The 144,179-nt window shown below is 39.3% G+C and overlaps 2 protein-coding genes, 1 long non-coding RNA gene and 2 pseudogenes across 3 annotated transcripts; all 5 read left to right on the top strand.

The window, feature by feature from the left end:
* Positions 1 to 30,680: 30,680 nt before the first annotated feature.
* On the top strand, positions 30,681 to 32,152 carry LOC127429762 (uncharacterized). Its single transcript, XR_007895330.1, has 2 exons — positions 30,681 to 30,815; positions 31,861 to 32,152. It is a non-coding gene; the product is annotated as an uncharacterized LOC127429762 (long non-coding RNA).
* Positions 32,153 to 66,042: 33,890 nt separating this feature from the next.
* On the top strand, positions 66,043 to 69,997 carry LOC127429745 (uncharacterized). Its single transcript, XM_051678879.1, has 8 exons — positions 66,043 to 66,141; positions 66,253 to 66,573; positions 66,685 to 66,726; positions 66,912 to 67,211; positions 67,309 to 67,441; positions 67,542 to 67,585; positions 68,149 to 68,261; positions 68,366 to 69,997. Exons 1-8 carry the CDS (start codon positions 66,057 to 66,059, stop codon positions 68,501 to 68,503), a joined length of 1,176 nt encoding a protein of 391 aa, XP_051534839.1. The 5' UTR covers positions 66,043 to 66,056; the 3' UTR covers positions 68,504 to 69,997.
* Positions 69,998 to 72,564: 2,567 nt separating this feature from the next.
* On the top strand, positions 72,565 to 84,405 carry LOC127429677 (eukaryotic translation initiation factor 5B-like; annotated as a pseudogene).
* Positions 84,406 to 97,892: 13,487 nt separating this feature from the next.
* LOC127429743 (hepatocyte cell adhesion molecule-like) lies at positions 97,893 to 104,571 on the top strand. The gene is made up of 7 exons (XM_051678878.1): positions 97,893 to 98,083; positions 100,553 to 100,891; positions 101,123 to 101,404; positions 101,866 to 101,959; positions 102,256 to 102,323; positions 103,605 to 103,675; positions 103,803 to 104,571. The coding sequence occupies exons 1-7, from the start codon at positions 97,996 to 97,998 to the stop codon at positions 104,091 to 104,093; spliced, it is 1,233 nt and encodes a 410-aa protein (XP_051534838.1). The 5' UTR covers positions 97,893 to 97,995; the 3' UTR covers positions 104,094 to 104,571.
* A 6,959-nt stretch (positions 104,572 to 111,530) lies between these two features.
* LOC127429744 (high affinity cGMP-specific 3',5'-cyclic phosphodiesterase 9A-like) lies at positions 111,531 to 129,697 on the top strand (annotated as a pseudogene).
* The last annotated feature ends 14,482 nt before the right edge of the window (positions 129,698 to 144,179 follow it).

The raw sequence follows: 144,179 nt of genomic DNA, 5'->3' as shown, positions 1-144,179 counted from the left end.
CAAACAAATGATTTGATCTGGCTGATTGATGTTTTTTAAAGAGATAGTATACCTAAAAATTTAAAATCTGCATAACTTTCTATCTACTGTGGAACATGGGAAAATGAAAGTCCCATGTTCCACTAGTCATGAAAGAAAAAAAAGTCATCTTTGTTTGGAACAACATGAGGGTGAATAAATGATAATCCCTTACACTTAAATACAGTGTCCACTCGATCAGTGGTTGTCAACCAGGGCCCAGGGCCCACTAGGGGGCCTCAGAAATCTTTCAAGGGGTCCGCAAGATGACTCAAAATTATTTCAAGTAAGTTATATTAAAATAAACTTAATTAAATGCTAAAAAACTGCTATAAAATCAAGTTCCTAAAACATCTGGAATCACACATTAATTATGTTTAATTATTTTGTTCTATTGACACTCCGAGTTTCTAGGGGATAAGGCCTCTGAAAAGTACCACTTGGACAATTGGCAGCATTGAGTTAAAAAGGTTGAGAACCACTTCATTGTGTTGTTCCAATGTGATCTGACCTGCAGCTGAGGTGGATGAACTCCCACAAGGGAAACAGGCTCTCTGAGCATGTAAGTGATTGAAGGTTCCCGGTGGGCATTTGTGACATTCCTCATGTGACTCTGCTCCACTGCGGTTTCCATATGAGCCAGGTGGACAGGGAAAAGGATCAGATGTGCCTTGAGGACAAACATACCCCACTGGACAGGGCTGACCACTGTAATGGTGTGAGCCTAGTAGACAGGTCATTACACTAGTTAACAATAATCAAGACAGTTTATGCTGCTATCATGAGCAAAACTAATTTCTGTGTAAATTGTACGCAAGACTGCTCGAATGTGAAATTGTCCCTTTTAATTGAACGTGACAACTTACATTCAAATTGATTTATGAATGATTTACACAGAAAGTCCTTCTGCTCATTTTTCATGAATACAAACATTGTTTGTAAATTGCTGCTATGCTATTACTGCTATTCTATCTATATCTATATAGATGAATTGCTTAAATACTAAAACGTGATTAGAAATTAAAAGAAAGGTGACCAGTTACATCACCTATAATATACACTTTCTCTTTAACATTCAAATATACAGTATACTGTGTATATATATGAATGTTTTAGAGAAAGTGTATATTATAGGTGATGTAACTGGTCACGATTTCTTTTCTTTTCACATTTGACCATTTAAGCAATTCACTTAAAGGTGCACTTGTTAACTTTTATTAATTTGTGTCATTTTGGACTTACAGTGACACCTAGTGGCATGGATGCAACATCATTCAAAATCAATAGTTTTCAGTTACAGATGCCATTGTTAATTCACTATTCACAGTCAGCCATGATGAATTTTATCCAAGAGTGAATGTATCCAATAACAGGGTGGTTACTAAGATTAAGCGAGTGGTATTCAGCTGGTCCTATGATTCTAACATGGCTGCCCCCATGAGGGAACCCTCTTCATGCTGAATAAAACAGCTTTTAAAGGTTACTGATATGACTGGTGTCTTCATCTCATGTACGTGCTCATAATTTATACATATATTCCAAAATTACAATTCATTTCTTTAGAAGTAAAACTTTTTTACAGAGGAAAAAACAAATACTGAGTGCACCTTTAAATAGTCCTGCAGTGTAACAAATGAATTTTTAAAAGTACAAATATTCCATGAAGTCTTTTAATAAATAAGAAGTCATAAACCTCTATGTATAATAATTACAAAACATTTTTGTTTAAAATAGGTTTAAAATAAATATACTGTAGCATGTCACACCACAAGACACTGCTGGCACAGCTTGGAAAGTTATTAACATAGTACTTCAAAAAACACCATAGTAGTGCCGTGGTATATATCCCAAAATGCAAATAATAAATAGATACAAGGATGACTGTATTCTCAGAGTCATATAGGAGTCAATCAGTGTATACTGACCTGGAGGGCAGTGATATCCCGCTGGACATAGGAGGCACTGGAGGTGAGGGGACAGACTGGACCGATATGTGCCGGCTCCACATTGCACACAGCTGCTCTCCTGGGACTTCCTCAGTCCACTGCTGTTCAGCGGCATCCAGCCACCAGCACAGGACAGCATGACAGAGCTGTTGGCTGGGCAGTAATGAGGAAAAGTACATCTGCCAACAAAGATCAGTCACATTATAAATCTGTAAATCAGTGTTGACACCTTATTTGGATCATTGCTTAACTGAAGTATATTTGTTAATGTAGGTTGGTAAGGAACATGTGTGACTTACACTTGCTGTGGTGAGCTGTAGGTGTGAGATCCTTCAGGACAGAAGTAGCCTGCAGGGCACGGGGTGGGCACACCTGTCTGAGATCCGCAGTATGAACCAGTTCTGCAAGGGACCTCTGTCACTGAACCTGTATTGTGCATCACAATGCACTCTGTTACAATTATGCTAAACAAAATCCTTTATTTAAACTCTTGGAGCCCTTTTAACAAAAAAGTAGGAGTATTAATCAGATTCCATATTAATTAGTGGTTGACCAATAAGGGTTTTTCAATGGCTATTACAGATGCTAATATCTAGAGAGCAGGGTTATAGGTGTCCAATATAATGCAAATGTGTATATGTATAATATTACTTAATGTAAGTGTTAATCAAGCAATAACAAAGTGTTAATTGGCCAAGCAGGCACGGTTATCGTCCGATTCAGATAATCTGATGATGGACAAATATTTGCAGTTTAATCTGCCTGGCCAATATTTTGGTCTATCATTAATATTAACTGTTTTGTACCATACTCATTCTGAACCATGGAGAAATTGCACCCACCTGTTGGGCATTCGTAAGAAGCTCGGCAAGGGATGGCTGCTATATTAGCAAGGCCCGTGGTGCGAGGGTCTGGGCAGTAGCTACCGGAAGGGCAAGGCTCACACTCACTGGCAGCAGCAGCCCCTGGCTGTACCCTCATGGTGCCTGCAGGACAGGGCACAGGGATACCTGTCCCACTGCACCAATGACCCGGGGGGCAAAGGAAGCTTGAGATGTCAGTGAGCCCTGAAGAGGCAATGAGGGATAATTTCTTGATCACAGAAAAACAAGAATGGAAATCATCATTGTCAATATTGGTCAGAGATTCCTTGGCAGTCTTGCTATGTGAACTTACATAAAAATAAAGAATCTATATACTGTATGGTTATGGAATTACAGTGGCCTCAAAAAGGATTTAGACAGTTAAAGAAATATTTCACTCAAAATGAAAATTCTGTCATCAGTTACTCACCTTCATGTTGTTACAAGCCTGTATGGCTTTCTTTGTTCTGTGGATCACAAAAAGAGATGTTGGGCAGAATGTTAGAGTCTGACAGCCTCAGACACCATTCACTTTCATTGCATCTTTTTTCATAGAATGAAATTGAATGGTGATGGAGGCTGTCATTCTGCCTATCACCTCCTTGTGTGTCCCACAGAACAAAGTCATATGAAGGTAAATATTTTTGGGTGAACTATTCCTTTAAGAATGCCTTTGCATTATATAACAAAATTAACAAGTGGCATTTATTTTAAAGAATGGTAGCACAAACACAAAAATAAGTTTGTTAGGTTTTAAATGATAAAACAATAGAACATTGTTCAAAAGCAAATACTTTTTGGGGCTACTGTATATGTGTATGTAACATTATTTCAGAGACCTGTGGAGTTACAGAAAGTGCCAGGTGGGCAAGTGAGACAGTCTCCCTTGCTTCCTGCTCCAGGTGAGGGTCTGTAGGTGAACATGGGACATTCTCTTGGCCCAGGCCTCCCCTTAGATTCGTGATCAACAATGCCATCACAGTAAAAGCCAGGCGGACACATGTGTGGTGTAGGATTACCTACAGTATATAGAGAAAGATACTGTAAAGCTAGATTTTACCATATGGACATCTGTCATGTATTAACTGTATCTGGCATATTGATATACAGCATATAATGAACAGCCATAGCCACTGACGTACCCTCTTTGCACCAGTGTCTTGGAGGGCAGGGCAGGCAGTCATGTACAGTACTTGCTCCCGGGCTTTTCCTTATAGTGTTGGCAGGGCATGCTAGAGGTTCCTCTGTACCTTCAGGGCAATAAAACCCTGCCCGAACAAACAGAACTACGTTGTAGAAGTAAGCACACAAGCTAACCCTAGACTGTGTTAATATGTCTGATGTGGATTATATAAAATTATTCATATATCATCAATTCATTATGTGGCTTTATGGAAAGGCTTAGGTGACGAACCAGCAGGACATGGACCAGCACACAGCACTCCCCACTCACACTGGTCTCTGTTGATCAGGACAGAACTTTGAGGCATGAACTCTGAACTGCCAGAGATACACACAAATCCAGCAGCACACAGGCCTTTGACCTGGCCAGCCCTGTGCAATAATGAGACAGAATCATCTGAGTCTTCTATCATTATACATGGCTTTAATATTATATTTACAGTATATAGAGCATAAATAAATGGGTAACACTTTAAAATAAGGTTCTATTTGCTAAAATTAGTTAACAACATTAGTTAACATGAACTAACAATTAACAATACCTTTAAAGCATTATTAATCTTGGTTAATGATAATTTCAACATATACTAATACATTGTATTTGTTAACATTAGTTAATTCACTATGAACTAACATTAACTAACAATGAACAATTGTATTTTTCTTAACAAACATTAACAAAGATTTGTTTGAAAAATAATTTTTTTTGTTCCTAACGCCATTGTTTTCCAAAGTATGTGGTAATACAGAGTGTTTTTGAAAGTCCCTGTTTCCGGGGAAGGAAAACACCATTCTAGTGTGGATGAGAGGCATCTAAATCAATGTGTTTTTAAACAGAAAAATTAATTAAAGAATGTGTGGTTACAGATGTGCGTTAACAGTTATTTTACAATCGATGATCCTGTAAGAATTTACAGTAGATTCATAACAATAATTTTATAATAAACATTTGGTATACTGGTTTTCAGTACAATTTGTAGGCCCCTATTTTTAGAGTGCAAAATGCTAAGCACAGCACTATACGACAAGTTATACATGCAAAGTCAGTGGGCATGGTCATAAGTAGCATGTGCTAAGTCTAAGCAAAAATGGGTTTGGCGAAATTGTGCAAAGCGCTAATGGGCTGGTTCAAGTGCAATTTAATTCTGAGGTTCTTCTCCGGTTATTGCACTGTCTGCGTCCTATAATATTGTCCATTTCCTCACCAGCAATATAAACAAAGACATACTACATAAGATGTTGGTGGTATAAATGGGCTGTATGCAGTGAATTAGAAGAATAGAAATATGGACTTACGTTCCTTTGCGCATTCACTACATCCTTTTCGAATGTCAGCCATATTTCTATGAAAGTGACACGCTCCTTTTATACATATAGAAAATTTGGTTCTCGTCAGGATTTGAATATAGGCTCAGTTGAATTATAGAGAATGTTAGTTTTATTAATAATTTTGATCTACTAGGGTGAGTGGCGATGGCGTGGTCGGCTAAAATCCCCACAGCCACCACCATTGTGTCCTTGAGCAAGGCACTTAACTCCAGGTTGCTCCAGGGGAATTGTCCCTGTAATAAGTGCACTGTAATTTGCTTTGGATAAAAGCGTCTGCCAAATGCATATATGTAAATGTACTAGGGGGCCTGGGTAGCTCAGCGAGTACTGACGCTGACTACCACCCCTGGAGTCGCGAGTTCGAATCCAGGGCGTGCTGAGTGACTGCAGCCAGATCTCCTAAGCAACCAAATTGGCCCGGTTGCTAGGGAGGGTAGAGTCACATGGGGTAACCTCCTTGTGGTTACCATAATGTGTGGTTCTCATTCTCAGTGGGGCGTGTGGTGAGTTGTGCGTGGATGCCGTTGAGAATAGCTTGGGCCTACACACGCGCTACGTCTTATGCGCTCAACAAGCCACATGATAAAATGCACGGATTGACGGTCTCAAACTCGGAAGCAACTGAGATTCATCCTCCGCCACCCGGATTGAGGCGAGTCACTACGCCACCACGAGGACTTAGAGCGCATTGGGAATTGGGCATTCCAAATTGGGGAAAAAATGGGAGAAAATCCAAAATAAATAAATAAATAATTTTGATCTACTTACACACAAATCATGGCTAGTAGTAACAGTGATTGTATCGGCCTTCCGGGTTGGGCTGTGGATTTTGCACGCACTTCACTTCTACTGGTCGATTTTGTTTTAAAAATGAAATTAATTCATTGAAACACTAAAAAATTAAATCAAACACAAGTCTTAATTCAAATTACACTTCAAACTAAATGAAAATATAATTAAAATGACGAAGTGGTCAAGAAATCATATATAACCACCTTCCCAAATCCAGACATTTGACCCTCCCAAAATTCTTTCACCGGCCTCATTTGCAGTGACTTAAAAATCACTCAGTGGCAACAGGTGGAAAAATACTAATACAAATTAGATCATAAATAGAATTGTAAATATAGCCTAAATATAATAATAATAATAATAATAATAATAATAATAACAATAACAATAATAACAATAATAATAAAAAACATCACCTCTATAAAGTTTGACACAAATCCCTTAAAGTTTTGTTTCATAAAACGGCTACAACAGGGACATTATTTGATGTTCCACTATATTTTCAGAGTTTGGACATTAACTTTATTACCACCTTCTGGTGGAATCTCCAAACTGCAAATGCAGAAACTGATTTTAGACTTTGCACTGAAATATGATGTGCTTTTCTAACATCTTAGCGCAATCTCTTAGGATAGCAAATTGTGCTTTGTGGCACTTCATTAACATACAGTACACCCACAGTTTGCATGCATACACCCACAGACAGTGCAAACACTCCCACCCACGCCCACTTGCGCTTTGCACTGGCACAAAAATTGCTGTCAGAATTAACGCTCTCACGACAATTAGAAAACAGAACGTGTATAATCTGTAGGTGTACCTGCAGAACTTTCCTGGTGGGCATGGCAAGCACTCTCTCTCCTCCTGTAGACCACCTACATCAGGAGGTGTAAACGTGCCATTTGGACAGGGTTGAGGAACCATGGTGGCTGCAATTAAACCACATTAAAAAAAGATAGGGATAATATGCATAGCAAGTTAATGTCAAAGACAGTTGAGTTAAGGACTGTTCAGGCCGAATGCATTCATGCACACAAAAAAAGCTAAACATACTGTAACAAATATAACAGAATGCAGGTGTCCCGAGACGTGCTTTTAAAAGTTGCCACTCTTTTAACAAAAACAGTGAGACACTGCAAAATGGTCAAGGATGTCCAGTTAGCATGTTTAAGTAGAAAAACAATGGAAAAGCAGCGCAGATGGATGCAAAAAACATGTTTATTGTGAACGGCCCTTTACAATACCTGCAGGGCAGTAGGAGTGTGGTGGGCAAGGATGAGGGTCTCCGATAATTGCTTCCTCACAGTAATAGCCTGGACGGCAGGGGATGCAGGCATCAGAGCCTGGATTAGGCTGGTACTGTCCTGTGGGGCAGGGCAAGGCCAGGGGAGAGCCCAAGGGACAGTAATGACCCTGAGAAAGCATAACCTGTCAGTCGGGTCACCGGAATTATATTGAAAAGAAACAGAAGGAGTGTAGGAGGCAAAAGTGACCTTGGGACAGTGGAAGGCATGGGGGGTGGTTGAGGAGAAGTCTACGGGACAGTAGAAGCCTGCGGCACAGGGCCCAGTTGGCGCATCCAGGCCCTCGCTGGCACAATAGTGTCCTGCTGGGCAGGGAAGGCAGCTTTCTATGGAGTAACCACCTATTGGGCAGGTCAATAAAGAGTTTCATTATAAAATAAAATAATGCATATTAGAAAATAAAGAAAAACATATTGGCAAATCTTTAAATATTAATGTTCGTAAGGTTCCAGGGAATATTAGAAGGCCATTTAGATGCATATGAATAATTTAAAAGTATATTGCTTGAGTGAGTTTATAAAACCTCACACCAACTAAAGAGGAATCTGTGCATTATTGCTTTTTTGTGTGTGTGCTAGTGCTTGAAGCCACATGGTCTATTGTATTTGAAAGCTCATTCATTTTTATGATGTATTGTGCCTAGACTGCCCACACTGATAAATTATTCATAGCTAAATCACCTAAATGATGCTCCTGCAGTGTTTTTAGATATATAAAATAAGTGCCCTTTTGAACTACTTTAAAATATGTCCTCTGAGGCTATATTTATGTTTAAAAGATAAATATAAATTTGTCTGTCCATACACACCAGTGAGGTTACGAATGCTGCCCACTGGGCAGGGCAGAGGTGTGAGGGTCCCAGAGGGGCAAAAGTGACCCTGTGGGCAGGGGCCATTCCTGAGGTAGCCAGTCGTATTCAAAGGTGCAGGATATGCCGACCCTCCTTGGCAGAAATATCCTTGCTGGCATTGGCCTAAAAGTGAAATGAAGAACAGAAATTAGTCCATATTCTTGCTGAAACTAACATCTTAAACCAGTCCAATCTAGTTTGCTGGTCCTAGCTGGTCTCACAAACTGGTTAGGCTAGACTGTTTGCTGGTTTTAGAGGGGGTTTGGGCATTTGACAGCTGGTCAGGCTGGGAAACCTTAAACCAGCTGAACACCAGCTTTGCCAGGCTGGGAGGTAAGCTAGACCAGCTAAGACCCAGAAACCAGTTTATGCTGGGAAGAGATAATCATTCAGTTCCTCTTCTGTCATTTTTTCCTCACCCTCATGTCGCCCAAAACCTGTATGCATTTCTTTCTTCTGTGGAACAAAAAAGAAGATATTTTGAAAAATGCCTTTCTATTTCTAGGGTCCAGTGTTGTTTTGGGCCCAAGTGACTTTCATTGAATAGACAAAAACAGTTCAAACATTTTCAGAATATCTTCTTTTGTGTTCCACAGATGAAAGAAAGTCATACAGGTTTGAAGCGAAATGAGGGTGGCATTACAGTTATAATAGTATTGGATGATATCAGACCCTGTGGTTGTGACAAGCCAGGTGAACTACAGTAGAGGCCGGTAGGACAGAGCACACAGGCAGCATCAGAATGAGCCTTGGTAACCTGTCCCAGTGTGCCAGCAGGGCAGGGCACAGCTTCTGCAGTGCCAATAGGGCAAAAATGACCTGATGCAACACAGAAATGGAAGTATACAATGAGAGCCATGTAAACCAGTGCCAACTCTTTCATGCAGTGACACGTTACAGCAAACATAAGTCATATATTATGGTGTCCGTGAAGTGCAAAACAAAACAACAAATCAAAAAAATACAGCTGCTAATCCAAAGACAAAATAACAATTCAGAAACACATCAACAAATCATAAAACACAACAGCAAATCCGAAAACACAACAGCAATTCAGTCGAAACGGAAAGGGTTGGTACCATAGCTTCTCACCTGATTGTCTATGTGAATGAGACCTAGTCCTTTCTTCAGGACTGGTTCACTGATTATATCAAAATCCATGCCAAAAGGTCACTGACTGAAAAACGAAATAGTTTGGAGTGTTTCCTCTCTTGGGAAAACAGTAACAGGAAACTTTATAATTCAGAGAGTAAAAACAGTGAGCAGGAAAAGTTAGTTTTAGGTATGATGTTCATCTATGGTCTCATGGTTCATCTAGTGCATAAGGGACTGTCTTAAAGTCCACAAACTGCGCTAAAATGTTGGTGGCGTCCAAGTGTTCATTCAATTTGCATGTTCTAAAAAAACACTGTTGTTTAAAAAATAAAATATAATAATACTAATTATAATAATTATAAAGGTTCCGGTTGCTGCCAATGGATAGATTTTCCAAGTATATCTAATTATATGGATACAGTATTCAATTATTTTAGAAAAAAACACTACTAAAATTCATCAATATGTCATTTTTACATTACAGAGGTTGTAGGAGGGGGCCAGTATTATTTAAAAAAATTATTGAATACTGTATATGCATAATTCCACATCCTTGGAAAATATCATCTAGAGTAAATCAGCATATCTAATAGCAGCCTTCTACAACCTTTACAATATGAAAATAATATCTTGGTAAAATTTCAGCAATTTTTTTTTTTTTCTAAAATAATTGAACACTGTACTTATAATTGGACATGCTGGCTTCAAATGTAGAAGGTGAGCCATCACGCCAGCAGTCTACTGCAACCTTTAGAATGAGAAAATGCTTTTTTTATAACAGTGTTTGTTTTTGTTAGAATATGCAAGTCAACTGAATGAACGCGTGGACACCGCCGTTTTAGAGCAGTTTGTGGAATTTTTAGACAGTCCCTTACACACAGTAGATGAACATCGTACCTAAAACGTTTTCTGCTTGCTGTTTTTGCTCTCTCTGTTATAAAGTGTCCCATTACTGTTTTACTGTGTGACAAACCACTCACAATTTTCAGTAATTGAGCATTTGGAATTCATTTTGAAATAATCGTGCAAGCGGGCAGAGAACCAGTCCTGAGGAAAGGACTAGGTATTCTCCACACACCCAATAAGGTGAGAAGCCTTACCCTACCCTTTCTGTTTCGACTGAATTGCTGTTGTGTTTTCTGTCTTACCGTTGTTTTTTCTGAATTGCTGTTGTGTTTTCTAACTTGTTGTTTTGTTTCTGGATTTGGTGTTGTGTTTTATGATTTGTTGATGTGTTTCTGAATTGTTATTTTGTCTTTGGATTTGTCATTGTGTTTTTAGATTTGTTGTTTTGTTTTGCACTTCACGGCCACCGTAAAATATAGTTAAAAAGTGTGGAAACACAATTAATTACTCATGATCCATCACAATAATCTCAGCACAGGGTTAGACTCACCCACAGGACATGGTAAGGGCTCCTGAGTGCCAGAAGAAGGACATATAGTGCCAGCTGGGCATGTGAGACAGTGGACGGCCCCAGGAGCAATGCTGTATGTGCCAGGCTCACATGGCACTTCCAGTGGAGCACCAATGGGGCAACTGTGTCCGCTTGGACAAATATAACCCTGCAGTCCATCTACTGGCCGAGCACTCCGACTGCCGTTGATACACACATATCTGCATGGAGAAATAGGGCTGTCACACATCAAACTAGTTTTCAAGACCACACTATTATCTTATACTGTAATTATACGCTACGTTTTAGATGTCTGATGGATAACCCTACCCCACTGATCAGCAATTTGATAAAAGAGACCATTACATTTATTGCTAATAATAATAAAAAACACAATTCTTCTGCCAAGTAAATAGTTTATTATTCTAGTTGTAGGTTGTGTGCATTTGTCAAGCAATATATAAACTTGGTTTATAGTCATTTTACAAAGTGGCTTATCCAATTAGAATTTAGAGTCTGAACTATCCATTTTATCATTTCACTTTGGCCATATCGCAGTTGCCAATGTTCATACACTAAAAGAGCAAATGGCAAAGAATAGAGCTTTTTGCTAAACCACTTCACTGCCACTTCACTGTATCTGTTTTCATACTCCGCCACAATTGGATAGAAACTGGATACACAAAGTCATTTTAAAATCCGAGCTATCATTTGAGGCCATTTCCCTCCTCATTTGCACTTTACATAACATTTCTGTCACAGAGAATATCAATAATAGTTTTAATGTACTTCTCAGTAATGTACATGAAATCAATAACATCTGAGATCCATTAGCACCACATGAGTGCACCTAGCTGGCTGAACAGAAGTGGGTGTGTGTATATGGTTGTCAGATGATAGTGTATGGCTCCAGAAACAAACAGATAATTACCCAGCATCACAGAGAGCTGCCTCTGAGGCATGGATCATTGCAGGCTGCTCACAGAAGTACCCGGGAAGGCACGGCTGGCACTGCTCCACCCCACTCAACCCTGGGGAGCTGGAGAATGTTCCCGCAGGGCATGGGAGAGGGGAGCCAATACCAGTCGGGCAATAATGACCAGGCGGGCACATGCCGTTGCCTGTAGATTCAATCTGCAAATCACACATTGTAAATGAGTTTAACACTTAATGAACAAACAACATGTCTATTAACAGAAAGAACAAACAATATACTACGTTTCCAGTGCCGTTAGGGCTTGTGGCTCTTGAAGGGCAGTGGTATCCATCCTGGCAACGCCCTGTAGGCTCTGAAAGACCATGGTGAGCGCAGAACATGCCTAGAAAGAAGAGAACATTTCATGCTGTGTCTGGTTGGCATAGTTTTGATCCCTCAAAATATTAGGATGGTTTTTTTTTTTTTTTATTACCTAGAATTTGATCCTAATTCACTATAAAAAATTATTGGTTGTTCCTTGTGTTGTTCCAAGCAAAATGCTGTTCCCATCTGACTTTCTTTCTGTGTGAAACACAAAAGGAGATACTAGGCAGAATGTTAGCATCAGTCACCATTCACTTTCATAGCATCTTTTTTTCATACAATTAAAGTGAATGGTGACTGAGGCTGTCACTCCCCTACATTCTGTCTACCATCTCTTTTTATGTTCCACGGAAGAAAGTCAAATGGTGGGTGAGTAAATAATAACAGAATTTTTCATTTTTTGGTGAACTATCCCTTTTTCATGACAAATATGGGTGCAGTGGTAAGATTTTTACCTGCAGGGCATGGTAGACATTCCTCTATACTGGTTGTCCCAGACTGCGGTTGCACTGTTCCTGGAGGGCAGGGGAACTGTGTACCCTGCGCTGTACCCATGGAGCAAAAATGCCCTGATGGACACGGAAGAGGCTCTACAACTCCTTCTCCTGCATTGTAATGAAATAAAATCTTATAATAGAATTGGGAGCAAGCACACATTTTTGGTTAACTTCACTCATAGTTTTGAAAGAAAAATAAGTGGCTGATAGAAAGATTGAAATATGAACCCACCTTGACAGTAGTAGCCTAACGGACATGGTTCACAGTTTTCTCTGTGGTTGTTGCCCATGACGGAGCTGAAAGTGCCTGCAGTGCAGGCCAGGGGCTTGTGTGTGCCTGCAGGGCAATAGAAACCGGCAGGACAGAGGCTTTGCTCTGGGCTGCTGGAGCCCCAGTCACAGAAGTAGCCTGCAGAACATTCACCTACACACCAGAGTTAGACAATAACAGAATGTGACTCATGTGCTGTGTCATACAACTCCAAACTCTGGCATGTATCAAGTGCTTCTTGTCATTAATGTTGTGCTATTCCATAAAAGCTTTGTAAAAATGGATTCAAAAGAGCTAACGAGCTCCTTTTGCAGATCACCTGCTTTGATTCCCAGAAAACAGTATGCCCCTGGTGGACACAAATTTCCAGTGATGTTGTCAGTGGGATTGGGAACTGTGGCCAGCACAAAGCAGAGAAATCCAGGGGCACAAGGCCCAGAAGGCTGAGCGAGTCCATCTGAACCACAAAAATAGCCTGTGGGACACACGAGGCACTGCTCTGAAATTATACAAAAAGAGATACAAAAAGCATGAAAGAAATGGAAAAATCCCAGCAGAATAAAGACCCTGTGAAATGGCTTGAATGCAAAGGTTTTGTCCTATTTTGACATACGTCCTATTGAAACAGGAGGTTCATCCCCTCTTGTCCCTTTTTTAAAACAGCCAAAAGGCTTTAGTTGCATCTGAAACCATGATTTGCTACTTGCTAGTCGGTTGCTGGAGGAGGATAATTCTCATCCTAGAAAGCATTTGATTGCACATCAGTCTGAGTAGTGCAAGATTTTTTTCTCAGAAGAGAAAGACTGACCCTGTTTAAATGCACTTAAGAAAATGGCTTATTTCATTGTTATTGCAGAGAGCGGCGTTCTCTTTTCTCTCTTTTCTCATTTCTCTGTGCATGAATTCAGCAAGTGATATTGGATGATATTATCTGCAACCACTGATCTAGAATCAGTTTTCATGTTTCACTAATAGTGAAAGGGATAGTTCACCCAAAAATGAAAATTCTCTTATCATTTACCCTCATGCCATCCCAGATATGTATGACTTTCTTTTTTCTGCAGAACAAAAATGAAGAATTTTAGAAGAATATTTAACTCTGAAGGTCCAAATATCACATAAAGGCATCATTAAAGTAATCCATATGACATTTTGGGTGAGAGAACAGACCAAAATGTAACTCCTTTATCACTGTACATCTTGCCATTTCATTCTCTAGGAACGGTCATGATTTCAAGCTCGAATACACTTCCTAGTTCTTGACGCATGCACAGAGTGCTAGATGGCACTATATGAAGTGTAATTGTGGCAGGGTAGTTTGAACCCTCCCTGGATTAGCGGCTTGTTTACTGTACATTGTCATGACAATGACATTAGTTGTAGCCTATCAGCTTGTGTTTGTGGGGTACATTAGTGTGGATATGTACCACCTAGACACGCGTCATGGTCAAATGACCACCCCTTTCTGGTATCGGACACTTCCACTCCGAAGCGGTTTGTGCAAGGATCGTATCGAGCTTCGCTGTTCGACTGCTGCCTTCCTCCAGTCTGCTTGTGCCATTGGCGTCCGTGTATTCACAGCCGTGTTTATGGCTGTAGCTCCAACATTTCCGGTGAAAGAATCTGTTCACCACACTGTGTCTGTCTGCACTGAAGCAGCAGGGCTGAACTTCCAACGCTGCTGTTTTTATTTGTTTTACTTTTTCTCTGTTTTGTTTCTATTTTGTTTCTGTTTGTATTGTTTTCTTCTGTTTTGATTCTCTATGGGTTTTCATTCAAAACCCTGTCACTCGCTCTAAAAAAATACAGTTCTGGGACTCACAGAGGGAAGTGTGATCATTCTCTCTGAATGTGTATGTCTGGAGCCATTGATCATCTTGGGTTTGTAAACCGCGTTATTTGTTCCTATTTGGGACTTTTGTTTATTATTTCTGTGAAGTTGATTGTGGCAGGGTGATTTGTCATCAGCCTCCCTCTCCCCTGCTCTTCACATTTTTATATTTTGTTTTGTGTGGGTTAAGACCCTGGTTTGAGTTTATATTAGTTCTGTGTCCTCTTAATGGTGGCCAGAGTTTTGTCTTTTTGTTTTGTGGTTTATTATATGATATTCATTTATTGTTATTGTTTGTATTAATCTCCTTCTCTGTGGATCTCTTAGGAGCTGAGGACTAGTGTAGGGGCTGTTCCTTGCTTACAGTGGTGTTATCCCTATCACATATTCAGTGTGGTGTATTCACAACAGATTTCACCTGTGTTGTATTGTACACCTGTGGGTGAAGTGTGTTTTATAGGGGGATCTAAGATTTATATAGATCTATATATAGATAATATATAATATAATGCACTTTTAAAAGATGGATTATATACATATCAGATATGTATCTCTTGCCTCTTGCCCTTTTTGGAACTAAGAACCAGTGTCCACTTTCTGTTTCTGATTGGGTAAGTATGTCCCTGTTAATAACAGGGTGGTGTAGTCAGCTTTCCTATTTCCTATAGTTATTCCTCCCCACCCACTAGTGCTTTTATCTTTCCCCTTTCCGCTCCGCACTTCGCCACAATCTGGCATAGTTGGCAGGATCCAAACTCATTTAATTTATCCTATCTTCTTCTCTCGCACTCCATCACATAATTAAGCTTGATGCTGACTACCACCCCTGGAGTCATGAGTTTGAATCCAGGGTGTGCTGAGTGACTCCAGCCAGGTCTCCTAAGCAACCAAATTAGCCCGGTTGCTAGGGAGGGTAGAGTCACATGGGGTAACCTCCTTGTGGTCATGATTAGTGGTTCTCGCTCTCAATGGGGCGCGTGGTAAGTTGTGCGTGGATCTCGGAGAGTATGCGGAGTCTCTGCGGTATCATGCACAATGAGCCACGTGATAAGATGTACGGATTGACGGTCTCAGAAGCAGAGGCAACTGAGACTTGTCCTTCGTCACCTGGATTGAGGTGAGTAACCGCGCCACCATGACGACCTACTAAGTAGTGGGAATTGAGCATTCCAAATTGGGAGAAAAAGGGGATTTAAAAAAAATAAAAAATATTTATAGTGCAAAAGAAATTACATTTTGGTCTGTTCTCACCCAAGACCTATTGGATCACTTCAGAAGACATTGATTAAACCACTGGAGTCTTGTGGATTACTTTTATGATGCCTTTATGTGATATTTGGATTTTCAGAGTACTGGCCACCATTCACTTGCATTGTATGGACCTACAGAGCTGAAATGTTCTTCTAAAAATCTTCATTTGTGTTCTACAGAAGAAAGAAAGTCATGCACATCTGGGATGGCATGAAGTGAGTGAATGATGAGAGAAGTTTCATTTTTGGGTGAACTATCCCTTTAAGGTTTGGATTTGGCTTTAAATAACTGATCCTAGACCTAGTAATACCAGGCCTGGTAAAGAGTCACCACTTATACAATGCATGCTTTCTTGCAATTAATGGCTTAACTGCATGTAAATTTTAAATCTGCTTAATAACAAGTTCCTTAGTTATTTTAATACCGTAGACAAAAAAAAAATATTTATATATATATATATATATATATATATATATATATATATATATATATATATATTTAAATCACCTAATGATATAAGGCCTAGAGAATCACTGTATGTGCCTTTAGGACACGGAACTGGGTTTCCAGGCTGAGTCTCATTGGGGCAGTAATAGCCTTTGGGACATATGAGAGGAGTGCTGACCCCAGTAGAGCCCCTTGTGAGGCTGATGCAGTGGAACCCAGGAGGACAGGGTTTACATTCCTTCTGCCCCCTCTGATTCTGGAACTGCCCTGTGGACAAACAATAGCACATAAAAAAGAACCAACTTCCTATAAGAAGAACCTGAACTGTTTAACAAGTGTAGAGGCAATTTTGTAATTGACCTCTTCTGAAAGAAGTTGTACTAAACCTCTATGAGCTTCACTGCAATAAACGGCACACTGTTAATGGAGCATTTATGTCCAGTATAGAGCATTACCTCCAGGGCAAGGCATGCAGTCCTCTGGGCCCTTTCCCCCACTATTAGAGCGATGGCTGCCCACTGGACAAGGAGTTGGCACAGCGCTTCCAATCTCACAGTAGTGACCTGGTGGACAAACATCACCATACACGGCTGACACAGGAGCTGCAGTTGGAGATCCTTCACTGCAGAAAAACCCTAGGAATAAATGAAGTCATTAAACATCTTCAGGAACCCATGCAAAGGCTTAGAAAAATGTCTGGCATAAATGCTGTTATTCTGACCTGGCAAGCAAGGTCCACTGACTGCAGTCAGGCCTGGTTCTGAGCAGTAAAACCCTGGTGTGCAGTTTTGGCACTGACTAAGCTCTGATAGTTGATGCTGATTGCTGTAAATCAATTTTGAACACATTTTAAATATCAATTATAACAGTATTTCCCAACCATTTATGTTTAAACACACAGCTCCTTCAGAAAAGGCTCCAGAATCTTTTAATCAACAAAAATAATAAGTTGTGTTGTATTGTTCTGGAGAAGTGTGTGTGAGATGAGTAAAGAGCACTATTGCATAAATGCATTTATTATTAATTGCATGCATTTTTTTAAGTGTAATTTTTATATAGTTAATCACACTGAATTAATTCCATGCAAATTGACAATGCATAGACATAGTATTCTGGTTTCTATCCCAAAAAATAAAAATAAATAAATAAATAATAATAAAAATAATATATATATATATATATATATATATATATATATATATATATATATATATATATATATATATTAATGTGTTATAACAAATAAAAGCTGTTGTAATAAATAATTAAAAAATGATAATAATTTTTTTGAATCTTTTGAAGCCCTAATATTTTATAATTTAAAGTCAATGTTTCATAGTTTTATAAAAGAATTTTAAAAATCTTTCCAAGTACCCCCTAGAATTTGCTTAAGTTAACAAACTCCCAGATTGGTAATTACTGATTTATAAAATGAGCTACAGGTAATTCTTCAGTCTGTTGTGTGTCAAGCTGTTACCTAAATGTGCCCTTAGGACAAGGTATTGCTACAAAATATCCAGAAGGACAGTAAGAGCCAATGGGGCATGTTATTCCAGTCTCATTATCATTTGGGAAAGGAAAAAAAGCTCCTCCAAAACACAAGAATCCTGCATTGCAAGGGCCGGTTGGTGACACATTTCCTGGACAGACAAATAAATATCAGTGGCAAAATCTTAAAGCCCAGGCAGGATTAACATGCTTTCTCTGGGGACAATAATCACTGTTCCTGCATCATACCTGACCCCATACAATAGGTCCCAGGCTCACATAATGAGCATTCAGAAGACTCTGCCAATCCAGACTGGTTTCCATAACGCCCTGGAGGACATGGCTGTTGATTGGCTGTCCCAACTGGACAATAAAACCCAGGTTGACATGGAAATGGTTGTGTCATACCTAAACTAAGAAAAAACATCCTTAAGCAAAGGTATAAAGTACAGGTATCCAGTGTCTGTTAATTCATTGAAATATTACACTCACCGTTCTCAGGGCAGAAAAAGCGGGCAGGGCACACCTCACATCTGTATTGGCCTAGACTGGGTTGGAAACTTCCTGGGAAACACGGTCTCTCCATGATGCTTCCCTGTATGGGCAGCAATGACATGCAGCCAGTGTTTTATGAAGGCCATGCTGTTAATCTTATATTCTTGTATGCTTGTTTGACAGATTGAAATGTTGTAAAAGAGACTTCAATTGATTAAGGATAAGGAATTACTTAAGGCATTACATTTCATTTGAGAACAATTCATTTCTCTTAATTCCTGCCATTTCACTTTTTACCAAACATTTTTATCCTTTTAACCCTTTTATGCATGAATTATTAGTCACTAAGGGGAAAAAAAGGACTCTGCAACAGAAGATAAGTTTGTAGGCTAATTCCAGAGGTAGGCCTAATTGGTACATCACTACTTCCCAGATATTTTGAATGCATTTTGTCATAAATAAAACCAAGAAATTTACAGGTAAATCACATATAAAGAGGAGAATATAAGATGAGGGTTCAAATTAAATCATCCCTGTTGGAGCTTTGTATGTAACATCACATCCTAAAATGTTAAATATTTCTAATAAATATTGGTCTACTGTGGATGACGTAATGCATCAAATAGTTAATGTAATTTTTCATGTGTAAATATGCTGTTATCTGGTTTGTATAAATATTTCAGGTGGTTTAATTTTTTACATTTACATTATTATTATTGTTTTTTTATTTTTTTTATTTGTGATTTTCAATCTGTTAATCGAGTTCAAAGATGCTGTAACTGATAACTTTTGCCTAAACTATCCACTTCAGGGGGAGTTTTCGCTTTTTTTTTTTTTTTTTTTTTTTAATTTTAAAGGTGCACTCAGTAATTTTTTCCTCATTAGAAACGTTTTAGGGTACAACAGGGCTAAAGGCTCCATGGGGTAAAAGTCTCCATTGATTTAATTTTCTCCCAAAACACTAAATAGCAACAAAACCTACCACAGCATATTCCTTAACACTATGCACTGTTTGTCACTATGCACTGGAAAATTGTCCTGTTCCATGAGATCTTTGTGTTTGGTGTCTAAGGTTGATTTTGAGGCAAATTTTTTTTTTTTTTACAATTTTGAAAATGTATGTTGCTAATGGAAATCCCTGAAATTAACACATTTCTTTTGAGACAAAATACTTATTTATCATTTTCATTAAACCAAACATGTTTCAATAACTGTCCAATAAGTGAAAGGACAGTATTTGGAGTAAAAAGCCCCTGACTAAAGGCCCCTATTAAACACATTGTTTGTTTGTTTGTTTGTTTTGTAAAGTGGGGTGAATAGATTTGTTCTGAAAAATGTGGGCTCACATTGACTCATCCATTCATAATAGAGATTACTTTGTTTATACAATACTTGATATGTAATAAAATGCCAAATGTGTTTGAAATTAACAGGAAATGGTTGACTTCTTCTGAAGTAGTTATTTTTGAGTTAGCATCATCTTAATTTGTTACTCAAAAAAGCATCTTGCTGTCTTAAAATAATTTGCATTAGCTGACAAATTGTGCCCTATAACTATTGCTCCTATATCTGCACGATATCACTTTAAACCCCCTAGGGGCCTTTTACCCCAAGTTAATTAAAATTCGTTTTTTTTTTTAAAAGCTGGTGAGGGAGCCACTTTTTTTTTTCTTTTTTTTTTTTTTTAAATAACCTTCCGTTAGCATTTCTTTTCACACAAATTATGTTGCTCCATCAATATATAAAAAAAAGATACATTTTGTGACCAGAAAAAAGCTACATTTCCTTAAGGGTGTGTAACAAAGCTTCACACAGGGAGGGAAGGAGGACACAGGGAACCGGGTTTCTTCAGTCTCAGGTAAGGCTTTTTAATTGTCAACTTTCTGAGCTTACAGCCTCACAATAACTCAATAGCTTCACAATATCTCATTAGCTTTACATTAACTCTTTAGCTTCACATTAACACAACAACTACTCAGCGGGACTCTAGATCTCTGGCACTCTCTCCCCTTCTTGTCGGTGGCGTGGTCCTTTTATACTGCTCTCAACCACACCCCCGCTGCTACAGGGTGCCTTTAGCCCTGTTGTACCCTACTCTAAAAAAAAAAATTTATTGTAATTTTAAACCATATATAAATTAATGAGTGCTATATTATATTTCTACATGGACAGGGTCTCCTTATGGGGGCTGCCATGTTATGACCACATAATCTCAGTATCCGCCCCGTTATTGGACACTTTCACTCATGGATTAAATGAATCATGGCTGACTGTGATAGAGTGAATTTCTTCAATGGTGTAATGATGAGTCAACGGAGTTGAGATCCATGAGCTTTAATAATAATAAAAGTAGAAATACAGACAGGCATGGGTTCAATCACCAGCAACAGTAATATCCAAGGTCATCCAGAGAGGTGGTCCATAAACAGGCAAGAGGTCAGGGCAGGCGGCAGACAATCACAGGTTATATCCAGGAAATCAAGGCAGTATATATAGTAGGCAGGCAGCAACGGGTCAAAACAGGGTAAACAGTCCAGGATCAAACACAGGAAATGCAATAAACTCAGGGAACGCTCAGAAATGTCAGCCAGGGCAAAACAAGACTTCACAATGAAAGAGAGTGAGTGCCAGTCTCAAATAGCTGAGTAGATTGGAAACAGGTGAACAGGTAATCAGTGCCAGGTGCGGGGATTATGGGAAATGGAGTCCAGATAGTTAAAGTCAATACCCAGGTGATGGAGACCTCAAGTGGTGAGCGGGAGGAACTACCGAGGCAGGATGCGTGACAGGCTAAGAGTCCAGGATGACTGGGAAATGACTTCAGTGGTCGTGAACATGAGCAGAGTCTTGGGAGCGACCTCTGTAGTCTTGGGCATAGGCAGAGACTCGGAGACGACCTCTATGGTCGTGAACATGGACAGAGTCTCGGGAGCGACCTCTGTGGTTGTGGGCATGGACAGAGTCTTGGGAACGACCTCTGTGGTCGTGGGTGTAGACAGAGACTCGGGAACGACCTCTGTGGTTGTGGACATGAGCAGAGACATGTAAACGACCTCTGTGGTCATGAACACTGGCAGAGACTTGGAAACGATCTCTGTGGTCGTGAACACTGGCAGAGACTTGGAAACAACCTCTGTGGTCATGAACACTGGCAGAGACTTGGAAACAACCTTTGTGGTCGTGGACTTGAGCAGAGACTTGGAAACGACCTTTGTGGTCGTGAACACTGGCAGAGACTTGAAAACATAAGCCTTTCCTCTCCTCCTCCTCCGGACGGCCAAAGTAGGTAACGCAGGCTCTGGGACAGATGACACTGGCAACGCTGGCTCTGGGATGGACGAGACTGGCAACGCTGGCCCTGGGAAGGACGAGACTGGCAATGCTTGCTCTGAGACAGATGAGACTGGCAATGCTGGCTCTGGGACGAACAAGACTGGCAGGCATGGGCGTTGGATCATTGGCCGTGGCAGGCATGGCATTGGCTCATTGGTCGTGGCAGGCGTGGGCATTAGCTGTGGCAGGCGTGGGTGTCAGCTCGTTGGCTGTGGTAGGCGTGGGCATTGGCTCATTGGCCGTGGCAGGCGTGGGTACTGACAATTTGTGGGGAAGGGTCTTCGTGGCCCTATGCACCAATGTCAGTGGTGGATAATTCAACTTGGAGACAAGGGCAGTGAAGAGCTTCGAGCAATGAGTCGCAGGAGGCTGGACTGTGGCATGGTGTGGAGCTGACTCAGACGTGGATGTGACATGGCGTGGAGTGGATTAAGATTTGACTGTGACATGACATGAAGCAGGCTGAGGCATTGCAGTGACATGGCATGGAGCAAGCTGAGGTGTTGCTGTGACATGGCATGGAGCAAGCTGAGGTGTTGCTGTGACATGGCATGGAGCAAGCTGAGGTGTTGCTGTGACATGGCATGGAGCAAGCTGAGGTGTTGCTGTGACATGGCATGGAGCAAGCTGAGGTGTTGCTGTGACATGGCATGGAGCAAGCTGAGGTGTTGCTGTGACATGGCATGGAGCAAGCTGAGGTGTTGCTGTGACATGGCATGGAGCAAGCTGAGGTGTTGCTGTGACATGGCATGGAGCAAGCTGAGGTGTTGCTGTGACATGGCATGGAGCAAGCTGAGGTGTTGCTGTGACATGGCATGGAGCAAGCTGAGGTGTTGCTGTGACATGGCATGGAGCAAGCTGAGGTGTTGCTGTGACATGGCATGGAGCAAGCTGAGGTGTTGCTGTGACATGGCATGGAGCAAGCTGAGGTGTTGCTGTGACATGGCATGGAGCAAGCTGAGGTGTTGCTGTGACATGGCATGGAGCAGACTCAGGCGTGGCTGTGACATGGCGTGGAGCTGACTGTGGTGTGGCTGTGATATGGCATGGAAAGGCTTCAGACGTAGAAGACTTGGAATCCAGGATCGGGATTGAGAGAGGTGGTTCCCCTGAAGCGAGTGTTTCTAATATCAGCCTCACACATTCCTCCCATGTGTAATCACCGGTCTCCGGCAATTCCCTCCACTGGCGTGTTGTGAGTCCGATTCTGTATATGGATTTCAGAGCGGCATCATCAAAACCAGTGTGGGCAGCAATGGTGGAAAAGAAATGGGAGTACTCCCTTATTGATAAGTCCGCCTGGCTTAGATGAACAAAGAATGCTGCTAGATCCATGGTGCGGTGAATTGTTCTAGAAGAGACCGGGTGTGCCGCTGGGTTTGATGAAGGAGCTGAAACCTCGGTGGTTAGTTGAAAAAAGCCACTGGATCGGTTTGTGGCGAAGTCTTCTGTAATGATGAATCAACGGAGTTGAGATCCATGTGACTTTAATAATAATAAATGTAGTAATACAGACAGGCTTGGGTTCAATTACCAGCAACAGTAATATCCAGAGAGGTGGTCAATAAACAGGCAAGAGGTCAGGGCAGGCGGCAGACAATCATAGGTTATATCCAGGAAATCAAGGCAGTAATAGTAAGCAGGCAGCAACGGGTCAAAACAGGGTAAACAGTCCAGGATCAAACACAGGAAATGCAATAAACTCAGGGAACGCTCAGAAATGTCAGCCAGGGCAAAACAAGACTTCACAATGAGAGAGAGTGAGTGTGAGTCTCAAATAGCTGAGTAGATTGGAAACAGGTGAACAGGTAATCAGTGCCAGGTACGGGAATTATGGGAAATGGAGTCCAGAAAGTTAAAGTCAATACCCAGGTGATGGAGACCTCTAGTGGTGAGCGGAGGAACTACAAAGGCAGGATTAGTGACAAATGGCATCAGCAACTGAAAACGTAGCGTTTGAATGAGTCTGCACCCACATCCCTAGGTGTCAGTGTAAGTCCATGACAACATAAACACAAAAATTACTGAGTGCACCTTTAAAGTTTTCATTGAGGAAAATCCCCTGGTCTCAACATTTATCTAGAATATTCTCTTTTCAGGTATTTATGGTTTACATTCTAGTCAACATAGTTAAGTAACAAAATGTATATAGTGTTTATGATACTGTATGTCTTGTTTTTTTTTTATTTTTTTTTTTATTAGAGTGACCACATATCTCATGCTAATTTGCTTTTATGGTAAAAAAAAATGTATTTTCAAGGATAAATTCTATAATTTTATTTATTTATTTATTTATTTCATCACCTTTACTCCCAGTTTGGAATGCCCAATTCCCACTACTTAGTAGGTCCTCGTGGTGGCGTGGTTACTCACCTCAATCCGGGTGGCGTAGGACAAGTCTCAGTTGCCTCCGCTTCTAAGACCGTCAGTCCGCGCATCTTATCACGTGGCTCGTTGTGCATGACACTGCGAAGACTCACAGCATGTGGAGACTCTTGCTACTCACCGCGATCCACGCACAACTTACCACGTGCCCCATTGAGAGCGAGAACCACTAATCACGACCACGAGGAGGTTACCCCATGTGACTCTACCCTCCCTAGCAACCGGCCAATTTTGGTTGCTTAGGAGACCTGGCTGGAGTCACTCAGTATATAATTTTATTTGTTTAATTACATTTTGAAGGAAAGTATATTTTAACAAATTTAATTGTGAAAGGGTAATTGGGAAAGAAATTGTTTCACTCGGAAATGGCAATAAATATAATTTGTCATATTATAATATGTTACATAATATAAATAAAAGTAACTGATGTATATACAGTATATAAGGATTGTTAATAGAATGTGCTACATTTAAAAAAAGTGTAATTAATAAAAATATTGTTTATTGCGATACCTTTTATACTGTATATTAAATTTTCAGTGAGCTTGACATTAATTAGATTCCCTTTTGAGGGGTGCAACACTTACACTTTCACAGAAATGACCTGCATTACACACATACTCAGGTGGTCTTGATGTGTTCTGTCCTCCGGGGCAGTAATAACCCTCAGAACACAGACCAGAGGGCTCTGTTAGGCCTCTTTGCTCACAGAAATATGCAGGTGGACATGCGAGGCAATCTTCTGCACTGGATCCCCCAGTAGAGCCTGTTGAGTATTAAACAGTGGAACTACAAAGCTTCCAGAACAATTCAAACCATAAATGACTTGTGATATTACAAAGTGATTGATAAGCATGCAGCCACAATAGAGGCAGAGCTGTAAAAGCTTTTTAATTGGTTAATGACAATAAAATGTTAACAGGCAAAACACAGAGACTGGAGGACACCAAGTCATTTTAATGAGACTGATTTATGATTAAAAGAAGATTTGTAGAATGTAACTATGATGCAATGCAGATATTTGAGTTTAATTGAAAGTTTACTGTATAATTACCAGGATTCACAAATATCATAAAATAATGGAATGGATAGTGATCCTCCAAGCTCTATGGGTATATGTACTTACTCCTCATGGTGCCTTGTGGGCAGGGCAGGGGTAATGGTGTGCCTCTAGGACAGTAGTGTCCATGGGGACAAAACACAGCATTTGGATTTGAAGAGCCTATGGGGCAGTAGAATCCAGCAAAACAGAGGCCCACGGGAGTGTGCAGCCCAGTCTGGTTACAATACGAGCCTGCATCACAGGGCTGGGGAAGGGATGAGCCCACTGGACAATAAGACCCTGAAGAAAAGATTCATTAAACATTAGTGAGAAGTGCTGATGATGTTGGCTAATCATTATATATACACTGCATGCCCAATTATTAGGCAAGTGAATATTCTGATCTTATCATTATTTCCATACACATTTTCCAACTCCAAACCATATAAACTTGAATGCTTAATGGATTCAATCATTTTCAGGTGGTATGTATTTGTGTAATGAGGGAGGGTGTGGCAAAAGTGACAAACAGCTTATATCAAGGTGTGCATAATCATTAGGCAGCTTCATTACCTCAGGTAAAATGGGCCAAAAAAGAGATTTAACTGACACTGAAAATTCATATATTGTAAAATGCCTTTCAGATGGATGCAACACTCTTGAAATAGCTAAACTATTGAGGCGTGGCCACCGGACAATCAAATGTTTTGTTGCGAATAGTCAACTGGGGGCGCAAAAAACGCATGGAGAAGAAAAGGCGCAAATTAACTGCAAAATCCTTGAGAAGAATTAAACGTGAAGCTACCAGGAACCCATTATCCTCCAATGCTACCATATTCCAGAACTGCAACCTACCTGGAGTGTCCAGAAGTACAAGGTGCCAAGTGCTCAGAGACATGGCCAAGGTCAAGAAGGCTGAAACACCACCACCACTGAATATATTCACAAGTTGAAGCATCAAGATTGGGCAAAGAAATACATGAAGACAGATTTTTCAAAGGTTTAATGGACAGATGAAATGAGAGTGACTCTTGATGGACCAGATGGATGGGCCTGTGGCTGGATCACTAATGGACACAGGGCACCACTTCGAGTCAGGTGCTAGCAAGGTGGAGAAGGGGTACTGGTATGGGCTGCTATCATATAGGATGAGATAGTTGGAGCTTTTCGAGTTGAAGATGGACTGAAACTCAACTCTCAAACCTACTGCCAGTTTCTGGAAAGTACTTTCTTCAAGCAGTGGTACAGGAAGAAGTCCTCAGCATTCAAGAAGGCCATGATCTTTATGCAGGACAATGCTCCATCACATGCATCCAAGTACTCCACTGCTTGGCTAGCCAGCAAGGGCCTCAAAGATGCCCAAATAATGACTTGGCCCCTTTCCTCACCTGACTTAAATCCTACTGAGAACTTGTGGGCCCTTCTCAAACATGAGATTTACAGTGAGGGAAGACAATACACCTCTTTGAACAGCATTTGGGAGGCTGTGGTTGTTGCTTCAGTGAAAGTTGATCGTGAACCGATCAAGAAACTGACAGATTCCATGGATGGAAGGCTCATGGCAGTTGTTGAAAAGAAGGGTGGCTATATTGGTCACTGAATATTTTTGAAAGGCCAAAAATGTTATTTAATTGTCATTTTGTGTTACTTATTTGTTGCACCTACTCTAAAAATTGAGAATAAACAATTGAGTTGGGAGAAATTCTTTTTGTAAGTTAGTTGCCTAATAATTGTGCACACTTATATATTCCCCTGAGAAAGACAAAACTCATTTTTTCTTTGTTAAACATTCAGATTTGAGGTTCAATAACATTTTGGATTGACTGAGAGAATTGTGTTTGTTCAACAATAAAATTAATCCTGAGGAATACAATTTGCCTAATAATTGGGCACGCAGTGTAATCATCAATCTGTACGGCAGATATCCCTTAATGGAATGTTGAAAAAATATTTCAATAACAAAAAGTACTGTTCCAGTAGTGTGCATTGTGTACCTGTAGGACACATGTCTCCTTTGAAGCCAACACACGCATCTGTAATTTGCGGAGACGATTCCATATAAAGCTCAGATTGGACTACATCTAACACAGGCCTGGGATCCAAATCAGTCCAGACTTCGGCAAAATCTCCTTGAAAGGGGGGTTTAACAGTGTTTATTTTGTTTTAATAGTGTAACAGGCTCATCCATCATCTTTTTTAGTATTTGAAGTCATGCCTGGCATCCAACCTGAAGTGTGAACTGAGCAGGTTAAGTTGTGCTTCTGGAGGCAAACATCGTACTTTTGGAGGTGGGATGCTGGTATGAGGTCACAGAAGCAGTTTTGCTGAGAGGGCATTGTCTGAGGTGCTGCAGTATCTGCACCTCCAATGCAATAGTGACCAGGAGCACAAAACCCTAAAGCAGGCCAGAGATAACAGATACTTCATCCCCTTCTTATCATCTTTGACATCAAGTTAGATTGTAATTTACAGGACTTTAAAAGTAAAAGTAAACTCTTTACAAAATCAGGGAAAACTCATGGAAATGTCTATAGTGTAAAAATAAATATTTTTGTTCTACAATATTTGTTCTACAATATTTCATTGGCTAGATATTGCTCTTCTGAATGTTTGTGTAGAGCAACCAGGGCCCACTAGGGGGCATCAGCTAACTTTAAAGTAAGTTTAAAATAAACATTAAAATAAATATTCAAATGTTAAAACTGCGAAAGAAATCAAGATAGAGGCCTACAACTTATGACCTGACAGTTCATGAAACTAGAATCGCAAAATTATTTCTAATTCATTATTTTAATCTATTGACACTCCTAGTTTCTGTGTGAGAGGGCCTTAAAGGGATAGTTCATACAAAAATAAAAATTCCCTCATCATATACTCACCCTCATGCCATCCCAGATGTGTATGATTTTCTTTCTTCTGCAGAACACATACAAAGATTGAATGGTGACCAAAACTTTGAAGCTCCAAAAAGCACATAAAGGCATCATAAAAGTAATCCATATGACCACAGTGGTTAAATCCATGCCTTCAGAAGCAATTTAATAGGTGTGGTTGAGAAACAGATCAACATTTAAGTCCTTATATATATAAATCTCAACTTTCACTTTCACTTCCAAATTCCACTTCTTTTGTTTTTGGTGATTTACATTCTTCATGCATATCGCCACCTACTGGGCAGGGAGGAGAATTTATAGTAAAAAAGGACATAAATATTGATCTGTTTCTCACCCACACCTATCATGTCGCTTCTGAAGACATTGATTTAACCTCTGGAGTTGTATGGATTACTTTTATGCTGCCTTTATGTGCTTTTGGAGCTTCAACATTTTAGTCATGATTCACTTGCATTTAATGGACCTACAGAGCTGGGATATTCTTCTAAAAATCTTTTGTGTTCAGCAGAAGACAGCAATCATACACATCTGTGATGGCACGTGGGTGAGTAAATGATGAGAGAATGTAATTTTTTTTGGTGAACTATTGCTCAAAAACATTATCTTGGACAATGGGGGAACTTGAAATCAAAAAGGTTGAGAACTAGTGGTGTAAAGTAAAACTTGGTGTTGTTGGATACATCCTGTACACTAAAAACTGTTATTATATATATTTATTAATTCCAAAGATTGGTACCAGACATACTGTACAAATGGAAATCAACCCAAGCAATATCTATAAAATTATATTAATGCAATATCTAAAAAAAACAGTAACCCTGTTTACAGCATAATTTTTAAGATCTGCTAACCTGAGGGCTGAGAGGACCCTGGTGAATTACAAAATCTACTTGGAGGACAAGGGGAGCAGTCTGTAGAGAAGGTAGCCCCCTTGTCTTTGAGAATGAACCCAACAGGACAGGGCAGAGGAGCACTACTCTGCTCAGGGCAGTAATATCCTGCTGGACAGATATCTCCATACATCTGAGAGATTGGGACTGGCTCTGTGGCTCCAGATGAACAGAAATGACCTTTTAAGAGGAAGAACCAGATGTAAAATTAAGATACACACCAGCAGAACAGACTCTAATGTGGATCTCAGTGGAACTGACCTGCAGAGCAGGGTCCTGAGGGGCTGGTTAATGCGCTGGTGTTACAGTAGAATCCAGGAGGGCAAGGAGTACAGTCCAGCTGAGAGTGCAATCCCTCAACGGTACTCACAGTGCCTGTAGGGCAATGAAGGGGGGCAGAACTACCCTCCAAACAGTAAAAACCTAGTAGAAGAGAAAACTCAGTGTAGCAAACAAAACAAATACTATGTTTAATTTGTTTTAATGTTTGTATTTTCTATAACTGTATAGAATTATATTTACCTGGTGGGCATGATATGCAAGAAGACTGAGATGGCTGAGGCTGATAAGTACCAGGTGGACAGATGACAGGCTTGAAACTGCCATACGGACATGCATAACCAGACGGACACTGAAGGTCTAAGCAGACAGGACATAAAGGTCCATGAATGGCAGTATATAAATAGGCTATGTCTAGACATCTCATGGCAGCAGTGCTTAATAATTCAGACAGCATTAGGGTACCCCTATTGAGATGCTGTGGCTAGTCACATAAATTGCTGAAGGAAGTGGACAGTGTCTCTGTCTGTTTATGTAACCTACCTAACCTTGTAGTCCATGAGCTCTTTAAATCCAGCACCCCAGTTATGGATATGAATTTCTGCCCTATCAGTTTTGGATCTTACCAGGTTGATGTCCTGTTTCAGAACCTGCTGGACAGAACCAGCCCTCAGGACAGCTGTGCTGTGCAGAGCTCTGGCCCCAGTCTGGGCAGTAGAATCCAGGGGTACATGGAAGACAGTCTATTTGTGATATAGCACCACACTGGCCCAGGAAGAAACCTGTTATAGAGCACAATCAGAATTAATTTGGTTATCCACTGACTGAAACTGTCATGAATTAAACTTAAAGGTGCACTCAGTAATTTTTTCCTCATTAAAAAAGTTTAACTTCTAAAGACATGAATTGTAATTTTGCAATATATGTAGGAAATCATGACCACTCACATTAAAATGAAGACACCAGTCATATTAGTAACCTTATTAAAGCTTTTTTATTCTACACGGAGAGGGTCCACACATGAGGGCTGCCATGTTGGAATCACATGGTCATGTGATTGGAGGGGCACATGGGGGCTGCCATGTTAGAATACTACTTGCTTAATCTTAGTAACCTTCCTGTTATTTGACACCTTCACTCATTGATTAAAGTAATCATGGCTGACTATGAATAATACATTTCTACAATGGCATCTGCAGCACTGGGTGGATTACTTGTGAATTGTAATCAGGTTCTGATTACAAATTACATGACAAAAAATGCAATCAGTAATGTAATCTTGTAGATTACATTTTTGGATAATCTAATCCGACTGATCATGCAGTTTTGCCATTTTACAAACGTCATCCACGTGTGGTAAGAGATCAGACCAGTTATATTTGTGAATCAGCGTCACAAAAATATCTTAAAGTTATCACTACACCAAAAGTGCATTCATATACATTTTTGAAGCCGACTACAAAAGCAATTTAAGAAGCTAGAAGTAACTTTACTGTGCTGTGGCGAGGAGGAGGGCGTGGCCGGGCCGTGAGGATGCTCCACAAAAACACGCTTGAGGGGTGACATGATGTTCTGGATACACGCGCAAATACACTGTTGTCAGCGGTTCACGTTAGAAGCCGCCGGGGTCGAGACAGGTGAGTTTTTTAAGTAGGGTTCGGGTTTGTAATTTATGAAAAAAATTATAAAATAAATATACAGGCCATCCGAACTTGTTTCGCGCTCTCACTCACAGATACACGTGAACGGATGAGTTAGGGGCCGTTCACACGAACGTGTTTTTGCCTGCGTCTGTTCTGTTTTTCCATTGTTTTTCTATGTAAACACGCGCTGGACGAACGTCCGTACATGCTGCACCGCGTCTCGCTGTTTCTTCAGTGTTTCACTGAGGACTGGCACATTTTTAGACACTGTCAAGTTAATAAGAGCTTCAGGTTTCAAAAATGCATGCCGAGTCTGCGTTCTGTGTCAGTCGTTGAACTGTGTCTAGATTGTTTTAGCGCAGGTGACACAAAGATTTAACGTTCTGAACAAGTTCAGGTTGCAAAGAGGTGACTGTTACAATGTTTAACATTATTCCAGATTGTTCTGCAACAAGCAAAGTTTCAGCGCTTGATAAACGGCAATGTTGTTTTTTCCTTCTGCTCTAGTGTGCTGAGGGGCCGGCTGTGCCGTATGTCTACTGTTACAATACTGTTACAAATGTTGCTTACGATGCTTGCATAAAATACAGCCAAAGCATCAGAATATAAAGTATATAAACAGGAATATATTACTATTGTATACAACAAATCCTCAAAGTAATAATAATACTGTATCATATTATAATGACAAACTGGACAACAATAAATAATTGTTGTTATAATATTAATAAATAACAACTGAATTCCAAAATGTTACTGGGTGTAGTAGGTTTTGCACACACACAAAAAAATAAAATAAAAAATAAATAAATTGTTTTGTAAAAATATACGTAGGTAAATAATTTTTTTATTTTATTTATTTATTTATTTTAATCACTGTATTGTGGCAAAACTGGAAAACATGCATTAAATATATTTTTTATTATCTTTATCTAAAAATATCTTTTAATATGTTTTTATTTCATTAAACATTTTGAATGTACTTGGCTACAATGGTTGAAAGGATGGATTTAAAATACATTTTATGTCATTTTTTAAGCAAACATTTTCGAAATGGGGCCCCGGCTTGGTCGGATGCTTGGGGCCTCAGAAATCGTAAACCCGCCCCTGCTCCTGGGTTTCGGCACACTGTGTGACGAGGAGGAGGGCGTTGCCAGGCCGTGATGATGCATGGCCAGCGCTGAATCAGCTGATCAGTGGGAGAGCGAGATAAAGGGGAGCCGGAGGCGCCAGTTCGAGAGGGAGAGAGACGCATGCGGCCGCATTGCATGTGTGCCTGTGTTTATGTTGTTAAACATAAGAGTTTCCTATTAAACTTTATTTTTACTGTTCAGCCAGTTCCCGCCTCCTCCTTGCCTGTCCTTATACTGTTTCAGGGCCTCCCCCGGTGGACGGCAGCGAGTCCTCCGGCCCCTGGCGGACGGAACCACTCCTCCCCTTCTTTACTTGCATTATAAAGACCTGACAGAACTCTATCTTCTTCTAAAAATCTTTAATTGTGTTCTGCTGATGAAAGACAGTCATACACATCTGGGATGGCATCAGGGTAAGAGAATAATGAGAGAATTTTCATTTTTGGGTGAACTATTCCTTTAAATGATGCTGCATCCAAGCCGCTAGCTGTCAATATAAGTCCAAGATGACACAAACAAATCGTGTGCATCTTTAAAACATACATTTTGAAAAATACTGCTCAGTTTAGTGTTAAGTATATTTCTGTAAATTGCAGGTGAGAGTAATGTCTCTTAATACATTTAATACAAATATTGTAACATATCCAGAAATCAAAATTCTGTCATCCTTATGTCATGTATAACATGTATAACTTTCTTTCTTCCGTGTAACACAAAACGAGAAATTTAGCAGATTGCTGATGCTGCTCTTTCCATATGACAAAAGCTTAGTGACCCTGGGCTGTCACTAAGTATTTATTATATATAAACTTGCAACAACCTTTTTGGAGTTTGACAGACCCTGTATGCCTTCATTGCATGGAAAAAAAACAACAACATGAATATTCTGCAATTGTTTCCTTTTGAGTTCCATAGAATAGAGAATATCATCCTGTATGGGTTTAAAACAACACGAGAGTGAGAAAAAGACAGAAGTTTTATTTTTGGATGATCTATTGCTGCCATACTAAGATGATAGTTTTACTCAACCTGCTAAGAGCTGATAGTTTGTGGTTCAAACTTTACCTGGTGGGCAGGGTTCTGGTCGTGCGCTCCCAATTGGGCAGTAGTGCCCTGCAGGACAGATATCCCCAATGAACTTAATCAAAGAATAGACCCCCCTCACTGAACGAACCCCATGCTCTTCACATTCTAGAACATATAATAAATACTGTTATGATGCTTGAACTCATAACATTATGACTGATCAATCTGTGTCCTGAGTGGCGTAAGTACCAGAATTGTTATAGTACTGAGGTGTCGGTATGTGTGATCCTTCAGTACAGTAGTATCCTGGACTACAGGGACCAGAGGGTGAACTCAGCCCAGGTTGTGCACAGTACTGCCCTGGTGTACATGGCTGACACATCTCTACAGATGCTGCTCCTATCGAAAAACCTGTGATGTTAGTTTCACTTATCCATATTTAACAATGTGAGTAAGCTACATATGCTACATTGGTTGGAATAAGACCTTCTAATGAACCAAATGTGCCCAGTGGACAAGGCTCCATATGACTGGCACCTGCCGGGCAATAGAAGCCAGCTATGCATCTGCCTCCAGTGGAGTCTCCAACTGGCTCTGTTAGAGTGGCACCCTGGTTACACACAAAACTGCAAAAAAATTATTGGCTTAAACCATGCATGAGAAAACTGTCTTATATTATTCGACAAGATGGGATAGTTGACATTGTGGCACTGAGGTAGCTAATTAGCTCACCCACCCTGGAGAACAGTTACCCGTAGGGGCATCCAAACCAGAGGAGCTGCAGTATTTACCAGGGGGGCAGGGGACACACTGATCCACACTGGACAGGCCTAACTGACCATTATAAGTGCCCACAGGGCAGGGAAAGCTCTCCCCTGAGTCTGCGCCTGTTGAAAATACATAAAGTATTGAGTAAAAAGGCATCAGATGTCCTAATCATGATTTCATAGCAATTTTGCCAGTACCTGCGGGGCAGTAATATCCCTTAGGGCAGGGCACAGGTGTGAAGGTTCCACGCATCACTGTGTCTGAACCAGCACAAAAATATCCAGCCGGACAAACAGAACATTCTGCCTATGGAAACAGAGCAGACGTGCATCCACAAGCAGAGACATTGCTATTTACATTTTCCATGAATGTGCAACCAGCACCATATGTAAAACAAAACAATATTTATTCTAAGAACGATATGACTAGAGTCTTTTCTTAGTCTTTTCCAAAAAATACTATTGTGCTATTACTATTTATTTCTTTTTAGAAGTTCTTGGTAAATGTTAATTCCTACACAAATACTTCTTTACTTAAAAAGGTACATATATACATTAACATAAGTAAATTGATTATGAACTAACACAAACCAACAACATTAAAAATGTACATTAAAAAAGAAAAATAAATACTGTTAAAAAAAAATAATTGTTAGTTCATGATAGGTAATATATTAACCAATGTTAAGGAACAGAACCTTAATGTAAAGTGTTACCAAAATTTCAGAAGGGTCTGAAAAGTTTATATCTCCCTCTCAACTGACCTGTCCGTGAAGGTTCTGATATGTCCCAAGGAGACAGGGGATCTCGGCAGAGCTGCCAGGTGGACACATATGCCCAGGTGAGCAGATGTACTGGGCAGGCTGGCTGGAGTTTTGACCCTGTGGGCAGTAGAAGCCTGCCTGACACATATGAGAAGGGGAGGAGAGCCCCCTACTGGAACAAGCAAATCCTGCAAGAGCGTAAATGTCCCTAATTTAGTGAAAAGGTTTGAATTGAAAATCTAAAAGGAGGTCTGAAGTCTCCAAAAAAGGAGCACTGACCTGAAGGGCAGGGCAGACAGTCAGACAGCTTAGTGTTCCTGCTGCTGTTGCTGTAGTAGCCCAGTGGACAAGGCTCAGGGGATGAGGACCCTGTGGGACAGTAATGTCCAGGAGGACATCTGCCTCCCGTTTCTTCATCCACAGGTGCAGGGGACACGGCCCTTGAGAAACAAAAGTGTCCAGGTGCACATGGTCCAGACACAGCACTCTGCCCAGGAGTCTCGCAGAAAAACCCTGCCAGACAGAACGTTTGTGGGACATTCGTCAGCTGAGTTTTGACAGATGCTGAAAGCACTAGGGGCTGCAACTGAAAATGGTGTGACTAAACAACTGTGAAAAAATAGGCCAGAATCATCCTCTGAGAATAAAAAATGTGTAACATGAGAAATGGCATGATAGGAGATCAGTTGCTCTTAGAAATTGTACCTGGAGGGCAGGGTAAACAGTCTTCATGGCTGGTCATCCTTGTATGAGGATTAATTGTCCCTGCTGGACAGGGGTGCTGATTTTGTAGATAGGTGCCTGTAGGGCAATAATGGCCCACTGGGCACTCAATGCCCTCAGTAGAGGATCCATTGGCAGGACAGTAGTAACTGCCCAGGAAAAAAATAAATATTACTACATTAGAATTTTAGTACTGTGAGGCTTATATTATTATTATTATTAATACAACATATCATATTGTATCTCATTATATTATATTATTTAATATTATATTATATATACACTGTATATATATAATGGTTTTAAATGTACTAGACATGGACAAAAAGCCAAAAAACTCCGGTTTTGATTTCATGGGCTCTTTTAAATTAAACTTGAATTAAATGTTTGTGAGTATTTACATAATGAGTAAAATACAATCCGATCATATGAGCTAATGATAATGTGTATATAAGTGCATCTACCCCTGAGTACACAGGCTGCAACTGGCCTGTCTCTCTCTGCTGCTGATGGATCCTTCTGGACAGGCTTGAGGAGCAGCTGAGCCTCTGGAGCAAAAATAACCTGCGTGTGGAGCGGAAAACGGGATGAGGTGGGCCGCTTTGAGGGGAAGGTGGGTGTTTTTAATCTACAGTGAATCGGGGGATCTGTCAGTTACCTGTTGGACACAGTCCTCCTCTATGATCTGTGAATGGGCTGTTGGGGAGGATGGCTCCCTGTTTGCAGTAAAACCCTTCCCAGCATTCTCCACTGGGTGCAGTCAGCCCAGATTTGTCACAATAATGACCGGCGAGGCATGGCAAACACTCCTCCTGCAGGAAAACAGTGGGCTTAACAAACGGAACTGGCTGTGGGAGATTTGTGGGTTTCAAATTGTTACACTTACAGTGTAAATGAAGGAATGAGTAAGCATGAATTTCTCTTACCACTTTGACCAGTTTAGTTTTGTTACTGAAAGTGCCTTCTGGACACGGCTGAGGTTCAGAGGTGCCTCGTGGACAAAAGTGGCCTGCAGGGCAAGGTCCTCCTTCCTCAGGGAAAAGACCAACCATTTATTCCTTATTGCAGAATGCTACTGAAAAAAATCAAGTATCTATATCCAACTATGATGCAATTTTCATCATTTAAAGGTGCAGTGTTTAATCTCTCCACCACTAACGCTCCCAAAACAGAATAAAAAGTTAAACAGAATGCTAGTTTTATCACAATAATCCCCTGTAGTAGGACACTTTCACTTGCGGATTAAATGAATTATGGCTGATTGTGAATAGTGCATTTCTCCTATAATATTTGTAACTGAGAACTTAAGTTTTTGCGTGATGCTGCATCTAGATTAAATATAGAATATTTATAAGAATATTAATGAGCATACTTTTAATATTATACTAATTTATGGCATTAGAAAATGCGGTTCCCTCATATGAAAAGAAAACAGTCTGGTGTTGTGGTTTCACATCACTTTACCTGCCGACTGTGTGAGAGGATGAGGTGTGATGTTCCCATGCGAGCAGTAATATCCCTCAGAGCACTCTCCTGAGACAGAGGTGGAGTTCTGAAGAGAACAGTAGTGTCCTCCGTCACATACCCTACACTGGGAGAGGGTGTTCAAGCCAGAATCAGGACTGTATGTCCCTGCTGGACAAGGCTTCCAGTCATAACCTGTGCCCTCAGGACAATAGAAACCTATGGGCAAATAGATAAAAGCTTAAAGGTGCACTCAGTAACTTTTTGTTCGTGTCATCTTGGACTTACAGTGACACCTAGTGGTGTGGACGCGGCATCATTCAAAATCAATAGTTTTCAGTTACAGATGGCATTCTAAAAATTCACTATACACAATCAACCGTGATTAATTTAATCCAAGAGTGAAAGTGTCCAATAACAAGACAGTTACTGAGATTAAGCGAGTAGTATTCAACTGGTGATGTGATTCTAATATGGCAGCCCCCATGAGGGCCCCCTGCCCCATGTAGAATAAAACAGCTTTTAAAAGGTTACTGATATGACTAGAGTCCTCATCTCATGTGAGTGCTCATCATTTTATATATATATGTTTCAAAATTTAAATTCATTTCTTTAGGAGTAAACCTTTTTTAATGAGGAAAAAATTACTGAGTGCACATTTAAATATGATTGCCAAAGATTCTGAATTTAATGAAATCTATGGGTGTGTTTATGTGATGTGTCTCCCCACTGTGCGGTGCTGTTTGCAATTTATTCGAGTTTCTTAAAGGGATAGTTCACAATCCCTTTTCAAAAATTCAGTCATCATGTACTGACCCTCATGTTGTTCCAAATCTGTATGACTTTATTCCATGGAACACAAAAGAAAATATCAGGCAACTGTTAGCCTAAGTCACCATTTACTTTCAGTGTATGGTGAAAAAAATACAATGAAAGTGAATGGGATGTGACAGTGACTGAGGCTGTTAGCCCCTATGGATTGAAACAACATGAGGGAGAGTATGATTACAGAATTTTAATTTTTGGGTGAATTACAGGTGTGTCCCAAACCGCACACCCAGATGATGCACTTCTTCAACCATCTAAACGGAGTGTGGAATGTTGAACACTTAATGCACTCAGTGCTCACGGCTTGCCGTACATAGCGGAAGGGGCGGAGTTACCTAGCTGCACTGCTGGTCTGACAAAATTGAATAATGGAGAATGTAGCAACTAGCGAAACTACAGTGAAGACAGTGCCTTACAAATGTAAGTTAAATGCTTCATACCATCACAACAATGTGTGAATACGGACGTTATCTGAGATACAAGTGTTGAACTGAGAATGGCTAATGCACTAAAGCTAGCGGCAACACATTGCATGCATTTGAAACGTCATTTCCGTCAGTTGTTAAACAGTCAATGCTTCTATGTAATAATAAACCATTAAGTGTTTCATTTGGGACGATACTAAACTTTGAAAATTCATACACTACATGGTTGAGTGCATAGTGTGTAATGTACGTGCATAGTTTATAGTGTGTAATTTGGGAGACAGCTAATCGCTTTACACCTTTCATATTACTCAGAAAGTTACTTTTAGAATAGCTGAAATTAGTGCAGTATCTTAGCACTGGCTTTGTTCGGAATAGCAAACTACCATACTACCCTTACTGTTTCTGTGGTATATGGTAAAAATGCAAAATATTTGTTTTAATTCCACTTGTTGAATTAAGATGAGTTTCAGTAACCATGTAGCATGATGAGGTCATGTGATAACAATGTAGCATACAGCTGTTTTAAACGCTAATTGCTGTATCCAATAAGCACTACATGCTAAAATTAAATTTTCGAACATAGCCAACAAGAGACCAAAGCACCAACCAGCTGGGCACAGCATCCGGGCTCCATCCACGCAGTACCAGCCAGACGTGCAGGGCCAGCACTGAGAGGCTTGAGTGATAGTCATGAAAGTCCCTGGATCACATGTCACAGGGTAAGTGGTTCCAGGAGGACAGTAATGACCCTCTGTGCAGACATGACCTGAGATCCCATCAGTGGGAGTGGGTGTCACTGCTTTCTCAGTGCAAAAATACCTTTGGGGGAAAATGATGCGATACGAGCTAGTTAACCTGTGCATCTGTTGCAGTTACGTGTGTATACAGGGTTGGGGAGTAACGGAATACATGTAACAGGAATACGTATTTAAAATACAAAATATAAGTAACTGTATTCCACTACAGTTACAATTCTGAGCACAACTGTATGTATGTGTGTGTCTGTATGTATGTGTATAATTATTTTTTATTTTTATCTATGTCTTGCTGCTGTTTTTGTATTGTTTTTGTATTGTTGTACACTGGAAGCTCCTGTCACCAAGACAAATTCCTTGTATGTGTAAGCTTACTTGGCAATAAAGCTCATTCTGATTCTGATTGAAATCATTGGTAATTAGAATACAGTTACATTCAAAAAGTATTTTGATTACTGAAGAGATTACTTTGCATTTTATTGTCATTTGTTTCATTTAATACTTAGTCCTTTCAGATGGAAAACATTTATACATATAAATTATGCGATCCAAAATGCATTTGAACAGCGGTGAAACACTTTCTTATGTTACATTCATACGAGCAGACAGAGAAGTAACTTTGAAGTAAGTTTGGAGCAGAAGAAATAGAAATAAACCTTGTGTAAACTGTCAGTTTTACGCTAAGATAAAACGCTATTTCTAGCCATTTTACATGCACATGTTACCAGGCACGATCATATTTTTTTAATCAAGAAAATTCACGTTGGATCATAATTTCCTTTTATTTCTAGTAAGACCTTTGATATTAGGGCAAAAATCATATTCTTGATAATATTTTTTGTATTGTTTTCCTGTAAAAATAAAAAAATCCTTAAAACAAGATCAGTTTGATTTATTTTGTTTTAGAAACAACACTGCATAAGATATTTAGGTTTTTCAGAGAATGTCTTTAACATGTACAGTGCATCCGGAAAGTATTCACAGCGCTTCACTTTTTCCACATTTTGTTATGTTACAGCCTTATTCCAAAATGGATTAAATTCATTATTTTCCCCAATTCTACAAACAATACCCCATAATGACAACGTGAAAGAAGTTTTTGAAATCTTTGCAAATTTATAAAAAATTAAAAAAAAATTATATATTATATATCACATGTACATAAGTATTCACAGCCTTTGCTCAATACTTTGTTGAAGCACCTTTGGCACCAATTAAAGCCTCAAGTCTTTAGTATGATGCTGCAAGTTTGGCACACATATTTTTGGGCAGTTTCTCCCATTCTTCTTTGCAGGACCTCTCAAGCTCCATCAGGTTGGATGGGGAGTGTCGGTGCACAGCCATTTTCAGATCTCTCCAGAGATGTTCTATCGGGTTCAAGCCTGGGCTCTGGCTGGGCCACTCAAGGACATTCACAGAGTTGTCCTGTGGCCACTCCTTTGTTTTCTTGGCTGTGTGCTTAGGGTTGTTGTCCTGTTGGAAGATGAACCTTTGCCCCAGTCTGAGGTCCAGAGCACTCTGGAGCAGGTTTTCATCAAGGATGTCTCTGTACATTGCTGCATTCATCTTTCCCTCAATCCTGACTAGTCTCCCAGTTCCTGCCGCTGAAAAACATCCCCACAGCATGATGCTACCACCACCATGCTTCACTGTAGGGATGGTATTGGCCAGGTGATGAGCAGTGCCTGGTTTCCTCCAGACATGATGCTTGCCATTCAGGCCAAAGAGACCAGAGAATTTTGTTTCTCATGGTCTGAGAGTCCTTCAGGTGCCTTTTGGCAAACTCCAGGCGGGCTGTTATGTGCCTTTTACTGAGGAGTGGCTTCCGTCTGGCCACTCTACCATACAGGCCTGATTGGTGGAGTGCTGCAGAGATGGTTGTTCTTCTGGAAGGTTCTCCTCTCTCCACAGAGAAATGCTGGAGCTCTGTCAGAGTGACCATCGGGTTCTTGGTCACCTCCCTGACTAAGGCCCTTCTCCCCCGACCGCTCAGTTTGGCCAGGCGGCCAGCTCTAGGAAGAGTCCTGGTGGTTCCAAACTTCTTCCATTTACAGATGATGGAGGCCACTGTGCTCATTGGGACATTCAATTCTGCAGACATTTTTCTGTACCCTTCCCCAGATCTGTGCTTCGATACAATCCTGTCTCGGAGGTCTACAGACAATTCCTTGGACTTCATGGCTTGGTTTGTGCTCTGACATGCATTGTTAACAGTGGGACCTTATATAAACAGGTGTGTGCCTTTCCAAATCATGTCCAATCAACTGAATTTACCACAGGTGGACTCCAATCAAGTTGTAGAAACATCTCAAAGATGATCAGTGGAAACAGGATGCACCTGAGCTCAATTTTGAGTGTCATGGCAAAGGTTGTGAATACTTATGTACATGTGATTGTTTTTTCATTTTTTATTTTTAATACATTTGCAAAGTTTTCAAACAAACTTCTTTCACGTTGTCATTATGGGGTATTGTTTGTAGAATTGGGGAAAATAATGAATTTAATCCATTTTGGAATAAGGCTGTAACATAACAAAATGTGGAAAAAGTGAAGCGCTGTGAATACTTTCCGGATGCACTGTATTTTGTCTTACTGTTCTGGCAGAGTTTTTATAGTCAAAACAAGTGAAAAAATCTACCAGTGCTGAAGTAATCCAAAGTATTTAGAATATGTTACAGACCTTGAGTAATCTAATGGAATACGTTACAAATTACATTTTACAGCATGTATTCTGTAATCTGTAGTGGAATACATTTCAAAAGCATCCCTCCCAACCCTGTGTGTATATGGGTTGACACATACCCATCAGAACAGAGTCCGGTGGGCGCAGTGAGAGCTGTAGAGGCACAATAAAACCCTCCAGGGCACGACTGGCATTCCTCAACACTTCTGAGCCCTGTGCTGTTTGACCAGGTGCCCACCGGACAGGACACAGGACTGAGAGTGCCTATAGTAAAGAAGAGAGAGCTTAAACATTGCTATGAAGGATATTTTAATTTTAATACATTTTTATTTTATATTTTAATTAATAACATTTTAGTTCGGACATATCAGCTTAAAGAGTCTCCCTGTCTACACCGGGCGCGTCGACACAAACGTTGTAAACAGTTTCTTTGTGTTGTTGGCAGTGTAGTGCCAGCACGTGCAACGCTAAATGGAACGAGACACCTGTTTACTGTCTGTGTGACGCACCACAATGGATGCTTCCAGTGTAGCATCATTGATTGTAATGGGATCTATTGCTTTTGACGTGACGTGCCACTCTTCTCCGGTGTAGACAGGGTGAGATCGTTCACCCAAAAATTACCATTCTGTCATCATATGCTCACCCTCATGTTGTTCCAAACCTGCAGGATTTTCTTTCATCTGTGGAACACAAAAGGACCAGCCTCAGTCACCATTCACTTTTATTGTATGGAAAAAAGATGCAATGAAAGTGAATGGTGACTTGTGTTCCATGGAAGAAAGAAAGTCATATAGGTTTGGAACAACATGAGGGTGTGTAAATAATGACAGAGTTTTCATTTATGGGTGTACTATCCCTTTAAGATATAATTTCTATATCAAATGCTGTGACATCTAATGAAACCAAAAAAGAGAACAGCCATACTATTTGTGTGAAAAATAGCATGAAGGTTTATTTATTAGACACATGTTTGAACATTCCTTTTTATATATTGTTTCTTATTTAGTATGAAATGTTGCATGAGAGTGAACTGATGAAATTATTGCAAAACCTTTAGGGCAGTAGTAACCATGTGGACATATAGCACCCGAAGGACCGTCTACAGGACTAGATGAGTGGGAGCCCTCTCTGCACCAGAATCCAGCCAAGCACTGTCCTAGAAATAGCATCATTTGAACACAGGGCTCATAAAAGCAATCATTTGGGTCATCCAAAATCCATTTTGCTTTGTGATAATGTTATCTATGTTTTGGAGATGAAAGTGAAAATCAGCAGTATGTCAGTCTCACCTGCAGGTTCTTCTAAGCCCATATCTGGACAGTAATATCCTGATGGACACAGTAGACAGTCATCTTGGCTGTCCATGAGCTCATGGGGGTTATAGGTGCCAGTGGGGCATGGGAATTGTTTGGCAAAGCCTGTTCCTTGAGGACAGTAATGTCCTTTTGGACAAGGCTGCAGGACAGACATATTTGCAGCCCCAAATGTTTCATCACAATAAAAACCTGGTGGAGAAAAATAGAATACACAACAATTGGATACAAGCTTCAATATTGCAGAAATAGAAATGTCATTCATGGTATTTTTTGAGTTTTAGAAAACTACTGCTTGCCTGATTTACATATTGTACAGTTTGCCTGCTTCTGCTTGTCCTGATAAGTCCCAGAGGGACAAACAATTGGGACAGGACTTCCTTGGGGACAGTAATGACCGACCAGACATGGCAGAGCTAGGTCATCTGTCTGACCAGGGAGGCACCAGTAACCTACCAAAAAAAGGACAAGGACAAAACACATAAATAGTCAAAACTGCGTTCAGTGTGCATTGTTTATTTGTGTGTGTTTCAGCTTGATGGGATATGAATATCAACTGTGCTGTTCTCACCCTGCCTGCAGGGGGCAGTAGGAACTTGAAGGCCTGTGGTGCTGCAGTAGTAACCTGCTCTGCAGCGCTGACATTGATCTACACTCACCAGACCTGCTTCTGGGGAGAAAGTCCCTGCTGGACATGGCTCTGGTACACTGGAGCCCTCATCTGGGCAAAAAGATAGATACCCATAACTGAAATGTATTCATAAACAGCTAGACTGATGCTGCTTTAGGAGACATAAATAGATAGCTAGAGCTGAATGACCAAGTAAACTGTAATTATTACCACAGTAGGTCCCAGGAGGGCAGATATTTCCTGTGATCCCATCTGTAGGTCTGGATGAAGTTGCTTCTCTTGTGCAGTAATACCCAGGAGAGCATGGTCCACTTGGTAGGGCTAGACCTGAAAATTTGTGGTTGTGAAATAATGGTTATATTAATAGTGTTTTATAAACACCACATATGGACATAGTTTCAGAGTTGTTAGTTTTGCATCGGTATGATTATTCACCTGCTGCATCACAGAAGGCTCCTGGAGGGCAGGACAGAGGCTCAGAGCTTCCTAATGGACAGTAGAAGCCCTCCTGACACCTGCCCCCAGTGGAGGAGGCAGGGCATAGGCAGTTAGCATTAGTGTAGTTGTCTAGGTCAAAGGGCTGAGGGTTCCAGGCAGCAGAGACACAGAACCATCCTATGAGAAAATGTTAACAATAATACTACATCATATTACAAGATCATATCACTTTAAAGCAATAGAAAACCTCAAAATTAAAATTCTGTCTTATCAGTCTTACACTCATCTTGTTCCAATGAAGTCATGACGTTTGGTCACAAGACACGCAAGAACCAATGAGATTTGATGTTATTGATGTGTTGCTATATTTGATTTGAGCTCTATATACTTGAGTTGATCAATGATTTGTTTTGAGAGCGAATCTTGACATAAATTTCAGTCGATTCATCATACAAAGTGATCACATGGACTCCTTATGGCACTTTTTGGGTGCTATTTATAGGGATAATTCACCTAAAAATGAAAAAAATGTTCATTATTTACTCACCCTGATGCCCTTCCGGATGTGCATGACTTTCTTTCTTCTGCAGAAGACAAATGAAGATTTTTAGAAGAATATCTCAGCTCTGTAGGTCCAAACAACGGAAGTGAATGGTGGCCAGAACTTTGAAGGTCCAAAAAGCACATAAAGGCAGCATAAAAGTAATCCATATGACTCCAGTGGTTAAATCAATGTCTTCTGAAGTGATATGATAGGTGTGGGTTAGAAACAGATGAATATTTAAGTCCTTTTTTATGTAATAAATCTCAATTTTTACATTGTTCTTCTTTTGGTTTTGGTGATTCACATTCTTCGTGAATATCGCCCCCTACTGGGCAGGTAGGAGGATTTATAGTAAAAAAGGACTTTAAAGGATATTTATCTGTTTCTCACCCACACCTATCATATCACTTCTGAAGATATGGATTAAACCACTGGAGCCTTATGGATTAATTTTATGCTGCCTTGGCCACCATTCACTTGCATTGAATGGACCAACAGAGCTGAGATATTCTTCTAAAAATCTTTGTTTGTGTTCTGCAGAAGAAAGTGTCATACACATCTGGGATGACATGAGGGTGGGTAAATGATAAGAAAAATTTCATTTTTGGGTGAACTTTCCCTTTAATCTATATAGCGAGTCACTATGTACAGCTATTGCATGTAAATCAGCAATCGCAACATTATTTAAAAAGAAAGAAAGTCATATGCGATTAGAACGACATGAGAGTGAGTAAATGATGACAGAATTTGTATTTTTGGATGAACTTTTTCTTTAATTGATTGAAACTCAAATTTAGTTCATTGTTGAAGATAGTCAGACTCAGTTGATGAACTTACCAGCTTTACATTTCCCAGACACCGCAGACAGACTCTCTTTCTCACAGTAGTGTCCTGGAGGGCAAGGTAGACAGCTGTCCAAGCTGTGGGTCATCGGCTCTGGGTTGTAATAGCCTCGTGGACAGGGGAACTGCGTGGCATGCTTTGTGCCTGTGAAAAATCATTATTGCCTTGATTCTGCATGACTTTATGTCTGTGTAGTCATTTGCATGTTAATTCATCAGATCCTGTCCAGACACATTCAGATTTGTCATTTAATAGTTTTTAAAGGAATGTTCCAGATTTAATACACATTAAGCTCAATCGACAGCATTTGTGGCACAATGTTGATCACCACAAAAAAGAATTTAGACTCATCACTTATTGATTTAAAAATTGCAGTCACAGCAAGGCAATTAAATGGGAGTGAATGGGGCCAGTACATAAACACTGAAATACACACTGTTTCAAATGTATAGCCAAAAGTTAACAAGTTATTTTGGTGTTATAAAATCAGGTATTTACTGGCATAACAACGTTTACCAAAGTACAGGGTTTACCAGCATTACATGGGCGTAACAACAAAATTATAAAATTAGGTATAACTTTACACAGATAAAGTTAGTAAGCTATTTTTAACTCTCTAAAATCATATTAACATGTATAACATGGCCATACTTTTGATACAGTGTGTATATTAATGTTTATGGACTGGCCCCATTCACTTCCATTGTAAGTGCCTTACTGTAATCACAATTTATGTTTTTTTGTTTTTTTAACAAAGCATGAGTCTAAATTCCTTTTTTGTAGTAATCAATATTATGCTACAAATGCTGTTGATTAAGCTTTACTTGTTTTGAACCCAGAACATTCTTTTAAACTAAACCATTTTTCATTCTTTGTCTTACCATCAGGGCAGTAAAACCCTGGTGGACAGGGGAATAATGTGTATGTGTTGGTACTCTCTGGGCAGTAGTATCCAGCATGGCATGGGCTGCACTTAATCTGTCCTGTCAGGCTGGTATAAGTGCCCGCAGGACAAGGGACAGGCATGGCACTGCCTGTGGGGCAGAAGTGCGCTTGGGGACATAGACCACCTTCAGAATCAGAACCTGCACAAAACAAAATACCCAAAATAGTATCACATACTTTATACAATCACATATTATATATTATACAGTAAGTAAACTCTCTTTAATTTTAAGGATGCCTGCAGACAAATCAAGTTACAGTTAAAACTGAAGTGTATAATTTCTGTGACACTAGCGTCACCACATGAAATTGCAATAATAATCGCGGTTTTCAAACAGATTCCAGAAAACTTCCCTGTCAACCATTGGTTGTCAAAACAGATAGTCCCGCCTTAATTTCACACCATTGGTCGCGCAAATATTGCTCTGTCAGAGGACTGAGGACTTGATAGGTCTTGATAGAGCCAAAGTGTTCGACTTTTAGATGAAATCAACCCACAAATGGCTTAATTATACAGTAGTTGTCTTTGCATATTAAGTTACAAGATATTAATATTGCATACTGTATTAGGATCCAAGAATAGAGTTTAACATCGAAAAAATTACACACATCAGCTTTAACAAACATGGTTGGATGGTCGCACCAGTTGATGAAGATGCTCCGGCAGGGCAGTAGAATCCCTCTTGGCAGAATCCAGATGGTCGACTTAAGCCCACTGAACCACAGAACTGACCAGCAGGACACACTATGCACCCTGAGCTCTCTGTGACATAGAGACTATGAAGACATATGGAAGTCTTTCATTTATAAATCTATTCATCTGTTCATCCAGTCTTCTTTATAATTATTCAGTACGGTAAAATCGCTTTAGGTACCTATTTGAGAAGGTGCCAAGTGGACAGGGTAGAGGGAGACCAGTGCCCTCAGGACAGTAATGACCCACAGGACACGGTCCACCCACCCCTGTGCTAATATTCGCATCAGGATTCTTGAAATTTATGCCTGTAAAAGTCAAGATAGCATACAGAAATGAAACAACTTTAACATGCTGGTGCCATAATCCGAATCAACAGGTTAAAGCCACTAATTGTCAATAAGCCAGTTGTCAAAGTAATTTGACGCACCTGCAAGGCAAAAATACCCAGCCTGGCAGGGACCAGTAGGTTCAACTAGTCCCCAGTCTTCACAGTACATTCCTTAAAATGATAGGTGGGTATGATGAACAAAATACTAGACCAATGCTATTAAAACTGCCAATGGTGTAAGTAAAGCAGGGGCACTGCTCTCACCAGCTGAGCACAGTAAACACTGCTCTACTTGGCTTTGTCCTGCTTTGGGGCTGTATGTGCCTGGAGGGCAGGGGAGGATGTCCTCCACTGTGCCCCCCAGGCAGTAATGTCCTTCTGGACACAACTGGAGCTCCTCCCCCTCCAGACACAGCCATCCAAGGGGACAGTCACTGCATTCTGCAGCACCTGCATTCACAGCACACACATTAACAATTTTACATGTCATTCAAACACTGTGCACAACTTACTTTATTAAGATTTGACTTGGTATTGTGAATGAAGCAAATGTGTATGAGCTGAAGGCAAAGAACAGACAAGATGCAAATAGTTATAACCAATTTTATTGTGAACACTATCACTGAATCCCAATATGCTCACTTCTAAGTACAAAAAGTATGCAATGTGCTGGTGATGGCCTAGTATATATTTTTAAAGGAATAGTTCACTCAAAAATTAAAATTCGGTTATTATTTACCCACCTTAATATTGCTCCAAACCTGTATGACTTTTTTTTTCATCTGTGGAACACAAAAGAGGAATTTTTAAAGCCTTCACATGGTTTATTTGCCAGAAAATGCAAATAAATAGTGACTCTGGTCTGTGAAGCTTGAAAAAAGAGGGTTTGCATTTTGTTACACAGAAGAATGAAAGTAATACGTTCTTGGAGCGTCATTAAAGGGATAGTTCCAAAATGCACAAAGGCAGCATAAAAGTAATCCATAAGACTCCAGTGGTTAAATCTGTGTCTTCAGAAGCGATATGATAGGTGTGAGTGAGGAACAGATCAATATTTAAGTCCTAGTTTACTTTAAATCTCCACATTTGACCAGCCCCATCCAGTAGGTGGTGATATGCATGAAGAATGTAAATTGGCAAAAACGAAGAAGAATGTGGAAGTGAAAGTGAAAGTTGAGATTTATAGTAAAAAGCTCTTAAATATTGATCTGTTTCCCACGCACACCTATCATATCGCTTATGAAGGCATGGATTTAACCACTGGAGTCATATGAATTACTTTTATGCTGACTTTATGTGCATTTTGTAGCTTCAAAATGTTGGTAGCCATTCACTTGTATTGTGAGGACCTACAGAGCTGAAATATTCTTCTAAAAATCTTCGTTTGTGTTCAGCAGAAGAAAGAAAGTCATGCACATCTGGGATGGCATGAGGGTGAGTAAATGATGAAAATTTTCATTTTTGTGTGAACTATTCCTGTAAGTATGAAATAAACTAGTACGACTCTTCTGGGACATGCTGTACTGCAACATCATAAAATTGTGTGTTGATACTCCATCAGAAAAACTCTGCAAACTAATCCTAATGTGTAATTCAAGGAGTTACAGGAATATTATCCCAACAAGCACGGATGGATGTATACTTTAAAAATCAACCAGTAAGAGTATGTTGTCTAAGCTCCTTTGACATATTACTTTTTAATGTACTATGATTTGGGAAACATTAATCCTCATTTTTAATACTACATAGGATGAATAGTATGCAAATTGGGATTCTAAATATTTCACAAATTACACCAAAGCGACAATTAAAGAGATAGTTCACCAAAAAGACAAAAAATAAAAATCTGTCATTATTTACCTTTGTCGTTCCAAACCCATATGACTTTCTTTCTTACATGGAACACAAAAGGAGAATTTTAAAATGCAGAACTTTAGCCTTAGTCACCATCCACTTTCAATGTATGGAAAAAAAAAATATAATAATAAACACTCTGCCTAAAATCTCCTCTTGTGTTCCATGAAAGAAAAAAGTAATATGGTTGAGAGTGAGAATGAGTAAGCAATGACAGAATTTTTATTTTCGGGTGAACTCTATTTTGATCCTGACAGAATGGGTAAAATCTGGATATGTAGGTTAGAGAAAATGTACATGATGTGTACCTGTGCTATTTGAATATGTCCCATCAGGGCAGTGCAGAGGGGAGGTGCAGCCCTGTGGACAGTAATAACCTGCCGGACACCTGTTTCCTGTTACCCCATCATTAGGCATGGCAGTTTTAGCACCACCCGCACAATAAAACCCTATGCGAAAGATGAACCGAGATTCTCATTCTGGTCAGTTTAAAAACAATAGGCATTCTGTTGTTTATCAGCTTTGAGATTATCCAAATTTGGACCTGGAGCACATATCCCGGTTGGCTGAATGAGACCAGATTTGTTGCAGAAGAAGCCAGCGGGGCAGAGCCAACAGGACGACACAGACTGAGCCCCCAGTGCATTACTCCAAGTGCCAGGAGGGCAGGGGAACTCATGTGGATGCCTAGTGCCTGATGGACAGTAATAGCCCATGGGGCAAATATCACCATACCTGGAGCTAATCTGCAAAAAAGAGGAAAAAAGAAAAGAAAAAAAGATTAATTAATGAGTGTGTTTACATGTACAACAGTATGCTGATACAGTAACTATCAAAAACCAGCCCATTTTGAATACCTGACAATGCAAGAAACATTGCATACATGAGATTCGAGGATTCAAGCTTTTCACTGCTTTTGATGTCAAAATGTGAACAGACATGCACACATTAATTAAGCTGCCTTAATGTGGTAAATGTGTTTACATGCAGAATTAAATCAGGGTAATGGGCAAAAATCTACCAATCAGGTTTGGCATAAATGGTTTGAGCAAAAAACCATATTGGCACACCTCGATTTCGGTCAGTGCACTGAGATTACCCTGGTTTACTCTGTATGTAAACACTTTTACCAATGTTCTGGTTGCTTATTCAACATATGCATGTCTGTTAAACATTTTGACGTAAATCCGAAGTAAACCTAAACGTAGTTTTCTTACGTTGTCGGGTTTGCGTTGTCGAGGTTGATTTTGATAGTTATCAGCATGTTGGTGTGCATGCAAACATTCTCAGTGGTGGATTGTTGAGCTCCATCTAATTCCCACTAATCAACATATGTGATAGATATTGTTTTTACCGGAGTGGCAGTGTAGGATCCAACAGTGCAGTAAAAACCAGGTTTACAGGGTCCCTGAGGAGCAGTTAGGCCAGGAGAGTGGCAGTGCTGACCAGCATCACACGGACCACAGTGCTGCAAATCCTCCGCCCCTGAACGTGCCGTGTATGTACCCTTCATATGTGGAAAAACGAAGTAAGATATGGAAAACTCAGTGGTGGTATTTTACATCAACAATGAAGCAGCATACTGACAGGAGGACATGGGTGGGCAATCACAGAGCCAGCAAGACAGAAGTGTCCAGGTGGGCACAAGGGCTGCTGGGACAGGCCTGTCTTGTTGCACAGTCGTCCCGGTTGGCACTCAATGCATGAATTGTAGCCTCTTCCCTGATATAAGAGGAATAAAACTCAAAATCATTTGGAATTTGAATGACTAATGTCAATTCTGTCATAATTTACTCACCCTCATGTCGTTCCAATCACATTTGACTTTTTTCTTCAGTGGAAAACAAAGGAGATTTTAGGCAGACTGACAGCCTCAGTCATCATTAAATTTAATTGCATAGTTTTTTTTTCATACAATGAAAGTGAATGGTGAATGAGTCATTTTGCCAAATATCTCCTTTTGCGTTTCACTGAAAACCAAAAGTCATTAGGGTTTGGAATAACAAGAGAGTGAGTAAATGACAGAATGTCCATTTTTGGATTAACTGCCCCTTTAATGTAAATACTGTCTGACTTACAGGCTGGAAAGTTCCAAGGGGGCAGGGTTCAGCCCTCACAGCTCCTTCTAAAGAAAAGTGTCCCTCCTCAGCTTCATGTTGGACAGGAGTGGCTGAACGTCCACTGCAGTAATACCCCGCAGAGCACAGACCAGTGGGAGATGTAGCATTATTTCCTGAACAAAAATAACTAAGAAAAAAATGGGCATAATTGTGTAAATTCACTTATTCTAATTCATAACATGAATAATATTTTTCAGGTAGCAAATTTTAAATTTGTGCTCTTTACGTCATACCCTGGAAGACAGCTGACACACTGCTCTGCATGTTGGAGACCTGTACTGTTACTGTAGGTTCCTGAGGGACAGGGCTGTGGATGCACTGAGCCTGGTGGGCAGAAACTGCCAGCAGGGCACACCCCCCCTTTAGGACCATTAGGAGGTGTCTATGGAAGCAAGAACATCTTTATTATTTTATCTTAATAAGCTTTATTATTGGGAATCTTTAAAATGTCATCAAATTAAAGGTGAAGTGTGTGTGAGAAACCACACAAAATTGCAAAAGTAACAGCCTTTTCCAAGGAATTTTCCCTAATAGTGTCCCCATCTGCCACTGTTCATACAAACAGTTAGTCCTGCCCCAAAGTTATGCTACTGGTTGAGCCAATGCATCAGGTGTTGTTCTCCAATAAAAGTCCCTAAAAATCCTTAAAAGAAGATCAATTTAATTGAGAAGCAAAATTATATGATATTAAGACTTGTTTAAAAAAACAAACTCTGGTAGTGCAGTAAGTAAAAATACACCTATTTAAAGGGATAGGTCACCCAAAAATTCTCTCATCATTTACTCACCCTCATGCCATCTCAGATGTGAATGACTTTCTTTCTTCTGCAGAACACAAATGAAGATTTTTAGAAGTATTTCTCAGCTCTGTAGGTCTTCACAATACAAGCGAATTGTGACCAGAACTCATAAGGTCCAAAAAGGACATACATGTAGGATAAAAGCAATTAATATAATGGTTAAATCCATTTCTTTATAAGCAATATGATAGGTGTGGGTGAGAAACAGGTAAATTTTGAGTTCTGGTCACCATTCACTTGCATTGTATGGACCTCCAGAGCTTAAATATTCTTCTGAAAATCTTAATTTGTGTTCTGCAAAAGAAAGAAAGTCATACACATTTAGAATGGCATGAGGAATGATGAAAGAATTTTCATTTTTGGGTGATCTATACCTTTAAAATATATTTATTTAATATACTAAATAACATATAATTTTGCTTTTAAGGAGTTTTAGAGATTTTTACTAGAAAACCAAACAATAATACTCATTAAAAATTTGATGGCTTTTCTACAGTACAGTTTGTTACTGCACATTAAGCTGGTATAGGAGAAAGTATTTTTACTAGGGATGTCCCGATACCATTTATTTAATTTTTTTTTAGAATGAGTATGAGTACCGTTAACGAGTACTCGCTGATAATGATGCCGATACCTGCATTTTTTATATACCACATCAACAGTTCATTTCAATTTTAGCATCAAAATGGTGTTTAAATAAATGAATTCATTAAAACTTTAATAAAATGAAAATAAAACAATTATTTTTCAACGTAATATTGTACTATTTTTATCAAATGAAGTGCTTTTGTACAGAACCTCACAGCTTAATCCAAAATGCAGCAGTGTTAAAGAGTTATTTTTGGTCAAAGAAAGTGCTGCATAAAAGAGCATCACAGATGTGAGATATTGCTTAACTATAATACAATTAATTTTGATTTATTATTGTTATTATTGGTAGTGGTATTTCAGTGAATATTACATAACTATACAGTAGTGATATGCCTCTGTCATACTTTTTCTATATAAATTGAGCTTTTATTTTGGCAGATGCTTTTATTTTGAAATGTTTCTGTGTTATTTGGACAGTAGCTTCTCAGTTTTGGAAAAGCAGGCCACTACATTACCCAATGTGATTATTAAACATCAATTGGCTGCTTTTAATTAAATAAATATGTAGTCTGTATGTGCCTCATACTACAAAGTGAATTAGCATTCTGCTCTCTGTCATCTGCTACAAGCAGAGCACACAACGCTTATGATGGTGTTTTCCGTGTATGAGCCAATGAACTGTAAAAGGTATGAGCAGCCGGCGTCAGCACAACACCTGTTCATTTTATTCACAAGCACTCACTTTTGAAGCGTGTAGCACATGCAAACATACAGTATTTATCTCATTAAATTGCAGTAAACGCTGAATGTTTACATAATTACCTTTGTTAGTCAGATGGTATTAGTTTTTAATATGGGAGGATTTTTACGAGCACGAATACCAGTACTTGAGTGCAGTATCGAACCTGATTCCAATAACAGAATTGGTACAGTATCAGGACATCCCTGATTTTCACAATGAAAAAAATTACACACTACATCTTTAAAGGTTTTAGTTTAATATTCTTACTGGACTTGTAGATCCCTGTCTACAATAGAATCCTCCTTCACAGTCTGCTATGGGCTCTATTTTGCCCACTCCTGTGCAGTATTTCCCCCCACTACAAGGGCTGCACTCTGATGCTTCACTCAGGGCTGGTCGGTTTCCATATGTACCCTCTTCACATGGCTCTGGGACTGAGCTTCCCTCAATACAATAAAAACCCTGACAGTTAAAAGAACAGAATTGCAAACATGTTAGTCACAACGCAATAAAAATGTTATGTTACACCAACATTTTGGGTTATATTTACCTGTGGACAGACAGTGGGAGTGTGTGTCGCCAGATTAGGACAGTAGTGTCCAGGAGGACACTTCACACAAGCTTCTCCATCATGGCCATTTGAGTCATTCCTGAAGAAGCCTGACAGACATGGGAATGAATATGGATGTCCAGTGCCAACAGGACAGAAGTATCCATCAGGACAATTTCCTGTCTGATGGAAAAAAACAACAACATATATAAACTGTACTATATATATATATATACGAAATGACATGCCTTATCAAAGGTTTGGCCGTAGTTTCCCGGTGAAATGTCCAACAGGGGGCGCCAAAAGCAAATGAAATGCTGTCATAATCAGATGAGGTTTTTAAGGTAAATATTAGATGGAGATTTTAATGAGTAAAACATATCTCCCTAAACTAAAACTTTAACCTAAACCTCACCAATAGTGATTTAAAATTAAATGAGAGGTAGACACAAAACAGACATCATTACCTTTAACCAATGCCAAAACCTAACCAATAGTGTCCTAAATGAGAAATAAAAAGCACATTTTCTGAAGCAACCACACAATTGTGGGTCACTTCTATGACACTGTTGTCTCATGTGTCAGCTTGCATGCTTGACTGGTCTCTAACTGCAGACGTCCGAGTTCAAAGTCCAACACTCAGGTGAGCTACCGTAGGAAGCTAATCACATTGGAATAAGTGTGTAAATGTAGGTTTATCTGTGATACAAGCATACAAATGTATTGTTTTTCAAATGATGCATTATAATAAAAGTATTTCAATTTCATATTATAGCAGTTTGTGAGAAATAGTGCAAAAAATATGTGTTTATAATATTATAATCAGCCATTGTGGTAGTGATTTGTGTGAAAGTGAATAAAACGCACAGTTGTTGTAGCGCCTCTAGTGTTAATTTCACCAGGAAACTGTGACGAAACATATAACGCACCACGTAAATGTCAGTTTGCAAAAATATTATCTTAACATTCAGTCTATGAGACTAAGTTCCATTCTTTCTTCATTGACACATAAATGGAGATATACAGCAGAATGTCCAAGCTGCCTTTTTCCAAGAACATCTGTGTTCACCATTCACTTTCATTGAAATGGACAAGAATAGCTTGGACATTCCATTAGATAATTCCTTCTGTGTTTCACGCAAGAAAAAAGCAATATGGGTTTGGAACTACATGAGGGTGAGTAAATGATAACAGAATTTTTATTTTTGGATAAACTATCCCTTTAACAGAGTACTGAAAATCTGTTAAAATTTCACCAAACACTCTGGTGAAGAATATGATGCTTTAAAATATGATAGTTTACACAAAAACTACAGGATAGCCATACTGGTTCAATAATAGGCTCATCCTGGGGATTCTCTGTGTAGCAGTATTTTCCCTCTGGACATTTAGTGCAGTCTGAAGGGTCACGCAGTCCTGGCTGTCGACTGTAGGTTCCCTTGGGGCATGGTACTGGATTAGGATCCTGAGCATTGTGTAAATAAAATAAAATAGAAGATAATTAATAGTTCATTCCATTGATGATCTGACATGATGATCGACGATGATCGTTATGTTTCTGACGCTTTAAATGATACTCACAATACTTCCACCGGGACAGTAGAAGCCTATTGGGCAGAATACCGCTGAACGCTGGGGTTCTCGATCCAGGCCCTGTGAGCAGAGGAAACCTGGAGGGCAGACCATTAGTCTGAGCATGGCCTCCTCGCTGGTGGTCTCATTACTGCAGTAGTGACCCGGCAAGCATGGCAGGCACTCCTCTGACCCCTCATCCTAAGAAAAAATACAAAAGAAACACAAAAGGAGATGTTAGGCAGAATGTTAGCCTTAGTCACCATTCACATTCATTGCATCTTTATTCCATACAATGAAAGTGAATGATAACTGAGGCTAACATTCTGCTAACATCTCCTTTTGTGTTCCACAGAGGAAATAACATCATACGGGTTAAGAAACAACATGAGGGTGAGTAAAAGATGGCAGAATTGTCATTTATGGGTGAACTTTTCCTTTAAATGAGCAAAGCAGATTAAAATGAGCCGACTGACTTACAGAGTAACTTCCTGTTCCACAAACTTTTGGACGGATAGTGGCTGGATGAGGACAGAAGTAGCCAGCAGGACACACCAAACAATCCTCTGCTCTCTGCCCCCCCTTCATTCGACGAAATGTTGCCCTGGACACACAGGAAAAATTTAATCCACTATGATGTTCATCCCACTTTAAATTAGTCATTATAGTCAATGAGACTGTTACTCACGGTGGACAGGAAGTTGGTTTGGAAGTACCCTCTTTACAGTAGTAGCCCTCTGGACAGACTTGACAGTCCTCTTTCCCACCATTGCCCATCTCTGTGCTGTAGGTTCCTGGGGGGCATGGGTGCTGTGAGCCATACAATGTGCCTGTTGAGATACACACAAATACAGTATATCCCACATGACTACTGTCTGATTATACAGTAGTCTTGAAAATATGGGTTCAACATACTTTTTTTTAAACTTGAGGGTCATTTCTCCAGCATATCTCGCATTATGAAAACGCCCTTGCCTTGAACTTCCATTTTGTTGTTTTTAATTGAAAATTAGTTATCAATGTAGTTTAAGTTTGAATTTCGCTTTCCCTCATGAAAAAATAAAACAGCTTAAATTAGCCTAAGGCTAAGCTGGTTTGCTGGTCTTAGCTAGTCTCCCAGCATGGTCAGGCTGGTCTGTTTGCTGGTTTATAGAGGGGTTTTGGGTACTTATCAGGCTGGGAGACCAGCAAACTAGCTAAAGATGGTTTGAATAAATGCTTCACCCAAAAATGAAAATTCTGTATTTACTTACTCACCTTCAAGTTTTCCGAAACCCATTTGACTTTCTTTCTTTTGTATAAAACAAAAAGAGATGTAAGGCAGTATATTAGCCTCAGTCACCATTCACTTTCATTGTATTTTTTTTTTTTTTTTTGCATAAAATGAAAGTGAATGGTGACTAAGACTAACATTCTGCCAAACATCTCTATTTGTGTTCCACTTAAAAAAAGAAAGTTGTACTAGCTTGGAACAACATGAGGGTGAGTAAATGAGGACAAAGTTTTGAATTTTGGGTGAACTACCCCTTTAAACTATTTATTTATTTATTTATTTATTTCAGCAGGGGTTTTTTTTATATAAATTTCCCTTTGCTTTCAGGCCCTGTAAACTACTCATCTGTTGTGGAATCTACTAAAAATAGTCTTAACATATGCTAGCATGTGCTTAACATTTTGCTTAAGGTGGAAGAATGTTGATTTCAGATGTTTCAAACCGCTTTTGTACCTTCAGGACAATAGTGTCCAGAGTTGCACCTCCCAGATGGAGCACCCACTCCTGCTAAGCAGTACCAGCCTCGTGGACATAGCCGGCATTCGCTCTCTGACTCCAGCCCACTGCGATCACTCCAGGTGCCGGCTGGACACTTGTGTTGAGTGGGGAACATAGAACCCGCAGGGCAGTAATGCCCAGGAAAGCAAAAAAGTGGTGGCCTCTGGATGCCACCAGTTCCTGTGAAAGAAAAAATTGTTACATTTTATAACTTTTACAACAGCATAAACAATATGACGGCTTTAAATCTGAGTAACCTAGAAATGTGCTTCATGTGGTTACATCTACATTAATTGGTTTTATTCTCAAATCTATTGTTTAATATGATTGAATCAACCTGATTACATCAGGTTACAACAACAAAATTACATAAATAAATAGAAATAGCTCTTTAATGTTACAATTACAAACTGCATTTTAAAGTGTAGGCTGGTACCTTGAAAGCAGGCATAACGTGCAGGACATTGGTGACACTGGGAGAGGTCAGTGAGGTCTGTGCGGTTACTTAGGGTGCCAGGAGGGCAGGCATTGGATGGGTCATTTGGTCGAGTAGAACCTGGTGGGCACACAAACCTGTTAAAAAAGAAAAAGTGTTTACATTCACGTAGATGCATACACACTGTGTTGGAAACTGGCATGTAAGACTAAGCATGTAAGAACAGGAAATGTTTAACATTTATCTGTGATAAAGCAACAATGTCTGGAAAATGATAGATAGCTGTGAATTAGGACAGGCTAAGATTGGTTTTGTAGCTCATTTTACATAAGTCTGATGCTTATGATTAAAACAATAACAAGAACAGATCCCTAGCTGTGCTAAAAAGACTTAGGAATCAAGGTAGAGCAACGAAAGGCAAAACACTAACCCTGGCATACAATCCACATCAGGAAACTTCAGTGCAACTTGTGTGCATGCTTTTCCCGGGTAGCAAGGCCTGCAGTCTGCCAGAGCATCCTGGCCCTCCAGAGGGTTAAATGTGCCTGGCTGACAAGGCATTGGGTCACTTGTTCCCTCTGGACAATAGAAGCCTGGTGGACACTTCAAACAGTCTTTTACACCTACAATGATTCGGAACAAGAAAATGGAGACAAAATGAGCCCAAAAATAGATTTATGTGTTATGTGGATCTTTAATGAATCTGATTTGATTTTAAGACAGAACACATAAGAAATCTTACTCAATGCCCCCTGATGTGGGGTGAAGGTCCCTTGTGGGCATAGGATCTCACTGAGTGTACCTGCTGGGCAGTACCTCCCACGAGCACAAAGCAAGCCAGGACCTGCAGAACCTAACAGCACCAACCAAGGCAGGTTAAACATTTCAATGACACATTAAGTAGGATAAGAGAACAGAAAAACAAACATTAAAAACATGTAGTCCAGGAATTTAAATATTTGTAGAATTTTTAGAATGTAAATGATTATTGTCTTAAATTTAGCTTCTGCTACTGTTCTGTTCCTTAGAAGTCTCAAAATATAGTTTATGAGTTCTTAAATGGTTCACTTTGACAGTGTTGATCACTGTCAACCTTCATTGTATGGAAAGGAGCAACGTTATCAGTCTGCAAAAGAACACCTTTTGTGTTCACAGATCAAAATCACAAGGCTTAGAATGACATAAGAGTGAGTAGATGATGTCAGAATTTTCATTTTTGGGACAACTATCATTTTGCTTCCGCATTTAGTAACTTGACGAAAGAAAGGGAGAGGTGTTTTAGTTTCAACACAAAGCCATGTAGAAAGCATATTCTCAGCCATGCATCTTCTCTACACCCCTAACCCACATTACAAATCCTCCAACAGCACTTTTCAGTCAGGAAACAGCTGAAGGCAGGAAACCCTTCAAAAAACAGTGGTTTGTGTTGGTTTAGGGAAAAAATGTTTAATGTCGTATTGCCAATTTTGCTAAATATGACTTTAACCTTTTACAAGTAATGTAATGGCAACAAAGAACAAAGGATATACAGTATATGTGCATGGGTGTGTCTGTGTGAGGATCTATATGTTTATGTGTTTATAAATGTGAGCATGCCGTATGTGTGTTATTGGTTCACGGCCTAACCTGCAGGACAGTAGCGACCCTCTGCACATCTCTTGCAAGCTGCCCTACTTGTCTGACCCAGTTGTCCTCCTGCAGTTCCAGCCGGGCAAGGTGACCCGTGCGGCACGCCTGTACCCTCCTCACAGTAATACCCTTGTGGGCACAGAAACTGAGAGCTCGGCCTGCGAGAAGTGCCCTCCAAACAGTAAAACCCTTTAAGGAACAAAAACAATGGGAACACTATAATAAGGTTCTATTCTTTTAAAGGGTTGGTTTACCCGAGGGGCCTGGGTAGCTCAGCGAGTATTGACACTGACTACCACTCCTGGAGTCATGAGTTCGAATCCAGGGTGTGCTGAGTGACTCCAGCCAGGTCTCCTAAGCAACCAAATTGTCCCGGTTGCAAGAGAGGGTAGAGTCACATGGGGTAACCTCCTTGTGGTCACGATTAGTGGTTCTCGCACTCAATGGGGCACGTGGTAAGTTGTGAGAGGATCGCGGAGAGTAGCATGAGCCTCCACATGCAGAGTCTCCACGGTGTCATGCACAACGAGCCACGAGATAAGATGCGTGGATTGACGTCTCAGAAGCGGAGGCAACTGAGACTTGTCCTCCACCACCCGGATTGAGGTGAGTAACAGCACCATCACAAGGACCTACTAAGTTGTGGGAATTGTGCATTCCAAATTGGGAGAAAAGGGGATAAAATAAATAAATGGTTTGTTCACCCAAAAATAAAAGTTCTCTCATCATTTACTCACCCTCATGCCATCCCAGATGTGTATGACTTTCTTTCTCTCTGTAGAACACAAATTAAGATTTTTAGAAGAATATCTCAGCTCTGTAGATCCATTCAAAGTAAGTGAATGGTGATCAGGGCTTTGAAGCTCCAAAAAGGAGATAAAGTCAGCATAAACATAATCCATCAGACTCTACTGGTTTAATCAGTCTTTTCTGAAGCGATCCAGTTGGTTTTGGGTGAGAGCAGACCAAAATATAATAATTTTTTCAATTGCTTTTTGCCCGGCTGGAACTGCAGGAGGACAACTGGATCAAACAAGTAGGGTGGCTTGCAAGAGGTGTGCAGAGGGCCGCTAAAGGTTCACATTTTCAGTATAAATCTTGACATCAGTCTCCTTGGCGATCATGATTTCAAGCTTGATTACACTTCTTAGTGCTTGACCATGCGCATAACTCTAGATGGCGCTATAGGAAGTGTAATCGAGCTTGAAATCATGATCACCAAGGAGACTGATGTCAAGATTTACAGTGAAAAAAAGAGTTGTATTTTGGTCTGTTCTCACACAAAACCAACTGGATTGCTTCAGAAGACATTGATTAAACTACTGGAGTCATATGAATTACTTTTATGCTGACTTTATCTGCTTATTGGAGCATCAAAGGCCTGATCACCATTCACTTGCATTGTGAGGACCAACAGAGCTGAGATAGTCTTCTAAAAATCTTAATTTGTGTTCTGCGGAAGAAAGAAACATCTGGGATAGTATGAGGGTGAGTAAATCATGAGAGAATTTTCATTTTTGGGTGAGCTATCTCTTCAAAGTAAATGCATTAAGTATCATGAACTAATAATAAACAATTTGTTTTTTACAGCATTTATTATTGTTAGTTTTTCACTTCTAAATAGACTATTGTTCATTGTTAGTTAATGTTAGTTCATAATGCATCAACTAATGCATCAAACATTAGTCCCAACCATATATATATATATATATTATTCTTGTTACACTCTAAATCTCTGTCTTGGATAGTATTTTTCTGATGCAGTTGAAACCTTGTAATGCAGGATTACTATCTCTTAAGATGAATCGCTTAAGTTGTATTCTTCCTATTTTTGTATGTTGTTTTGTGTAAAAACGTCTGCCAAATTAATAAAAATGTAAAAGTAAATGCTATAAAATATTGTTAATTGTTAGTTCATAACTAATGTAGTTAACTAATGTTAACAAATATAACCTTATTGAATTAGTAAATTAGCAAATTGTCCCACATGTAAAATGAAGACTAAGATCAGTTCATGTGGCTTAGCTTCTGATTAGCATTATTATATATTTAATCAGAATATACAAGCAAGTCTGTGTAGAATTATTATTATTATTATTATTATTATTATTATTATTATTATCATTATTTACCTGCTGGACAAATGGCACAGTCCCTCTCTCTCCGTAGTCCCTCCTTTGGTCCATAGGTTCCTGCTGGACATTGTATTGCGATGTTTGCAACACAGTAATGTCCTGCCAAAAAAAAAAAAAAAAAAAAATGATAGATCCTATGAAACTGCCATTTTATTTACATCACAGCCATGAAACATGGCTAAGTTCAGAATACTAATCTTACTATGTCTGCTGTATAGATACACAAGGAAGATTGAGAGTAGAATGATAGCAATTTTAAGGAAGCCTCTCTTTTTGAAAATAGTTAGCTAGACTACAATCTACTAACAAAAAGTAGCTAATTATATTTAAGTTATTTAAGGAAAAAAATATTTTATTACAACTATCAGATATTATTTAAATCTGCAACTAGAACACTGTTCATCTGGTATAAAACAATGAAGAACTCAATTAGGGTGACATTAAACCATATTTTAATATAATATATAAAAACACAATCTATACTAAGTTGAACATTGAACATCAATACATTTATACTAAATACAACTAATAAAACTAGAAAACACCTTACCTACTTTTATATATCGAAAACACAGTGATAAACAGCAGCAAATAGCTAAATATTAGCCAGCTAAATATTTAACTTTAAGAAAGAAGAGGCTGTGACTTCTGTGCATGGGCTTAAGTGCATTGGTGACTCATTTATTTGAAATGGTTCATTTTCATATACTGTTCTAATGAACTAATTCAATAAAATGAATTGAAGTTCCCATCGATACATTTAAGTGAATCATTTATTTTAACCTGTTCTTTTACATGAACCTCCTGAACGAACTGATTCACTGTTTTGGACCTCCCAACGCCACATCTGAGAGATAAATGCACATTGCCCCTTGTAGAAATTTTGTGATGCTACACCACCACTAATTGGGAAAAGTAGCTTGTTACTGGAAGAGCTACATATTGAGAAAATAGCTGACCTACTGTCACACTACTAAAAATGTAGTTAAGTTAGCATAGCTACTGTATTTTTAGTTAGGGATTTGCCAACATTGTATGTACATATACTGTAGGTATATGGTAGTAGGCTATGCTATCCCGAACATAGGACATTATTTGCTAGTTGCTAATCAGTGCAAAATGAGTCATAAATATTTTTGGTTTGTTTAGAAGAGAAAAACTGTTCATTTTAAATGTGTAAATCTGCTAAAGGTTTATTTTATTAACTTTTAGGAGCACACTAGTATATAGATGCTTCAAAGCTAATAGACAAGTACTAAGAGCCACAAAACTCTCATTTTGATTTAAAGGGTTCTGTAACACAAATTGTGAAACCTGGAATTAAATGTAAAGGAGAAGCAACCCAGTCTGAGTGAATTGTTGACTCACCAGCAGGACACACAACACAGTCAGATCTCTCTCCATCTCTGTATGTTCCATGGGGGCAGGAGATAAGCTGTCTTGACCTCTGGCTTAACTGAGACTGTCCCCTTGACCAGACTGGAGTCACTGTACTCTTGCAGGCTGAGGAATCATTGCATTTTTTACACTCTCTCTGGCCTGGCATGTCTGAATAGTGTCCCACGGAACAAGAAAGAGGTTCAGACATCTTTTTGTAGGGACAGTAGCTTCCTAAAAGAGGATGGGTGAGTACACCAGCAGCGTTATTCAGTGACAAAATTTCAAAAGATTTATGAATAACTGATAGATAATATTCTACCTAACAGGGAAAATTTCATCAACGCTGGCTAACATTATGTTAATGTTTCAGACAAACGTTGTTCAAATAATGTTAATGGAACATTCTCATGAAGTTATTAGTATTAAATAAAAGTTCATATGTCCTATAGACCTTTTTTCTTATACTGAAAACTGATAAAGAATTTGGCAAATTCAGTTTTCAGGTAGTTTTCGCATTTTCAGGAATGTTATGCCAACATTTACATAACGTTCTAAGAAAACTGGACAATTTCTAGGTTTGCACAATCACAATTTAACATTTAGAAAACTGAGATATAGTTAAATTTATAGAAGTTTAGAGTGTGTGTGTTGTGCAGTCATCTCTGTTGTGACATTGATGCTTGTGTTTATTTTGGCTTTAGCAGGCGCAAGCAAGACCTGAAATGTATTTGAATAAAACATGCAAGACTCGTGCTTTACCCGAAGGACAGAGTTGACACTTAACACTGCATAGAGTGGAGTAGAAGCCTTCATCACAACCAATACATTCTGTCTGGTTTAAGTTTGGTTCTTCCCCTGCCCCACACTTAAATCGTAAAACACACCAGACAAAATAACAATATTAAAAGCATAATGTCTAGAGTTACTAATATACAGAATAAGAACACAAAGAACATAAATCATTAAACAAATTCTAAGCAAAAAATATTTATTACTCTGACTCTATTAAATACACTGCTTTGGAATATACAAAAAAAATAATAATAATAATAAAAAAATTTTTTAATAATAATAATAATAAATACAATTTGTTTGCACCTTTATTTGAAAGCCATCTATACAAACAAAGCCAAAGGGGCAGGGCAGGCACTGGGTGAATCCCTCTGGAGAATACTGTCCTGAGTGACATGCTGTAAGGTTGCCCGATGCACTTTCACAAGAGAAACCAGCAGGACAAAGTCTGCAATCAGTCCTGTCTTCTGTGCTAATCAAACTTGGGGCACAGGGCTTTAAAAGACACAATTACATTTCAGATAGTATTCTTAAGCTTCTATTTGAAGTCAAATGACATTTTAATAAGAAAATTACAGGTTAATATAACAGCTTTTTGCTTATTATTTTATTTTTGTAAATATATTTGGCAACCTGGCAGTCCTGGACACTGCTTTTCCCAGTATAAGGGTTAAACATGCCAGTAGGGCATCTTCTGGGTGCAGACACATTTCCACTGCAACTGTAATACCAGGAAAGAAGAGTAAAATCTTTTTATCTTTATATTTTTGGAGGCTTGCTGCAATTACACAAATTGTACTATTCAATTAAATATAATTTTCTAATATTTTACACTTACAATTGCCCCATGGGACATTCAAGGCAAACCCCTGAAGAAAAATAGGTTCCCGCCGAGCATGATATTTGCGTCTGATTACAATGGATTAAATCCTCAGAACTTTCAGGCCTTACATCAGCTCCTACCATATCACACCACAGTAAAACAGACTGCATCATTAATCAAAAAACACACACTGTATCATTGATCAAGACTCAATAATCATGTTTCAATATTGTACATTGTACAGTATGTGTAATGAATTACATATCTTATACTGCCAGTGCCTACCTGATACAAAGACATTCCATGTCTGCGTGAAGTTGCCCAAAGTTACACCAAAGAAAAGTAAAAGAAAATATGGGTACATGTTGAACATCTTTTAAGCACCTCGTTTCATGCATGCAGACTTCTGTCCTCAGTCGCTCTAAAGCCCCTTTAAGTCTATTAGTGAATAGGGACACCTCAATAATTGAAAGTGAAATTCAAACCATGTAATTCAATTCCCACAGAAGCCACTGATACACTTACTGGGCAGAACTGTGAACTTTACTGTGTCTAGAATATCAGTGTGTTTTTTAAACCATGTACTGCACAGGATCTTGTTTGCTTTTGGATTCCTTAATGTTAGGACCATGAATATTTTACACCTACTTGCATTTACATTTGAATTCACATGCTTGTCAAGAAAAATAAATAAATAAATAACTGACTGCTTGAAATTCCCAGGTGAATTATACACAACTAGTCAAGAACATGTCAGGGTCATATTTCGACCCAAAAATCAAAATGATAATTTGGGAGGGAGGGAAATATGCTTAATTGTCAAGAAAACAATGTCACAATAGTCCTAACAATAGCCTTATATTCTTTATGCAACATATAAATTGTTATTTTTCTATTGATTTTGGGGTGAATATGATGTTTATTTGTTAATTTTTATATAAAGCGAAACAAGCATTACACTGATGCTCCAACCACACAGGAACATATTAAAATAGATAATAGTGGAGTGACAGTGTTTTTTGTTGTAATGTGGTAGGTGGCTTCCTTTTCCTTTACGTTTAAGTGAAGCATCTGCAGCTGTGCATTGTGCAACAACCCCACGTTTCCACTGCAAAGCATGAATGTGATCTAGTTTACTGTAGTAAAGCAATCGGCTGATAAATTAATCAAACTGTTTAGAAAGACAACTTGATTCATTAACATGGATGTTATCAAGAGTCAAACTGTGAATGTATGTTAATATAACTGATGCAATTTCCATTTAAATGGTTTAGATCTGTAGAAAATGTCAACTAGATAAGAAGAACAATCTGGGAATAACTAAATCTTGAATCAAAACATGACACCATTGTACTGTTTGATTGATTTTGGATATTACTTCCTTAATCATTGCAATAAATTTAATTGACATTTCACACAAAACCTTACTGTAAATATAACGATGATATATCTGTGTGTGTGTGTATATATATATATATATATATATATATATATATATATATATATATACATACATAGAAAGCACATATTTTTTAGTTGCCAAATTGCCAAGCAAATCAAAAAGCTTCAAGAGGCACAATGACATTTTGCTATGCATGAAAATGCACCAACTGTTCAGTTAACCACATTTTCCATAGGCAGGTGCTCTTTGTAGATTATGCCTCTCCTTATGGGGGAGGAGCCTCCATTTGTTTTTCACCCATGCCAATGCCATTCATTATTTATTTATGCAGAGAAGAACATTTTTCTTGAATGAATGCCTAAACATGTTTTTGATTCTTGTGATGATGCTTTTACAATTAGGATTCCCAGGTAATTATACATAATTATATTTTTGTGAATTCTTTCATTACTTTTTAAATGAATCTGTACCTGTAATTTACAACAGCTGCTTTTAAGTTTTAACTTTCTGGTTCTTCACAGTGACTGCAAGAAGTATAAGTACCGGGACCCAGCGTGAGATTAAGAATGTGAGACTACATGAGCCGTTTACTTTAAATTGTACCTACAACTGTTCCAGTGGCTTCACTCGTGGTTACTGGATATGGAAAGAAACATTTGCATGTAGCAAGTGCCACTGGGAACAAAGAAACTATAAATTAGAAGACATGTGCATTGTGAGCTTGTACACACATGATCTAATTATGGAGCAAACCCGTTATAACTATTCATGCTTGTCTGAAGAGAGTGATCGCCCAGGCCTTCCTTGTAAAACTGAGCTTCTGGTAACATTGCAAGTTCAGGGTAAGATGTATTTGAGTTTACTGTTACTGTAATAATGAATCACCTCTCATATTTATAGAAAAATTACTGCCAGACTTTTTTCACACCATGATGTAATAATTCTTCTTTCAGATGAATCTGATAGACCAGTAACCCCTTCTAAAGGACAAGTTGGTGAGTACAACGAGGTTCTAAGATCTTTTTGTTGGCATATAACTGCTGTAGGCGTACATATTGATTTGTGAAAATAGATTCTCAAGTCTAAATCTTAAAAATTAAGGATGGCTCTGCTGTCCTATTTTAGGGAGAGAAGCACTGATTTGTATTAAAACAAATTGACATCATTTTTCTGGGTCTAGGTCCATCTCTGAGAGTGAAGTTGTACAGAGATCAGACTGAGGCAGAGGAGGTGCTTACACCATTATCCACCATTGAAGTTATGGCAGGAACCTCACTCAAACTTTATTGTGTTGCCCCTGACAACAAACACTGTGAGGGACAGTGGGTCAGAGAAAACAGTACCCTCCCATGGACAAAAAATTACACCGTGGTACAGTGGAGTGCAATCAAAGCTGTGGATGGTGGACGTTATAGGTGTCAAGTAAAAGGGACTTGCACCAAACAGGCTATCACTGTGGAAATACAAGTCATCACATCAGGTGAGTGTTTTACATATATGGCAAAAATATAGCAACTTATTCTAACCAAACACCCATTTTCAAATTCACATGAAATAGTCAGCAATTTTTCATACAGATGAACACACCTGGGCCAAGATTTTTGCAGCTTTTGCAGTGTCTGCAGTGATTGTCCTGACAGCACATCTGGTATATTTGTGCTACAGAAGAGGGTGTAAGCTAATGGATACAACTAATGTAACACATGAAAGGTGAAGCACAATTTTACATTTTAAATGAATTATTATGAAGTACCAAAGCATGTAAAATAAATACATCTCTCTTTGATCTGTAATATGTGGTCTCTTGCAGGGTTACTTCCAGATCGGGCGTGCTGATGAGGCCAGTCGCTCAAGGTCTTTACATTTTTCTAAAGATGTTTAAACAGATCTACACAATCAGTCAAAAATTTAGAGATAGTTTTTACTGTTTTCCACATTTTACAATACACAAATGTAAAGCCATCAAAAACTATAAAAAACACAAATGGAAATATGGGAATTATGTAGTGATAAAAAATTATAAATCATAACTATCTTATATTTGAGTTACTATACAAATCTGGGAAAGCAACTTTATGAGGTGCCACCTTGAAGGCATATTAAACAGCATTGAAGAAGTTCTCATATGTTATAATATCTCATATTATTTGTTTCCACACAATCCATCAATATTCAATAAAAAATAAATGTTTTGGGGTTTTTTTTTTTCAATCTTGATGCACTTTGTGACCAGAAAAAAAGGCAATTTTGCTAACGGTGTGCCTTTAGCCCCGTTTTACCCTACTGTTAATAATCCTAACAAGTAAAATAAATGTATTGTGCCTCACAAAATAGGTCACACAATCTGAGGTGACTTCTGGTATCTACCATTCAAGGGCTAACTTGTGCAAATAACTTTATTTTTTCATTTACTCCAGACACCCAGAGCGATCATGAAGTCCCTTATGCTGACATCGTGATCTCTGTGAGAGGATCCAGCAATCCGGATCTATCGGACACCTTTAACCAGACTTCAAAGACCCAAAGACCTGTAAGTGAAAGATTATACACAAATATGGTTAAGTATCTTTTTGAAGGTTTATTATTTAATCCCAATGGACCTTAGATGTGTGACAAATTGATTGTGTTTTGCAGAGATGGAGAGATGAGGCCAGAGCAGGACTGCATGCTTCAGCTGACAGACTGCACATCCACTCTAAAGAGGTCACCAGGAAATTAAGCACAACGTCTGAATATGCTGTAATTACCTACTCCTGCGAGGCTCTTAGTTAGTTATTTCAAATAACTGTGACTTTGGCAAAACAATAAAATAAATAAATAAATAATAATAATAATAATAATTGGCAAAAATGTTAGGAAAATCATTAGCTGTCGCCCCAATTTATGTTTTCTTCAATTAAAACCTGTAAAACTTTGTGTGCGTGTGTGAACTCGTGTGTATGTACCACATTTTTATAGAGTCTTGAATAATTAGCTGACTTTTTGTTTTAATTATAATTAAAGCTTTTTCTACATTATCAACCTCTTTGCCAATGTTTATTTATTTAGTATTTTTGTCGTTTATAGTATGACATAAACAAATAGACATATTACTCATACAGAGTAAACAAGTAAACAAACATTACTTTTTCATTATTTTCATTTGACTTTATTCAAGTTATTTTAAATTGCGTGTTAACTGTGTAAATGTGTATGATTGTTTATATTCTATTGTAATGATTTAGCAATGTAAAGCTTCTTTTGTTATCTGCCAATAAAGCTACTTGAATAACTTTTACCCTCTGGGGTTTCCGTAGTTAGCAATGTGTAGCAGTTGCTAAGCAACATTGACAACATTAATCTACATACAGAAACATTACATCAGTTCACCTAATCTGAAATATATTGTGAATACCGATTTAACAGAGCAGGAAAACAAATGTTTGTTTAATATCACAAGTGTTATAATATGTCATTAATTTCACTGAGAAATACACATTCTGTGTTAAAGGCATACTTTTAAAACTCGCTTTTGGGGGCCTGGGCAGTTCAGTGAGTAAAGATGCTGGCTACCACCCCTGGAGTCGCGAGTTAGAATCCAGGGCGTGCTGAGTGACTCCAGCCAGGTCTCCTAAGCAACCAAATTGGCCTGGTTGCTAGGGAGGGTAGAGTCACATGGGGCAACCTCCTCGTGGTCGCTAAAATGTGGTTCTCGCTCTCGGTGGGGCACATGGTGAGTTGTGCATGGATGCCGCGGAGAATAGCGTGAAGCCTCCACACACGCTATGTCTCCACAGTAACGTGCTCAACAAGCCACATGATAAGATGCGCGGATTGACGCTCTCAGACGCGGAGGCAACTGAGATTCGTCCTCTACCTCCATCCCGTAGCGAGTCACTACGCCACCACAAGGACCTGGAGTGCATTGGGAATTGGGCATTCCAAATTGGGGAGAAAAAAAAATCACTTTTAAAACTTGTTAATGCTAAAGGGCATGAGAATAAATCATGTGGAAAACTTTTCTTTTTTTTTCTTTTTCTTTCTTTTTTTTTTTAATTAAAAAAGTCGTTGCATTGTAAATTTGCCAGCCAACATGTAAACCCAATACCTTTTAATGGATGTCTCTCTTTCGTTACTATATGATCAGATCTCAGGTGTTATACTGTATAAGATGTCTGTTCCCTTCTCCATCACAAACCTGTGGATCCCTAGAGGTTTTGGAAATTTATTGGAGGGACTTGCCAGGGAGGTGTTGAAAGGCCAGTCTGAGAATTTTAATTTTTGTCTAAACAAGTGCTTTAATAAAAACATAAATTGTGATGACACTGATGTGACTCTGAGCTTTTATACTACCTTAAAAATAATTGTGTACTGTAATCTGTCAAATATTTATTATACTTTTCTCTAACCTGTGTTTTGTTTGTTCTTTTCAAAACAGAATGCATCAACGTAAGGAAATTCCAGTTTACCTAAGGCAAATAGGTCTGTGAATAAGAAGTGTGATTTCTCCCCATAACAATTTGTCAGATGAAAGGAGCAGTCTGCTTCTACTTTACATAGCATGATTAATGAGAGAGAAGAGTGAGATAGGAATATTTGGACAATAAAACTGATAATGACAGAGTATTGTCTGTTGTTTTGGTGTGATTTCCTTGATTCTGCTAGTGGATTTTATTGCAGTGCAGTAGTTTTTGGACTTAATAGCAGGATGAAACTCAGTGGGCAGGATCTCTGTATCACGACGGGACTTTGATCATTCAATCAGGAAGAGGGCGACTTTCAGAGGACTGATTATAGTGCCAGAGCAGTGAGAGCACAGATACACATCTGGGTTGTACTTAAGGATTAATTTATTACTCCTGTTGTACCTATTTACTTACATTATTGATCACAGTTGAACTAAATAAATTTCTCTGCCTTCATATATGTCAATTTTCAGAAACAAAGCTGGTCATTCTGAAACTTTTGGAAACAATGGATCTGTCATGATTCACTGTTGTCTGCCTTCTGTTTTGCCTCTGTCATCTATTCCTCCCAGACTACACTTCCCATAATTCCCTGCCCTTATCACTGCCAGCTGTCCTAGAATGTTTTCACCTGTCTTTCATTTACTCATTACCCATTGTGTACAGTTGTGCTCAAAAGTTTGCATACCCTGGCAGAAATTGTGAAAACATTTTTTTAAGGAAAGTCTTTTATTTAAGGATAGTGATCATATGAAGCCATTTATTATCACATAGTTGTTTGGCTCCTTTTTAAATCATAATGATAACAGAAATCACCCAAATGGCCCTGATCAAAAGTTTACATACCCTTGAATGTTTGGCCTTGTTACAAACACACAAGGTGACACAAACAGGTTTAAATGGCAATTTAGGGTTAATTTCCCACACCTGTGGCTTTTTAAATTGCAATGAGTGTCTGTGAATAAATAGTCAATGAGTTTGTTAGCTCTCACATGGATGCACTGAGCAGGCTATATACTGAACCATGGGGAGCAGAAAAGAACTGTAAAAAGACCTGCGTAACAAGGTAATGGAACTTTATAAAGAAGGAAAAGGATGAAAAAAGATATCCAAAGCCTTGAAAATGCCAGTCAGTACTGTTCAATCACTCATTAAGAAGTGGAAAATTCGGGGATCTTTTGATACTAAGCCAAGGTCAGGTAGACCAAGAAAGATTTCAGCCACAACTGCCAGAAGAATTGTTCGTGATTCAAAGAAAAACCCACAAGTAACCTCAGGAGAAATATGCTGCTCTGGAAAAAGATGGTGTAGTTGTCTCAAGGAGCACAATACGACAATACTTGAACCAAAATGAGCTGCATGGTCGAGTTGCCAGAAGCCTTTACTGCACCAATGCCACAAAAAAAGCCCAGTTACAATATGCCCGACAACACTTTGACACGCCTCACGGCTTCTGGCACACTGTAATTTGGAGTGAGGAGACAAAAATAGAGCTTTATGGTCACAACCATAAGCGCTATGTTTGGAGAGGGGTCAACAAGGCCTATAGTGAAAAGAATACCATCCCCACTGTGAAGCATGGTGGTGGATCACTGATGTTTTTGGGGGGGGGGGGGGTGAGCTCTAAAGGCACGAGGAATCTTGTGAAAATTGATGGCAAGATGAATGCAGCATTTTATCAGAAAATACTGGCAGACAATTTTCATTCTTCTGCACGAAAGCTGCACATGGGACGCTCTTGGACTTTCCAGCACAACAATGACCCTAAGCACAAGGCCAAGTTGACCCTCCAGTGATTACAGCAGAAAAAGGTGAAGGTTCTGGAGTGGCCATCACAGTCTCCTGATCTTAACTATCATCGAGCCACTCTGGGGAGATCTCAAACGTGCGGTTCATGCAAGACGACCAAAGACTTTGCATGACCTGGAGGCATTTTGCCAAGACGAATGGGCAGCTATACCACCTGCAAGAATTTGGGGTCTCATAGACAACTATTACAAAAGACTGCACGCTGTCATTGATGCTAAAGGGGGCAATACACAGTATTAAGAACTAAGGGTATGCAGACTTTTGAACAGGGGTCATTTCATTTTTTTCTTTGTTGCCATGTTTTGTTTTATGATTGTGCCATTCTGTTATAACCTACAGTTGAATATGAATCCCATAAGAAATAAAAGAAATGTGTTTTGCCTGCTCACTCATGTTTTCGTCTCCGAGTCTCTGCCCATGTACACGACCACGGAGGTCATTTCCAATTCTCTGCCCATGTTCACGACCACAGAGATCGTCTCAGAGTCTCTGCCCATGTACACGACCATGGAGGTTGTTTCCAAGTCTCTGCCTATGTACACGACCACAGAGGTTGTCTCCGATTCTCTACCCTTGTACATGACCACATTGGTCGGTTCCAAGTCTCTGTCCATGTTCACGACCACAGAAGTCATCTCTGAGTCTCTTCCTATGCCCAAGACCACAGAGGTTGTTCCCGAGTCTCAGTCCATGCCCACGACCACAGAGGTCATTTCCAAGTCTCTGTCTACACCCACGACCACAGAGGTTGTTCCCGAGTCTCAGTCCATGCCCACGACCACAGAGGTTGTACCCAAGTCTCTGTCTATGCCCACGACCACAGAGGTCGTTCCCTAATCTCATTCCATGCCCACGACCACAGAGATCGCTCCTGAGACTCTGTCTATGCTCATGACCAAAAAGGTAATTCCCCAGTCATCCTGGACTCTTAGCCTCGAGCCGGCCATGGCTCCGCCTTCCATGGCTTCACCCTTCAAGCCTGCCACAGCTCTGCCTTCCACGGCTCTGCCCTCCGAGTCTTCCACGGCTCCAGTCTCTAGTCTGTGGTCGCCACCCAGGCCTCCTGATCCTGTTTCAGCCCTGTGGCCACCAACCAGGCCTCCTGATCCAGTCCCTACCCTGAGGTGGTCTTCTGGGTCTCCTGGTCATCCACCTGATCTGCTCTGGTATCCTTGGTCTCCTGGCCGTCCGCCTGATATACTCTGGTCTTCTGGGTCTTCTGGTTCTGTCATGATTCCCTGTTGTCTGCCTTGTGTTTTGCCTCTGTCATCTGTTCCTCCTGGACTAAACTTCCCATAATTCCCTGCCTTCATCACTGCCAGCTGTCCTAGATTGTTTTCACCTGTCTTTCATTTACTCATTACCCATTGTGTATATAATGCCCTGTCATTTGCTTAGTGTTGCTCAGTTGTTATGTGTTTTGACCTCCTGTGTATGACCAGTGCCCTTCATGAATCTTTCCTTTGTGCCTGTGTTTCCCCATCATGGATGTTTCTTTTATTCCTGTGTTTACCCCGTTATTTTGTACTTTGTTTACTTCACTTCATTAAACTATTTTTAGCCGCACTTAGATCCAGCTCTCGTTACTTCCTTCCTAATGTTACGTCAAACTTTACAGGAATTCTGCGCTCCACATTAAAATACCACAATGCAAATAATTCCTCTGATAATTCAGAAAACCCTGAGGTAGAGCAAAATGATAAGTCAGATGAAGAATCCAGTGAGAAAGAACATGAACCAGCTTCAGATATTCCCTGTTTGGGAACAGCACATGTTGATATATTTGCTCAAGAGCTGAAAGACCCCAGCGAGGTTCCAGAACAAACATCAGAAGGTACAGAATTACCAAGAGATGATGAAGCAGCAAAAGAGTCAAAAGATATTGATATCTGCAGATCCGAACTTGAGCTTATTCATGTGCCTTCCTTTGGTGGTCTTGCAAATGTGGATGTATGTGCTGAAGAGATAAATCACTCCAAGGATTCACAAAACCAGTTAGCAGTATCTTTTTTTGAAACTCTTTCACATATTGAGCAGGATATAGATAAACAAGCCAGAATTTAATGGCTATAGTGAAGATGCTGAGCAGGGAGTCTCAGATATTACAGACACTTTATTGGAGGACTCTAGCCCAGAGGAAAAGAGCACTGAGCAGGTTTATTTAGAAGAATCAGCAGAAAGTACTCTTGCTGTTGAAAAAGACATATCTGAAACCAGTACCACTGGAAACAAGGGAACATCTTGAGGAAAAGGATGATTTAGTGAACAATGAAGATCAAGAATAGACAAATCATGAGTACAGCAGCAACAATGATTTTGTAGAAGACAAACCTGTTGCAGAAACAAGCACTTCCGCATCTGATATTAATAGTAGATCACTGATAGAAATGAAAGACACATGCATTGACTACAGTGATGAAACAATTGATAGTAAAAGTGAAGTCATAGATGTGCTGGATGAAGTCATTGTGAATGCTGATCATCAATGCTCTGCTCATACAGATGAGCAAGAGGCTGATGAAAAGGCTAATGAAAAGAATGAAATGATGCTTTGGAGCCAGTTTCACAACTGAACGGCAATGACAGTGACACCGAAGTAGCAGAGGATGTGACAGGCAATGAGATTTTAAAAACTGATGTAATGGACACCTCCGAGAAAGATGTAAACACAGGGAACGAAAAAGAAGGAAGTGATCTCAACAGTGAGGCTGAAGAGATGGACCAGGATGAAATAGGCAAAGATGAGAAAGACGAAGCAGACCAAACCAAAGCCAACGGTCTAAACGAGAGGCCTTATGATTATGTTTCAAACATGCATCAGCAAGACACTATGAAAACTGACGATGATGGACTCAATGATCCAGAACTGAAGGAAGATAACGTGCCTTCTGAAAAAGAGGAAGTTCATCACAGGCCTTTGTCAGAGAGAACAGAGAGAGAAACTGAAATCATAACTGATGAAGATCATACAGTCACAAGAACAGACTGAAAACACTGAGACTGATGCAGATCAGGAGGATCACTTGGAGGACCAAAGAGGTAAAAGTCAAGATTCTACACTTCAAAGTGAGAACCAGGAGAATCCTGAAAGTAGTGAACAAAAGGTACAGAATTTTTTTTTTTTTTTCTCTTTTTGTCATCCTTTTTTTCCCCCTAGTACCTCCAACTGATTTGATACACATACAAAATATATGGGCTGTTGTGGCCAGATTATAATGTAATGTGTTAGAAGAGATGCACTGGATTCAGACTGTTCCCTTTTTTGTCCCAAGTTAATAAGTAAAAATAAAATCCACAAGGATATGTCTGATCAACAGCCTGGCTCTGTACCTCTATGCCCATCTCTGGAGGACAGTGATTGAAGATGTCCCTGAAATAGTCCAGCTTCTGAGTACAAGTCTGCAAGCCTACCATGGAGAGTCAAAAAAAAAAAAAAAACAAACAAACAAAAAAAAAAAACTCAAACTGTACATACATATTGTACAATATTTATAAACCCAACCAAAAGACTACAACATTTCATAAAGAGAAATTCATGTTTAGATCAATCACCAGGAGGCCATAATATTATCCATATGTTTCTTTAGAGGGAGTTTGAAGGAAAGTGATTTGGTGTGTTTCCATGGTAACATTTTACCAACCATTTATCATCTTAGGGTGAAACTGATCTAGATTTTGGAGTTTAAGGAACATTCCATGTTCATTACATGTTAAGTTCAGTCACCAGCATTTGTGTCATAATGCTGATTATGACAAAAATTTATTTAGACACATCCCTCCTTTTCTTTACAAATCGAGGTTACAGTGAGGCACTTACAATGAAAGTGAATGTGGCCAATTTTTGGAATGTTTAAAAGCAGAAACCTGAAGCTTATAATTTTATAAAAGCACATACATTAATTCTTCTGTTTAAACTCATGTATTATTTCATTTGTAAAGTTGTTGTAATCGTTGCTTTTACAGTCATTTTTGGGTTTGAGGGTTTGTGGTATTACGTTGAAAAGTCATCATGGCAATGAAGTTGTAAAAATGCACAGATTTTTACACAGAAAGGGTTAGTAAGCAATTTTATCACACTAAAATCATGTTAACATGCATATTCTTTACATCTTGTGGCTATACTTTTGAAACAGTGTGTATTTTAACGTTTATAGAGTGGCCCCCATTCACTCACTGTGATCCACTGTAAATCAAGATTGTTGTTTTTGTTTTTTGTTTTGTTTTTTTAAAGAAAAGGAAGGGCAAGATGAAATTAATTGTTGTGGTAATAAACATTATGCCACAAATGCTGTCGATTGAGCTTAGAAGGATAGTTCACCCAAAAATGAAAATTCTCTCATCATTTACTCACCCTCATGCCATCCCAGATGTGTATGGCTTTCTTTCTTCAGCAGAACAAAAACGAAGAGTTTTAGAAAAATATCTCAGCTCCATAGGTCCTCACAGTGCAAGTGAATGGTGATCAGACCTTTGTAGCTCCAAAAATCACATAAAGGAAACATAGATGTAATCCATAAGACACCAGTGTTTAAATCCATCTCTTCAGAAGCAATATAATAGGTGTGTGTGAGAAACAAAGAGACAGAGAAACAGTCCTTTTATATTCTATATCTCCATTTTAACTTTCACTTTCAGATGTGAAAGTGAAAGTGGAGATTTAGAGTAAAAATGACTCAAATTTTGATCTGTTTCACACCTACACCTATTATATAGCTTCTGAAGATATGGATTAAACCACTGGAGTCTTATGTTTTCATTATTCACAATTTCCTTTATGTGATTTTTGGAGCTACAAAGGTCTGATCACCATTCACTTGCATTGTATGGACCTACAGAGCTGAGATATTCTTCTAAAAATCTTCATTTGTGTTCTGCTGAAGAAAGAAAGTCACACTTATCTGGGATGGCATGAGAGTGAGTAAATGATGAGAGAATTTTCATTTTCGGGTGAACTATCCTTTTAACTTGCACTGAACCCAGAATATTCCTTTATTGTGATATTTCTGAGGAAAAATTATATATATTAGTTCCACCTGGTTGACTGTTTCATCCTCTGTCCGAAATAGTGTTTCAAGTTCTGCAGAGGCTAATTAGAGATATACATGAAAGCAATGCTCTCTCCCTCTTTCTCTCTATCTCTTTCTCAAATATAGGTCATCTAACCTGACCTATATCAACTCTTGTCCAAAGACTTTATATGATGTAGGTGGAGCAAGGGAATCATGTAGTTGCTATTTTCAGTAACAATATTCATGGCTATCATCAATCACTGGCACACTCACCTCATCTTCTTCTTAGTGTGTTTCAACTGTTTGGTGCTCTATGAACTGAGTTCATTAGTTTCCAGCCTTATACAAAGAAAAGAAGTGGTACCATTATGGCAGAGAGTTGATTTTTTTCCTCTCTCTTTTTAATCTTGGTAGGGTAGGAGGCAGGAGATACAGCAATGTTCCGGTGAAATAACGGGCAATGGATTTGCTGTCTGTGTATTTTACTACATCATATTGCCACAGGGTGGAGGAGGCACAGTCTGTGTGTGGGTCTGACTGACATATGGGGAGCTGGCTTTCATGATAATGACAGTAATTTTGCCAATTAGGGAACATTTTGGATTGCATATTAGAAGTGCTGTATTTAAAGTGATGTTATATAATTGTGCTGGACTAATAGAGTGAGGTTTGATTTGCAGTTCTTTAAACTGACACAATGATTTTTCTCATCTCACTCATTTTCAACTCTGCAATTCTAAATAAAGCATCTCTGATCCTTTTGGTAACAGGTGAGAGGAAAGTGAGAATAATGGCGCTATGATTGTCAGCATTAAACAAAATGTGTGCAAGGAGCAAACACCAATGATGGGTGTCAGAGAAATTATGCGCTCTCTCTCTCTCTCTCTCTCTCTCTCTCTCTCTCTCTCTCTCTCTCTCTCTCTCTCTCTCTCTCTCTCTCTCCTCCCACCCTAAGACTCTGAATTATAAGGATAGTTGGAGGAGAGCGTATTTGTCCAAGACATTTTGCCCTGATAGGAGGTGTACGATCTATTGCGCTTACACGAAACGATAAAACGCTTTTAATCGTCTGTAATTGCGCGTCATGGATTGTCATATCGTAAGTAGGCCTAATAACCACTTTACTCGCCAATTGTTATAAGCGCTTATTGTTATAAATTGTTATTATATACTGAAGAATAAGTTGTTTGCACTTTTTTATCTTTGCTTATTTAATCTGAATCGGTTTATGAATAAGACAGTGTGCGGTTGGTGTCGACTTTTTCCATGTTTTCCATGTTTAGGAGTGATAAAAATTAACATTTATTATCAATACTTGGCTGTATTTTGAATTTAAGTAATGTCGATGGTAAATTTAAGAACAGTTCATTTAAGAACGGTGGTTGTCTCAGGGGCCGTTCACTCTGAACGTACTTTTCGTCCATCCGTGCTGTGTTTTTATTATATATATATATATATATATATATATATATATATATATATATATATATATATATATATATATATATATATATAATTTTTCCTGCGTAAACATTCCCCGGATAGCCACGTTTTTTAGATATTGTGTCAAGTAAATAATTTAAAATTTGAAAACTACGTCTTGAGACATCAGCGTTCTGTTCTGTTCGTGTCGTTGCGTCTAGCTTTTTCAGCCCAAAACGCTTTTGGTGTGAACGGCCCCCCGTTTATGAATCTTTTTTTGTTTTTCCTCTATGCAGAATGTCCGTTTTGAATTGGGAATCTGACTTAAAAAAAAAACGCTAATAATGTGTTTAGTGACAGATATTTAGACATTTGTAAGGTTTGTGACTGCTCAGTGTTCATCAGAGGTCAAGGGCGTAACTAGAGAGAGGGCAGGGTGGGCAGCCTCAAACGAAACCATAAAAATGACCACGGCCCCCAGGGGTGATGAAAACGACCAAAGAGGGGGCCTGATAGTTTCTTTGCACTGGGTCCGCAAGATCTAAGTTACGCTACTGGAGTTGACCCATGGGTATGCCTAAGCCAGGCTTCAGAAGCAGCAGTAAAACGAACAGCATATTTATAAGGGAATTGTGGTACGAATCTGCCTGTGGACACAAGATATCAGCCTGTTGGCATGATGCTTGGTTAATGTGAAAAGAGGCAGAATTTTAGTTCAAAAGTGGGTGGACCTGCTCCTGCCAGGGTTTTACAATGGACTTGTGCTCATCACCCTCACACAAGCTGTTTAAGGAGTGCCAAACAGCCTCTGCTGAGCCATTTACATATGCTGAGTTGGATGTGGTGGGAGAATGCATGTGGCTTTCAGAAAGACCTAATGAGACAAGTAACGCTACATCCCACCACACACGTTATGATGATAAGGACAACTGTATGTGCTGATGACATTCTTTATAATTTGTAGAAAATTAGAACCAGTTAGTATTTGTAATGTCTGGGTAAGTTATGTTGTTTAAATCCTTGATTTTGAAAGCAATCCCAAGTTTGGGGTCTTTTTTATTTCTGTGTTATCTGCTTTTATTTTTTATTTGGAAAAGTTAATATGTTTCTTAAAGGGATAGTTCACACACACACACACACACACACACACACACACACACACACACACACAAAAGATAAGTCTGTCATTATTTACTCACAATAATAATGATTTTAAATAATAATTATTATAAAAGGAAATTTAAGGCAGTATGTTAGTCTCAGTCACCATTCACTTTCATTGCATCTTTTTTTCCAAACAATAAAAGTGAATGGTGACTTAGACTGAACATTCTGCCTAACATCTACTTTTGTGTTCCACGGAGAAAAGAAAGTCTTGCGGGTTTTAAACAATATGAGGCTGAGTAAATGATGGCAGAATTTACATTTTGTGAACTGTTTCCTTTTATTGGAGAAGCGGAGAATTGAATTGAATCGCTACACTGATTGTAGATGTGATGCTCAGGCTCATTTCACTGGAAGCTGGTCCTGAGTCTCTCTGTGGAGCTGTTGGATAGTGATTCATTCCAAGGGGGCTTAAAGGGTTAGTTCACCCAAAAATGAATATTCTCTCAGCATTTACTCAACCTCATGCCAATTTACATTCAATGTAAGTGAATGGGTGCCAAAATTTTTTGAAGCTCCAAAATCCACATATGGGAAAAATAAAAGTACTCCAGATGACTCTGGTAGTTAAATCCATATATTCTGAAGCGATTTGATAGGTGTGGGTGAGAAACAGCTAAATATTTAAGTCTTTTTTTTTTATTAATTCTCTTCCCTGCTCAGTCAATTTCCACTTTACTTTCACTTTCTCCTTCTTCTGTTTTTGGTGATTCACATCCTTCTTGCATATCGCCCCCTAATGGGCAAGGAGGAGAATTTATGACAAAAAAAAAAAAAAAAAAAGACAATATTGATCTGTTTCTCACCCACACCTGTCATATCATGTCTGAACACATGAATTTAACCACTGGAGTCATATGGATTACTTTTATGCTCCCTTTATGTGGATTTTGGAGTTTCAAAATTGTGGCACCCATTCACTTCAATTGTGAGGACCTACAGAGCTGAAATATTCTTCTAAATATCTTAATTTTTGTTCTGCAGAAGAAAGAAAGTCATACACATCTGGGATGGCATGAAAGTAAATCATGAGAGAATTTTCATTTTTGGGTGAACTATTCCTTTAAGCAAGCAGGAGATTCATCATGTTAAACTCTCTAACATGGTATATAGTGTAAGGAGTTCAGAGGATAGAATAATTTTTAGGCAACAGAAAAATCAATGCACAGTATACCAAGTGCCTGTTTTGATGATTAAAATTGTTTATCCCACCACTCAGGAGGAATGCAGCCAGCCACAGGAGGAGGAGGAGGACATCATGGACATCCCACTGGATGATCCAGAAGCCAATAAGGCAGCCGCCAAAATCCAGGCTGGCTTCCGTGGTCATATGACCCGGAAGAAGATGAAACCTGGTGAAAAGCCCAACGAGGAGGTGAGCAGCAGTGGTGAAGCTCTCAATGGCAGCCAAGGGGACACAGGTGAGTCACTGTCCCCACTGGCATAGTGAATAAAAGAACTAAACTCAACAACCATCTGCTTGCTCACATGGTACATGGTTGTCAGATATCTAGATCAAACTCAGCTTGGCAACACACTTAAAGAAACCCTCCCAGATACTCAGAGAAAGATGTATTTATTCAGATTTCAGCACCTGAGAGCAGAATTTGGCTCCTAAATTTGAAGTGAACAAAATACCCGAAACTTTTGAGCTTTTTAATTTTTTTTTTTTTTTTTTACAGACCCCATTATTTCAGAGTTAGAGTTTTGTGGCTTTTAGTTCATGTGTTTTAGCTTTGAGGTCATCTATGGCAAAATGATGCAGTTAAAATGTACTGTCTATCTTTTGCGGTAAAATGGACCAAAAATATTGATGACTCAGCCTGCACTACACAGATTTTTGTCCACTCAAATGCTCTCTAGAATGAGAATATCCCTCCACCCAGTACTACCTGCAACAGACTAGAAAAGCATATACAACCATACTACTCATACTATTTCTTCTATATCTGCATAGTCTAGAAATAGTAAGAGTAGTATGGTAGCATGCAATTCCGAACATTTCTGTCGTTCATGACTGTGAGGTAACTAAAATGCTCTTCTATGTTATGCCAAAACATCCTGTTTCAATAGGAAATTTGTTAACACAGGAAAGAAATCTGTGCTTGTCAAGTGTATTCACTGGGTATTTACTGTAATAAAAGACAACAAGGTGCATCCGAAACCTCACACTTCTGCACTATTCTATGTCATTTTGAAGTGTAAGTAGTGTGACTAGAATGTTACAAAGAAAGTGCATCAAAAAGAAGTGTACTATGCGTACCCGGATGATGCATTTCTTCAACCGTCTAAACAGAGTGTGGAATGTTGGATACTTCATACACTCTGAGCCTGTGACTTGCCGTACGTAGTGGAAGGGGTGGAGTTACCTGGCTGCGTTGCTGGTCTGACAAAATTGTGAATAAATGAGAATGTAGCAACTAGCGAAACTTCAGTGAAAACAGCAGCTTACAAATGTAGGCTAATTGCTTTGCTATCACCCCACAGTGTGTGAATATGTATGTTGTTTGACATACAAGTATTGAACTGAGGTTGGCTAATGCGCTAAAGCTAACGGCAGCACATTGCATGCCTTTGAAACGTCACTTCCTTCAGCTGTTAAACGCCAAATGCTTCTGTGTAGTACAAAATGGTAAAGTGTTCCTTTTGGAATGATACTACACTTTGAAAATGAATACACTACATAGCTGAGTGCATACTAGTGTATATTGTAAGTGCATAGGTTATAGTGTGTCATTTGGGACACAGCTTCAGAATTGTGTCTATCACAGTAATAGTAGAGACACACACACACACAAAACAAATCATATCACAACATGAAAAGTCCATCAATTTTGTTTAACGAGTCCTGTCATAATAGTTGTAACAAGCTCAAGGCTGCTTTTTTTTTTTTTTTTTTAAGTTCACTGAGTGCTTTTGATAATTATTTTCTTAATTAAGTCATTTTTAATTAACACATCTATCATTGTCCCTCATGAAAAGATGGTGCAACTGTTTGAAAAGCTACTGATGGGTTTACAGACAGTGAATGAAGTCCACTGAGTCACTCCATATTCTTCTCAAATGCAGCATATTTAGCTTATCTCACAGTTTAGACACAAATTTTAAATCTAATTTCTGCTGTGGGTGTCTTAATCCTTCACAAACTCTAAGACTCAATATTAAAGCCTCTCTCTTGAGTGATGTGTTTTGTTCTGCCCCAAATTGCATCATTTTCCAGAGATTCTGGGTAAAGTACCTTCCCATACTCAGTGGCTATATGCAAATTGTTCACAAACAGTTGATTCCCAGAGGTGCTGCAGTCCGAGATCCTACTTTGAAGCAACAAATAGTCCAGCGCTGATGAAAAGACCGTACCCATAATGTTCTGTCACATAAAGCTTCCATTCTGCTAGGCTTTTTTGAACATCCTCCATTGGTGTCCTTTGATGAAACTGAAGAAGCAGATCTGGTCATTTGATGTGGAAAGTGTGCCAAGCAGTGATAATGAAGGTGTCCTTTCAACCTCTAGCCAGGCCCAAATATCTCTCCTTCAGCTGTGCTGCTCCACTCTACCCCACTTCCGAATTTAAGCACTTACCGAGCAACATCAACCCAGTTTTCAGTTGCTAAGCATTTTTATGTATGTAAGTGTTATTTTTATCCTCAGGTGCATCTGCATCACTGAAATGAGGCTAGGAGAGTGTGCTCCATTTTACTTGGACAAAAATAAAAGACCAGATAGGATCAACCCATATTCTGGCAATATCTATCAATAAGTAATGCTTTCGTCTCATACTGTATTTTTTGTAAAGATAAATCAAGTCAAATCAAGTGTTTCATGGAACTAAAAAATCTCCTGAAAGATCCTCCTCCACTGTCACTTCATAGGAACATGTGAAAGTTGAACATGTGGAAGTTGAATAGACAGCTGTTCATTGTAAACTGCAAAATTAAGGTATACAGTAAATCTGAAAATCTGTTTGTTTTGAAAGCAGGGGGAGCAGATGAAGTAGAAACAGATGCCACATCTGGACCAGAGCAGTGAAGACCTCCTTCTCAATGTGAACAGCAGGGTGGCTTACAGGACGTGTCTTCCTGAGGGACTTTTTGTGTCAAAAAATAATAAAATTAGGCCGGAAATCTTATCTGATGTGTGAACTCTCTCTCTCTTTTCTGCTTCTTATACAGTCTGGGTGGAAATCTGCTCCAGCATGCTATTGCATCCCTCAAACAAGCATCTGTATCCTCGCTGATAATTTGTTTGAATTGAAGAATGGATGCCATAGTATACAGCGTTCTTCAGTCAGATAGTCAAGTAGGCTTAAAATAATGCATCATGGTTGAGTTTTGTCATTGATACTGCTTGATATGTTTCTTTGCCATAATGGTATATTTATGATTACTTTCATTTTTCCATGTAGCCACTATCATAATAAGATGTGCAATTTGTTATCAGTACTGACATAGAATGTTATAATTCGTTTATAATTCGTTTATAATTGTATTGACCTCTTTGTTTGGTTTGCTCCCTGTAAAATGCAAGTGGACATTTCACAGTCGGTTTAACAGATGAAAAAGAAATCAGAGCTTCCAAAACAGCATACATTATTGCATGCTAAGATTGAATAGATTTATTTTAATTTTCTTTATTTTTCCTTTAATTACTACGATTATTTATTAAGTCTTTTAAGGTAGTGTTATAATTAGAATAATAGAAAATGACTGGATTTTTTTAAGTGTGACAATGATTTAAAGACTGCTTTATGAGTGATAGCACAGATCACCTTGCATGTTGACATCAGCATCATTAAGCTCTGTATCGGTTGAAAAGTGAATAAATGCTCAGAAATATTTTTTTGCCTGCTTGAAAATGAATTCATGCTGTCAGGGGGTGATCATTAGTCTTTTGAAGTCTTTATATACAGAGAGTAGGAGTTCCTAAAGCTATTGCAAACAGGTAATTATATATATGCTTCTGAAACGGAAATATTATCTTACACATCAGTCTCATTAGTCCTGCTGGAGCATCTCACTGGGGGCTCACAGCTGGAAGGTTGTGCTAATGAGACCTGGCCAGTCATTTATCAAGGTCTAGCTGCCACATTCCCCTGATATATATACCCACTATTGCCTTTCAAAACAGCATTTATGCTTATAATAGCACTAACTGTTGTTAGCACTAAACTAATATTATGTTGTAGCTGTAGCGTATGGCGGCTGATCCTGTGCATGCACTTGGCAGAGCTAAGATGAAAGAGTCATGAAGTAATGAATTACCCTTACTTGAATTTGAGAGATTTCACAAGCAATTTAATTTCTTTCATTCTGATTTAAAAGGAAAGTTCACCCAGAAATGAAAAGTCTCTCATCATTTACTCACCCTCATGCCATCCCATATGTGTATGACTTTCTTTCTTCTGCAGAACACAAATGAAGGGTTTTAGAAGAATTTCTCAGTTCTTTAAGTCTATACAAAGCAATTGAATCAGTACCAACATTTTGAAGCTCCAAATATCACAAAGGAAGCATTAAAGAAATCCATAAGACTCCAGTGGTTAAATCAATGTCTTCAGAAGTGATATGATAGGTGTGGGTGAGAAACAGGTCCTTTTCGCATTCTTCTTGTGTTTTTGGGGATTCACATTCATTATGCATCATGCCCCCTACTAGGCAGGGAGAAGAATTTCTATCAAAAAAGGACTTAACTATTGCTCTGTTTCTCACCCATACCTATCATATCACTTCTGAAGATATGGATTTAACAACTGGAGTCGTATGGATTACTTTTATGATGCCATTATGTGCTTTTTGTAGTGTCACAATTTTAGCACCCATTCACTTGCATTGTATGGACCTACAGAGCTGGGATATTCTTCAAAAAATCTTCATATGTGTTGTGCAGAAGAAAGAAGGTCATACACATCTGGGATGGCATGAGAGTGAGTAAATGATGAGAGACTTTTCATTTCTGGGTGAAGTCAGTTTAATTGAGCCAACATAATTGAGTTAAATTAGGTCAAATCAATGTACTTTAGTATTTTTTAACTCAACTTCAAATGAATAATTTAACAGTTTTTCTTATGTTGATCCAAATACATTTATTTGATTAATCATTAGTATATGCCAGGTGAGCAAGTATAAGGACAGCGAAACTGTTGCACTGTCAATTTGAAAGGAACTCCTTATGGAACTAAGCAGCACTCAAACATCACTTTAACGAGAAAGTCCATCCTCAAACTATCATCACCACAACGGTAACACTTAATTTCAACATATGTTCAACCAATCGAGTCCCATGCAAAACATGCTGACCAGTTTCATCAATGCTACAAAAAGTTAATGTAGTCCCAACTCAAATGGATTAAGTAAACTTAAATTGTACACATTTAACTGGATACAATTCAATGAAATCAAGTTGTTACAAAATGTTCTAGAATTGTGTTGCTTTAGTTTATTTTAATTAAGTAAACTGAACAACCTGCAAAAATCCTTTTTGAGTGTGTAATTAAGCAACAAGCTATAAGAGGCCAAGCTGTATTGTGAATTCAGTCACAGGTAGTGGACGTTTACTTTACGCTATTATTCATAACATAGACTGGTCTTGAGTGCCTCACTGCTTTATAAAACTGTTATTAGATAATACAAATCTTTGTGTATTATCTATATTTTCTTTATCATTTGAAAGTCATTTTTTGCATAGCCACAAAACTTGAAGTCTTTGCAACAAAAGCTATTGAACACTTTCACCGTTCTTGCCCAGGAAAAAAGATACACTTCGTTGAACACTTGTTGACATTTTGTGACAACGTACCCCAATAGTGGGGCACATTGTCTCTTTACTTGGGGCACATTGCCACAATGGTCACAATTAACTGCCATTGGTGTAAGTTTCATGTGAACACTGGGGTGTTCCCACCATTAAAAACCCCAAAATTTAAAATGCACAAAACGATTCTTTAAATAGCAAAAATGGAAAAGGTAACTTACAAAAATATCAAAACATTGTTTTTGATCAAATATTGTAATTAATACCTTTAATATATATATATATATATATATATATATAAACTCAGCAAAAAAAAAAAAAAAAAAACGTCCTCTCACTTTCAACTGCTTTAATTTTCAGCAAACTTAACATGTGTAAATATTTGTATGAACATAAAAAGATTGAACAACTAAGACAGACAGAAATGGAATAATGTGTCCCTGAACAAAGGGGGGGTCAAAATCAAAAGTAACAGTCAGTATCTCGGGTGGCCACCAGCTGCAGTACTGCAGTGCATCTCCTCCTCATGAACTGCACTAGATTTGCCAGTTCTTGCTGTGAGATGTTACCCCACTCTTCCACCAAGGCACTTGCAAGTTCCCAGACATTTCTGAGGGGAATGGCCCTAGCCCTCACCCTCCGATCCAACAGGTCCCAGACGTGTTCAATGGGATTGAGATCCGGGTTCTTTGCTGGCCGTGACAGAACACTGACATTCCTGTCTTGAAATCACGCACAGAACGAGCAGTATGGTTGGTGGCATTGTCATGCTGGGGGTTCATATCAGGATGAGCCTGCAGGAAGGGTACCACTTGAGGGAGGAGGATGTCTTCCCTGTAACGCACAGCATTGAGATTGCCTGCAATGACAACAAGCTCAGTCCGATGATGCTGTGACACACTGCCCCAGACCATGACGGACCCTCCACCTCTAAATCGATCCCGCTCCAGAGTACAGGCCTCTGTGTAACGCTCATTCCTTTGGTGATAAACGCGAGTCCGACCATCACCCCTGACAAAACCGCGACTCGTCAGTGCAGCGCACTGTTTGCCAGTCCTGCCTGGTCCAGTGAAGGTGGGTTTGTGCCCATAGGCGACATTGTTGCCAGTGATGTCTGGTAAGGACTTGCCTTACAACAGGCCTACAAGCCCACAGTCCAGCCTCTCTCAGCCTATTGTGGACAGTCTGAGCACTGATGGAGGGATTGTGCGTCCTGGTGTAACTCGGGCAGTTGTTGTTGCCATCCTGTACCTGTCCTACAGGTGTGATATTCGGATGTACTGATCCTGTGCGGGTGTTGTTACACGTGGTCTGCCACTGTGAGGCCGATCAGCTGTCCTTCCTGTCTCCCTGTAGCGCTGTCTTAAGCGTCTCACAGTACGGACATTGCAATTTATTGCCCTGGCCACATCTGCAGTCCTCATGCCTCCATGCAGCATGCCTAAGGTACATTCACGCAGATGAGCAGGGACCCTGGGCATCTTTCTTTTGGTGTTTTTCAGAGTCAGTAGAAAGGTCTCTTTAGTGTCCTAACTTTTTATAACTGTGGGCTTAATTGCTTACCGTCTGTAAGCTGTTAGTGTCTTAATGACCGTTCCACAGGTGCATGTTCATTAATTGTTTATGGTTCATTGAACAAGCATGGAAAATATTGTTTAAACCATTTACAATAAAGATCTGTAAAATGATCTTTAAAATACAGTGTCCTGAAAAAGGGACGTTTCTTCATATACGTTTACATATATATACAGTATATACTGTATATATAAACATTTTGGTAAAATGGCTGCCTTCATAATATAACTGACACTTGCTGACCCCTATATGATGATTGTGAAAGTTTACTTTTTAGGGCAGAAATCACAAAAATTATTCTAATTTTAGAGGAGTTTGAACTACGTGTTTGAAACCAACATACAAAACCTCTGCTAGAGAAAACACACATTTGTGCATTTGGACTTTTGATTCCATGTCTTATCATTACTAATATACTGTATAGGTTTTGTGACAACTTCCCTGTTTGACAACCAGCCCCAGTATCCCCAATACAGAGTTAGGTAAACATGTGTTCCATATCATAGATTTTAAATTGTGTAGTTTAAAATGGCTGAAACACTATATTGACAAATCAGCAACCAGGACCACAATATCCGATTTATATTAATGAATAACTTCAGGACTTTGAAACGAAAGTAGTACCCCCTATTCCTTGTAAAAATATATAAAGAAATTAATTAACTAATTAATTAATTAATGTAATGATAAGTTTAAGAGCATAAATAATTAATGTTTTTACTTATGACACAATATTATTCACTCACCCATTACATTTAGCTGCACTTAATAGACTGTGTACTGTACATCACAATTAAAAACATATGGCACTCTGTTAATCTAGTTTTTCAATTGTGTCTCAGCTGACATACTGTGGAAATTTATCACAACACAATAAGCTCCCCTGGATCACATTCCTCTAAGTAATTAACTGGAGTCATGTGTCCATAAATCCTGCCACAGTGAGTGATTACATATTAAGCTGACTTGTGTCTAATCTTATGGCTTTCGATCCTTTTTTGCACCGAATTTTAACATTTCTAAACTTGGATAGGCAGGAGGAGAAACAGGACAAGATGTCCTCCACACATCAGCAACAAAGGCCTGACATAATTGTCATTTTTCTGTGGCTCAACTTGTCTTCCTTCCCGTGTGAGAAATGATCATTGGAACTCAGCGGTCGCCCACATCTCCTCCTCCGCACACAGGACTCAGTTTTAGGGGGCTCCAATGTAACCTGCTCAGAATGAATTCTGTCACTTGCTCCAGGACTTGCAGTCTCCTAACAGCATTTTTACAGGTTGCCTATGGCAACACAAGTGCCATAAGACAGCTCTCTCTCAGTGTGCTGCTGTGGGTCCCATGCTCCCTGCCCCCTACAGACTGCTGCTGACAACGCAATACTTCTGATCTGACAGGTGCCATATTTACGCTAAAAACATTCAGTAAAACTTGCAGAACACAGCTATACTGTAGATTTATAGGATGTGTAAGTCTTTTAAAGATTTTTTAAAGAATATCTCAGCTCTTAGGGGGCCTGGATAGCTCAGCGAGTATTGACGCTGACTACCACCCCTGGAGTCACGAGTTCGAATCCAGGGCGTGCTGAGTGACTCCAGCCAGGTCTCCTAAGCAACCAAATTGGCCCAGTTGCTAGGGAGGGTAGAGTCACAAGGGATAACCTCCTCATGGTCGTGATTAGTGGTTCTCGCTCTCAGTGGGGTGCGTGGTAAGTTGTGCGTGGATCGCGGAGGGTAGCATGAGCCTCCACATGCTGTGAGTCTCTGCGGTGTCATGCACAGCGAGCCACATGATAAGATGAGCGGATTGACGGTCTCAGAGGATCAGCAGATCAATGTTTAAGTACTTATTTACTATAAATCTCCACTTTCATTTCCACTTTCATCTTCTTTTGTTTTTTAGCGCTGTGCATTCTTCGTGAATATCGCCACCTACTGGTAGGGCTGGTCAAAGGTGGAGATTTGAAAAATTTGAAAAATTTGAAAAAGTGACTTAAATATTTATCTGTTTCTCACCCACACCTATCATTTTGCTTCTTAAGACATTGATTTAACCACTGGAGTCGTATGCATTACTTTTATGTTGCCTTTATTTGCTTTTTTGGAGCTTCAATGTTCTATCCACCATTCCCTTGCATTGTATGGACCTACAGAGATATGTTTCTTAAAATCTTCATTTGTGTTCTGAGGAAGAAAGAAAGTCATACACATCTGGGATGACATGAGGTTGAGCAAATGATGAGAATTTTAATTTTTGGGTGAACTATTCCTTTAACTGTGACAGATAGTTACTATTTTGCTTTGGAGAAACTTGCCCAGTTAAGTGCTATATCTGTAAACATAATTCTCATAACATCTTAGTCGTAGATGGATGTTGGAATTACTCCTTGTTTCATTATTTAATCTCCCACCATTGAACACTCTCTGAAGCATTCTGTTTATGTGCTTAATTGGCTCTTACAGATTTCAATTGGGCCCCAGTGTCATTACATTAAAATATCCAGTAGAGGCCGCTTGTTTCACAACACATACATAAGCACAAGCTTACCAGCAACACAGGGTGCATGGGTGCTTGTTCACAGCTTTCACAATCAACTTCAGTACATTTAATGCTATTACATTGATTGCACTTTTACTCACTGCATATGTGCAGACGACTGAGCATATTGTGTAAATATATAGTGCACATAGTGAAAAGTATTTTTGTGAATGAAGCAAATTATAGTTAAAGAAATAGTTCACCCCAAAATTAAAATTCTGTGAACGTTTATTCTCCATCACGTCATTCCAAACTGATTTTTTTTTTCTCCTGTTGAACATTAAATATTTGTAGCAGGGACTAAAAATGAAATGTTTTCATTTCAGTTTGTTCTGAGCAAAAACTGAATTTTTCATTCCGGTTCAGAAGTTCCGCAGCCTCATTTCCAAAATGTTACCGGTTAGAACAAAATAAAAGAACGGTTAATAACATTCTTTTAAAAATGACAGTACTCTGCACTAAGGGGTGGGTAAAATACCAATTGCAGTGTTGTCATATCTCGCAAGAGATACAAGCGACCTGGTCTGGAAAAACAAGCCCAAAACAAGCGAAAATAATAACCAAGCTGCATCAAATCTGTATTAATGCATCATATCTAGCAATAATTCAGTGAAGACTTGGAAACAACTGGAAATGTACTTTTTTTTAACCTCTAAGAATGTTTTCCTTGTACCTGGATTAGCCGTGTATGTACTGTATATGTAGTAATTATACATAGTTGTTAAAAAGGTTTTCATTCAGAGAATGACATCCACAACAGGCAGTTATTCAAAGAAATGTGTGATGTAGCAGATTCCTTCAGGATTAAAGCACGTTTAATTTTTTCAGGCAACATGAACAGCCGCAGCCCGTGCGCTTTAAGTCTAGGCCTTCAGTGCAATTCATGCCATTAAGAAAACACAGTTTACAATGAATAAGACACCGTATGCCCATCATACATTACATGGCAGTCAACTAATAAAACCAATTGACATTTAAAAAAAATATCCACACACGAAAGCCACAACCAAGGAGGTCTAATACTAAGAAAAATCTCTCTAATAATATTTGCGATTTAAATTTTGCTTGCAATAAATTTTGTTTCATCAGGGTACACAGTTACTTTTCAAAACTTGATCCGACACTGAATGCTCAAGCAGCCTAATTTACACTTAAAAAGCTCCTGATGCACTTACCAATTTGCTTGAAGTGAAAATCAGCCCTCCTTTCCTGTTTAATTAATCAGTAATAAGATCATGCAGAACATCTCAGGTTTTTAAATCCATAAGGATCTCTTTCTCAACGGCAATACCAGCAGTGACAGCCGACTCGTCAGCAAGATCTTGCACTCTATTCGATTTCAAATTACGTACATCACTTAAAGAGTGAGTGTGTAACTGAAGGCCCGTTTTCGGTTTTCGTTCCTTGAATAATTTTTGTCCCTGATTTTTAGAAATCTTCACGCTACTCTTTTCTCTATAATGACAGAAAAGCACATTATAAATACTGTAAAAGTAGTCCAAACATACAGGATATATATACTGTATGTGTGTATATATATATATATATATATATATATATATATATATATATATATATATATATATATTTAGATTTCTTTCATCTAAAAGGCAAGAAAATGAACTGTACGATAAGTACTAAAATGATGTACTTCTTCAGCCGAAATAACGGAATGTGAAATGTTGGACACTTCATGCATTCAGCAATTGCGGCTTGCCCTACCTGGCCGCGATGCAGGCCTGACAAAACAATTGTTATAAACTGTGAATGTTACAACTAGTGAAACTTCTGTGAACACAGCACCTTGAAAATGTGAATTGAAAGCTCAACCATCACCCCATGCTGTGTAAATATGTACATTATTTGAGATAAGTGTTGAATTGACTAGCACGTTAAAGCTAGCGGCAACACATCGCGTGCATTGTCCCATTTGGGACGATACTATACACTTTAAAATTAAGTGCATAGTGTATAGTGTGAATGTACAGTGCATAGTACATCATTTGGGATACAGCATTTGTATTAAACCTGACGTAAGAACCCGTAGTGCACAACAAATGACGAAAAAAACACATAAAATCTGATCTGATTGTTCAGACTGAGACGCATTTACAGAAATCTGATTTTAATCAGATTTCAAACCATCTAAGAATGTGGTTTGGACCAGGCTTGTAAAAATCAGATTTTTAAGAATTTGTTTCAGCCTGTGTGAATATAGCCAAAGATCTCATTTGTACTGCTCCATATTCAAATATACTGAATTGTGATTGGTTAGAAGACCAGTGTTGTAATCTAATCTCAAAGTAATTAATTACTGTAATCTAATTACTTTTAGTACCAAAATTAGTGTAACACATTACATTTTACATTGTTGTAATCAGATTACTGCTACGGACTGTCAATGTAGTTAATTACTTTTAAGTACATTACTCGGGTTAACACGTGAAACATAAATTACGTTTATATGTATGTCTGTTTGTGTTTCTGTGACAGCTGTAGGACATACACCCCCTAATAAGTACCTGTAAAAAAGAAACATGTGCTGAGTCTATGTCTTATGAGTGACCATGAGCAAGGAGGAAACATAAAAATTATTTTTAATTTTTAGTTGAGTGGAAAAACTAAACATTTTCTGAAATTTTTTTAGAAAGTAACTTTAAAGCAATTAGTAATGTGATTACTTTTTGAAGAAGTAATCAGTGAAGTCAGTAATCTGATTACAATTTTAGATAAGTTAATAGCAATTTGTAGTGAATTACTTTTTGACTAACTTACCCAACACTGTACAAGACACACAAGAACCAACTGCATTTGATGTTATTGATGTCAAAACTGGCAGAAGATGTGCCTAGTTTAAATATCAGCAAGCACAAATGAGATTCAAGTGCTATGGAGGAGGCCAAGATTTTTTGCAAATAATCATTTCAGTTTCGATCTGTTCCTCACAGCAAGTGATGACAGAATTTCCTTTAAGTAAAACAAGTTCTTTTGAATTATTTCACTGACATAACTCTCCTAACATCCTCTCATCATGTTTCGTGCACTATAGTTTTAAGAGGATATTCTTCAGCGAAGACATCTGTCAGGTTCTTTCATGGTGTCAGTGCACTTTTGACCTTTTGGATGTTCACACTGACTCTACTTGACAGAGATCTTTACTAGATCAGAGCGTCCGAGAGGGCTTTTATCCTCAAGGGGACAAAGGCTAATGCCAAGCTCTGTGTGAGTGTGTGTCTCAGACTCTACTAAAGCTTTGATCATTTAGAACAGAGGATACTCTTGAGTATAACAGACTGTATGTTCAGTGAAAAGCTTTTTCTTCATGACATTTTTTGCCATTTTGCATATATCATCTGCTCTTTTTACTAACTGGGTGGCAAAAACTTTTGACATGGTACACATTTTTTTGGATCATTTATTCATGCTCTCCTAACGTGGACTCATGGGTCAACAAATAGGCTAATTAGCTGAAATGCATTCTATTGTGTTTATTTAATTGCTTTCATTGTGTACAAAATTACTTTCTTCAACATTTAAGGAAAATATTTTCTTGGCATCTGTCTGTGGAAGTCTGAGACAAAATGTCTGGTCAGATGACCACAACAACAGCTGACCACACAAGACCAAAGCAGGACAATGACATCAGCTCCCAGACAGACATGTGATTTAATTCCTGACACATTTATTTTCTGTATCTTTGGAGAACAACATTAGGGTGAGTAAATGATGACAGAAATGTATGACATTTTATTTGTGAAAAAAACAAAACAAAACAAAACAAAAAAACCCGAAAATGTTCTGCCAATGTATCTAGGTCCCGGTTGGAGAATTTCTTAAACCAGAAACATTATACTCTTGCAGACAAAGCCTTTTTCACTGAAGACAGATGCCTTAGCAACCTGTAGGTCCTCTTTTCATTCCTTATGGCCTGGCAAATATATATGGGGCTTATAAATAACTATCTTTTCCATGCACATGTGTGAGGTCCTGGTTATGCATGGATGGGAATGAAGATGTAGGGGGTGTGGAGCAGAAAGCTGTTTTTTAGAAGAAGCATGTCTATTAAGCCTGAGCACTTGTCCTTGATAGCTTTATAGTAGCTTCAGGAATTTCTCCTGTGCAGGTCTCCTTTTATTCATTGCATACTTCAAGAAGGTATCTTGAGATAGTGCCAGCTGGACTCTCTTAAAAGCAGGGACTGGATACTATTCCTTGGGCATGTTTTTAATTATTAAAGCCAAGATACTGTTGTTCTACAGAGACAGGCTGTGGTTTTTACAAAATCTCTAAACAAGACCAACATTTCTGACTGCAACTCATCCTAGAGCTTTCAAGCTACAGTACATCCACCAAACTCGGCACAGACCTTCAGACTGTTCTGACTTGGGATGCTATGTTTTTCCTAACTGATTATATTAATGGTTTTCACATAGTAGATGATCAAATACCCCCCAAATACCATAGACTTACATTGACTGAAGGTTCCAACAGGTTCGAAGACTATCAAACTCCATTTGTCTAAAAATCCAAAAGTTAACAAGACTATTCAAACTCCAACTGTCAAAAATGTAAAAACATTGAAATACAAGACTTTTAATTTGCTTTAACTGTCTTTCTTTCGCCACTGAAAAAAAAATTACTAGTAAGATTTTCTTTTTTTATTTCGCAATTTTTTTTTGCACACAGTTTTTTTTAATTACTGTAAATGTTAATAGTGTAAAATTAAAGTCAAATCTACTCAACTTCATGACAAAATATTGATTAAAGGGAGTAAATAAATTCGACTTAAACATTTCAGTTAAAACAGTAACTACTATAACTTACAAATATGATGTACACTATAGAGTATACAGTGCATCCGGAAAGTATTCACAGTGCTTCACTTTTTCCACATTTTGTTATGTAACAGTCTTATTCCAAAATGGATTAAATTCATCATTTTCCTCAAAATTCTACAAACAATACCCCATAATGACAACGTGAAAGAAGTTTGTTTGAAATCTTTGCAAATTTATAACAATAAAAAAAAAAATCACATGTACGTAAGTATTCACAGCCTTTGCTCTATACTTTGTTGAGGCACCTCTGGCACCAATTACAGCCTCAGGTTTTTTTGAGTATGATGCTACAAGGGCAGTTTCTCCCATTCTTCTTTGCAGGACCTCTCAAGCTCCATCAGGTTGGATGGGGAGCGTCGGTGCACAGCCATTTTCAGATCTCTCCAGAGATGTTCATTCGGGTTCAAGTCTGGGCTCTGGCTGGGCCACTCAAGGACATTCACAGAGTTGTCCTGTAGCCACTCCTTTGTTATCTTGGCTGTGTGCTTAGGGTCATTGTCCTATTGGAAGATGAACCTTCGCCCCAGTCTGAGGTCCAGAGCACTCTGGAGCAGGTTTTCATCAAGGATGTCTCTGTACATTGCTGCATTCATCTTTTCCTCGATCTGACTAGTCTCCCAGTTCCTGCTGCTGAAAAACATCCCCACAGCATGATGCTGCCACCACCATGCTTCACTGTAGGGATGGTATTGGCCAGGTGGTGAGCGGTGCCTGATTTCCTCCAGACATGACGCTTGCCATTCAGGCCAGAGAGTTCAATCTTTGTTTCTCATGGTCTGAGAGTCCTTCAGGTGCCTTTTGGCAAACTCCAGGTGGGCTGTCATGTGCCTTTTACTGAGGAGTGGCTTCCGTCTGGCCACTCTACCATACAGGCCTGATTGGTGGAGTGCTGCAGAGATGGTTGTTCTTCTGGAAGGTTCTCCTCTCTCCACAGAGAAACGCTGGAGCTCTGTCAGAGTGACCATCGGGTTCTTGGTCACCTCCCTGACTAAGGCCCTTCTCCCCCGATTGCTCAGTTTGGCCGGGCGGCCAGCTCTAGGAAGAGCCCTGGTGGTTCCAAACTTCTTCCATTTACGGATGATGGAGGCCACTGTGCTCATTGGGACCTTCAATGCTGCAGAAATTTTTCTGTACCCATCCCCAGATCTGTGCCTCGATACAATCCTGTCTCGGAGGTCTACAGACAATTCCTTGGACTTCATGGCTTGGTTTGTGCTCTGACATGCACTGTTAATTGTGGGACCTTATATAGACAGGTGTGTGCCTTTCCAAATTGTGTCCAATCAACTGAATCTACCACAGGTGGACTCCAATCAAGTTGTAGAAACAACTCAAAGATGATCAGTGGAAACAGGATGCACCTGAGCTCAATTTTGAGTGTCATGGCAAAGGCTGTGAATACTTATGTACGTGATTTCAAAGAAACTTCTTTCATGTTGTCATTATGGGGTATTGTTTGTGGAATTTTGAGGAAAATAATGAATTTAATCCATTTTGGAATAAGGCTGTAACATAACAAAATGTGGAAAAAGTGAAGCGCTATGAATACTTTCCGGATGCACTGTACTGTACATGGTACTTTATCTTAGTTAAACATCAATGAACACTTTATTAGAACATTTCAAATGAACTCTATAAACAAGTTTAATCATGCACTACTGTGCGTGACACACCAAATCCTTTGACAGGGAAGCTTAATGCATGCTATTGAGTCTGTTTAGCTACAGTACATCACCATGCATTACTGGCAGTGATAAGGCTCAAAGCTGTGCAAGCAGACCTTAACACTTGGTGCACAAAACAATCAACAATCAACATATAATCTAAAGTTCTTTTTTAAAAGGACAGGATACATGTATTTTTTTTAAAAAAAACTAAAAAAAAAACTTTAGACTTTACAAAACAAGAAATTACCAAACGTGACAACAAAATCAACATTAAACCGGTGTAACTAAAAGTGCAAACGTTTTCTGCTTCTACTAAGGTTTTCTATTTTAGGATTGATACATGATTACGCATTGTAAAGCTAACAAACAATTATAAATATTGTTTACTTTTAAGCTAGAGCATTCATTTTTTACATATTTGATTGATTATCAGCTTTCAAACATCAAAGTTTGTATGGACAAACTTTACCTATTTAGTTTGTTTCTTCATCTGATTTGTTTTTTAATTTTTTGTTTTGATAACTACTACAAAAAATGTTTTATATGCAGCTTAAACCGTGGGTGTAATATGTCACTTAAATATGCTGTAATGTTGTATCTTGGCATAATTGACAGTTCGTATATACAGATCTGTCATGTGTTGGGGGTTCACAACAACAAACAACACAAAACAACAGCAATAATGACAAACACTAACATGACAGCCATCTCTATTTATATGTCTCAAAACATCTTGGAGTGCCATCCTAGTGACTTTACTGAAAAGACGAAGACACACATGCACAAATGCACACACACAAAGGGAGCCTGAAAATAGATGATCACCGTGGAGAACCTTATAAAGCGAGCAAAGCACACACACACACACACACACACACAACACACACACACACATCCTTGTACAGAATCACACATAGAGCTGTTGTTCAGGCTGGGGTCCTGAGAGTGGGGTTCAGAGTCCCTTCTGGCAGGAAGCACTCACAGGGACGTGCCTGGAGTGGACAAATCATGCTGATTGTGTGGGAGAGAAACCCAGCGCTGCTCCCAAGATGAAGGCAAAGAGGGAGGCATCATCTAAAGAGACAGCCGTTCCTTCACTGTATCTTCTGCTATGCCTTTTCATCTTTTCCTTGGCAGGTAAGACTGCATAAGCAAACTTTTCTATCGTGCTTGCTGAAAGAGAAGAGCATTAAGAGAAAAGTTTCTAAAGAGAAGGAAGAAAAAGTGTGTGGTGTTGTCAGAGTTTCAGGCTTTTCGTTGTATTTTGTTTGTTGGTGGCCATACGACATATCACAAATGGCACAATCGGTTAAATAAATTAATTAGTAATACAATGCACTCATTGTAGGTGAAAATATTAAAAGCATTTTTTTTTTTTTTTTTCAGAAATCATAGTCAAACAACAAAAAAGTATGCATGTTAGGGTAAGAATGTTGAAAGGCAAATCAAATTATCACAATCTTGCACAGATTCTTAAACAATGTAATCTGCAAAATTTAAATGTACATTTTCAAAATGATCGCATCACAGACCAGTCACTTGTCTGTACATTTTGGCAAAAGAATTTCTACTCTTTTTACTTCTCTATCCATGCATTTGATTTGTTTTAGTGCATTATTTGTGTGGTGGCGGGAACACTAGTTTCACAATGTAAATTAGCGCAAGCTCGGTGAGACTACGTTTTCTTAAGATCAGGTGAAGATGTACCAGGGAAGAGGACAAATGTACAGGTATGAGCACAAGCATATACAGTTAACTGAAGCATGTTCTTCCTAGCACTGCTGTTGTGTCACTGTGGTGAGCTTTGATTAGCAGAATCACTGGGACCCACTGTCTCACCCCCGCACCCCCCCCCCCCCACCACCACCCCAGCCACCAGAAAGCATGTCTCTTGCACAGCTCCCCCTGATTGGAGGAGAGCAACATACAATCCAGGCCTTTGTTAGCTCATCCTGGCAAGCCCTTAGCACTGAGAATTGTTACCACAGCGATTGAGCCATGCCACGCTGACTCGCACTGCCCTGGCAAAGAAAGCAACAGGTTGGCTCACTCTGGAGCAATATGCACAATCCTGTTTTCAGCAGGTAACCCTTGGTGGCCTGCAGAGAATTTAGGTACTTGTGAAGCCTGTCCAATTGAATTAATCTCGGAATCTTGAGTTCCTTTGTTATGGTTGAATACTGCAGAGGGATGTTCAATGCAATACTGGAATTAAAATGTAGTCACATATTTGACTCGAATGCGGATGCTCAGAATATACTGTAAGGTGTAAAGATAGTATAAGTTCAGTTTTAATGTGTTTGTTTATGGATCAGTGAGCGCATTTACATGCACACCAATACGCTGATAGCTACCAAAAATCAGCAAATCCGACAACACCAGAAAACAATGTTTACATGAGATTTGAAATAATCAAGCTATTATTTGCTTTTGATGTCAAACCGTGAGGAAGCATGCGCACAACTCTTGCGCACATTGGATAAGCCGGTAAGAATGCTGGTAAAGGTGTTTACATGCAAAGTGAAATCAGGGTAATGGACAAAGTTTATGTGTGCCGATTGGTTTATGCTTAAACCATTTCTGACCTTATACCGACAAAGAAAAGCTGTTTAAGGCTTTTATAGGACTTTACATATTGTCGGCTACATATTGAGGGATAGTTCACCCAAAAATGAAAATTCTCTCATAATTTACTCACCCTCATGCCATCCCAGATGTGTATGACTTTCTTTCTTCTGGAAAACACAAACACAGATTTGATTTTTAGAAGAATATTTCAGCTCTTTTGATCCTCACAGTGAAAGTGAATGGTGACAAAAACTTCAAAGCTCCAAAATTACAAAGTCAGCATAAATGTAATCCATAAAACTCCATTGATTAAATCCATGTCTTCAGAAGCGATATGATAGGTGTGGGAGAGAAACAGATGAATATTTAAGTTTTTTTTTTTTACTATCAGTCATCTCCACTTTCACTTTCACATTCTTCCTCTTTGATTTTTGGCGAATCACATTCTTTGTGCATATCGCCACCTACTGGGCAGGGAGGAGAATTTATAGGAAAAAAGGACTTAAATATTTATCTGTTTCTCGCCCACACCTATCATATAGCTTCTGGGTGTATAGATTTAAAGATTACTTTCTTATGGATTACTTTTAGGCTGACTTAATGTGCATTTTGGAGCTTCAAAATGTTGGTACCCATTCACTTGCATTGTATGGACCTACAGAGCTGAAATATTCTTCTAAAATCTTTGTGTTCAGCAGAAGAAAGAAAGTCATACACATATGGGATGGCATGAGGGTGATTAAATGTTGAGAGATTTTTCATTTTTGGGTAAACTATCCCTTTAAGCATATTCATGTAAGTGCATGTAAATGCACTGACTGTGTTGCCAGAGCTCTTTCAAAGTTCAAGATATGGAGATTTCAGCTATGTACATTTAAAAAAAGTAAAACATAAAAAGTCAAATCTGTTACAAATGACTGAACAAAACTTAAGGGTTTGAGCAAAAGTCTCCATTTGCTCTCCATTTAATTTCATTGCTGTCTAGGAAAAACAACTGAGGTTTGTTACTTCTTTCCATATGTGTTTGTTTGTATTTAGATGTAGTTGGAGTAAACATCAGCAGTCCATCTCCTCTAGTTCGAGGTACACTAGGAGGCTCTGCCCTTCTCTCTGTGACCTATACCAGCTCCAGCTCCGACCAGCCTGTCATTAAGTGGCAGCTGAAGAGGGACAAGCCCGTCACTGTGGTTCAGTCGATCGGCACAGATATAATTGGAAACCTGAGGCCAGAGTACCGTGGCCGAATCCTCCTGTTTGAAAATGGATCCCTGCTCCTGCATCAGCTACACCTCTCTGATGAGGGGGCCTACGAGGTGGAGATCTCCATCACTGATGATACCTTCACTGGTGAGCGATATGTGAACCTCACCGTGGATGGTAAGCAAGACAAGGTGGAATTATCCAAAGTACATTTCAAACTCCTAAAAAAAATCTGTACTAATGAATGAGTATTGTATGTTTACTCCTAACAAAAAGTACTGTTGCAGAACCATGGTATGGTATGAAATGATTGACAAATTCATATACAGTATTATGGGATTTATGTGGTGCTCCAAGTTCCTTAAAAGAGTATTATGGTAATAACATGGCAATGTTTTGTTATCACAGTTCCAGTGTCCAGGCCTTCTGTGCACATGATGGCTTTATCTGTGTTGGAGTTGACTGAACACTTTATACTCAACTGCTCTCACGACAGTGGCACCAAACCCACCTATAGTTGGATGAAAGGCGGGAAATCTTTGACCAATGACTCACGTCTGCTCCTTTCACATAACCAAAAGGTGCTGACCATCTCCCGTGTTGTGATGTCAGATGATGACATCTACAGCTGCAGGGTGGAGAACCCCATCAGCAGTATGAAGAGCCTGCCTGTCAAACTCACTGTCTACAGTAGGTGATGTGACGCCATTGTCACCTTAGAAGACATTCATTCATGAGCTAACATGTGTTTTACTATGTTACAAGGCCGCAGATACAGTAGCATAATGATGCAATTAATACTATGTATTTAGCAAAGGGTGTAGATTTTGCTTGAACATTGGGTGGGTTGCAGCTTGAAGCATTTACCTATCTTTCTGGATGCACTTTATTTTACAGTACGTGTACTTTCAGTATACTTACCGTGTACTTATCCAAGAAAGTACTAGCTTGTTTTGATAAATTGGGGGGGGGGTTACCTACCATTCATTCCACACTTAGTATTCCTGGCAACCTGTGCAACCAATCCATTTGATGTCTACTTAATTTGGACGTTTTCTACAAAGTAGTTTGTTTTTTTTAGAACACTGTTTGTGTTTTCAAGATGAAATATGTACTATGTCACCCTGTTTTTCTCCTTTTCAATATTGTAGGACGGAGTTCTCTCTATATTATCCTCTCCACGGGAGGCATTTTCTTACTCATCACCTTGGTGACAGTGTGTGCCTGTTGGAAACCCTCCAAAAAGTACCAGCACTATTGTTCTTAGCCATTCACTTTGATAGGTCCAAAGCGAGCAACAATAAATCTCACCAGGTCGCACTGTTCTTGTAAAAAAAGTCTGTGCTTCAAATGTTAGCAGGCCAAAGTTCTACAGATCAAAAAGGCCAAAGCAATTTAAAGCAGCACATTAATCTAGAAATGACTCATCTGTTTATATTTTGCCTTCTGTTCTTGCATTAAATATAAATTATATTGGATTTGATCTTCACAGTCAGCATTATGCTGCAAACACAAATCCAATGATGTTAATCTTTCTACAGAAAAAGGGAACAGCTTGCCAGACAGAGCGGACAAAATGTAGAAAACCAAAGCAATGGCAATCACGAGGGTAACATAATTAATTCATTATTAATTGTTTTGCTTTTTACATTTGCACTTGAAAATATTATTTATGTATTAAACCCCTTAAATGCATTTAATAGTAATGTTTTGCCAAACATTATTACATACTTCGAGTCTTTAGCGACCCGGCACTTGTAAATATCACAAATGGATCTACAAAATGGTCAGAAAGTGTACAATTTTGAAAGCATTTTTAAGACAACTAGAAAATAAAAGAATATAATATATTCTGTTATACTTTGGTATTTTATTTTTCATATATCAAAGACATGATGCAACAAATGATAGAATAGGATTCATTACTTCCACGCTGAAATTTTATGACACTCAACTGACTGCCACATGCATAATGAGCTACACTTAATACATAAGCTACATATAAGTTACACATATGTATTTTCTCAGGCACTTATTGAGTGTAAATTGATGTACAACTTATAGAATTTCAGTTGTACATTCAACTGTCAATATTCATATTACACTGTTCATGTGTTGAACTTGCTATAGTTTACTTCTATGTTGCATCTTTGTCCAATACCAATGCCAAATGTAAATCAAGTCAATCACAGAAACAACAGCACCACCTTGAGTGACAAATAACATCTATAATATGTGTGTGTACACTCATTTGGGATACTGATAATTTACAGTTGCATAGAATATCCACATGATAGTAGTGATTTATATGAATATGGCACTCATTTGTCTTTTAAGACAAGAAATAGATATCCTGTGATAGTGATATCCCTTAAATAGATATGAAATAATAAATAAAAAAAAATAAAAAAAAAATATATATATATATATATATATATATATATATATATATATATATATGATCTATAGAAGTGAAAATATGTTTTGCCACACTATTACATTTCTTGGAACACTAAAGACAGATTTGTTGGCAATTTTGGCCTCCATATTGAGATCACATGACCAAAAACTACTTAATTTATCTTGGTAACACCCATGTGTTTAGACACTTTCACTTGTAGAATAAATTAACCATGTCTGACTGCAAATTGTGCATTTCTACAATGGCACTGGTAACTGAAAATGTTTACTTTCGCAATGATGACGCATCCACTACACTAGAAGTCAGTATAAGTCCAAAATGATTGCCATATTGACCAGCGCATCATAAACAAAAAATCACTGAATGCTCTTTTAAGTTCTTAGTTTGCATTACTCTAAATCAATGTAAAACACAAAGGAATTGTTTGCTTTTTCTTTCATTAAAGCTTGAATACTCTCTTTCCTGTAGTTGATATCGTGCCTTCAAGAAGTTATCATAATCGTCGGAACCCAGGGGGACTATATGTTCTCAAAGAAACAGTAAGAAAGACATTAATACTATTCCTATTATAATCATCAGGATGCTGTTGTCTCACTGTGTACTGCATATTGTTGAGTCAGTATCAATGACAATGTGAAAGACAAATTAATCTCTGTTTTGCTCCAGGATTTCCCTGAGGGAGCAGATGAATCTTCCTGTAATTTTATCAACCCAACTGATCCCCTCAGCCCACCTTGTTATCCCAGTATTGCACCCCCTTCTGCACACTCTTCAGATGCTTATATGAACTCCGGAAGAAGATACCCCCGCACTCCTGTCCTTTTTCCTCCATCAACCCCTCATCCAACTTTCACTCCACCCCTCTCTTGTCCCCCACACCTGGGCAGCTTAACACGCAATCCACACCCTCCAAGAGTAAGCCCCTCCCCTCCACATGCAAGAAGAACTTCCTGCTGAACAGAAAAACAATATGCACTGTCACAGATGAGCAAGTCGGAAACACACGGAGAACACTGAATGTAAAATCCTCAGAATGATGTCAGATGTTTTCTTAGTATGAGTAAGAGTATATACTGTATGTGTGTATGGGAAAAACTTTTGTAAATGTTAGTGTTTTATTCTTTAAAAAAAAACTAGGTGAATGAATCTTGTAAAAGTTACAGATCTCTAGTTGTAAAGACTTATTTCATGCATGACAGTGCTGGATGGATTAATTATTTTTGTATACTAATAGTAAAATAGTAAAATGTTGTTTACTTTTATCATTCAGATGTTTTCTGGCCTATATTCAACCTTTAATTTTAACTCAATACCCTGAAAGATATAAATAGAAAAACACGCAATTAAATTGCAGATATAATTTTACATTAGAGCAACTTGTCATTGTTTGTTGGGATTTAATGAAAATCCGGGTAAAATATAACTGTATTTAGTGTTAAAATAATTTTCATACATTTTTAAATAAAGAATTTGATTCTTGAAATCTAAAAAAAAAAAAAGTGAATTTAATAATATGACTATGTATCACTCAAATAATATCACCTTTTCCCTGAATAATTAATTAATTTAATTAATGAAGACAATTCTACAAGGAGACACCGGATTCAATGCAAGAACAGCATTAGAGAATTTACACTTTATAGCCACTAGAGGCTGCCATATTACTATCTATCAATACAACATCGTGGGATACATTGTTTTTATCTTTTGATTATACGTTTTACATTGAGTTTTACATTTGAGTTATTTATGTAATGTTAGAATGTGCACAAAACAGTTTTTCCCCCTTAAACATTATGTGCAGTTGTTTAGCAAACAACCTTTTTAAGATGCATTTTTTTTAAAGTGCTGTGCAGCCCTGTCAAGGTTTTGGCATAGGCCCTAAGCATCAGGGGTGTCTTTGCAAGAGACAGTTTTCAACATCAACATCATAACTTCTTTCTCATTAGTCAACTATCCAATTAGATGTCTTGCATTGTGAAACAGAAGACTTTTCGCAATCATTCTGTCGTTAAAAAAGAAATGGAAGAAAAATGCAATGAAAGTGAATGGTGTCTGAGGCCCTCACGTGTCTCCAACATTCTCCCTAATATCTACAGTAGGTGTTTGTGTTCTCAAGAAGAGAGAATGTCATATGGATTGGGAGGTAATAAGTAGCTTAATGATGTAAGAATTTACATATTTGGGTGAACTATTCCTTTAAGACAAATGCAGTACATTCAAGCTTTAAGATTAAGCTACATCTGTTTACTGTAAGTCTAAGGATGAGTATGAGGGAAGTGCAGCAGTAAAGTTTTGTGATAGCTGGAAGATGATGGTGCTAATATTATTGTAATCTGAATGTTCCCATACAAACCACTCTACAGTTGGCTACTATTTAAATAATTGACGTGATATTTTTCCATCACCCTTCTTTTCCCTTTAAACACTAGTAGCCTACTTAAACTAGCCCATAGTCAGAGGAGTTATGTATAAGTGGTGAATATGCAGAATGGTTGCAATCAAGGCTCATATGGACTTTGATTGGAGTAGATACTCACTGTATGAAGATATTAATCAAATCAGCAGAACCCCAAATCACTATGTCTGATTCTGAATACAGCAGAATGACAAATCAGATCTAACCAATCTGGCACTCACTCATTACTCTTGTATATTGAGTGCAGAATATTATGAACTTGTGTGCTTTGCATAACATCAGAACTGCCTTAAGCAACGTCTTTAGAGAGTCAATTGTTGTAGGCAAAATGCTTAATATTGTACAGTTATCAGCTGTTCAGGATATTTTGTGTGGATTTTGAAGTCAGTACAGTGTGGGCATAGCCAGCGGTTGTATTCCTCGGCTTAGCAGATCAGAGAAATTTTAAAATCATTGTTTTCTTTAGCTTTCTTAAAGGAGAAAACAGGGTTGGGGAGTAACGGAATACATGTAATGGGATTACGTATTTAAAATACAAAATATAAGTAACTGTATTCCACTACAGTTACAATTTAAATCATTGGTATTTAGAATACAGTTACATTCAAAAAGTATTTTCATTACTGAAGAGATTACTTTGCATTTTATTGTCATTTGTTTCATTTAATATTTAGTCCTTTCAGATGGAAAGCATTTATACATATAAATGATGTGATCCAAAGTGCATTTGAACAGCGGTGAAACACTTTCTTATGATGTGTTACATTCATACGAGCAGACAGAGAAGTAAGTTTGAAGTAAGTTTGGAGCAGAAGAAATAGAAATAAACCTTGTGTAAATTGTCAGCTTTACGCTAAGCTAAAATGCTATTTCTAGCCATTTTACATGCACGTTACCAGGCAAGATCATATTTTTTATCAAGAAAATTCACGTTAGATCATAATTTCTTTTTTTCTAGTAAGACCTTTGATATTAGGGTAAAAATTATATTCTTAATAATAATTTTTGTATTGTTTTCCAATAAAAATATCTAAAAATCCTTAAAACAAGATCAGTTTGATTTATTTTGTTTTAGAAACAACATTGCATAAGATATTTAGGTTTTTCAGAGAATGTCTTTTTAACATGTGTATTTTGTCTTACTGTACTGGCAGAGTTTTTATAGTCAAAACAAGTGAAAAAATCTACCAGTGCTGAAGAAGTAATCCAAAGTATTTAGAATACGTTACTGACCTTGAGTAATCTAACGGAATATGTTACAAATTACATTTTACAGCATGTATTCTGTAATCTGTAGTAGAATAAATTTCAGAAGTAACTCTCCCAACCCTGGGAGAAAAACACAGGATGAGAGAGAGAGAAAAAATGAATCTTTTAAGAAGAATTTCAAGTACACAGAGAGAGGATAAAACATTAAGGATGCTGAAAAGCAATGGGAGAAGATGAAAAAAGCCTAATGGAGGAGTTTTCCATATTCCTGCCCAGAACTTGCACAGACACACAGCCATAAACTGAACAGCCATAAAGCCTCTTATTATAATATTAGATAATGTCTTTCTCTTAGGTCCTTTATTATTTAAATATGACTGGACTCCTCTCTTTTGTCCCCTGATTAGCAGCAAGCATATGCATTTCTGATTACCTGAGGTGTGATTTTCTTTTTCAGATAGTTGCATAACCTTTTCCTGTCAACATCTTTTAAATCATGCTCTAATGTGCCGGTCCTGTTTTTATGCATATGATTGGCCTCTGCACCCCCTTCGCTAATATTGTGGCAGCTGTAATTGTAATCTTGATTATTTATTCAATTAATTAGTTGTCAGGGAGTTGCATTATAGCTGTTTAATTTCCAGCTATTACTGCAAATTAAAAATAATTTTTGCAACATTGGCATCACCAAAAAGAACAGCAAAAAAATGAAAATGAAAATAAATAAAATATTGTTTTCAAACAAATTTCCGAATACACCCTCTGTCTATCATTGGTCGAACAAACAGATAGTTCCAGCCCAAACTCATCCCATTGGTTGACTCAATGTTGCCATATCAAACCGCTCAAACAAACAGATCAATGTTTGAAATCACCATTGAAGCACAGTTTTTTCATTCTTCGGGAAAAAAACTACAAATTAAAATTAATCTTAAACCTACGAATGGTTCATTTTAATTATGCTTACAGATATTAAGCTGGGATCTAAAAAATTAAGCATATCAGTATCAATGTTAAATGAAAAATTCACATTTTATTTCCTGACACATGAAAATATGTATAGATGAAATATAATGATATATATTTGTTTATATATATATATATATTATTTTTAGTGATCGGACCAGTAAAAAAGCTGGCAGGGCATAACCAGGTTAGCAGAAAAAGTTTTTATTGTTGAGCCCTGCATCTCTTATTATACACATTATGGTCTGAACAGACCGGGTCTGGTGCTCTTATCAAAGTTGTGCCCCTGTGTCAGCAAAAAAGCGCCTCTGGGTGGGCTGCTAATCTCTTTACGCTGTGGAGTATAGTCAGTGGCACATGAGACTCAGAGAATTAAGATATAGGAAGCTTTTCTGGCCTCTCAGGGATGAGATTAGAGAGGAAGGAGGCTATGAGCAGGTTTGCTCTTGTTTGTCCATGTTTGCAGGGGCTGTTAATGTTCTAACCACACATGACAATTATGTCATTACTTCACTGCAGACCTGACTAATTTTAATTCAGTTTATGCAAATAATGTTCGTGATCCAGTGTTTCTGAGATTGCACATTGTTTAAATGCATGTGAGCGGAAGGGCCACAGTGGTAATGTTTTAGCCCTTGTTCTTTCCTCAGCTGACCAGAACATCTGTTGCTCTGTCTGAGTGGACACAGGAGACTGTAAGGCTCATTATGGTGACAGAAATGTCATTTAATTTACCAGTGTTTACTTTCATACTTTCTCAATAATTCATTGTGCATGCATGAATTGCAGCATTTCTTGGTATTTGATGTGTCCCCTTTTTGGTTTAATAAAAGTATACATTTGAGCTGGCATGAACTCCACAAGTTTGTGTAAAAGCTGACGATCTGACCTTTTGTACAAAGGAGTTAACTTGGTCAATGTCATACATTTGCTTACATTTTATTATACAGCATCTTCTTCTTCATTTTATGTCCTATTATTTCTTTGTTTTACAATTTTCAAAATCCTGAAACCTTCCTAAATCCTACATTTGCAATCTGGTCTCAGAATTTTAGACTCCACTGTATACAATTAGATGGAACAATGGTTTGACCTCAGAGATCTCACTATCCATTAGAGAGAAAATGTTAGTAGTAGAGCATAGTTTTACTCCACTGAAGACCCACAAATCTCATCAAGTTCAGGTTTTAATAATGCTGCATAAAGAGCTGTAATATTTTCAGACATAAACTCCAGGGTGTGCTGCTAAGGTAATCGAGAGGGACAACGAAAACCCAGGTCTACTAAATTAAATGATTACAACAGCAACAACAGAAATCAAGGGGGTTGGGCACTTTTTCACTGTAGTAACTGTTCCCCTTGACAAAAGTGGAGAGTGAATTATATTCAGGTTCATACAATACCTGCAGGTTTCCCCTGCTCACTCACTTTGTTCGGCTCCTCTGGGCACCTGGGACGGTGAGGGACCACTGCCTGCACACGAAGGAGAACGAGGAACTGCTGACACCACTCAGGCAAGACTGCTATTTTCTGACTCAAACATTCTATCAGCAATGCTATGAATAGACACATTTAATTACACACCGATTATGTTACACGGTCAAAAATAAATATGGCATGCTGTATGGCTGTGTCTCAGCTTGTCTTTAGACACTTTCCAAGAAAGTCTCAGGTGACATAGTGATTGTTTGCCATGATTTGAGAGAAATTGAGAGTAAATACAGTCATTGTATGTATGCATCAGTGTTATCAGAAATATATATATTTTTTTTTTTTAAATTTTTTTATCAAGTGTCAATATTTGTCACCTGGAATTGACCTTCAGGGGATTTTTCTTTTACCTCTATGAGGGCTTATTTTTTGTAACCATATAAAAAAAAAAATACACTTTGTGCCATCCTTTTATGTCAAATACTTCAATTTAATCAGTGCATTAAAAATGCATTCTCCATCTAATTACAATAATTCACTAGGCCTAAAGTACAATTTTAAGGAGTACATCAAATGTTAATGTCACTTAGCTTTATAAATGGGGACTTATAGACTTCAATTGTTTTTATATTTATTATAAAAACAAAAGATTAACCCTTACCCATAAGTTAATTACAGACCTGGTCAATAGGGCTAGTGACCAGGGGCCCTTGACTGAAAACAAATGTTTATATATGCTTAAATATGTGGGCCCCACAGCTTATTCAAGGCCCCTTCAACAGGTCCATGTGACTATGAGGGCCCTCAGCCCTCTTATAGGACCCTTTTGCCTTCCTGTTTCTAATTACATTTTTGAGCCAGTCTTTAACCCTATAATGCAGCACGTATCATATTTGATGTATGTATCTCTTCTGGACGTAGAAGACCTAGTAATATAATTTCCAAAACAGCTACCTTCATATTTTGATGTACTCATCTTTTTTATGTAAAATCTTTGCTAATTTTGATCAAGTAAAATTAACAATAGCGTTTATATTGTTACTGATATTTCAAAATGAGTATTTATTGAATTCAAGCAACGTGTGCTTAAAATGCGAGAAATGAGTTTAAACAGGTTTAAAAAATATAATTTTCTGACTATTATTTAATTTGTTATGCTTTATATTGTTAAGCTTTATTCTTTGTATAAAAGGGCTGTCGAACAAAAATGTTTATTATACTATTCATTGCTATGACTGCATGTTTGCCCTACATTACAAAAAATAACTTGGCTTAGGTGGTTAGGAAAAAGAAGATATTGATGGGGTGACTGCAGCCTTAACGAGCGAGAGATAAAGCCGCGACGAGAGTGGCAGTCGGGGAGAGACTCTGGGAGAGCGAGAGACCAATGAAGCTGTGTGTTCATGTGGAGCTGGAAAGCACTCTGTTAATGTGTGTTTATGTGGAGCTGAATAGCAGTGGTACTGAATGTCTTTGTTACACTGAAAAGTGCTGACAATAAAGTGTCTTATGTCGGACGTTTGACCGGCTCCCGCCTCCTTCAGTGAGTCAACTTCCTTACAGACTATTATTGTCTTTTGATAAATGTCATGCTCAGCAGCTCACAAACTGTAGGGAAATTATAGATTACATCTTCTAAAGTGTAATTGTAGATTACACTAATTACTCTGTCTGAAAGTAATTGCATTAATAATTACTAATTACTTTCTAAACATTTATCAACCTCAACCAGATGAAAAATACAAGGATAGACATGAAACTGTTCTTTTAATTCTTTCAAATAAATCATATCAAATCAAATAAATTATTCATGAACTGGCCAAAGAATTTATGGGGGCAGCGTTAAATTAGAAAACATATATTTTAACATTAGACGTTAAATTTCGATTTTAAATTCACAATTGTATTATATAGAATTGTTCTATTGTATATAAAGTATTTAACACAATAACATCAGAAGTAACTAATTAAATTACTGAAAAATTAAGAGTAATCCCTTTACTTTTTTCAATGAAAATGTATTTTAATTACTGTAATGAATTACTTAGTAATGCAATACCCCAAATGTGGTGCCAAAGGTATACATTGTGAGTTACTAACCCTAGGATAAACTATGAATAGCGTGAAACGTGGAATTAACCCTGGATTACATTAACCCAGGGTTTAAGTGTGAAAAGCCCAAAAATAGACACATCTACTGTTCTGCACTGCAGTTCTTCTGATGCTACAGTCACTAAAAATGTTATTGCCAGTACCAAGACTACAGGGTGTAAGAACTGTCCTTCAAATTCATTAAATGTGACAGAAGTGAAATTCTGTTTATTTGCAGGGGACGTCTGGTGTGGCAGGCCATTTGAACAATGGTTTAGGTGGCTCTGCTCCTGGTTAGGGGTAACTGGACGGGAGGAGAGAGGCACGCATAGTTTGTTCTGTTGGTGAGACTGTCAGCATGGGGTCTGGATTCTCCTTCTATGCCCCTAAAACCATCTACCTGGACGTAGATGGCAAAGTACAGAAGGTGATATTATGTTTAAATTAACTCATGTTAATCTGACTTTAATAAAATCTCAGTTGCAGGCCATTGGTTATCATGAGACCATTGCTGTGTCTGAAATCGAGGCTAAGTTAAATGTAACTGACTGCAGTGCGTCACAAAATACTGCTGTTTTGTTGAATATCTCACCAGTGTAGATGTAGGGGTTTTTTTACATGTAGTTTGCTCAACATAGAGAACTGTCGATAAGGCTGCTAAAACTTGCATTTTGGTAATGGCATGAAGCTGTGCATAATTTCTGAGACATGTTAAAGTAGGGATGCTTGACATGACAAAGAGTATGACAGCTAGTATTTTTCACACATCAAATAATTCTTCATTTAATTTTTGTGATATTTGTTACGTTGCACTTTGCTAAGCTAACAATTTCTGCACATAAACACTTTCAAATACTTGAAAATCTTTTTTCTTTCTTTCACTGTATCAGTATCAGATAGCCAAGGACAAAGTGATCCATCTAAATCAAAGACTTTATTCAGTTTAATCAATTTTTTATTTTTGTATTTTTTTTTACTGAAAAGTCTCCAATACACAAAAGCCAAATCATAAGCTGTACTGTATACTGCTGAATAAAAGCCATTAAACAAGATGTTAAGCAGTTTGGCTGTCAAGAAGAGTGCAGGGAAGTCAGTGTGCACAGGTTAAAAATAAAGCCGTAGAAGGCGTGTTCCACAGGTGCAACTGACATTGCATTCTGTTGTGACACTTGGCAACCATATTTGTTCTCTCCTTTGTGTTTCCCAGAGACATTTTCCCAATGTCTGAAGAACAATTATTAGTGCTCTTACTCCATAAGCAATTATAGATTTATTTTCATACTCATTACATGTGTAAAAGTTTATGTGGCAGAGCTTTGTCAGTTCCATCATGAAGCTCACACAACCTGCCAAGTTTAGTCAGAGAGGCCAAGAGGACATTGAGAGTGGCATAAGACAACTGTAGTATACAATCTTTTGCCGATCAAAGCCTGTCTACCACACCTGCCTCTGCTGCACCACCCTTTTCTTCATTCAATTAATATACTAATCAATTCACATAACTGCCGTTTCTCTTTAACAATAATACTTAAACCATTCATATTTGGTAGAATCACATTTTATCACTCAGAGGTTGCTCTCTTGTACGATAGTTCAGGTCAGGAGAGTTTACCCAAAAAAAAAAAAATTCTCTTATCATTTACTCATCCTCATGCCATCCCAGATATGTATGTCTTTCTTTCTTCAGCAAACCACAAATGAAGATTTTTTTGAAAAATATCTCAGCTCTGAAGGTCCATACAATGCAAGTGAATGTTGATCAGAACTTTGTAGCTCCAAAAATCACATGAAGGAAACATAGATGTAATCCAAGACTCCAGTGCTTAAATCCATATCTTCAGAAGCAATATAACAGGTGTGGGTGAGAAACAGAACGATATTTTAAGTCCTTTCAGATGTAAAAGTGAAAGTGAACGTGGAGATTTATAGGAATATTAAAAAAGACTTCAGTTTTGGTCTATTTCTCACCCACACCTAACACATCACTTCTGAAGATATGGATTTAAGCACTGGAGTCTTGGATTACATCTATGTTTCTTCTAAAAATCTTTATTTGTGTTCTGATGAAGAAAGAAAGCCATCCACATCTAGGATGGCATGAGGGTGAGTAAATGATGAGAGAATTTTCATTTTTGGGTGAACTATCCCTTTAATGAGGTCAGAGTTTGTTTAAATCTCATGTCATTTTCTATTGTATTTCAAAACTTCGCTCAAAATACATGTTTGAGTTTTACATTGCATTTACAGCATTAGAGTGCAGTAACTTGAGGCCGCTGTTTTCTCATTGTACTACATACAATTATGACAGCAAATACAGCTGGTCTAATGCTGACGACACACCCTTATTTGTCCTCTTGCTTAGTTGCTGTTTAGTCGTTACTGCAGCCCATGTACATCAAGGAACTTCTGTGTTCCTCCTCCAACATCCCCAGGTTTGTTTATCACTGTGACATCATCACTAAGTAACACCTCACTCCATCTTGAAAACTTATGGTGATAGAAAAAAGGAGTTCTCTATTGTGTCCTGGATGCTCGGGTACCTGAGAAAACAGCTCTGCATGGTGTCAGATGTTTAATAGATCCATAGAATTTCATTTCAGTTTCTATTTTATTTCTTCAATAGGAACACAGCCATAATGATGGTGGACCCTGAAGGGGCTCTTGTGTCCATTGATCCTACAATGCCCACCAACACCCCCTAGTAAAAAGCAGCTTTGCACTTGTTTGTATACAGTATGTAATTACTGTATGTTTATTTTCATTTTAGTCTGTTAGTTAATTGTCCTATTCTGTCCTTTCAGCTCCCTGTACAAAGTAATTCCTTTATGTACTGGCCATAATGTACATCATCTTACATTTTTTTCACAGTTTATGACCTTTAGAACATTACAACTTCTTTCCCTCATACTAATTTTCCACTAAATTTCCAGGCAGTTTTTAGTTTTCATTTAGTTTTCAATCTGTTACTATTTGTTTAGTTTTAGATTTTTAGTGTTTTCAGTTTCAGTTTAATTTTATTGTAGTTTTTTCATGTAGTTTTCATTTTTGTGTTCATTAACATTAATACCACTGTTTTGAGCCAAGAGTTACTCTGTCTTGATTTACAACCTGTGTATTTATCTCCACAGTAAAGGAAGATATGTTTCAGAATGTGTTCGCACAGGCAGCAGAGCAGTTCAGCAGGTAACAGACATGTTTGTTTTCCCATGGATAGGAGATGAATGAACAATCATTGCGGGGATTCTGTCCTGAAACCAGGCCAAATTATATTTTTCTTCCACTATACAGAGCATTCAGGATCAATGAACTGAAAATGGAAGTGACCAACAGACTGCCTATTCTGGAGAAAATAGTAGAATGTATGTATTGGCAATGTTAAAGTTTGACTGTTAGCTTTCCTTTACAAATGCTCTGGCATGTTAAATAGGTTTTTAAAAATGTGCTTGGCATTGTTTGATAGTAAGATATGAAGATCATATGATGTTCATCTTGTTTTGTATTAGTATTATTAGTTGTGTATTCTAAGGCAAGTATCACTATTAGCCTTTTATTGCTCAGACTTAGTGTTAGGGATATGAACAAACCCTAATCCTAAATTTTCAACTTTGGGGCATAACTAATCCTGCAACTTTGTGCTTTATGAATGATAGGCTACCTCTAATTGTGTATCTTGTTGAGGCAAGGTGTGCTATTAATTTTCCAAGTGTTCAGACTTACGAAAATCCTATTGAAGAAGTAACCAGAGCCATATGGGGACCAGAATGTCACAGACACCTAGTACCATGTACCCAGAACACCCTTGTAACCACTTAGAAACAACCTACACTGTAAAGAATTGCTGTAAATTTACGGCCAAATTCCTACAGCAGTCTACTGTGATTCTTAAATACAGTAGTTTGCTGTTAAAAATGTTGCATTCTGGGAGATCAAGAGCAGGCTCACTGTGAAGTGACTTGTTTTATGGTAAATAGCTGTTCTGTGCAAGGCATTAGGGGAATATGAACATTTAAAATCATGATATCATTTTGGTGAAAGCCATAGTGACATTTTGAAACGTATATTTTAACCCCCACCCATGAAAATTTTAGTTTGTGGAACATGGTTAGTGTTCATGATGTTTCTGACCAACACCTCTGTTCTTTATCATCTCACATCAGCCTTCACTTGTCTGTCTAATGAGAAGTCAAATAATAAAAAAATATAAGTACCAAAATGAATGAGTATAGCCCTTTGCGCTTGAATAAGTATGTATGCTTTGGCAAATGCATTGGAGCTACAAAAATTGTAAAAAAAAATAAATAAATAAAAAAAAACACGTACAAAATGATTTGTTCAGACTTAATAGGAGTCTTAGTTTAATAGTGTTGTTGTTTTGTTATCAATAGTTGTGTTTTGATTGAAGTCACCATTATGGTGATTAGTGATCTCTTGAGTTGGCACCTTGGACCTTCCTGATTATATTATGTTCTTCCAGCCACTCAATTTATGTTTAAGTAAAAGACAAGTTGTTGCACTGTGCTACTTGGAAGACAAAACCTAAGAGTAGCCTGAATGTCTGATCCTACCTTGCAAATGGCACTATATGTGGCAATAGTGATGCATTACACATAAAAGCAAAAACAATAAAGAATAAAGGATATTTCAGCAAAATTATATCAGCAAATTGAGTGTTTGACGTTTTTGATGAACTTACAGCATAACTCGAGTTTGATGAAGTTATGGCATAATTCAAGTTGTTATCAAGACACACAGATATCAACTCTCGGCATACAAAACGCAACAGTGGTGACAATTAACAAACATACTTTTACGTAAATATGTAAGATAAAATAAACTAGTACATATTAAAAAATCAAAGTAATTTCTTCATGCCGCAGTGCATGCTGGGAACATAGCTGTAAATTTCAGCAACAGTAGATAGTATGTAATTTGACAGCTATATGCTGCTAAATTACAGTTGTATACTGTAGCTGTAAAAACAGTATATAGCTGTTAATTTCAGCAACAGCAAGACACCGTTAATTTTACAGTAACATGCTGGCAACCCTGCTGCCAGTTCTTTACTGTTTTTTGACGGGAAAATCTTTAAGAGTGTAGCAACCCAGAACATCCTAACAACTGCATAGCAACATGCTAAAAACCACTCAGAACATCATAGCAACCATATAACAATGCCCTGGCAACCACCCACAAACACCCTGGCATTGTGGTGCCAAGTTTTGTATATGCAAGCACCTCTCACATTTTCTTCATCTGTGTTCTCTACAGTGGAGGGTTTGAAGATTGTGGAGATTAAAAAATGCAAAAACGACCTGAAGAATCTGCGAGATTAGATGACGTCCAGAGCTGGTGGGAGGTAAGTGAAAGAACATGCTTTCCAGTGAAATCAACATGAGCGTAACAGTCAATCTACTTATCGATCTAGAGTGGCCATTACGGCAGAAAGGCATGGCTTGTTTTCCAGCAAGAAACAGCAATATATCTAAATGACTACTCCACTTTCTTTTCAGAATTAATTGTCCGTGCAAGTACAATCTTTCAGAAGATGGAAAGAAATTAAGAAATGTAAGAAATTTCCTTGGTACACATTTTCTCAAGAGACCACTGAAGCTCTGAAGAAACCAACCTTTGATGTCTGGCACTGGGAGCACAATGAAGTGAGTCAGCTTGGTGAAATTCAAAAATGTAGAGATTAAATGGTTTTTGGGCTGCTATATTCACACAAGCTCTTCTTAGACATTTGATAGTGACTTTACTGTGTCTATTTGTCAGATGCTGAGCTGCCTAGAGTACATGTATCACAACTTAGATCTTGTGAAGGAGTTTAACATGAACCCTATCATGCTCAAACGCTGGCTGGTATAACAATATAATCTTATAATCTTAATATAATTTTATATAATTCTTATAATATAAATAATCCCCCCCCTCCAAATCCACAGAAGGACAACATAAAAGTACTCCAGATTACTCTGGTGGTTAAATCTATATCATCTGAAGTGATATTATAGGTGTGGGTGAGAACCAGATCAATATTTAATTACTTTTTACAATAAAATCCTTCTGTTTTTGGTGATTCACATCCTTTGTGCATATCGCCCCCTAATGGGCAGGGAGGAGAATTTATGATAAATAATGACTTCGAAAATGTATCTGTTTCTCACCCACACCTATCATATTGTATCTGAATACATGGATTTAACCACTGGAGTCATATGGATTACATAAATGCACCCTTTGGATTTTGGAGCTTAAACATTTTGGCACCCAATCACTTGCATTGTGAGGACCTACAGAGCTGAAATATGCTTCTAAAAATCGTAATTTGTGTTCTGCAGAAGAAAAAAAGTCGTACACATCTGGGATGCCAGGAGGGTGAGTAAATCATGAGAGAATTTTTATTTTTGGGTGAACTATCCCTTTAAACCTGAATGATCTGCATCAACTACTACACTATGAAAATGCGCAAAATGCGCGATAACTTTTTGTTTGCTGTTTGAACAGTCTAGTGCTGTCACAGAGACCAATGAGATATCTCTGGCACTTATTTCAGTGATATCTTAATCTTTCAGGGAGAAGGAACATTTTCTGCATACCATTTCATTAAAAAAAAATCACTTACAGCAACTTTAAGATGTCTACGTAAATGCCCTCCTCGCATATGAAATGAGCAACAGCGTTTTGCTGGACTTAATATTTTTGTTTACAAAATTAGTTGTTTTAGTTGATTAGTTCCAATAAATGCTCTTTTTGGAGTGGGTAGGAAGTTTCTCACATATGACCCCTTTAAAAAAAAAAAAAAACTGTACTTCTTCTGAAATTCCTGAATTTTCAAACTTAAATAAAGCAACAGCTTAACGCATAATAGAATTAATGATGCTGATTCTATTTATACGTTTTCAGCTGGTCATTCAGGAAAATTACTGTACCAACCCCTTCCATAATGTTCGCCTTTGTTTCTGCGTCAGATGATGTATGGCATGATCCACCTCTGCAATCTCCAGGTGAGAACTCTCTTTTGTATGTAGCAATTAGCACACCAATTACTCTGGGACAGTAAAAGTGGATCGCTGTGTGTCTGTGTGTGTGGCCTCCAGGAAAAGCTTACGCTGACAGATTTGGGCATTTTAATGACTGCTGCAGTGTGTCACGACATGGACCACCCTGGATACAACAACACGTAAGATCTTTGCTTCTGTGTAATTATGCTCTCAAGTCAGTTCTCATAAAAACCATACAGGTGTACCCAGGTATTTGCCTGCACATTTGTGATGACAATTTTACAGTCATACATCTTTGCCATTTAGCTTAGTAATCAGTGGGTTGACATATGACAAGTTAATCTAGCATGATCAGTGGCTGTCCTTTGACAGATATCATATGACGTCAAATCATGGACAAAAATATGCAAGCGCAGAAACACAGCGCGCAAACGAATTACTGTAGGGTGAGCACAGTAACAAAGCTTGCAAGCAAAATGTAAACAGCTGTGAGGTTCTTTATTCAGTGGAGCACTGCCTATCAATTAAGTCGTGGCTTGTAACACGAACGCTAACTTTAGCTGTCTAAATGTGCTAGCTATGTAGTAAGCACATTGGTGGCTTTTTTGTCCCTCATTAACATGTGTAAAAATGACTTTAACAATGAATAGCTGATATCAAATCGAGAAAAAAAAACAAAAAAAAACGTGAGAATAAAGGCTAGTATTCATTGTCCTGATGTATGTTTTATATTTTAGTGGACATAATATATGAGGATTAGACAATTAAAATGCACCGTCATTGAATGTATGAACGGAAGCGGGAATACAGTTTGGTGTTCTTCAAAAATGACTCATCCACCTTATAATTTAAGTGATGTTAAATGCTTACATAATACCTCTATTGACAACTGGCTTATGATGTATATGTTTAAATAGAAGGTACTAACCATCTGTTGATGTTATAAACCCTAAAAATGGCAAGACCAGAAATACACATAAGAAAATGTATTGCTGTTTCAACACATTAGTATTTTCTGTGATTCAAAAAATAAATATTCATGTTTTTCCCCAAAAATAATGGTTTTATTTTCAATTTTAATGTTTTTGCCCTCCAGGATATGTTGCCCCTTGGTAATACTGACTACCCACAAGTCCTGCAGTAACACAGTAGTTAGTATATTGAGCATACTGATCAGGCAAAATAAGTGTTGTGTGTATGGGGAGTGTTCCACTAAAATTTTATAATATAAAACTGTATCTCATTTTACCTGCAGTTATACAGCATTTGTGTAGAAACTGACAGTATAGGGCACTGTGGCATTTCCATTTAGATCAGGGATGTTATATATTATACTACCAAGCATTTTTTAAAGAACCTAACATATCATGACAATGACACATTTTTCATACATGGTTTCATATATGGTTTTATGAAAGACTATTTGAATATATATTCCCCCAAACATTGAGTGTAATGTCATAGCACATACAGTATATTGTGAAATATTCTGTAGTATTATTTTTTTCCAACCATTTTGTCACATTTCTTAATTATAATAAAACATTTTCAAAAGTCTTCATACAGTCAGTCAAGACAAGAAAATTGTACTTGTACAGAGCTTTTCAAAGCGGCTTTACAGAAAATCATACTGCAATTACTTAACTAATACATACTAATAACTTAAAAGTCCCCATTGAACAGTTTCATTGAAAATCATGCCTTAATGTTTTTGTCTTTAGGCTGCCAGTAAGCAAGCCAAAAAGCAACTGTGGGAGGAAACAAAAACTGCGTATGTTAGGTAATGGAGGAAACAAAAACGTGGAAGAAACCAAGCTCAGCTGTGGGAACCAGTTCCCCTATGGCTATACTGCATGAATCTAATGCCAATATCAGTTAGCAATGTGTGATACAATTGAGTAAACTGAGTAGATTTTTGGCAATGTTTAAAACTAAAGGATATTGATTGAATTGTAAGATTAATGATTGTGTCTTTGAGGTCCATCCCAAATTGACTACGGAAGTGCACATACGTAGATGGAGTGTCTTTTGCTGTTTGACTGGTAAAGGCTTTTCTTAGCAGTAGTTTATTCTCTATGTTTTCCATTTTAAGAGAATGAAGTGATACAAGCAGTGGTCAGTAAAGTGTTACTTGCTGTTTTGCAATGGAAAATGCTGTGATTGATAGCAGTATATTCTTTGTGGAGTCCATCCAAATGATCCTAAGACTGAAAGATGCAGTCATAGGCCTCATTTATAGGTGGGATGGGTGGGACATGTACCTACCACTTTTTGTCCAGGCCAATTAAGTTAAGTCCCTACCACTTTTTGAAATAGCTATCATCAGGTAAGTGTCTTATGCAGAAGAAACTTTGCCAGTTCTTGAGCAGGCATTTCTATTTTGTTTGTGTGTTATAATGAGTGGTGTCAGGCGCTGAAATTAGTTATTATGAATGTTATGATAAGTGCTCATCGTGGCTGTTGACAGTTGTTCTGTATCATGCATGCACGTGCAATGCAGGTCGTGCTAAATCATGATATATTGTATGTCCACTGACATACAGATGCAATCTTGGTTTATTAAAATAAAAGATATATTGGGGTGAATTAGAACCAGAAACTCCTTGTATATGTGGTGAAAAAGCCCCACAAATAACAGACTGCTGGACCATGTATTAACCTAATGACTGAATTAGGGCTGCACGATTATAGCAAAAAATCATAATTGTCGATTATTGCCATTGATATTGTAATCACGATTATTAATGTCGATTAAAATATTAAATTACCATCACGTCACAAAGTAAGCAACTGTGCAGGATTTCAGTTGTGGATATGAGCTGCACTCCAGTTTCTTTTAAGCATTAAATATTGTAATAATGTTTGTTAATGTTAGGCTAAATAAAAATTAATTTAAATGGATATCTATGGTATAGAATAAATTACATTACTGCTAAATTACTGCTTAAATTATTAGTCGACGTACAGTTAATAATATGACACATTCAATATTCAAACTTATCCGATTTAAATTGACCAAGTGACACTGCGTTCAGTAAGCCCTTTGGTGGCAAGACAGGGGACCATTCATCCAGTTAGATCTTCAATGGTGATCTTGTTCATGTAAGATCATCGTTAGATCATTTTTGCCCTCAGTGGTTGCACTTTGGAAATTAAAAACAGTCATCTGCTATCAGAGTTTGTGTGATTCATGAAAATGTTAAATCTACTAATATCATCTGCGTGGCAAATGGGTGTTATTAGAGCAGACGCGATAATAACGGTGATTCCTGAAATATGCTATTCATGCCATATTCTTTATGTTGACTTAGAACAGTTAAGCTGTATTACTTTATTGGTATTTTGTACCAATCAAATTCACATTGGCCTACTTATTAACATGACAAAACAAAACTATTATTACATTTTTTATAAATTGTACACAGAAATCGATCAATGAGACAAACTCTCCCATTACAATGACTGAAGCTGTCACTCACTGCAGGTTTACACTGTTTGAGACCTGCATTTCGACATGAGCTCAATGATGCTCCACACAAAATGTAATGCTCTCATTAAAAACAGAGCTGTCTAATCAGCATAATAAATCAATTATTTAAACTGTGTCTATTCCTTGATTAGGGAGTGATTTAGTTTTGTCGTGTTGCTCATTTGCAGTGTATTTAACATCTACGTTCAAAGCGAGCGGTGCAAAATTCAATGAATCCAAAATAATTTCTAAGTGCTTTTCGCCCTTGTTCTACAGTTTATTTCAATGTTTCTTCAGTATTCATTTTTGTGTGCCACCGCAGAGGTGGAACATAAAGCAAGCATCTGGGCATTCAGATGGTTTAAAACTTGCGCATTAGGATCAGTTGTCATTACTGATAGGATGAAGGGCTAATTTAAGTGGCTCTGATTGGCCATTGCCATTTCATTGCTCAATGGACATGTTAGTGATTGGTTAGAATACGCAACCGCTGCAAAAACATGCTGTAGATAGAAACCATTGACGCAACAGGCAGACTTAAATTGAATGCTGTGATCATACATTTTCACGATTACATAATCGCGGCAGTCATAATAGTAATCACATTTAGTTTTTTGATTAATTGTGCAGCCCTAGACTTAATAACAAATTCTCAGGACCAAGAGTGGTAAATATAGGGATAAAAGTTGTCAAATTAATTATGTAAAATGTTTATTGGAGCACTTTATTTGGTCATCAAGAATGACTATTTATCAAACAGTAAACATTTTTTGAATATATCTGTGCATAACCTAATTCATATTCATTAGTTTAGTGAGTTCACAATCAGCGTCCCAAAAACTTTTTAAAACAAAGTGACACCCACAGAAGCAGGCCATGGTGAGTGAGGTGTGCCTTGCAATCTAGCTGGTAGTTGGCAGCAGTTCATTTTACGTTAAGTCCATTGTAGTAGACCGAAGTAATTCTCTCAGCGACCATCGAAGTGTCCCTTGTTATCTGGTGAGCACACACTGCAGTTAGTAATCATCGCTCAGTAACACACAGCAGTGAGAATGGAGCATCATAGTGATGTCCAGTTCATGAACAAATCATTCTTTTGAACCAGTTCTTTTTAGTGAACGAGTTGAACTAGTTCACCGAATCATTTGAAACAGTTTGCGTCTCGAGTCAACACTGATCCACAAGTTACTCTATCTTAACCTGTCTCTCGGATGTGCCTGACACTCTGAATCGAAATGAGCCAATAAACAGGAGTACTTTGAATCTAGAACTGGTGATATCTGCTTTTGCCAACTCTTATTTGCAATTAACTGCTTCAACTAGTTCACAAATCGGACTGAATGCTCAGGTCGCAACAGCTCTCGAGTCATCAGTACAATGAGTTGCTTGTAACGGTTCTCAAGTCAACAGTACACTGAACTGAGAATCACCTCTTTCTGAGGTGTCCGACATACTGAGAACCGATGAGCTGCTGACACTGAGCATGTGTGTGATTAAGGGGCAAAATGTATGTTTCGGGTGTATTTTGCTGAACAACAGAGAGTGTAACAAATAAATCATACTGGAAATATGTTTATCACTTGATTGTATTACCGCTTTATCAACGTATGAAGATGATCCAGTCTACAGCTCTCGAGTCAACAGTACAATGATCCGAGGACAGCAGTTCTTGAGTTAACAGTACACTGATCCGAGGACTGCAGCTCTCGCCTTTATTCCCATGTTTTTGTTTTTCGATCAAAATGACAGACATCCTCATAAAGATGATTAAAAAAAACTTAAAATAAGGTTACTGTATTTTTGTTCATATGTAAGAAAAACTGCCTTTAACAACACATTGTAAAAGTTGATATCAGCTATTCATCCTTGAAGTCGTTGTTTACACATGTTAATGAGGGACACAAAAGCCACCAATGTGCTTACCACATAGCTAGCACATCTAGACAGCTAACGTTAGCGAGCATGTTACAAGCCATGACTTAATTGATAGGCAGTGCTCCATTAAGAACCTTACAGCTGTTGTACAAATTCCAAATATGTTGGAATTTGTTTATATTATAAAAAGAAAAGCTACCTCTTCAGTGTCTGCCTCATCCTGCTTTCTCTTCAACTCTGAGGTGCCTCCTTCCCAGAGATGGCCAGCAGCCAATCAAAACAGGAGTTCCAGAGAAGGCCAACAGCCAATAAAATTTGTTCACACAAAGTTTTGAGGCCGGTCCCTGACTGTCAAAACTCAAATGACTCGTGAGCGTGTAGAATACAACTTGCACGTGAGCGCGAAGACTAAACTCGCGCACGTGTAGAACACAACTTGCGCGTGTGAATCTTGCATGCTTGTTCAGTTCTGCATGCGAGGGACCTGCCAGATGTGCGTTTTTGTTATGTCTCCTAGCAAGATTGTTGATTGATGTGCACAATCATATTTTTTCCTCTCGAGTTTGGAATTTGCAATTTCTGCAGCTTTACATTTTGCTTGCAAGCTTTGTTACTGTGCTCACCATACTGTAATTCGCTTGTGCGCTGTGTTTCTGCACTTGTGTATTTTTGTCCATGATTTGACATCATAATATCAGATCAATCCTCGCACTGAGTTGGCCGTGTGCTACAATTACATATCTCCAATGGAGAATCACCACTGCGCTGTGGCCTTCCAGATACTCTCGCTGAGTGTAATATATTGCCAACGTGAACCCAGAAGCCTTTAAACAGATTCGGCAGGTACACCTGTTGTTCCGTAGAACAGCCATGAAATGTCAACTATTGAACTAACAATCTAAGCTAGCTTTTTACATTGAATGTTACATATTTGTGTTATATGAATATTTATTGGCAGGCTATAATTACACTGATTTTGGCAACTGACATGGCCAGGCATGGTGAGATTCTGGACTCGTTTAAGCACAAAGGGGACAATTTTGACTTCACCAACAAGGAGCATGTGAATGTACCCACATGACATAAATCAGCAGTGAACGCAACACACTGCGATAAGACCTTTGTTTGGTTTTGATATGGTGTAGATGGCATTTGGCAGTTTGACAGGAAAAGATTTGTTGGCCCACTCTTCATATTCCCCTGTCATATGTTCAGCTGAAGATGGTCCTCATCAAATGCTGTGACATTTCCAATGAGGTCAGGCCCACAGAAGTGGCAGAGCCGTGGGTGGACTGTCTGCTATAGGAATACTTCATACAGGTTTGCTAACTCTATATCCTTCTTATGCACTCTAATGGTTTACCAATTTAAAGTTATCAATGTGTTTGTTTAAAGACCCCATGAAATCTCTTGACAAGTGCAGTGTGTTGCCATATTTATACCAAAAAAAAATACAGTAACCATGTTTCAGGCTTTATGGATGCAGTTTTGACACCTGTATAATTTATGGTTCATTAGCATTTATATTATTAAATGATATATAAACTTGATATACTAACCTGCTGGAATGTAAAAGTCTGCTTTAAAATGTACTGTTAATCACCATACTAACTATAAAAGTACCACATGGTGACAATGTTCATCAAGAGTTACCCTTCCAGGAGCAATAATTAATACACATATAGAGACAATAATTATCACACATAGTGCACAGTGTCATTTACACAAACACAATACACCATCAGGGTAACACATGTAACACTAAAAATTGACACCAGATTTGCCAATTCTTGCTGTGAGATTTTATCCCACTCTTCCACCAAGGCACTTGCAAGTTCCTGGACATTTCTGGGGGGAATGGCCCTAGCCTTCACCCTCTGATCCAACAGGTCCCAGACGTGCTCAATGGGATTGAGATCTGGGTTCTTCACTGGCAGAACACTGACATTCCTGTCTTGCAGGAAATCATGCACAGAACGAGCAGTATGGTTGGTGGCATTGTCATGCTGGAAGGTCATGTCAGGATGAGCCTGCAGGAAGGGTCTTTTTTTGCTGAGTTTATATAAGCCCTATGTTTGGCTTTGTACTGCGTCTTTGGTCTTGTATTCTGTAATGTCAGGGCTAAGCAGAGCAGGATGAGACATAGGGATTGTGTGAACCCAAGTGCAGGTTATTCAAAACAAACACAAGATAACCACCGGTGGTACATCTGGATGGTGTGATGGCAGCCATAGTGCGCTCACCACACACCAGCTATTGATGAGGAGAGTACAGCAATGTGGCCAATTCAGGGATGGGGATTATTAGGAGGCCATGATAGATAAAGGCCAATGGGGGGAATTTCACCAGGACACCAGGGTACACCCCTGCTCTTTATGAGAAGTGCCCTGGGATTTTTAATGACCACAGAGAGCCAGGACCTCAGTTTAACATCTCATCCATATGACAGTGCCTTTTTACAATATAGTTTCCCCGTCACTATACTGGGGCATTAGGACCCACACAGACAGCAGGGTGAGCACCCCCTGCTGGCCTTACCTCTTCCAGCAGCAACCTTAGTTTTCCCCAGGAGGTCTCCCATCCAGGTACTGGCCAGGCTCAACTCTGCTTAGCTTTAGTGGGCAACCAGGCAAGTGCTGCAGGGTGATATGGCTGTTGACAATATATTCATATAAACTCAGCAAAAAAAGAAATGTCCTCTCACTTTCAACTGCTTTTATTTTCAGCAAACTTGAAGTGTAAATATTTGTATGAACATAAAAAGATTCAACAACTAAGACATAAACTGAACAAGTCTCACAGACATGTGACTAACAGAAATGGAATAATGGGGGGGGGTCAAAATCAAAAGTGACAGTCAGTATCTGGTGTGGCCACCAGCTGCATTAAGTACTGAAGTGCATCTCCTCCTTATGGACTGCACCAGATGTGCCAGTTCTTGCTGTGAGATGTTACCCTACTCTTCCATCAAGGTACTTGCAAGTTCCCAAACATTTTGGCCCCAGCCCTCACCCTCCAATCCAACAGGTCCCAGACGTGATCCGGGCTCTTCACTGGCCATGGCAGAACACTGACATTCCTGTCTTGCAGGAAATCAAGCACAGAACGAGCAGTATGGCTGGTGGCATTGTCATGCTGGAGAGTCATGTCAGGCTGAGCCAGCAGGGAGGGTACTACACGAGGGAGGAGGATGTCTTCCCTGTAATGCACAGCATTGAGATTGCCTGCAATGACAACAAGCTCAGTGCAATGATGCTGTGACACACCGCCCCAGACCATGTTGGACCCTCCACCTCCAAATCGATCCTGCTCCAGAGTACAGGCCTCGGTGTAACGCTCATTCCTTCGACGATAAACGCGAGTCCGACCATCATCCCTGGTGAGACAAAACCGTGACTCGTCAGTGAAGAGCACTTTTTGCCAGTCCTGTCTGGTAAGGTGGGTTTGTGCCCATTGGCGACGTTGTTGCCAGTGATGTCTGGTAAGGACTTGCCTTACAACAGGCCTACAAGCCCTCAGTCAAGTCTCTCTCAGCCTATTGCAGACAGTCTGAGCACTGATGGAGGGATTGTGTGTTCCTGGTGTAACTCAGGCAGTTGTTGTTGCCATCCTGTACCTGTCCCGCAGGTGTGATATTCGGATGTACCAATCCTGTGCAGGTGTTGTTACACGTGGTCTGCCACTGCGAGGATGATCAGCTGTCCTTCCTGTCTCCTTGTAGTGCTGTCTTAGGCGTCCCCCAGTACAGACATTGCAATTTATTGCCCTGGCCACATCTGCAGTCCTCATGCCTCCATGCAACATGCCTAAGGCACATTCACACAGATGAGCAGGGACCCTGGGCATCTTTCTTCTGGCATTTTTCAGAGTCAGTAGAAAGGTCTCTTTAGTGTCCTAAGTTTTTATAATTGTGACCTTAATTGCCTACCGTCTGTAAGCTGTTAGTGTCTTAACAACTGTTCCACAGGTGCATGTTCATTAATTGTTTATGGTTCATTGAACAAGCATGGAAAACATTGTTTAAACCCTTTACAATAAAGATCTGTAAGGTTATTTGGATTTTTACAACATTATCTTTAAAATACAGTGTCCTGAAAAAGGGACGTTTCTTTTTTGCTGAGTTTATTCATAATCTAAATTTTTACCATTAATTATACAATAAAACCAAAATTTGTACATCTAAAAAACATTTTACCATAAAATTACTGTAACATTGCTGGCAACAGGCAGATGAAGAGACGATGATGTAGGAACCCAGGTGCAGTTTATTTACAGTAGTGAAATCCAAAAACCCGTAAATCCACACATGAACAAAACATGAACTTCACTTGACTTGACATAAACTAGACTTAACATGGCATGAACTATCCAACAAAGTTACAATCACAATACCTGATAAAGCACAATGGGAAAACATGAGGGCTTAAATACATGGACATGGGAGAACACATGACAAAGATAACCAATGAACAAACAGAACTGATAACAGGATAACAAGACAATAAACCAATGAAAACAAGACACATTAACATGGAGGGAAAACAGGACATCACCTGACTAGGGACACATGACATGAAACAGGAAATATGCTTTTCAAAATAAAAGACATGAAAAACATGAATCAACAAAATACACATGACAATTACATGTTTTATCTTGTTAAATATACGGATAATTTTTTGCCATATATGAGTAACTTTTTTTTTTTTTTTTTAACTGTAGCATTTTTACATTCTTTGAACTTTAAAATTAATCAATTTTTTTATTTTTTTTACAGCCAGCAGCCTAAGGGTTACCTCCATGAACATGATTTGCTACTTGCTATTACTAGTCAGAAGTACGTAATAAAAATAGGGGGAGGGACATTCTCATTCTAGAGAGCATTTTTGGACAAATTGAAAAAGTGCAGTATATTTTTGGTCCTTTTCCCAAAGAAGAAAATGAGTAAATCTGCTAAAAGTTTGTTTTGTCAACTTTTAGGAGAACACTAGCTCTCCTAGTATAGTTGACCCCCTAAAAGCTAACAGAAATTAACTTAAAGCCATTGTCTTTGTTCAGAGTGATCGTGAGAAATCGGAGGGGCTTCCTTTGGCACCCTTCATGGACAGAGACAAAGTGACAAAACCCACGGCACAGATTAAGTTTGTCCTTATCCCCTTGTTTAAAACTGTCATGAAGGTGTAAGACAAGTTCTGTTTATATTACTTGACGTCTGTGTTTGTATATATATATACATATCAATAGTTAATGTCAGTCAAACCTCAAATGATGCCATGATTGAAATGCTTCATATATTATAGCATCTAGAATGTTGATTATGTAGGTGTGAATGTTTGTGTTCTCTCTCAGCTCTTCCTTCAGATTGAGGAGATTATGGTGCACCCTCTCAGAGACTCTCAATACCACTACGAGGAGCTGAAACAAATTGATGATGCCATGAGCGAGTTAAACGCTCCTCAGTTTCACATGACATAATTCATAGACATGGCCTCTTCATTGCTTTTGACCTACAGTATATTCTACAGTATATACAGACTACCTTCTGTGAATTACATGAAAGGATAAATAGCTTTCCAGATGCTTAAATGTAAATTAGTCAGTAGTCATTTTTGTTATAAAGGAAAGCTCTCTTACTAAGGACCTGCCCCAGATTAAATCTACAGACTTTTATTTGACATTTTCTTTACTGATTTTGGGGGGAAATCTGTGGAATGATAAAAATGTGTTAAACTGAGCTGAGAGTACTACATTTTGATTGGTAACTGATCAAATTAACCAAAATTCTAAACATTCTGGAGTTATGAAGGAGCATATCATGATATCAGAATAAAAGAATGTAGGATAACTTTTCCAATAAACTGTAGTGGTTGGTTTGGACACAACATTAAACAAAACATTTCAAAAATAGTGCTGCTTCCTCATTTGTGGTGTTCACTTATAAATATGTGTTTGAAACGTTTTAGTAACATGTACATACAGTGATTCAATGTGCAACTATTTTGGTTTATGGAGCCCTTTGTCTTTTGTTCATTGAGGCACAGAAAAAAAAACTGAAAATATGTCCTTAGTAGGGAAGAAAAAAGCACTACTACGAGCTGAATGGTACCATGTAAGTATACTTTATACATCACAGACTGAGAGCAGCGTGCTTTTCCCCCATACACATGTTTAATCATTGAATGTAGATCAAAGGGCTTTTTAATTCAAGTGGCTGATGTGTTTTCATGTGTAATTTTAGGGGTCTCATTTTTCAACCTGTCTGCACTGTGTGAATCATGCTCTGGTTTGAGGATCGGATGCTGGGCTGGTGTTCAAGATGGTTCAATCCAAAGGGTCATCTATTCAGCTTATGAAATCAGGAGTCACTTCCTTGTGCTACATGCTATCAGACTGCTAGGCCAGTCTGATTCTTTCTGTTTGTAATCAATCAGTTATAAAGCCTTTGTGACTTATAAGGGCATATATTCAATGAAGTTCTGATTTTCTTTGTTGTTATATGTTTGTTTTTTTTGTTCTTTAGTAATTCATGGAGAAATCTTTTTCTATTGCATCTACTGTATGTTGTATGTAGTCATCTGAAATGTTTGTGCTCCCAAAGTAATTATGAGACCAGGTTACAGCATGACCTATATCTTTTGAAAACTAACTAGTGCCTTTGAAAATGTGTTTTCATCATTATCAAAGGTCAGCACAATATGATACCGGTCCATTGTCAACCCATTCTCCTCTGAGTTCCTCTAAAACACTCCTGTTCACATATTCCCATTATGTCTCACAGTGATTTTTTTTTCTTCGAGTAAACAAATCAAATCATTTTCTCTAGACTGTCTTTACAGAACGATACAGTTTGATTGATACAGATTTTTTGTTTGTCTGCGCAAAAACATGAACTCGACGGATATCTTTGACCACTGTTTTTTCAGCATCAGGCACAGGAGCGGCAATTTTTTTAGACATTGTGTCAGGTTAAAAAGAACTTCAACTTTTAAAACACATCTCAAGACACCTGCGTTCTATTCCATTTGTTGTGCTGTGTCTAGCTTTTTTCAGTGCAAGAGCATGTTCGATCTGAATGGCCCCATAGGATGCAGAAATAATGTATTTTTCATTTGATATTTGGAAAGTGATACATTTTACAGCCTCAGAATTTTTAGGACTTCATGTTCTAACCAAACATAATGCAATAAAGTGGCAAGCAATAAAATCTTTCCCATGTTAATCCTAAATAATAACCAGCAACAGGACATTTTGTCAGCCTCTTAGTTTATATTTCCACTTTGTTGTGATGGGTAGCCCCGCCCACAGAGAAATCTTATTGGCCCCAAATCCTACTCCATGTCTGAATGGCTGTAATTGTGTCACATCATGCTGCATTTTCACTTTCAGTGCGGACAGACACATTTTTAGATGCTGGAACTCCCATTCCCATTGCATCTGGTTAGGACACGGTGGAAGTCATACCAGCTTACCACATTCAGTATTTTTAACCTGTGGGTCCATGTTCTCTTTCACTTTTTGTCGAGAACTCTGCATCCTATCTGCTCTGGTTTGTTTATAAATACTTCCTAAAAATAAGACAATAAAGTCTGTGGGAGTTCTGACTTCTGGCTGTTCTTGAGCAAAGGTGTTCTTTTCTCTTTTTTCCAAATATATAGTAATAAAAGCTCTCTTGCCAGGAGGTCACATGTGTTAGCTATTATGACAAGGTTAGGCCTGTTGTGCATCATTTCATTTGTTTAACTGTCAGTGCTTGGAGTCTTCCTCTGTAGATTAGCACCTTTCATGGAGGAAGATCAGAGATCAAAGTAACTACTCTAAAAAATTTCATCAGAATAAAAAAAAAAAATAAAAAAAATGTTAAACTACTTTTGAGTAAAAAAAATAATACATTAGAGTAACTAATTACCTTGTAAACGCATTACACCAAACACTGATGGAGATCATGGCACGTATTTCCTTCAATAAGGGCTATGAAAGCAACTTGTTGAAACAGGATTGGTGTGCAAAATTTGCCATCACAAGCTATCAATTAAAGCAGATTTTAAGACATGAATGGAAAGTGATGCATAAATAGACTAAAGTCACATCCAATGGGGTATCATTGCTCGCTGAAGGGCTAAAACACATGCACAAATTACATACTGCAGGAATTACACCTTGCCTGTCATTGGCACGGACTGGAATACGTAAGTCTGAACCTGTATTTTAGAGTCATGCTGTTTTCCATCCATGCTGTAGAGACTGCATGTGCTTTTGGCTCTTACCACTGTGTCTTCGTGATAAATTGCATAGTTTTATATGTATTTCTTCATCTTGTTGCCTCTGTTAGATGATGAGACTTAATTTCAGCTTTCAATTATCCATCTGCTGGCATGTCTCGCTTTGTCTTCACTGGCTGTGACAGATTGAGTTCACAGATTATCAAAGCCAGTTTCATCACCCACTTCAGAAAAACGAAAACATTCATTTGAATCAAAACATCGCTCTGTCTCATTCCAGTGCATCCAGCCCCACCCTAACTTTCAGCTGCATGTAAGATATATTTACACTTTGAATGCATTTTCAAATAGCTCTTGCATGGAAGAGGCTACTTTTAAATCTTTTGACATGTTCCAAGAAGTCTCAACATGACGTTTTCCCCTTTCCAAACTATTTAGGAGTTAACAAAGCAGGATTAAAATAGTCTGAGTTATTTAGTAGCCAAAAGGCACAGATTGACCCATTAAGAAGTGATTTTTGCCTGTCTGCACCTTGATGTTTTGTGTAGACTGTGCTCCACAGAGTGTTCACAAGGTGGCAATATTTCTCTAAAGAGCTCTTTTATACTACCCACTCAGACCACTGAAAGAGGAGCAATTAAATGACAAAAGAAAATTCCTCAAGAGTGGAAACTGAAAACTAAGTAAAGTCACACCAAACCATTAAAAACATCATGGTTACTTGTGTAACCTCCGTTCCCTGATGGAGGGATCTAGACGTTGTGTCAATGTAGTGACACTAGGGGTCACTCTTGGGAGCCCGAGACACCTCTGGTCTAAAAGGCCAATGAAAATTGGCGAGTGGTATTTGCATGCCACTCCCCCGGACATACGGGTATAAAAGGAGCTGGTATGCAACCACTCATTCAGATTTTATGCTGAGGAGCCGATATAAGGTCCGGCCATTTCAGCGGGTAGTTCAGCGTTGTGGCAGGAGGGACACAATGTCTTGTTCCCTCCATCGGGGAACGGAGGTTACACAAGTAACCATGACGTTCCCTATCTGTCACTCACTCGACGTTGTGTCCATGTAGTGACACTAGGGGTCCCTATACGAAACACCACAACTGGCTGAACTGTGTTACGTGAACTGGCGGTGTGTGGTGGGCAGACTGCTGTGTGCCTCATAGCCAGCACACCAGGTTGACACGTAACTTCCCCCAACATAGTTATGAGTGTCGAACGGCCCTTTTTGGGGACAAGTCGACTACCCAAAGATAGAGACAGGCTTAACCCAGTCGTGGCCTCTTTTCCCCTTCTCTTTTTCCACTCCCTAAAAAAGAAGGTGGATTATCCGACTGGGCCACCAGGTCTAGTCGGGGGGTGTCCCTCCCAAGGGGAAGACACTGCGGAGACCACACCTCGCCCAAAGAGAGGGGGGGATATTTAAGTGGAAGAATACGTCACATGGTCTTTCCAACCATGTGGAGAGCCTTCAAGGTAGATCCTGCCCAATGGGGGAGGAGTTACTACAAACATGGAGACTGGGGCAGAGGGGTTCTGCCCAAGGAAGACGCAGTTTGTCAGCAGGGAAACAAACTAGCGAAAGATATATATCGCATGGGGTTAGCCTTACAGGGAACCTCCACATACGGAGCAACTACCCCAGAACAGGGCTCTTAGTTAGCGTGTGTACTGGGCCGGCAGTGAGTCTCTCTGAAAACTCGACTGCCACAGGGCTTGGAGGAAGTCAACCAGGGAACAAAGTTTGTGAACACTACTGGGAATTAATGGTGCACGTCTTCAGCTCCAAGGGAGGTGGAAAGTGCTATGTGCAAGCGATACACCCGGCCAGCTATCCCAAGCTTATCCACTTGTGTTGCGTGCCACTACCTGGGACGAAACTGGTTCCACCCGGAGGTTGTAGAACCTTGCACAGGTGTTGGGTGTTGCCCAGCCCGCTGCTCTGCAAATGTCTGTTAGAGAGACACCCCTGGCCAGGGCCCAGGGAGCTGCTACACCCCTGGTAGAATGGGCTCATAGCCCTACCGGGGGCGGCATGTCCTGGGCGAGATATGCCATAGTTATGGCGTCAATTAGCCAGTGGGCAATCCTCTGCTTGGAGACAGTGCTTCCTTTCCGCTGTGCACCAAAGCAGACAATGAGCAGACAAATAGATGCGTAAAGCGCGCACCGGACACAGCGACGACAGGGCTGGGTCTGCCTCCTCCTGGGGCAGCGCTTGCAGGTTCACCACCTGGTCCCTAGAGGGGTGGTGGGAACCTTGGGCACATAGCCCGGTCAGGGTCTCAGGATCACATGAGAGTAACCTGGACCGAACTCCAGGCACGTTTTGCTGACAGAGAGCGCTTGCAGGTCACCTACCCTCTTGATGGAAGTGAGCGCAGTCAGGAGGGCAGTCTTCAAGGAGAGTGCCTTAAGCTCAGCTGACTGCAAAGGCTCAAAGGGGGCTATCTGTAGACCCTGAAGAACTACAGAGAGGTCCGATGAGGGAACGAGGCGCGGTCTGGAGGGATTCAGCCTCCTGGCGCCTCTTAGGAACCTGATGATCAGGTCGTGCTTCCCTAAGGACTTACCGTCGACTGCGTCGTGGTCTGCTGCTATGGCGGCAATGTACACCTTCAAGGTGGAAGGGGACAGCCTCCCTTCCTACCTCTCCTGCAGGAAGGAAAGCACTGATCTGACTGAGCATCTCTGGGGGTCTTCCCGAATAGACACCACTTAAAGGCATACTAGCCTGAGTGATCATGTCTACCACCACTTGGGTCTTCCACGTCCCATCCAGGGGCCAGACATGGAGATTCCAGAGGTCTGAGCATGGGTGCCAGATGGTGCCCTGTCCCTGAGAAAGAAGGTCCTTCCTCAGGGGAATTCGCCAGGGGGGAGCTGTCGCGAGGAGCGTGAGGTCCGAGCACCACATCTGGGTGGGCCAGTAGGGTGCTACCAGGTCAACCTGCTCCTCGTCCTCCCTGACCTTGCACAGGGTCTGTGCAAGCAGGCTCACTGGGGGAAACGCATATTTGCACATGCCAGGGGGCCAGCTGTGTGCCAGCGCATTTATGCCAAGGGGGGCCTCGGTCAGGGCGTACCAGAACAGGCAGTGGGGAGGATTCTTGGGAGGCAAACAGGTGCACCTGTGCCTGTCGAATTGACTCCAAATCAGCTGGACCACCTGAGGATGGAGTCTCCACTCTCCCCTGAGGGTAACCTGTCGTGACAGCGCGTCCGCTGTAGTGTTGAGGTTGCCTGGGATGTGAGTGGCTTGAAGCAACTTGAAGTGCTGCTGACTCCAGAGGAGGAGATGGCGGGAGAGTTGTGACATACAACGAGAGCGCAAACCGCCTTGGCGGTTGACATATGCTACCATTGTCGTATTGTCTGTCTGAACTAACACATGCTTGCCCTGGATCAATGGCCAAAACCTCCGCAGGGCGGGCAGAATTGCCAACAACTCGAGGCAGTTGATGTGCCAATGCAGTCGCGGACATGTCCAGAGGCCGGAGGCTGCGTGCCCGTTGCAAACAGCGCCCCAGCCCATTTTGGAGGTGTCTGTCGTGACCACGATGTGTCTGGAGACCAGTTCTAGAGGAACACCTGCCCGTAGAAACGAGAGGTCGGTCCAAGGGCTGAAAAGACAGTGACAGACCGGTGTGATGACCACACGACGTGTCCCGTGGCACCATGCCCATCTTGGGACTCGAGTCTGGAGCCAGTGCTGAAGCGGCCTCATATGCATCAACCTGAGCGGGGTGGCCACCGCCGAGGATGCCATATACCCCAGGAGCCTCTGAAAAAGTTTCAGTGGAACCGCTGTTTTGTTTGAATGCCTTCAAACAGGCCAGCACCGACTGGGCACGCTCATTCGTAAGGTGTGCCGTCAAGGATACTGAGTCCAACTCCAGACCGAGAAAAGAGATGCTCTGAACCGGGAGGAGCTTGCTCTTTTCCTAGTTGACCCGAAGCCCTAGTCGGCTGAGGTGTGGGAGCACCAGGTCCCTATGTGTGCACAACATGTCTCGAGAATGAGCTAGGATTAGCCAATCATCAAGATAGTTGAGAACGTGAATGCCCACCTCAAGGTGCCACACCACGTCATGGCCGTGCTGAGTCTAAGGACATCAAAGCACTTACCTGGCTCCTTGTGACCACCCCCGGAACAGCCTGGGATGGGGGAGGAAGAGGCCTGTCCTCGTGACCCATGGAGACTGTCACATCGGAGGCGGATTTGTGCCACAGCTGGGCGCTCAGGGGCGGGAGACCGCTGCTGGAGCGCCAAACCTGCCAAATAGAGTGGTGGATGGTGGTCGTGATGACAGCCGTGCACACTGGATATGTGACCCAGGGAACAAGGAAACCGCTATTGCTGAGCTCTTGCAGCCACTTGGGCATGCAGTGCAATTAAATGCAAAAGGTAACAAAAAGATGGAGATCTGCTTACCAGCTCCAGAACAGCACGTTTCGTTGTCCCTGGGTCGCCTGTCTCAAGGGTGCTTTGAAGCCTTTCACGGGTTCTGGGCGGCCACGAGACGGGTGGCATCTGCTTCCTGCGGTGGGCTCCACGCCGGGGCCGGGACGAAGGGGTGGGCTGCGGCGGAGCCGGTGCAGTCACCACAGGGGGACGCCCTTGGTGATGAGTAGACGAGGTGTGGGATCTTGAGCCGCGCCGGGGCAGGATATGCCGGCTAGCATCCGTCTACTGCTCTACCATCGAAAACTGCTGGGCAAAGTCCTCGACGGTGTCGCCAAAAAGGCCCACCTGGGAAATGGGGGCAGCAAGGAATCGTGTCTTGTCGGCCTCACACATCTCGACCAGGTTGAGCCAAAGGTGGCGCTCTTGGACCACTAGTGTTGCCATCGTCCGCCCAGAGAGCGAGGTCGGTCACCGAGCACAGTTCCTGCATCAATCCCGGGGCGGAACTACCCTCGTGCAGTTCCTTTAGCGCCTTGGCGGACTTGCAGGAGAGCCATGGCGTGCAGGGTGGAGGCGGCTTGTCCAGCGGCACCGTAGGCCTTGGCCGTCAGAGATGACGTAAACCTACAGGCCTTGGACGGGGGCTTTTGGCACCCACGCCAGGTGGCGGCGCTCTGCGGGCATAGGTGCACCGCGAGCGCCTTTATCCACCGGGGGATTACCGAACAGCCCTTGGCCGCCCCACCATCGAGGGTAGTGAGGGCGGGGAAGCTGAAAAGATCGGGACCGGGCAGTAAAAAGTGCCTCACTCGACCTTGTCAACTCTTCATGCACTTCCGGGAAGAAAGGAACAGGGGCGGGGCGTAGCTTTGAGCGGTGCCGCGAGCCCAGGAACCAATCACCGAGCCGCGAAGGTTCAGGGAAGAGCAGTGAGTTCCACTCTAGCCGACGCTCGCGGCTGCCCAGGAAAGCATGTCATCATCTCCGCGTCAGCCTGTGACTGGGCAATCGACCCTGAAGGGAGGAGCCCAGCTGAGGCTTCCGACTGGACGGGCCCACTCTCTGATGCTGCGCTCGAGAGCTCATCACTTTGGCGGGCTCCGAATAAGAGGTCAAACTCGCTGTGAGACGAGCCGGCGGACTCATCCGGAAGCCCGATCGGGGCAGACGAGCGTGCTGGGGAATGGGAGGTCCGCGGGGGGATACCCGGCGGAGGCGGTCCCATTGGGTTCCCCAAATCGCCCCCAGTGCTAGCCGTTCTGGCCTCATACCCGTGGGTAAAAGGACCGAGGTGGGGAGCCTCTGGGGTGGCTTGCTTTCTTACGAAGGCGAGCCGCGACCACAATGTTGCCATGGACATATCCTCGCAATGAGAACATGACCATCCACGAATGCTGTCTCCGCATGAGCAGTGCCCAGACACGAAAGACAGTGATCGTGACCGTCAGAAGGTGAGAGATAACGAGCGCAACCAGGAATAACACACAATCGGAAAAGCATCTTTAAAAAGACGCGTCTTTAAAAAGACGTTCCGTGTGTGCTGCTCTTTTAGAGAAATATACTCTTTTAGAGAAATATACTCTTTTATTTCTGCCGAAGCGCCCAGGGGCATTCTCTGCAGTGCACCAGTGCAGAGGGGGGAGAAGCCGCTGAAATGCGCCGTCAGATCCAGCAGAGGTGAATGAACAGTAGTATTCAGCTCAGTGAGCGTGACCGTTCGGCTCCGAAGAGAAAATCTGAATGAGTGGTTGCATAACAGCTCCTTTTATACCCGTATGTCTGGGGGAGTGGCATGCAAATACCACTCGCCAATTTTCATTGGCCTTTTATCAAAGACCAGAGGTGTCTCGGACTCCCAAGGGTGACACCTAGTGTCACTACATCGACACAACGTCGAGTGAGTGACAGATAGGGAAGCCTGGTTTTGTTCCTAACAAACTACTGTTATAATTTGCCACCGATTTCCCCACTTTGCTGTCTGCTAAAACATCTTTAAACATTTTCCATGTTTTAGATCTGTTTTCAACATTGTGACATTGCATATCTCTCAATATTAAATGGTGTGCACTTTTTTAGTGAACTACATATTAGATATGGTAGTTAAAATGACGTGCTATTTGTTGACCTCCTGAGCTGTGGCCTGCTGAGAAAATGTATTAGCATTTTGTTAATTGTTTTATAACATGCAGCTTTTATGACCTCATATTAATTGCAAGAGAAGTTTTTTACAGCAAAGGGCCATTTAAAATGAACTAGTGAAGCCAAAAAAGTGTTTTAAAATCAGCCGGTAAAAACAATGGTGACCATGCAACTCAAACAGTGTTTAAATCCATATCTTCTGAAGCGATTTAAGTGTGGGTGAGAAACAGATCTATATTTAATTCAGTTTTTACTATCAATCTCCACTTTCACTTTCACATTCTTTTGCCTTTGGCAATTCACATTTTTTCGTGCATATCGCCACCTACTAGACAACACCTGGACACAGTTTTTCTTGGTTGTTGGTAAATAGGATGTTCCAAGCTTCTTGGAGAATTCGCCACAGTTCTTCTATATATTTAGGCTGTCTCAATTGCTTCTGTCTCTTCATGTAATTCCAGACTGACTCGATGTTCAGTGGGGGTCTCTGTGGGGCCATGCCATCTGTTGCAGGCATGCATTCTATTCTATTCTATTCTATTCTATTTGCAGAAGGAATGTTTGGGAGTCCAAAATGTATATTACCTATTGACACATTACAGCTAAAGATATAAATAAACATCTTAAGTCAAATGTTTTTGTTAAACATCTTATGTGCCTAAGACTTTTGCACAGTACTGTACAATTAAGTTGAAGTCATTAAAAAAAAATTTAGATTTTTCCACAGATTTCATATTAGCAAACTATAGTTTTAGCAAGTCGTTTAGGACATCTACTTTGTGTATGACATAAGTAATTTTTCAATTGTTTACAGACAGATTGTTTCATTTTTAATTGACTATATCACAATTCCAGTGGGTCAGAAGTTTACATACACTAAGTTAACTGTGCCTTTAAGCAGCTTGGAAAATTCCAGAAAATGATGTCAAGCCTTTAGACAATTAGCCAATTAGCTTCTGATAGGTTAATTGGAGTCAAATGGAGGTGTACCTGTGGATGTATTTTAAGGCCTACCTTCAAACTCAGTGCCTCTTTGGTTGACATCATGGGAAAATCAAAAGAAATCAGCCAAGACTTTAGAAAAAATATCCACAACCTCCACAAGACTGGTTCATCCTTGGGAGCAATTTCCAAATGACTGAAGGTACCACGTTCATCTGTACAAACAATAGTACACAAATATAAACACCATGGTACCATGCAGCCATCATACCGCTCAGGAAGGAAACACATTCTGTGAAAAGTGCAAGTCAATCCCAGAACAACAGCAAAAGACCTTGTGAAGATGCTGGAGGAAACAGGTAGACAAGTATCTATATCCACAGTAAAATGAGTCCTATATCGACATAACCTAAAGGCTGCTCAGCAAGGAAGAAACCACTGCTCCAAAACCGCCATAAAAAAGCCAGACTACAGTTTGAAAGTGCACATGGGGACAAAGATCTTACTTTTTGGAGAAATGTCCTCTGGTCTGATGAAACAAAAATTGAACTGTTTGGCCACAATGACCATCGTTATGTTTGGAGGAAAAAGAGTGAGGCTTGCAAGCCAAAGAACACCATCCCAACCGTGAAGCATGGGGGTGGTAGCATCATGTTGTGGGGGTGCTTTGCTGCTGGAGGTACTGGTGCACTTCACAAAATAGATGGCATCATGAAGAAGGAAAATTATGTGGATATATTGAAGCAACATCTCAAGACATCAGCCGGGAAGTTAAAGCTCGATTGTAAATGGGTCTTCCAAATAGACAATGACCCCAAGCATACCTCCAAATTTGTGACAAAACGGCTTAAGGACAACAAAGTCAAGGTATTGGAGTGGCCATTACAAAGCCCTGACCTCAATCCGATAGAAAATTTGTGGGCAGAACTGAAAAAGTGTGTGCGAGCAAGGAGGCCTACAAACCTGACTCAGTTACACCAGTTCTGTCTTAAGGAAAAATTCCAGCAACTTTTTGTGAGAAGATTGTGGAAGGCTACCCAAAATGTTTGACCCAATTTAAACAATTTAAACTTCTGACCCACTGGGAATGTGATGAAAGAAATAAAAGCTGAAATAAATCATTCTCTCTGTATTTAGCTAAGGTGTATGTAAACTTCTGACTTCAACTGTAACTAGTGAATTTGAACTAATATAAGGCAACCACACACACTCACTCACACCCCTTTTTGCAGGCCTGTGCGCACTGTGGCCAAGGGCGTAGTAGCCGCGGGGGACATGAGGGACACTCTTTAAAAAGGTGATTTTTTCCCCCCACACTTTTCCAAGCTAAACCCATACAGAGTCCAAATGGTGGATTTGTAAACAGTATTCTTTGAGTTTTGTTTTTTTGGGCTGACTGAGCAACCATCCAGCCAATCACAGGTGAGTTTCATGAGCCGAAACAACTCTTACGTAATAGGCCATCAGTTAGACAGTCTAACTGACACGGCTCCATTCATTTCTACAAAGTTGCTTTCAACAATGCTCATTTACCCATGTTTTTTATCGGTATTGATGTTGATCTAAATTAATAACCTAGAGATGAGGAACACACAAACAATATTTATCGGCATATCGTTCGTGATTGACAGCATTACGTGAAATGCACTGCAGTGTTCTTTTAAGCACACATTGTAAGTGGAGTTTATATCAGCGCATGAGTGTTCATTAAGTTATGCTTTTTACATTATGTTTATGAGGTAACAATTTGATCGGTTGTTTTTGCCAATTTAAGCAGATTACTAGATCTGAGTTAAATATGTAAAGCTATTTTTAATATCAGCTCCTGTTTTTGCACTTATGCATTATACTGAAATGAATAAATATGTAGACACGCTTTTTTATACATGAAAACATACGGACGTTATTGAAACTCATAATTATTATGACTATTATTGTTGTCTTTTGATAAAAGTCATGCTCAGCAGCTCACTATCTGTAGGGAAATTATAGATTTGCTTTGTTCTTATAATGCTTAAAACCTTTACTAAAGTCTCTTAGTTGGTCTGTAGACACACACATTTGAAAGGATTAACATTTACTTTTGATCACTGATTCAGTGACTAACTCATTTCACACAAGACACTCATTTGTCACCACCTTCTAAAATCACCAGAAATGGTCACTGAATCATTAAATGAATCTGAACAAATTTTGGTGAACGTAGTCAAAACACTCAAGCCACTTGGATACATTGAAATCCCACAATGTACAAGCACAATTGTCATTATTGTAATTGATTAAATAATTTATTCAGGACCAGCTTGAGCTCAGTCTTTTATTGTCATGTGTGAAACAGAAGCAAGTGCTCCACAAGATGCCCTTTATTTTTGCAGTTCATTTTGCTAAATTTTGCTATTATTTTGCAATACATGAATCTTTCAAATACTACAAATATTAAAAGTAAATAACACATATATATTAATATAATACTTATATCATACTTATATATTAATATATACTGTACTATATTAATACTGCACAGTAAGTTTTGGGTCTGTGCGAGCCACCTACTGACAACTGTGCCCCCCCACTTTTAAAATGACTGCTACGCCCCTGGATGTGACCTTAGAAACAAAAAAAAACAACAAAAAAACTCTTTCCCGAGATTTGGCACCAGTGTAACAATTATGGAAAGGAGGAAGCTGGGGCCTGCTTGACAAAACACGTAGACATTTATTGTTGCTCTTTTCAGTCGCACACAATAAGGCCTCTTTTCAGCAGTACACAAAAGGTTTGCTTTTCAGCAGCACCACACTGACACGCAAATACACACAGACAGATTCATGAGTCTCTCTCTCATCTGCCGCTGTCTCCTCTCCTAAAATACTCCCGCCTCCCCTCACTCGAACACGAGACCGGTGTGGCACACAGGTGGAGCTCATTCACCACTTATCCTCCTGGCCTCGCTCTGACCAGACGCCACTCGGCCCGCCCTGCTAGCCACAGTCTGCCACTTACAAACATTCACTCTAACACATAAACAAAATGTAAACACTTTTATAATTAAATAAAAAATTGCTTGTTTGAGCAGTTAATTCACCCATTCTCAATAGCGTTATTGCATCTCTTTACGATCTGCCACTCTAGACGCCGTCAATGGACTGACTTTCTAAATTCCAATAACAACCCGGTGTGACGAGGAGGAGGGCGTGGCCGGAGCACGGCCGGTGCTGAATCAGCTGACAGAGCGGCTGACAGATCGGCCGGAAGGGCAGATTGGGGGGGGGGAGTTAGTCAGAACGGTGGCGCGGTCCGGTGGTGAGGAGTGTGACAAGGTGGAGGGCTTGGCTGGGCTGTGAGCATGGCTGGCACTGAATCAGCTGATCAGCGGGAGAGCAATGATAAGGGGCAGCCGGAGACACCGGTTCGAGAGAGAGAGACACACGCGTGTGTCTGCATTTGTTTATGTTTGTTTTATGTTGAGTTTTATCATTAAACTTTACGTTCACTGTTTAGCCAGTTCCCGCCTCCTCCTTGCCCATCCCTTACCCGGTTACATTGGTGCTGAAACCCGGGAGGGAGAAGGGATGCGCTGTCACGGAGTCCTTGCCACTTCCATCCACCAGGGGAGCAGCCACGGCCGTCTGCTTGGGGACTGAGGGGTCGCTGTCGGCGGCCGAGAGCCGGAGGAACCATGGCCATCTGCTGAGAAGGGGAGAAGCGGTTCCTTCCGCCAGGAGCCAGAGGACTCACTGCTGTCCGCCAGGGGAGGAGTGAGCTGGCGTCCACCAGAGGGCAGAGGAGAAGTTGCGGACCAGGTGACAGCGTGTCCGGGAGCAGGCGAGCAAGTTCTTCTCTCTCTCTCCTCTCTCTCTCTCTCTCTGTGTCTCCGCTCGCCCTTTCCCTCTCCCCACACCTCCACTCATCTCTCCCCCAGGTTCGTAGGAGGCGGGGTGGACCACTGGCTGACAGAATACCGAAAGGGCAACATCTCCCCTCCAGAGATGTGGGGGGGTTAGTCAGACTGGTGGCACCCCGGCCTGAATTGGGCGGGGGAGGAATGTGACGAGGAGGAGGGCGTGGCCGGGCCATGAGCATGGCATTCCTAGGAGATCTTTTCTTAGACAGCTCATTGAATAGTTTGAAATGGATAAATACATGATGTTGTATTTAAATATTTTTATTTATTTTATTATGTTTTATATTTAACTTTAAATCAATCTGTTTTTATATCACTCTGTATTTTGTTTGTTTGATCTGTAAAGCACTTTGTGTCAACATCTATTGTTTTAAATGTGCTCAATAAATAAATAGTTGGTCTAGAACTTTCCACAGTCACTCCTCATGTTCTTTGAGGGTGTGGCCAAACACAATGAGGTCATCAAGGTAAATTATGACTTGTACGAGATGCATGTCACTGACCGCTCTCTCCATAAGCCCCTGAAACATAGCAGGGACACCAGTGATCCCCTGTGGCATGCACTCAAACTGATAGAAACCAAGAGGACATATGAAGGCAATTTTCTCTTTGTCCTCCTCGGCCATCACTAACTGATAGTACCCGATGCGAAGATCTAAGACAGAAAACCACTTGCTGCCAGAGAGGCAGTCCAAAGTATCATCTATCCATGGGGTGGTGTACTGATCAGGAATGGTCCGGTTATTTAAGGTATGGAAATCGATGCACATCCGTATAGCTCCACTCTTCTTCCGAGCGATCACGATGGGTGATGCGTAAGGGCTTCTGGATTCTTTGATTATGCCGGCCACTAGGAGGTCTTTTAAGTGATGTCGCACATCATCAATGTCAGCTGGCGCGATACATCGTGATAGTTCTCTGAAGGGTCTGGAATCATATAGTCTGATGTGATGTTCAACTCTTTTGCTGT

Source organism: Myxocyprinus asiaticus, chromosome 39, assembly GCF_019703515.2.
Source record: "Myxocyprinus asiaticus isolate MX2 ecotype Aquarium Trade chromosome 39, UBuf_Myxa_2, whole genome shotgun sequence".
In the NCBI taxonomy this organism is placed as follows: Eukaryota; Metazoa; Chordata; class Actinopteri; order Cypriniformes; family Catostomidae; genus Myxocyprinus; species Myxocyprinus asiaticus.
The sequence above is the reverse complement of the archived record's forward strand: the minus strand, read 5'-3'. Positions and strand labels throughout refer to the sequence as shown.

Bases quoted from the DNA above. Each gene is read 5' to 3' on its own strand.
- LOC127429745 (XM_051678879.1), top strand. From the start codon at position 66,057: ATGCAGAGAAGAACATTTTTCTTGAATGAATGCCTAAACATGTTTTTG. The intron at 66,727-66,911 runs GTGAGTACAACG...TTCTGGGTCTAG, and splicing joins CCCTTCTAAAGGACAAGTTG to GTCCATCTCTGAGAGTGAAG. The intron at 67,586-68,148 runs GTCTTTACATTT...CATTTACTCCAG, and splicing joins GATGAGGCCAGTCGCTCAAG to ACACCCAGAGCGATCATGAA.
- LOC127429743 (XM_051678878.1), top strand. From the start codon at position 97,996: ATGAAGGCAAAGAGGGAGGCATCATCTAAAGAGACAGCCGTTCCTTCA. The intron at 100,892-101,122 runs GTAAGCAAGACA...TTGTTATCACAG, and splicing joins TGTGAACCTCACCGTGGATG to TTCCAGTGTCCAGGCCTTCT. The intron at 101,405-101,865 runs GTAGGTGATGTG...TCAATATTGTAG, and splicing joins TGTCAAACTCACTGTCTACA to GACGGAGTTCTCTCTATATT.